Consider the following 144,179-nt stretch of genomic DNA (forward strand, 5'->3'; position numbering starts at 1 on the left):
TAAAGGAGAAGTTCGGCAAAAAATTTTATTAAAAGTATTGTATTGCCTCCTAAAAGTTATACAAATCCCCAATATGCACTTATTACGGGAAATGCTTATAAAGTGCTTTTTTCCCTGCACTTACTACTGCATCAAGGCTTCACTTCGCGGATAACATGGTGATGTCACGACCCGACTCCCAGAGCTGTGCGGGCTGTGGCTGCTGGAGAGGATGATGGCAGGGGGACATTGAGGGCCACTGAGCATTCTTCTGCCATCATCCTCTCCAGCAGCCACAGCCCGCACAGCTCTGGGAGTCGGGTCGTGACATCACCATGTTATCCAGGAAGTGAAGCCCTGATGCAGTAGTAAGTGCAGGGAAAAAAGCACTTTATAAGCATTTCACGTAATAAGTGTATATTGGTGATTTGTATAACTTTTGGGAGGCAATACAATACTTTATTAAAAATTTCTGCCGGACCTCTCCTTTAAATGTTGGCCATCCGCTCAATTTCAACAGTGTGAGAACATAGCTGTTCTGTGATCTCAATCCACTCCTGGTTTTGTTTGCATAATACTGACCAAATACTGAGCAAAAATACTGTGTGTGAACATAGCCTTAAAAAATATACAATGATGAGGGGGCAAAAAAACAAACATCTATTTAATTTCCATCACAGGATTCGAACCAGAGAATAAATTGCTGTCAGGTCACTAGACAGGTGAGTAATGGTACTTTTACACGGAGCGATAATTCGCACGATTAACGATTTTCAATGGTTTTTTATAACGATCAGCGTTTAGACGGAACGATTTATCGTACGGAAATCGTTTTGCGATCACTTAAGCCTATCTCACACATAGGGGAAATCGTTGAAAGACTGTTTACACTGAACGATCTGCGAATTTTTTGCAAACGATCAACGATGATTTGAGAACATGTTGAAAGATCAAAATGATCTTTCATTTTGATGATCGTCGCTTGATCGTTCGCTGCGTTTACACGTACAACTCCGGCGAGACCTAAAAAAAACAAAAACAAAACAGACACACACAAAGATCATACTGACCATTCCTCTGGTGACGATCGGCACTTGAAACCCCGGCTGCCCCCGGCCTGTCACCTCCGGCCGGCGTCTTCGGAACTCCCTCACTTCCGGGTCTGTGTGAAGTGAATGGAAGAGAAAAGGCTGCTGATGCGTATGCGCACCGGCAGCCTTTTCATTGGCTGGAGTACATCACATGGCTTCCAGCAAGCTCAGCCAATCAGGGCTGAGCAAGCTGGAAGCCAGGTGATGCAGACCAGCCAATGAAAAGGCTGCTGGTGCGCAAGTGCACCAGCAGCCTTTTCATGTCCCATTCAATTCACCAGAAGATGCCGAGGAGGATGAAGACCTGGCCTGCCCCCTGCTGTGACGACATAGGCACAAAATGGCGCCCTGGAAAAAAGGACGGGGTCAACTGTAATCGGGTATGCATACTTTAACTTCCGGGAAGGGGGGTCGGAGGTTGGAAAGGGGGAATCGGGAGCCAGACCGCTTATTTAGACACATTACAAAGTTATATAACTTTGAATGTGTGTAAAAAGTTAAAAAAGAAAAACGCCCTTTAAGATGCCATTGATTTCAATGTGGGCTTTTAAGGGCCTGTGCAGTCACTGCCGGGTTCATCTGCCACACTGGTAGCGGATTAAAATCCAGGAAGTGAAGAAAACTGGCCTCTGCGCCAATCCACATTGTCTCCTGCTCCCTCTGCTGTCCCACCTTAGAGGCATGGAATCTTTTGTCTCCTGTCTCACATTGTGTGTGTTTGCTGAGTGCAGGCTGATGATGCAGACAGGGGGCAGGGTGTGATGTCACAGGAGGCTTGGCTGGATCCCCCAATCCCCTGAGTGATTCACCATCACTGACTGGCCAGAAGCAGCTGCTACAACTTCACTGATGCAAAACTCTGCAGTGACATTAGGGCTATGTTCACACATGTTGGAGCTTCATTGCAGTACTGCAACGTATTCACAAAAATGATGCAGTAACTCAATTAAATTATGCTAAATGGCACAGAGGATCAGAGACGGCACTGCCAGTCCTACCTGAGAAAAAACGAGGCATAAAACAATATATCCCATGTAAGATAATATCGTATAAAGGCCTTTTTGTGGGGCTCAAGCTCAAAGATAAAATATTGGCATTACTGGTAGAGAATAGTGTGCTGTTTGTTGTTACAGGTAGAGAATACAGTGTACTGTGTGGTGTTACAGGTAGAGAATACAGTGTGCTGTGTGGTGTTACAGATAGAGAATACAGTGTGCTGTGTGGTGTTACAGGTAGAGAATACAGTGTGCTGTGTGGTGTTACAGGTAGAGAATACAGCGTGCTGTGTGGTGTTACAGGTAGAGAATACAGCGTGCTGTGTGATGTTACAGGTAGAGAATACAGCGTGCTGTGTGATGTTACAGGTAGAGAATACAGCGTGCTGTGTGATGTTACAGGTAGAGAATACAGCGTGCTGTGTGGTGTTACAGGCAGAGAATACAGCGTGCTGTTACAGGTAGAGAATACAGCGTGCTGTGTGGTGTTACAGGCAGAGAATACAGCATGCTGTGTGGTGTTACAGGTAGAGAATATGCTGTGTGGGTGGGACTAGAATGAAATCATAAATTACTGCAAATAATTAAGTAACACATGAAGTAGTACATGAAGCTATAATTCGCCCAATCGATCGTTTAACGATTTTGAAGAAACAATTTGTTTTTTATAACATTTAGACGAATACATCGTAAGAAAAATCGTTAATGTGATCGTTATTAAGATCGCTTAAGCCCATCTTTTACATAGGGTGAATCTTTGAAAGACTGTTTACACGAAACAATCTGCGAATATTTAGCGAACGATGAACGACGATTTAAGAACATGTTGAAAGATCAAAATGAACGATTTTTCGCTCATCGCTTGCTGTGTTTACACAGAACAATTATCACTCAAATGCGATCGTTATAGCAAAAATTTGAACAATAATCGTTCGGTGTAAACGCAGCATAAAACTGCTCAACCAGGAAGTGCAGAAACACAAAACAGAACAAAACCCCCCCCAAAACAAATGGATTTTTGGTAGTTTCAAAACGGGATAGGTAAGTAATGCTTTATACTTCTGCAGAAGTTTCATTTTTTTCAACTCTACCTGGAGTTCCCCTTTAAGGGAGTTTCAGCAAATATCCTGTGGAAATACCAAGGTTTGATGCAGACACAGCATGTTTTATTCTGTGGAAATCAGTGCGGTTTTTTAAGTTGATTTGCACTGAAAAAACCATGCGGCTATTGGCCAGGTGAACAAGCCCTAAGGGGGACCGCTCTGGAAATCTTTTTCGTTCCACAATAAAACCCACAGGAGATGGAAAACGCACGGTTTTGGTTTTAATTTTTCGCCCGAATAATTATTCTCTGATAAAAGCAAAGCGAGAGATGGGCGCCATTTGGAGGAACTATAGGCTCTACAAGCAGAACAGCATCACACTCAGGATAACTCTGCACAGTAACCGCATGCTGAGCCTTGTAGTCCATCTGGTGAACCACAAGGTTATGACTAGCGACCCAACCCAGCTACTCGTCGGAGCCTGCGGCCGTCACTCGCGAGCTCTGTACAGCGGAAGACATGTTCGTGCTCCCGTGCGCACACAGGATATCCACGTCAGAGCGAGCGGCCTCCATTTTGTCACACAGAGCGCTGCAGCCTCGTCACCCGTCCCGCTCTACCAATGGCGGCGCTCTGACCGCCTCCTGCTCTGGGCGCCTGCACAGCTCGGGCGGAAGCGGCCTCCGACCAGGGCCACTCCCACCTCCCGCTGTACGAGCAGGGCGTGCGGATTCCACAGCCGGCGCCCCTCCCCCTTCCTGACGTCACCGTGTGGGCAGAAGTCGCCGCTTCCTTGCAGTCCGTAGACGTAGCGCGCACGGCGACGTCCCGGGGCTGTGTCAGTTACTGAGAGCACAGAGACGCACAGCTAGCCAGGCAGAGAGGCTTCAGCACCGGAGGCAACATGGGTGAGTCTCATATCCGGCCTGTGCGGGGGGGGACGGAGCCGAGGCCCGTCTGTATGCAGTGATGGAGGGAATAGGCCCCGCATAGAGGAGGGGGAGCTGGGTACGGGCGCTGCAGAGTGCTGGGCCTGTCTGAGGGCGACTCCCCGCCCGATGGAAAGTGTGTGCAGGGGAGGAGCGCTTCATGGTATCCTCCACTACTTACATGTGTGACTACCACACAGCCTCTAATGGGATGAATGGAGAAGTGGACTCTTCCACTATTGCCTGTGTGTGGGGGTGGTACTTGTTTTGGTTCTTCCCTGTCCTGTATAACAGGAGAGGACAGATCTGCAGTGTCTGTATGAATTGGTGCATTGTTTAGACCTATTAGGATGAGTGTAGGCCAGGGCCCTGATCCTCCATGGGTCACATGGCACCTACTGTCCCCAGTCCCTAGAGGAGCCGCCTGGTCCTCATCCGTGTCCCGGTCACTGTTATGAAGCAGATACATGTCACTCTGACCACACCCCTTTATGATGACAAAACCACAAGCCTCGCCGCTGCCACTGTGTTTCTGGATAAAATTCTGCATCTCGCACACCTATGCCACCTGGCTGTGGTAGTGCGACAGTCTTGTGTGTGTTTTTTTCCCTCTGTTCTGTACCTTTTGTTACCTGATGTAGAGGCGATAAAGGACGCTGATGAATTTGTGACAGCCGGCGTATTATGTCATATTTGGCATACTCTTCAGCCAGTGACATCACTTCCTGCACTGTGGAATCTGCTTCCCCTACCAGTCTGACTAGTAGCAGGAAGCCGAGCCATACAACACATCTCATATAGCAACTTTCACTGCTATACAATAGGCCCCAATAGTCTATCAGTACATCAGAAGTCGGGCCGTAGTCACAGATAACTATAGAACAGCTTGTGGATTGGGGTTGCTAATCTGTTCTGCAGTTATTGACGGCCTTTCTTTTTCTTTACTGTGTTATACCTTTGAGTATTTAATACATACAAAAGTCACTTCATTGCCCAGACAGCGCCTTATGGCGGCAGGCATTGACACCCTCTCCCCTAACACATGAACATACTTGCATTGTTTGGTGGGGTTAGAGATTTGACGTGCCCAATCTCCTGCCATCAGTGACAGATGTGGAGGGATGGTCCCCTTTATATGTATGGGTAGATTACAGCTTGTCTGACAGAATATAAGTCTGTTTACGTCATGTTTCTTCATCCTGTTCAAATGTCCTGTGTGTTTTTTTTTCTTCTAACCATTAAAACAGGATGCAACAGAGCACAAATAGTCCATTTTTTTCTCTCCGGTTATGTACAGGATCCGGATAGGTCATTGGCATCTGGAGGCAGCAGGATAGGCATCCTATTGCATCTTATGTAAGAGTTACCGTTCTTTAACGTTGTAAGAGAAAGCAGGATGTTTCAGCAGGGTGAGAGGACGTGCTAACAAGCCGTATCCTCAAAACTAAAAACAGGACGCTCACCAGGATGTGATGTGAACAGACCCTTGGAGAGTGCCCTGTGGGTAACTCTGGAGCCTTACTGTCTCTGCCCCTTAGTAGTGCTCCTCTCAGCTGTCAGCAGTCACATTGCTTTAGTAAATAGGTACACACATATGTCATGTTTATCAATGGTTTGGGCTCTGCGCACCAGTTACATAAGTTACAAAAGTGTGACTTTTTTTTTTTTTTTGGTGGGGCAATGAAGATGTTCTGTGGATGATGGGTCATATATCCGCTGAGAGAAACTGCCTGTGGCTGTGAGAACGGAAGTTGTTCTTTGTATACTCTGGGCTGGACATGGGGAAGCTGCTCCTCCCTCATAACATTGCTAGGGTTTGGCTGTGGGTGGCTGTCAGAGAGCAGCCTTTACCTAATTTATGTCTGGGGGGTTTCATAGCTGTCCTGCCGGAAAGGCAGACATAGATACCTTCATGTGGGAGGAAATGGAAGATCAGGGACTGGAAGGTGAACTTTTCAATCTTTGCTTGTAGTTCTCTCTTGTTAATGTTTCTTAAATTTGTGACCCATAGCGTCCTCCTCTTTTCTACTGTGTTGGCTTTAGAAATTTTAAGTTTGTCAAGTGAGAGGAAACTATGGCAACAGTTCCTGTAAGAACCATATTAGCTGAAGGAGTAGAAAGTCAGAGTTATGGAAGTGATGCAGTAGTCTAATCTTCCTCTAAGCAGCGAGGCGAGGATGGGCTGTAACTTATGTTACATGTTGTGAGAGACTCTTCACACCATTCGTGAATGTGAAGGATGAGGATTAGGAGCAGGTTAAGAATGATTCTTTAGACTGTATTAGAATGTTTAAAGGTCAAACACCTCCCGTACGTTGTGAAGCAGGCATGGTACTACTCATGTAGTTTTATAGGGCTCACATTAAACACCCCAAAACTTGTTACCTGCAGTGTGATTCAGAATTATGAAGCCAGATCTGATCATGTAGGTTTATGTTGTTTTATTGTAACTTTCATGGGGTATTGCTATATTTGACTGACCTTTTTTGATGTTTAGTGGCATGACTTTTGGGTGTTCAGCAGAAGATGAAGCTATCGCCCAACTATGGGGACACCCTCACAACACATAATGGAGTGACACTGACATAAGCTACATTTAATATACATATGTAGTCCATGATATATAGCTACATCTCGCAGCTGCAGTAACCCCCTCAGGTAATAATGAACTGCAACATGGAGTGACGCTGTGTGACTGTAGCATGCATTCTTATTCTGCTCAATCTAGATCATATATATAAATAAACGCATAAATGTATGTAAATCACAAATTTACCGTTTGTATATTGTGCATTATTTGTACTTAGTTTTTATACGTTTACAAAGATTACATTTATACTTGCATTCATATCTGCATGGACTGCAGATATTGAGTTCAATCACAGACTTGTATAGGATCAGCATTCTTTGTTCAATTTATATCCCCTTCCCCACCCCTAAAACACAGTCTCATGTAATACAGTGGAGTATTGTACAGTTTCAGCAGAAATGCAGATATTATTTTTCTGGAGGATACAGTAAAGAATGTTTCTCCCAAAAAGTATCCCCGGCTGCTTGCAGAATAAAGATGTCCTTGGCTCTGTGCCTTCATAACTTATTTACTGACCATAACGCGTCTGTAGAAGACAGTCTTGTGTTACAATGAAACAGCATAGTTTGGAGGAGGGCTCCATGCAGAGTTAAAAGCCTGCTTCCCCTGATGACTGCCCAGCCCTGAAACTTGAGTTGGGACTGATAAATGAGTTCCCATGATCCTCATTCTGGGCAGAGGGAAAGGAAGTGTTCTCATTTGTTTAGCCTAATATGCATCTCTGGGAGAAATAAAAACATTGACATAGATTTTATTTTATATTTTTTATGGGAATATTTTGTTCTGCAGCTACTGTGTAACCATATTAGGTATCATTTAAAGTGAACATCGATGTACAGGAAGTGGCATAGTCAACCACATTATTCTTTATTATATTAAAGGATTATCACCACATTTGACATTTATGGCATAGCTAAAAGATATGTCATTAATGTCTGATGAATGTGGGTCCAACTGCTTGAGACTGGTTGGTGCCAAACTCCTGAGTTACTAAAAACATCCATGTACGGTGGGTCCTGTCTCTTAGAGCTTTACAGTAAATGTCTACTTTATGAACAGATTCTAAGTTATTCAATATTTTCTGTTATGTTAAGTGGATCCCCTGCTTAGGACCACCTATGTAAGCTGCCAGGAGCTGCTCCCATCCAGGATGTCCAAAGCACGTTGGCCTTCTAGACATGATGGGAATTGTAGTTTCACAATAGCTGTAGGGCTGAAGGTTTCCTTTCCCCAATATTTCCCTGCTTTGGTCGGAAAAGTATATCATGACCTGCTTTGGTCATTAAAAAATATACCTGCTTTTCCTGGTAACAGTGATGTTATTTAATGATAACATTGAACTGTTGGAGGTCCTAGGAGTGCGGCCTGTGATGCTCAGTGCTTCATTGCTGCTGCTGTCTGTAGAGAGTTATCTTTCTGAAACGTATGGCTCATATATCAATGTGAGGAGACCCCTCTGCTTAAAGGTTAGGATAAGAAAAAATAGGTGCAGCCAGGAACCCCGGACATGATGGGAGACCCATCTGCGATATTTGTGCAGAGTCCCTGGGAGCCTAATCAGCATGCATGCTGATGGGGTCCCTATAAAGTATTTCAAGTTACTATATCCAAAAGACCCCCCCCCCCCTTCCTTTCCTCCCTGAGTGCTCCAATGTTCACTCATGCTTCTGGAATTTCCTCTTCCGACTTACACGCATTACTCTATAATTTTCCTTTTTTTCTTACATATCCTATATGGAAGGCATGTATCCCTTCTCTATAATGAGTGCTGCATTCAAACTTGAAGCAAAAAGAAAAAAGAAAAAAAGTTTCTGTCTTGCCTCCTTCCGTTCTTCATCACTTTCAGAACAGATGCAGCCTTCAGCAATGTGGTCGATCAGCCCACAAGCATGCTATTTTAACTTGTTCCTTGCCAGTTTTAGGTTTTAGCGATGTTTGTAAAACTTTTTGGCCCAGATTTGTCAGTCTCTGTGAAAAACTCATTTAATGCTTGTTTTTCACAAGCATAATACTGGGAGACTTGTGTCTGTATTATGGCTACAAGTTCCAGCCTGATTGTGGATCTGATGACCTGAACTGATGGCATCATAGGAATTTATGATAGGATCTATAATGCTGTCAGTTCTGATGGTTAGACCTGCGGTCAGGGTGGGATCTAAGGACAAAATACTAGTTCTTTGCTATAAAAAATAAAAGTATGCATTGCCATATTCTGAGAGATATTATATACTTATTTATTTTTTCACTGCCCTGATTGTCCAATTGCTTGTGTTTTGCAGGATGCGTTGACATCAGTAATACTATTTTTGAGCATATGTGACTCTTTGAGCACTTTTTATTTAGTTTTTTTTTACGGAGGCAGAATTAAGAAAAAGCCCTTTTATTTATGGTTAAATAACGAGGTGGTTTTATATCATGGGTCATTATGAATGTGGCTGTAATAGAGAAGACAAAAAAAAAGGTGCAGCGTTTTGGCCTTATAGCATTGTGAACGTGCCTGCTTGAGGTAGGCTACTGCTACTACTTGACTGTGCCATCTGTTGATTGCACTCATAATACACTACAGTACAAATCTGTACTGCAGTGGATTATACCTGTCAGTGTTACACTGATACCCATGGCAGAACAGACTATACCTAAGTGCCTTTTTACACACCAATGAGGATTACAATCCCTTGTTTTTAGTGGTTTTCTGTAGTATAACCAATTTTTATAAGACAGACACTGTTAAATTCAGGCTTAAATAGGAATTTTGGGGAAAATCAATAAATTAGCTATGGAAAGGGTTAACCAAGGTTAAAACTTTCCTAATATACTTACATGTCTTTAGTTGGCTGCCCAGGGAGATCACCAGTCCGGGCACGTGATCCTCAACCACCAATCTTTTTACTTACTGTGAAGTCCTGGATCCTCTCTCCTTTCATTCCGGTGACGTCACCATACCTGTACTGCACCTGCCCTTGGCTCTTCTATTTCTCATTGGCGTCAGAGCTCTGAACCCTGATTGGCTGGCTAATGTGTACCAGCCAATCAGGGTTCAGTACTCTGCTGCCAATGAGAAAGAGAGCCGGGAAAAGGTGCAGTAAGGGTCAGGACTTACAGAAAGAAGATTGCAGCCGATGGGCTGTCGATCTCCTCGAACAAGGCCTTGTAAGGCCTTGTTCACATGATCTGTGCCGTGATCCAGAGGAGGATTGCGCCACGGATCGCCTAGCTGGAGCAACCCAGCACGCATCCCCAACCCACCCCAGGCAGCAGAGATGACAGGAGCACGTGATGTACGCTACTGTCATCGCATCTACTATTTACCTCCCGCATGCTGAGCAGCTACACGCACTTACTAGGCGTGGCCTGGACAACACTGCCCGGGAGAAGAAGGCAGCGTACTCCAGGCCACTTCTGGTGAGCATGGGGGAATAGGTGAGTAGTAGATGCAATGACAGGAGTGTACATCATGCGCTCCTGTCATCTCTGCTGCCGGGCGGCAGGAGGGTGATCTGCACTAGGACATGTCCTATTTTTTCAGTGTGCGGTCGCGGCACGGATCGTGTAATTAGCTGAGCAAACCTCTAGCATGCTGAAGTTCATCCGAACCCGAGCGTTCGGCATTTGATTAGAGGGGGCTGCTGAAGTTGGATAAAGCCCTAAGGCTATGTGGAAAACATGGATATAGTCATTGGCTGTATCCATGCAGCTTAAGTATGTTGCCCCTCCCCCCCCAGGACAGAGTTTTATTGGCGGACACCCCCCGCTATCCCTGTCACCCTGGTCCCTGACACCCGTCTCCAGCTGCAGCATTTAGAACAGTGGGAAACAGTCGTCAGGGACAAAAGTGACAGGAAGAGAGAAGCGGCTGCAGGGGCATATCTGGCTACAAGGGGGGGGGGGGCTGGCTGCAGGGGCCTATCTGGCTATGCGTTGTATACACTGTTACACTTTGTAAGTAACATCTTGTAATTTGATTCTATGCTAATTTCATTACCACAAGGCATTACATGAACATGTTCTTGCCAGTTGCTTAATCTGGAAGAACCAAATACAGAACATTTTATGCTACCAGATTTATAAAGTACTTTAGCATCATTCAAGACCTTAAATGGTTAGGCTGCTAGGACCCCCACTGATCCCAAGAAAATGAAAGCCATTAATGGAGCGCTCGCTTCACCTGCATGGTCCTCCCCGCCTGTTTTAAGGTATTATATGAGCCCATTCAATATTGGTTATGTGTCACGTGACCTAGACGTACTTCCAGTGCAAACCATCAAGGTTGCAGACTCCTAGCAGGAAGAGGAGCATGTGGGAACACTGTTGTCTCTTTGCTTGTTCTACTGATCAAGCACATCAGCGATTAGGCTATAAAGCTTTTTAATTTTTTAAATTCTAGTCAGTGAAGTCAGTGCAGTAGGTTATCATTTCTTATTCCATAAGAAAATAAAGCGACTCTGTACCCACAATCTGACCCCCCCCCCCCCCCCCAAACCACTTGTACCTTCGGATAGCTGCTTTTAATCAAAGATCTATCCTGTGGTCCGTTCGGCAGGTGATTAAGTTATAGTCCTAAAAAACAACTTTTTAAAATTGCAGTCCTGTGTCAAATTGGAGTGGCCTAGAGACACTTAAAGCGACTCTGTACTGGCATGTAGCCGCCTCCAAACTGCTGGTACCCTGTTACAAAGGTCCTCACGCCATGTCCGGTTCGGGGGTCAGCCTTTCTCCTGGTGCTGGTATTTTAAAGGAAAACTACTTTTATTGCTGCGGAGAGTATGGCGTGGCCTAACGCATCTGTGCCCTAGGACCGTTGTGCAGCAGCAATAAAAGTAGTTTTTCTTCAAAATATCAGCATTATATATATATATATATAATATATTCTTGTTATAAATATGTATATTATAGCTGTGTAAAAACCAACCAGACCACTGCTTTCAGAACAGACTGGTGGTCTGTAACCTAGACAATGAGCTGTAAACTATGATGGGAGGGAAAGAGCAGCATACCAGGAGGAGACACATTTGATAAATGAATGTATTTGCACAAATATTTAAAGGAGAAGTCCAGAGAAAATTTTTCTTAAAGTATTGTATTGCCCCCCAAAAGTCACCAATATACACTGATTACGGGAGATGCTTCTAAAGTGCTTTTTTCCCTGCACTTACTACTGCATCAAGGCTTCACTTCCTGGATAAAATGGTGATGTCACGACCCAACTCCCAGAGCTGTGTGGGCTGTGGCTGCTGGAGAGGATGATGGCAGAGAGATGCTCAGTGTCCCTCCAGTGCTCTGTGTCCCTCTGCCATCATCCTCTCCAGCAGCCACAGCCCACACAGCTCTGGGAGTCGGGTCGTGACATCACCATGTTATCCAGGAAGTGAAGCCTTGATGTAGTAGTAAGTGCAGGGAAGAAAGCACTTTATGAGCATTTCCCGTAATAAGTGTATATTGGTGATTTGTATAACTTTTGGGGGGGCAATACAATTCTTTAAGAAAAATTTTCACCGGACTTCTCCTTTAACTTGACAAGTCCTACAAGTATAACTGTTAGTTGAGCTGTGAATACCCCTTAAGGGTGCGTTCACACGTAACGGATCCGCAGCAGATTTCTCTCTGCGGATCCCTGCCCTGTACACTCTATGGGCAGACAAACTCGCAGCGGGATGGACATCCTGCTGTATGTCAGCAGCCCACCTTGTTAAACTCCCCCCCCCCCCCCAGGAGCGCATACATCACCATCTCCACGCTCTTGCTTGCGTCGGGGCTCCCGGCGTCTTCACGTCCCGCTCAGCCAATCAGTGCGCTGCGGCGGGGCAGTGCACTGATTGGCTGAGAAGGACGTCCTGCCGAGAACCCCTGAAGCAAGCCGGAGCAGGAAGGGGGTGATGTATGCTCCGGCCGCCAGGGGGTTTACTTACATACACACAATGAGATGTCAATCCTGCTGCGAGTATGTATTCTCATAGGGATGCAATGACACAGTGATGCAATGGATCCGCAGTGAATTTAGGGGCAGATCTGGTGTGTGTGAAGGTACCCTTAAGATATTTTGTCCTTCTATGAATATAACTGCTCTGCATATAGAAGATATTTCATGTGTTTCTTACATGATTTATAACACACATGAAGTGCACACATTTTATTTATCTGCTTGCTGGTTTTAGTTCTATCTGGATCCTGAGCTTAGATTCTAGCCTTGCAGTGGATTGTAGAAAGTATTAGCGATTATTCCAACTCATCAACTCCAATTAGCACTTGATACCATTGGACTGTCATTGGTGTGACACGTGACAGGGAAGATTACTGTAGACTAAGGCTTGCAGGCTGACTTGGATAATACTGGAGGAAAGAAATGTATTTTTACTTTCAGTCCTAGATTTCTATGCTCTGCTTCTTTACAGATTTTGGTTTAAAACAACGTGGCTGCTGTTCTTATAAGTAATACCATAGGGTTCAGAGGACAAAATCCTAGGATGAGTTTGATACAAGGAAAGTACAGCATTTTACAAAAGGACCCAGTGGCAAGAACAATAATAAAAAGGGGCGCGGGCACCAGTACTACACCCCCCCCCTTATCGCATGTTTCCACTTCAGCTCCACCACAGTGACCTCACTGAGCAGTCTAGGGTCGTAGAGCGTCAGTATTGTATTTTTTTTTTAAACCCTTATTTAACCCCTTGTCCTATTTACAAAGGGGCTGGAAACCCACTTTACCAGAAGAAATAGGCATGTTGAATTACATTCTTGGTCTTTTTGTTTAAATGGGGATATATGTATGTATGCCACCTCTCAGCTTAATAAACCCCATCACTCATATGAAATAAGCTATTACTTCATTAAGTGCTATCAAAAAGCTCATACATATAGGTTGCCATGTTAGAATATTTATAGATATAGGTTTTTGTCTTTTTTAAGGACTCCATGAGATGAAACATTGTAGCCTACTATTTTACTACATTAGTCTGGATACTGTTGACAGTACAGACTAAGGCCTTATGCACACATTCAGTATTTTTTTCTGGTCCTGAAACAACCCCTGAGAAATTACGGATTGGACATCCGTATTCCATCCGTATTTCCGTAATTCCATTTTTTTTACTACTCATTGCTTTTAAATGCACTTCATCCGTATTTTTTTGCAGAAATTCGGATGCCAACATGTTACAATCCGTAACCAATTGATTTCAATGAGAGGATCCGCAAAAAAAAAATGGGTCCGCACCGGGTCCACACTAGGACATGTCCTTTTTTTTTTTCAGGATAGATTTTCATCCATTTTTGCTACTGATAGCGTGAATAGCCCAATAGACATCAATGTGCACTAACTCTGATCCGTAAATACGGATCCGTAAATTATGGGACGTGTGCATAAAGCCTAATATATACACAGTGCCTTGAGAAAGTATTTGGCCTTCTTGAACTTTTTAACCTTTTGTCACGTTTCAGGCTTCAAACATAAAAATTTAAAATGTTAAATTTTTTAGTGAAGAATTAACAAGTGGGACACAGTTGTGAAGTGGAAACAAGTTTATTCGATCTCTTAAACTTTAACAATAAAAAAAAAGTGATAAGTGGGGCGTGCAATATTATTTGGCCCATTTACTTTCAGTGCAACAAACTCCAGAAGTTTAGTGAGGATCTCTGAATGATCCAATGTTTTCCAAAATGACTGATGATGATAAAAAGAATCCACCTGTGTTTAATCAAGTCTCCGTATAAATGAACCTGCTCTGTGATAGTCTCAGGGTTTTGTTTAGGGGTAGCTTCATACGTACTGGATCCACAGCGGATTTCATGCTGCGAGTTTGCAGCAAAATCCGCTGAGGATCCGGGTAGTGTAAAGGTCTATGGGGTTACATATCCGCAGCGGAATTTTCATTCTCTGCAGATATGTAACCCAGCCCCTTTAACCACACGCAGCACTTGTCCCTGCACATACATTACCTACTCGGCGCCACGGCTGTGTTTGAGGCTCCCGGCTCCCATCGGTCCCCATCAGCCAATCAGTGCTGCCATGAACTGATTGGCTGATGGGGAGCGAGGGGAGCCGGGAGCCTCACACACAGCCTCGTTGCTGAGCAGGTAATGTATGCTGTGGGGGTTAAAGGGGCAGGGTCACATACTGGCAGCGGAATGAAAAGCTGCGGGTATGTGACCCAGTCAACGTCACACTACCAGAATCCGCAGCGGATTTCGCTGCCAACTCGCAGCGTGAAATCTGCTGCGGATACGGTACGTGTGAAGCTACCCTAAGGGTAAATTCACACACAAAATCCTCTGCGGATCCTATGCCGATTACTTTCAATGAGGATACATACTCACAGTGGGATTTACATCCTGCTGCTAGTATGTACGTGACAGCGCCATTAACCTCCCGCCGGCCGGAGCATACTTTACCTTCTCCACACTCCGGCTTATTTCAGGGGTTCTCGGCTTGACGTCCCGCTCAGCCGCTGATTGGCTGAACAGGATGTGAAGATGTCGGGAAGCCGGAGCGTGGAGAAGGTTAAGTTTGCTCCGGCAGGCAGGGGCTTAATGGCACTGTCACATACATACTAGCAGCAGGATGTAAATCCCGCTGCGAATATGTATCCTCATTGAAAGTAATCGGCATAGATTCGCTGCAAATTTGCAGTGTAAAATGAGCTGCGAATCTATCTGTGTGAATTTACCCGAGAGCATCATGAAGACCAAGGAACACACCAGGCAGGTCTGAGATGATGTTGTGGAGAAGAATAAACCAGATTTGAATACAGAAAGACTTCCTAAGCTTTTAACATCTCAAGGAGCACTGTGCAAGTGATCACATTGAAATGGAAGGAGTATCAGACCACTGCAAATCTTCCAGACCCGGCCATGCCTCTAAACTTTCATCCCGACCAAGGAGAAGACTGATCAAAGATGCAGCCAAGAGACACATGACCACTCTGAATGAACTGCAGAGATCTCCAGCTGAGGTGGGAGAGTCTGTCCATAGGACAACAATCAGTCGTACACTGCAAAACCTGCCCGTTATGGAGGAGTGGCAATGAGAAAGCCATTTCTCAAAGATATCCATAAAAAGTCTTGTTTAAAGTTTGCCACAAGCCACCTGGGAGACACTAAACATGTGGCTGGTCAGATGAAACCAAAATTCAATTTTGGCCACAATGCAAAACGATATGTTTGGTGTAAAAGCAACACAGCTCATCCCCCTGAACACACCATCCCCACTGTCGGACATGATGGTGGCACTATCATAGTTTGGACCTGCTTTTCTTCAGCAGGGACAGGGAAGATGGTTAAAATTGATGGGAAGATGGACGAAGCCAAATACAGGACCCTTCTGGAAGAAAACCTGTTTGAGTCTGCAAAAGACCTGAGACTGGGACGGAGCTTTATCCTCCAACAAGACAATGATCCAAAACATAAAGCAAAATTTACAATGGAATTGTTCACAGATAAACGTATCCAGGTGTTAGAACGGCCAAGTGAAAGTCCAGACCCAAATACAATTGAGAATCTGTGGAAAGAGATGAAAACTGTTGTTCACAAATGCTGTCCATCCAACCCCACTGAGCTCCAGCTGTTTTGAAAGAAAGAATGGGCAAGAATTTCAGTCTCTCTGTGCAAAACTGATAGAGACATACTCCGAGCGATTTGCAGCTGTTATCGCAGCACAAGGTGGTGCTACAAAGTATTACTGTAAGAATAATTTTGCACGCTCAATTTTTCAGTTTTTTATTTGTTAAATTAAAAGATCTAATAATTTTGGTTCCACTTCATGGTTGTGTTGATTCTTCACAAAAAATAAAGATTTTATATCTTTTTGTTTGAAGCCAGAAATGTGGCAAAAGGTTGAAAGGCTCAAAGTGGCCATATTCATTTTTTTTTACAATTCAATATGTTCATTGAAATAATAAAATTTTTGCATTAAATATAAAATACACACAGTAAGATAGTTTCCGTAATCTATAGAAGTATTAGCGAATTTCCAAATGGACATGCCCATTCAGCTTGTACGTTGAGGAAAAAAAAATCATTGTGCTAACCTTGTCACCGAAGGTTAGTATTTGCCTTAAGCAGAAATCTTTACACTGACACCATTGCAGGCATTTGTGTCATTGTCCTGACTTTTTTTTTTTTTTTTTTTTGCTAAACATAGTTAACACACTGTATGTAAAAGACTATTTTCTCATGATCTATACTATATTACACACTTAGATTTTATACGAAGATGCCAGGGGTTGGGAAACCTGGAAAAAAGTGCTAATATGAGACACCTGGAGACCTTTTGGGAAATGCTTGTATATAGCTACAATTATCTTTCTGTGATGTACTCTAGTTTATCTCTTCAGAGTTTTTTTTGTTACTTTAAACATTATAAAGCTTTTTTGTCTTGAGGGCATAAATATGTCTGATGTGGGATGGCCATAAGGGTACAACAATCTGTCGGTATACAAGGATAGTCAACAACTGCTTAAAGAGGTTCTCTGGCCAAAATAGACTGATAAGCTATTTACTGTTGGGATGCCGACAGTGCCAATCGGCTGTTTGAGGCCTGCACTATACAGTGAATGGAGTTTGTGTCCATTGATTGTGTAGCAGTGGCAACCTGTAACTGGAGCTCCAGTCCTGTTAAAATGAGTAGGAGCTGAGCTGCAGTTAGGGCCCTATTCCACCGGACGATTATCGTTCAGATTATCATTAAATCGTTCGAATCTAAACGATAATCGTTCGGTTGAAATGCAGTTAACGATTAACGATCGAACGAGAAATCGTTTATCGCTTTATAAGACCTGGACCTATTTTTATCGTTGCTCGTTCGCAAAACATTTGCAAATTGTTTGCATTGAATAAGACATCGTTCTGTCGTTCGCAATAGATATGAACACAATAGCGAATAAATATCGGAGAAAAAAACGATCGCAATTACGATCATAAGTAACGATTATCGTTCCATGGAAATGAGTGAACGTTTTCAGGTCTTTCGCAATAGCGGTCGTTTGAGATCGTTAATAGTTAACGATTATGCAAACGATAATCGTCCGGTGGAATAGGGCCCTTAGTCATCGCCACCACTACACAGTGACTAATTCCATTTACTGTGTAGTGCGGGGGCCAAACAGTCCATTTAGGCTAGAAAACCCACTTTAAATGAAAGGTAGTTTGTCTCACTGTATTTACTTAGGGTCCATTTACACAGAAAGATTATCTGACAGATTATCTGCCAAAGATTTGAAGCCAAAGCCAGGAACGGACTATAAACAGAGAACAGGTCATAAAGGAAAGCCTGAGATTTCTCCTTTTTTCAAATCCATTTCTGGCTTTGGCTTCAAATCTTTGGCAGAAAATCTGTCAGATAATCTTTTTGTGTAAATGGACCCTTTGTAGGTGGAATGGGTTATTTAGTATCCATATGCCACTAAAATGGATTATGTAAAATATCTTCTCTTGAGCATTTTACATTTGACTGCTATAGTGTAAATATACACTGTTGTTTTTTGGAGGAAAAAAATGTAAGCACTTTATGGCGTTTTTATATTTGTATTGTATTTGTATTTGCACTTAAAGGGGACAATTAACTGACATTTTTTTTTTGTTTCCCCTTCTTTTGTGCCTCCCGCTTCTTCCTCATTTGCCCTGTTGGAATGGCTGCCATATTATGTGAACATCCATTACCCTTCGACTCCATGAATGCTGGGACTTTATTATTTACAAAGTAGCTGTAAGTAGCCCTCATTTGTCTATTATATGGTGGTATTCAATTCCCTTTACTGGACCTTGTGCAAAATGATTCTGTATTACTACATTAATGGCATCTTATTTTAAAGGGGTTGTCCGGCGAAAAAAAATTATTCACAGAATAACACACATTACAAAGTTATACAACTTTGTAATGTATGTTATGTCTGTGAATGGCCCCCTTCCCCGTGTTTCCCCCCACCCACGCTAGACCCGGAAGTGTGGTGCATTATACTCACCGCATGTCGTGTCGTCCACGGTCTCCGATCGTCAGCAGTGACGTCTTCTTCGGGAGCTTGGCGGATCTTCCCGAGTGCCGGCCACCCTCTGCAGCGTCATCCGAAGCTCAGCCGCGATTGGCTGAGCATAACTGTGCTCAGCCAATCGCGGCTGAGCGGCTGATGACGCGGCTGATGACGATCGGAGACCGTGGTCGGCACGCGACAGGTAATGTATAGCGCACCACACTTCCGGGTACACGGGTGGGGGTGGTGGGACACGGGGAAGGGGGCCATTCACAGACATAACATACATTACAAAGTTGTATAACTTTGTAATGTGTGTTATTCTGTGAATAATTTTTTTTCGCCGGACAACCCCTTTAACCCCTTAAGGTCAAAGCCTATTTTCGTTTTTGCGCTTTTGCTTATTCCATTTTAAGTTAAAACGTCCATAGCGCTTGCATTTTTTCACCTAGAGACGTATATGAGCGCTTATTTTTTGCGAAACCAATTGTACTTTGCAATGACAGGCATTATTTTTCCATAACAGGGCTCCAGACTAAAAAATTTACCTAGGAGCCATTGGCTCCTAACCTGAAAAATTTAGGCGCCAAATAGAATATTTGGTCGCCAACATTTTAAACCATGTAAAATTAATGTTATGTTAAATGGGACTTACTGTGTGCAGAGGCCACGGCAGCATCCTCCTCCTTTAGATTCTTTCTTTTCTTAGTTTGAAAACGTTCAACATGGAAACTTGCAACTTGACAACCATATACCCCCCTGCTGCCGGTGTGTTCCCTCAGCCAGCTGCCATCTTACCGGCAATGATCTACTATATATATATATATATATATATATATATATATATATATATATATATATATATAGCCCCTGGCAGCCAATGACATATAGCCCCTGTGGCAATGTATATGGGAAGTGGTACTGTGCAGTGTATACATACACACACACTGAGGGAAGTGGTACTGTGCAGTGTATATACATACAGATACTGAGGGAAGTGGTACTGTGCAGTGTATATACATACAGACACTGAGGGAAGTGGTACTGTGCAGTGTATATACATACAGACACTGAGGGAAGTGGTACTGTGCAGTCTATACATACAGACACTGAGGGAAGTGGTACTGTGCAGTCTATACATACAGACACTGAGGGAAGTGGTACTGTGCAGTGTATATACATACAGACACTGAGGGAAGTGGTACTGTGCAGTGTATATACATACAGACACTGAGGGAAGTGGTACTGTGCAGTGTATATACATACAGACACTGAGGGAAGTGGTACTGTGCAGTGTATATACATACAGACACTGAGGGAAGTGGTACTGTGCAGTGTATATACATACAGACACTGAGGGAAGTGGTACTGTGCAGTCTATATATACACACTGAGGGAAGTGGTACTGTGCAGTCTATACATACCCCCCCCCCCCCCCTCGCACCCCACACGCACTGACTACCGCACCTGGCCGCCATCACAACAGACACACTACCAATCCCCCGCCCAGGCCGCGGTCCCCCCACACACATTACTGACCGGCTGCCACCCCTGCCGTCCCTCTGGTTGTACTCACCCACTATCTAAGCTTGGTGCCGCTGGGGTGAACTTGAAGAACCGCGGCGCCGGGTGAGGAGAGGCGGGAGAGAAGCGCTGGAGGAGTGTGGCGCCTCTGCGGCCGTCCGTCCAATGAATGACGGACGTGCTGGATGACGTCACTGGAGAACCGTGCCCCCGCACACGTCATCCAGCACGTCCGTCATTCATTGGACGGACGGCCGCAGAGGCGCCACGTGGTTCGGCGCAGCATGCGGAAGGCGGAAGTCCTTAAAGAGACAGCGCGCCGCCGGGGCCAGTCGCAAATGGCGCCCAGATTTATTGATCCATTTGCAAGATGTCAGTCGCATTGGCGACCATTTTGGTCGCCATCTGGAGCCCTGCATAACATATGCTGCGAAACCGGAAAAAAATCATTTGCGCTGTCAAATTGAAAAAAAAAACGAATTTGTTTTGATTTTGGGGAGTTTTGCATTTACGCCGTCCATCCTATGGTAAAACTGACTTGTTATGCATGTTCCTCAAGTCGTTACTATTACTATGATATATAACATGTATAACTTTTCTTTTATCTGATGGCCTGTAAAAAAATTCAAACCATTGTTAACAAATATACGTTCCTTAAAATCGCTCCATTCCCAGGCTTATAACGCTTTTATCCTTTGGTCTATGGGGCTGTGTGAGGTGTCAGTTTTTGCGCCATGATGTGTTCTTTCTATCGGTACCTTGATTGCGCATATACGACTTTTTGATCGTTTTTTATTACATTTTTTCTGGATTTGATGCGACCAAAAATGCGCAATTTTGCACTTTGGAATTTTTTTGGCGCTGACGCCGTTTACCGTGCGAGATCAGGAATGTGATTAATTAATAGTTCGGGCGATTACGCGCACGGTGATACTAAATATGTTTATTTATTTATTAATTTATATTTATAAAATGTGAAAAGGGGGTGATTTGGACTTTTATTAGGGGAGGGGATTTTTTATTAATAAAAACACTTTTACTTTTTTTTTACTGTAACTAGAAGCCCCCCTGGGGGACTTGTATATAGACAGCACTGATCTCTCATAGAGATCAATGCTGTGTATATACACAGCAAAGATCGATTAGATCGGTCATAGATTACTATGGCCTGCTGCAGGCCATAGCAATCTATTGCCGAGCCGGGATCAGCGTCATTCCGAAGCTGAGGCCCGGCACGGGCAGAAGAACGGATCTCCCCCCCCGCGATCGCATCGCGGGGGGGAGATCCGTCCCACTAGACACCAGGGACGTGCGGCGCAGTGCCTCTAAATGCAGCTGTCAGGTTTGACAGCTGCACTTAGAGGCTTAATTAGCCGGCGCGGCAACGGGACCCGCGCCGGCTAATAGAGGCACTGCCCGGCTGCACGTGTCAGCCGGGATCAGCGCCGTTCAGAGCGGGGTCCCGGCGGGACCCCGCTCTGAACACCCCGAGCGGCACCATGACGTATCAGATACGTCATGGGTCGCTAAGGGGTTAATAATCGCTATTAGGCTAGGCTTATACCTGTGTTGGGGGCCACATTTAGGGCCTCAGTAACAGTGTCCGTTTGTCATCACAAAACTGCTTGCAGGTCTTTTATCCGCTCAGATCCTGCAAAATAAATTAAACTTGAAACTGAACTCCCTGAATGGAGCTTTGATGCAAGTGTGAACCTTGTTTTCTCTAACTGCTAACTACACTTCAAGGAGAAGTCCGGTGAAGATTTTTATTACAGTATTGTATTGCCCCCCCAAAGGTTATACAAATCACCAATATACACTTATTACGGGAAATGTGATTTTTTTTTTTTCCCGGCACTTACTACTGCATCAAGGGTGGATAAAGTGATGTCACAACCCGACTCCCAGAGCTGTGCGGGCTGTGGCTGCGGGAGAGGATGATGGCAGGGGGACACTGAGGGACACGGGACACTGAGCATCCCCCTGCCATCATCCTCTCCAGCAGCCACAGCCCGCACAGCTCTGGGAGTCGGTTGTGACATCACCATGTTATCCACGAAGTGAAGCCTTGATGCAGTAGTAAGTGCAGGGAAAAAAGCATTTTTTGTGCATTTCCAGAAATAAGTGTATATTGGTAATTTATATAACTTTTGGGGGGCAATACAATACTTAAATAAAAATTTTGGCTGGACTTCTCCTTTAAAGGGGTAGTGCTGCGCTAAAAAATTATCCACAGAATAACACACATTACAAAGTTATACAACTTTGTGATGAATGTTATGTCTGTGAATCGCCCCCTTCCCCGTGTCTCACCACCCACGCCCGTGTACCCGGAAGTGTGTGGTGCATTATACATTACCTGATCCGTGTCGAGGTAATGTATAATGCACCACACACTTCCGGGTACACGGGCGTGGGTGGTGGGACACGGGGAAGGGGGCGATTCACAGACATAACATACATTACAAAGTTGTATAACTTTGTAATGTGTGTTGTTCTGTGAATAATTTTTTTAGCGCCGCACTACCCCTGTAACAGCTCAGTTCACAGTATTAAAGGACAAGTGCCATGAAAAACTTTTTCCCAGTAATTGAAGCACATTACAAAGTTATATAACTCTGTAATATGCTTCAATCACCTATCTGCCTCCCTTCCCTGTCTTTTCCCCCCTCCACCCTCCAGCAAGAAGTGTCCTGATTCACACAGACCGGATTACTGTCGTCACTGTCACCAAGCTCTTCTCTCAGCTTCTTCTCCTGTTACACTAGCCTCCCCCCTCCCCTGCCTTGTCAGGTGACAGGCTTTCTCAGCTCCCATTGGCTGAACAACTGCAAGCCATCACTTGTCACATGTCATGCTTATCTTCCCTGGCACATAGGCAGCTCCCCCCTCCCCTCATACCCTCTCTCCTGCTGCCGTGGACTCAGTGAAGGAGTCATGTCACTAGAGAAGATAAGCTGAGCAAGCAGAGTCACCTGACAAGGCAGGGGAGGGGGGAGGCTAGTGTAACAGGACCCAGAGCAGCCCTCCTGCTGATGACTCATCCTCACAAGAAGGAGCTGCCTGGTGACGGTGACGACAGTAATCAGGTTTGTGTGAGTCAGGACACTTCTTGCTGGAGGGTGGAGGGGGGAAAAGACAGGGAAGGGAGGCAGATAGGTGATTGAAGCATATTACAGAGTTATATAACTTTGTAATGTGCTTTAATTACTGGGAAAAAGTTTTTCATGGCACTTGTCCTTTAAGTGCTGTACGTGTGGGATATATGTGGGCATACCGGCAAGAAAGGTAAGCCAACATAAACCAAGGTGTACCTGTGCTAGGCTTATTGAGTTCAATGGATTGAATGTTGTCTGCTAATGACTGTTTCATCCATTTTCTAATGTATACAGATTTTTCCCATACATTCAGCATGTTTAATCGTGGAAATGTGCCCTTAGTTTAGACACTGGTGCATATAAATACTATTGACGATTAGCGTCCTGCAGCGCGGCTGCAGTTCCGTCCTATGAGCTGTTTAAATCCTACGGGTAGTGATGTCATGGCTCTTCTGACCCAGGAAAATTGAAGGCCAGAAATTGGGGTCTCCAACGCATCTCTAAGAGAGAGCTCCCATTTAAATGCATTGGAGACCCTGACTTCCAGCCTCACTAGGTGCTGGCTAGTTGGCAAAGCTGTCACATGGGCGACCGTGGAATTTGAACGGCGCTGTAGGACCTGACTGAAGCCTCACTACAGGACACCAATCATCATTAGCAAGTATATGCGCCGGCGTGCAGCTAGGGGAGGGATAAAAACAAAATGTGAAATGCTTCTTAAATGGTGGGTTTACTCGCGCAGACAGTCCAATTGCATGTACGGTAAATAGAAAAATATATAGAAGATAGCACAGTGTCAGTGTCAGGTCACAGTACAACAAATATAATCTCTCATCCCTCAGCTTTTTACTACTCGAATTTTCCCTGCAGTAAGTGTTGCATTGATGTCCCTATAGAACCTGTGATGCTACAGTCAGTCATTGACCTTGGTTATCATGTACTTATATGTGCAAGCATGCAGAAAGAGACTACTGAAGCCAGTGATTGGCAGCAGCATAATATGCTCGTTGTATCATTGAAGTACCTCTAGCAGCGGAAATCAAAGTGCAGCAGTGATGGTAAATTGAGAATATATTAATTATATATTGAAAAATATAGGTTTCAGAAGGATTTTTTATTTTATTTTATTCTGGTCACCCCCGCTATATTTAATTCTGTGTTTAATAACACAGATAATACAAATTCCGTGTTTCTAACTTTCCAAAGATAACCCCAATATTTGTTGAAATAACTAGCCAGCCTATTCTACTTACAAGTTATCCATATTTTGCTGTTGTAAGTTGAGATAGCTTTTTTACGTGTTGCATAAACTCAATTTAACATTAGGGGGGGGTATTTATCAAACTGGTGTAAAGTAGAATTGCCTTAGTTTTGACAATTATTCTTTACACCAGTTTGATAAATCTCTTCCTAGGTTTTTGTAAATCTAAATCAGAAGTCTGAGCAATCTGATGTCACTTTACCAAGAACACCCAGTCCTCAAAATTTTGGAATGTCTGGGTAGCTAATCCTCTCACTGCTACTTGGTCCCCTTACCATTAGTATTTTTTTAGCTCTTCTACTCACCCCCCCCCCCCCCCCACCACCACCACCACCACCGTCGTGATCTCCTTTGATCACTAGCATTTTGGCACTGTTTTATGTTTTAAATTTGAAATCTCTTTACATCTGCTTCCTGATTTATTTATTTTTTTTTTTCTGTTTTACTCGCGATGCATAGCCATCTGTTTTGGTTTGAATCTCTGTACATAGCTGTGATACACTTTTATTGTGCATATTTTATATACCATGCTATGCAATATCTGTTGGCTAATAAATGTTCTGAAAAAGGAAAAAATAGGTCCCAATCCTTCTCAGAGTGTGTAGTTATAAACAAAACAAAATACTCAGGATAATTTGCCCATTGTCTACATTTCATTTGCATTGAAAGATGCCCCTTGACATTGCATACTGACAAATTGTTAGTACTATGGATGGAACTAAAGATTTGCCAAATAGCAGGGAACAGATCTTACAGCCCATTCCAGGAAATCTCAAACATGTTAAAGGGAAACTGTCACCATGAAAATGCTACTTAAACTATCAGCATAATGCTATAGCGCAGCAGATTGCTATATATATTTTTATTGGCAAATACAGTGGTGCCTTGGATTACGAGCATAATTTGTTCTGGGACCGTGCTTGTAATCCAAATCCACTCTTAAACCAAATTAAGTTTTCCCATAAGAAATCACTGATATGCAGACAATTGGTTCAACACCTCAAAAATAATATTTTTTTTATTTATTTATTCTGAATAACATGTGAAACAGATGAAATAAACAATGACAAACAGCTGAATGTTACTGTACAGTATAGCAATCAGCATGTTGAGTATAATGTTTAGTAACCTGAAAGAACAACAGTAGTTTGTAGTTACAGGAAGGAACTGCAGATGCCCATAATGCAGTAGCATATTACAACAGACTAGAATAGAGAAGCAGGGCTGCTGTCAGAGGTCTGTGTAGTCACATGACAGCAATAGGGAAGGTGGTGTGTTCAGCATGGACCAATCAGGAAGTGAGAATCACAGAGCTTTCTATAGTGTGAATGGCTGAGTGTAAGTGTAGGCACATTATAACAGCGGTGTGTATAGCTGAGTGTGAGTGCAGGCACATTATAGCAGGAATGGAGAGGATGGGAAACACAAGGGCTCACAGATCTGTCATTATTTAGAAGATGAGGGAGACTTCCTGGGTCAGAGTATGATGCTGTAGACCACGCTATGCAGACCACGCCCCTCCCCCACTCCAGCTCCCACCCAGTACAGGGAGCTCTTAAACCATATTTCAATTTTGAAAAACTGTGAGCTTCTTGCAAAATGCTCCTAATCCAAGTTTCTCTTAAACCAAGGTACCACTGTATTTAGTAAAACTGATTTCAGGGCAACCATTCTATCTTGAGACCAAAACTCTATGGAAAGCTGGCAAATGGTTCTGAAGCCGTATGGCTAAAGCAAATGCTTACATACAACACTCAGAAGGAGCGATTGGAAACTGTAAATTACTTTCTATGTACAGAACCAGAGTGTTTTCAGGGTCTTGTACAGAGGGTTTCACAGGGTAGAGAGGGGTGCGAGGTGGCTGCCTGGGTGATTGCTTGATCGTCCGGGCAGCCCATAGAGGTTATTGGTGGTCTGCTGCCACCGCTCCTATTCCACGGAGCGTCGGCAGCAGATTGCTGCTATCACAGTTGTTTGTCTTTCAATGTGTTGAAAGACAAATGACAGCAACGATTAGCCAAACATTGGAAAAAATGTACTGGCTTTAAAAAAAAAAAAAATCTTTCAAAATTGTATAATTGAGTTTTCGTAGGAATTTTATAAATGTTACTCATCAATATATTTTATTTTCTATCAATCTACGGACCTTTCCTCCATATCAGTAATAAAGCACTGAAGGTGACAGTATGCTTTAGCTGGCAGTTCCCTAGCTAGCAGAGCCTTTTGGTAATGTGTCTGTGGAGTGGATTATTCACAATCTCATGTCTCTTATGTGGACCCTATCTGAGAAGGTGACAGCGTGCTGTAGCTGGCAGTTCCCTAGCTACTTTATTACTGTAATAAAGAGTCAAAGAGGAGTTGTGGCTCAGTGTCTGTGCCGCTCTCTGGCACACTACACCACTCCTTCCTCCTCCCTCTTCATGAGCAATCAATGCTGCCCGGCCTCTTTGTCGCTCAGATGTCAGTCAGTATCTGCCAATACAGAACTGATCTGCAATCAGATATAGTTGAATTTCCTAGCCTGTCTGATTGCCGATCAGTTCTGTATTGGCAGATACTGACAGCTGAGCGATGAGGAGGCCGGGCAGCATTGATTGCTCATGAAGAAGAGGAAGCAGTGGTGTAGTGTGCCAGAGTGCGGCACAGACGCTGAGCCACAACTCCTCTTTGACTCTTTATTACAGTAAGAAATGTGAGATTGTGAATAATCCACTCCACAGACACATTACCAAAAGGCGCTGCTAGCTAGGGAACTGCCAGCTACAGCACGCTGTCACCTACTCAGATAGGGTCCACATAAGAGACATGAGATTGTGAATAATCCACTCCACAGACACACTTCCAAAAGGAACTGCTCACTAGGGGACTGCCAAGCTACAGCAAACTGTCACCTCCTTAGATAGGGTCAAGGTTGGGCCATTTGGGCTGATATGGTTCCCAGGAGCGCTGTATAAAGCTCCTGCAGCAGCCACGGCACATACCGGCCGCGGCTGTTGCAAAAGCTTTATACCCTAGAAAAACAAGTTTTATTCCCCTGGCACGTGACAGAGACGGGGAGGTAGTCACCTGGGCGGCTCCCCGCCCGTGTGTCTAGTCACCGCTTTCTGCCTTTCAGCACGATGGAGCGGCCAGTAATCTCTGTGCCTGTCAATTATCCCCCCCCCCCCCACCCCCCGAGCCCTCTGACAGGCAGTGACGAGACACGGGCAGGGAGCTGCCCAGATGACCAACTCTGCGTCTCTACCTGTCATGCACCCTGGGAATAAAACTCGTTTTTCTCGGGTATAAAGCTTATGCATCAGCCGTAGCCGGTGCGTGCCACGGCTGCTGCAGGAGCTTTATACAGCGCTCCTGGGAACCATATCAGCCCAATTGGGCTGATTGGTTCCCTTTTAAAGTAAATGGAAGTTCCTGAATATCTGACTATGTAAAGGTGGAGGTAATTGACAAAATAGTAAAATCCTTATCGCAGAAATAATAAACTGCTCTATTGAAAAGATTAACAGCCAGTTACTTTTTAATTTTAAAAGCACAAATAGAATAAAGGGCATGTATCACCTTGAGGTTTTTAGGTCCTGAAACATGCATTTTTCCAGTCTGTTTCTTTTGTTTGTACATTATTATGGGGGCTGCCATCTTGCCTGAGCTATTTTAGCAGTATTTAGGGATGTGCTTTACAGTAAGCCCCATGAATCATAGGCAACAATAGATAGGGCATGCCCTATTCAGATAAATGAGAAAGGCTTCAGGGTATGCTCAGTATGCTATGGTCATTTTACAGGAAAGGAAATGCTAAGGGCCGTATTAGACGGCCCGACAATTAATGTAAGCGAGCACCAATCTGCTAGATCGGTTCTCTGTAGCCTAGCCTTTTACAAGAATCCATGATGGTGAAGCAAGGGCTGAATGGACATGTCTGTGCAGCCGTTGCTTTCAAAGAGTAAAATAATGAAGTTTATTTACCTCTATGCTCCCTGGTGTCCTTAAAACCTCCTACTACAGCTGCCAATGGCACATTTTAGGGTCCATTTACACAGAAAGATTATCTGACAGATTATCTGCCAAAGATTTGAAGCCAAAGCCAGAAACAGACTATAAACAGAGAACAGGTCATAAAGGAAAGCCTGATATTTCTCCCCTTTTCAAATCCATTCCTGGATTTGGCTTAAAATCTTTGGCAGATAATCTGTCAGATAATCTTTCTGTGTAAATAGACCCTTAGGGCCCTTTTACACGGAAAGATTATCTGACAGATTATCTGCCAAAGATTTGAAGCCAAAACCAGGAATGGATTTGAAAAGAGGAGAAATCTCAGGCTTTCCATTATTACCTGATCTCTGTTTATAGTCCATTCCTGGCTTTGGCTTCAAATCTTTGGCAGATAATCTGTCAGATAATCTTTCCGTGTAAAAGGGCCCTTAAGCATTCGCTGAAGAGACAGGCCACTCAGCCAATCGCTAGCTGGGACTGGTTGAGCGGGCCGTCACTGCAGAGACAGCATCAGATGTGCCAGTGGCAGCTGCGGTGAGCAGGCAGAAGCTAGAAGGATACTGGGAAGTGTGGACAGAGAAGTAAAGTTTATTCTTTTCATTACACATTCCTCAGCCGTTGGCGGACGATGATTTTTAAACGGGAACTCCACTTTTCTATTAAAAGCACATTAAAAGTTACATAGGTGGGTCTATATAATACCATATCTGTGCTGTTCTGCCACACTGGTAGCTGATAGAAATCCAGGAAGTGAAGAAAACTGTCCTCTGTGCCAATTCACATTGTCTCCTCCTTCCACTGCTCTCCTACCTTAGGAGACAAAGATTACATAATTCTGTCCCACATTGTGTGTGTTTGCTGAGCACAGATTGATGATGCAGACAGGGGGCAGGGTGTGATGTCACAGGAGGCTTGGCTGGATTCCCCAATCCCCTGAGTGATTCACCATCTCTGACCAGCCAGAAGGAGCTGCTGCAACTGATTGTGCAAAACTCTGCAGTGAAATTAGGGCTATGTTCACACATGCTGGAATTTCATTGCAGTACTGCAGCGTATTCACAAAAATGATGCTAAACGGCTAAAAGGATCAGAGCGGGCACAGCCAATCCCACCTGGACAAAAAACGAGGCATAAACCGATAATATCGGATAAAGTCCTTATTGTGGAGCTCAACTTCAAAGATAAAAGATGCTTGATGTGTGTGGAGATGAAAAGAAAAAACTCAAAAAGTTATTTACTTTTATTCCAATATCAGCGTTACAGGTAGAGAATACAGTGTGCTGTGTGGGTGGGACTAGAATAAAATGATAAAGTACTGTAAATAATTCAGTAACACAATGAAACTGCGATGTGTGAACAGAGCCTAGATGTTCTGCAACAGATTTGGGCAGGTAATGGGCAGGGTGGAGGACTGTGATGAACAGCTGAGGGAAAGCAATGCACTCTGGTACTGTGTACAACTGCTCAACCTGGAAGTACAGCCACTAGATGCAGAACAACCTCCCCCCCCCCCCCCCCCCCCAAAAAAAAAACAAAAAAACAAAAACAAAACAAAAAAAAATGGATCTTTGGTAGTTTCAGAACTGGGTTAGTCTGTTTAGCAATGCTATATGCTTTCTGAACAGATTTATTTATTTTTTCTACCTCCTACCTGGAGTTCCCCTTTAGGCATGTTCAAAAGACAATAATCAGCCAATGATTGTTTATTCGGGTGATCTATGTCTTTCCTACACAGAATGATAATCTGCCGTGTAATAGGGCCCTAAGTTGTGAGCCCTATATCACCTGTCACTGTACTATACATGTCTGTGTGGTATGTCTCTTACCCTCGGCACCAGTCTGGTGCAGTTAGTCTTTTGCTCCATGGTTTGATAAGAGCGTTAGGAGCGCTGGCCCGGTACATTTAGTATCATGAGAAAGGGGTGGGCTGGCCAGTGCTGAATGGCTCTATTTGGGGAGGGGGGGACAGGGTCTCCTAACAGTGCCCCATTGCTCCTAAAAGTCTTGCTGGGCCGTGAAGCAAATGACTAACTGCACTGGAGTGGAAACATAACTTCATCCTCTGTATCTTCTGCACAATAAGGAGATATCAGCAGGTTAGATTTATTTGACCTGCTGATAGTTCCCCTTTAAAAAAATATACCTTAATTTAAGCAATAGGTCATTTTCTGATGACACATTTCATTTGTTTACGTACTGACCCTCATTGCTTGGTATCACTTGCCTACAGCAAATTAATTAGATAAATTAGCCCTTAAGAGGACTGACAATTTTATGTTTTTATTTTTTGAAAATTGCTAATTCGATTTTCAGAAAAACAAAGGAGCAATGAAGCAGAAATATTTTGTCCTACTGTTTAACCCATTTAAGTGACACAAAGTTAGCTAACACACTGCAACACATATAGGGTTAAAGAGCAAGAGATTTCTTCACTCCAATAACCCATGACCTCTGTTCTCAGGCTGCACACAAGTAGAATTATATATGGGGCTCTGTAAGGAGGTTGGAGGTCATCAATGCTACATCTCTTAAGCATCACTTTTAGCAGGGTACCTTTGCCTTAGCTCTTGGGGAAGAGGATGTTGTACAATTTAATATCTTCCACTGTAATGAAGTGTCAGAGGAGTTGTGGTGAGGCACTGCCAGAGTGCAGCATGCCTCACCAGGAGTGAGGTGCAGCAGCTACTTTCTCTTTTTGTCTAGATTTGAAATTGCGCAGCAACCCCTCCTTATAGAGCTAAGGCAAAGATACCCTGCTAACTAGTAAACTGTCACTTCATGCACACTGTCAGCACCTCAGGTTGGCTCCTGGTGCTGACAGATGTTTGTGTTGGTGGGTACTGCCTACAGAGAGGGTGTTCACCACTGTGTGTGTGTGGGGGGGGGGGGGTGTCTTGCCTTATCGGGGTTTGACGTGTGTTTGTAGTGGGGGTAAGTTACTGCAGGGAGGATTACCTAAAAAGGGGGCATAAACTGCATGGGATATAAAAGTACTTGGGGGACTACCTACATGGAGTATAGGTGCATTGGGGATTCTACTTACTAGGCGGGCTAGCTACTTTGAGGGGGGGGGGGGGGAGGCTAACTACATGGATGCACACAGGGGCTTAACTACTATATGGATGTACAAAAAGACCTTATGTACTATATCGGTGCATGCAAGGGCCCCTTCTGTTGTATTGGGGGTAGAAAGGCCTCCGCTGCTATTTGGTGGCCTAAATACTATTTGGAGGCACATATAAGGCATAATTGCTTATATGGGGCACAGGGGGAACACAGTTACAGTGTAAAGCAATACAAATTCTGCCTAAAGTTAACATTGAATCACCCGTAATGTTAAAAATGTTTTATTATTTTTTTGGCCATATCGCCTAGCTTTTCCTTCACCTCAAGAAAAACATTACAGCTTCCAATTGTTTCCTACTTCTTTCCTTCTCTGATACATATAGTTAAAAAAAATTATAAACCAGCGACTGTAAAATGTAACAGGTGAATTAATTTGCTTAAGCCAAATCCTGGCCACATCTAAGCACAAGGTTCCACTTTATCATTTAGATACCAAAATAGAATCCCCACACCCCAATTATTAGTCCATTTCATGGAATAAGTGTTGTGGACAAATGTAACCAGGTTTTAATCTCTTGGATAAAATAAGTAAAACAGGTAAGGAAATCATAGAACCTGTCCTATTTTCGTCAGGATTTCCTTAACGGGTGCCCCCATAGAAGTCTATGGGAGCTCAGGAAACCCTGATGTTTTACCGATACTTTCCTGATGCGCATCAGGAAATCCTGATGACACTACAGATGGTTTCCTAATGATTTCCTAAACATAAAAACTGACTACTGTCAGGAAGTCCTGAAGGTTTCTTGATGGTTTCTTGTAGCCTTTTAAGGCCTCCTGATCAAGATTCCCTGACGGAAAAAAGTGATGCTGACGTGTGAATGGGGCCTAATACAGTGGGAAATTATTGGATTTACTAATCATAGGACCACTTAATATGGTGGTTTCCCTACAGGAGCCACCCCTTGGCTGGGCCCTTCCTGGAGGGATATCTGGCTAGTCCTGGGTTTTAAAGGGGTATTTCCCCCCCCCCCCCCCCCCCCCCCCCCCCCCCCCCCCCCCCCCCCCCCCCCCCCCCCCCCCCCCCCCCCCCAAATTATTTGTTGCATTAATAGGTTGCCCACCTGTAGCTTTCCATCTTTCCAATATAAAGTTATTATGGATTATGCACAGTTTTGCTGTTACCTAGGTGCATACACCCCCACCAAACGCATAGAATCATCAGCTCTCAGTCCAACCTGACACGCTCCCTGCTCCTGACCCTCCGAGACTGCATCATGTGTCCTCAATGGGCCGGGTTAGGCTTTAAACCCAGCCAATCTGAAGTGAGAGAGGACACTGACAGCTGCTGCTGTTCACTGTATCCCTCTCTGACAGCACCCCCACACATACACACACACACACACTGTGTAACCCCATTCCCGCCCACCCTCCACTGTGTGCTCCCCCTCGCCACGGAGCTCACCCGCCTCACACCCTGTATCCCCCTACCCGGAGCGTACCCACACTGTGTTAACACCCCTCCCCCCGGCAGTTTACCCTGTGGACGTTCCTGTGACTGCAGTCCTGTCCCCGGCCGCCTGCCCCCACCGTGTAATGTATACAGGCAGCTTCATGCTCCAGATCTCACCCGGTGGCCGCCCACGGCCCCCCGCGCCCCTCTCTGCAGCTCACCCGGTGGCCGCTCCTGTCAGTGCAGTCCTGTCCCCGGCCGCCTGCCCCCACCGTGTAATGTATACAGGCAGCTTCATGCTCCAGATCTCACCCGGTGGCCGCCCACGGCCCCCACGCGCCCCTCTCCGCAGCTCACCCGGTGGCCGCTCCTGTCAGTGCAGTCCTGTCCCCGGCCGCCTGCCCCCACCGTGTAATGTATACAGGCAGCTTCATGCTCCAGATCTCACCCGGTGGCCGCCCACGGCCCCCCGCGCCCCTCTCCGCAGCTCACCCGGTGGCCGCTCCTGTCAGTGCAGTCCTGTCCCCGGCCGCCTGCCCCCACGTGTAATATACACAGGTGGCCGGCATCACACTGTGCCGCCCGCATACCCCCCACCCCCCATCACACTGTGCCGCCCGCATTGGGCGTTTTAGCTGGCAGCCGGCGGTGTTCTCGTTTGGCTGGTCTCCCTGAGATCACTGATTTTGTTTCTCTTATGACTAATCATATGTATGTGAGGCAAGTCATAATTTAAGGCTAGGTTTACATTTTTCCCATCCGTTTAATGTATACGTTCTATGAAAAAAACGGATGCAATTGTATGCCATACGTTTGCATACGTTTTTTCATTGACTTCCATTATAAAAAAAAAAAAACGGATCGAAACGGATGCGTTTTTTTAACATACACAAAAATAGGGTTGGCTACATTTTTCTGTCCATTTAAAAGTAATCAAATAAAAACATAGGTTAAACGGATAGGAAAAATGTAGTGTAAACCCAGCCTTAGCTACTGTCATATAAATGGAACCGCTCACCACAACCTTGAGCGAGGTGATTAGTTCCCTTAAATGTGACACTTTTCTCGATATTCAAGTGGTCCTTTTTAGGGCCATGGCTACACTGTGACCTTTGTGTAGCAAAACATGATTGATTTTAACTATTGAACTAAAGCTGCAGTCCAAGGTCTCATCACCCCTTCAAGAGAAAACAGCTCTAAGTGCTTCTTTAAAGGGGTTATCCAGGGTTACAAACACATGGTTGCTTTCTTCTAGAAACGCCACTCTTGTCCTCTTGTTTCACAGTTTAGTTTCATTGAAGTGAATGAAGTGGAATTGTAATACCACACACAACCTGAGGATAGATGTGGTGCTGTTTTTTGATCATCCTTATTTCAGGTGTTTGATGGGAATTGTACTAAAATTTTAATCAATGTGTTAGCCTAGAAATACAAGTCTACATGTAGGGATAAGTGAATTTACCGTGCTAGCAAATCGCTCTATGCCGCCTTTTTGTCAGCTGGCTGCCTTTGAACTCCATGCTGCTTCACCCCTGGTCTCCCTGGAAAAGCTAGATAAAGTCCTGGGAAACTTCTACCAGGACTGCATCCAGCTTTTCCAAGGAACCCGGAGCGGAGCAGCACAGGGTTTAAAGGCAGCCGGCTGACAAGAAGGCGACCAAGTGAAGCGCTTCACTTTGCGCTATCCCTAGCCAGTCATATAAAACTGATACTAAAACCGCTGAATCTAAATAAAGTAATCTGATCCGTTCCTTTTTTTTTTTTTTTTTTTGTAATACACAGGCTAGGGCTGTATAGTCTATTAACTGTAGTAAATATGCTAACATTTATTTTTTCCTTGCATTGACTGCAGCAACAGAAGAACCTTGAAGGATATGTGGGCTTTGCCAATCTACCGAACCAAGTATACAGGAAATCTGTGAAGAGGGGTTTTGAATTCACACTTATGGTTGTAGGTGAGAGAAAGTTTCATAAGTCAATCCTGGCTTCTTGAATATTTTTTAGTTTCTCAATATTCTTTCTGTACTTTATGCTTTTTCAATTACTATAACTCTTGCCCTTGTATGTTTGTTGTTGAGGTATGTTCACATGCGATTAATCTGCTGCAGATTTAACCAGTATAAATGGCTAAAATCTGCAGCACTAGCTGCAGATATAAATGGGTGAACATACCCTTAAAGCTATTTTTATATTTAACGATAATACTAAGTGTGTCTGTAATAGATAAAGTGTGTACACACTACTTTAGCTTAATTTTAATAATGTGAAGGACCTTCTGTCGTAATATATCTATCCTTAATAAGTCCACATGAGGTGGTAATTTCCGCATATTTTTCCCCGAGTGAATACTTGATAAATGGTAAAAATAAAATGGTTATACCAAAAAGTAATACTAATTAACATTCTGATGATTTTCAAATCTGTGCCTCAAGTAAGTTTTCCACAGCATATGCATGAGATGTGCAAAATGTACAAAGTAAACTGTTCATGAACATTCACCACTAACAGCAAACATAGTATTATGTCAGTGATGGCTAACCTTGACACTCCAGCTGTTGCAAAACTACAATTCCCATCATGTTGAACAACCAAAGATGTGGCTTTGGCTGACCAGGTATAATGGGAATTGTAGTTTTGCAACAGCTCGAGTGTCCAGGTTAGCCATCACTGAATTATGTTAATGTGCATTTGGCTTAGGGCGCTATTCCACTGGACGATTATCGTTTGCATAATTGTTAACGATTAACGATCTCAAACGACCGCTGTTGCGAAAGACCTGAAAACTTTCACTTATTTCCATGGAACGGTAATTGTTACTTATGATTGTTACGTAATTGCGAGTTTTTCTTTGCTATTTATTCGCTATTGCGTTCGTATCTATTGCAAACGACTGAACGATGTCTTATTTAATGCGTACGATTCGCAAACGTTTTGCAAACGAGCAATGATAAAAATAGGTCCAGGTCTTATAAAGCGATCAACAATTTCTCGTTCGGTCATTAATCGTTAACTGCATTTCAACGATTATCGTTTAGATTCGAACTATTTAACGATAATCTGAACGATAATCGTCCGGTGGAATAGGGCCCTAAGGCTATGTTCACACAATGCGAAGCATGAGAAATATTGGCTGTTTTCAACAATGGCCGTTATTTGCCCTTATTTTTAAATTATAGGAGCATAGCCTTAGGCCTGTTTGCACACTGCCATTTATTGTGAACTGAAGTGTTAATGGTGCTGCATCCACATATGTATATTTAGGTATAGATAGGACATGACCACTGTGCTGAAAAAATAAAATAAAATGTGTGTGTGTGTGTGTATATATATATTTATTTTTTTAATACAGTATACACTGTAAAAAAGCAAGGTACATTTTCCTTTTCTAGCTTTCAAAAGAACACTAGTATAACATATATCCTTTGAAATTTTTTATCTTATAATATGCCTAACAAGTCATTGTCATCATAAAATAAAAAGTTTTAATATGTCAGAGAGACATGTCAAAAGTTTTGATTGGTCTGGGTCTGAGTGTTCATCACTGATCGTGAAGAAGCCCTGAGAATACTACAGCTTTGTGGCCTGTTATCAGTCTGTGTAAGGTCCCATTCACACAGAAAGATTATCTGACAGATTATCTGCCAAAGATTTGAAGCCAAAGCCAGGAATGGATTTGAAAGGAGGAGGAATCTCAGTCTTTCCTTTAAGACCTGATCTGTTTTATAGTCTGTTTCTGGCTTTGGCTTCAAATCTTTGGCAGATAATCTGTCAGATAATCTTTCTGTGTAAACGGACCCTTAGGGTGCGTTTACACAGAAAGATTTATCTGACAGATATTGGAAGCCAAAGCCAGGAATGGATTTGAAAAGAGCATAGATCCCAGTCTTTCCTTTATGACCTAATCCCTGTTTATAGTCTGTCCCTGGTTTTGGCTTCAAAGATCTGTCAGATAAATCTGTCTGTGTAAACACACCATTAGGCTGCACTTACACACATAAATAATTTATCTAAAAGATTTTTGATCCCCAAACCAGGAACAGACTATGGACAGGTCATACAGGGAAAGACTGGGATTTCTTCTCTTCTCAAATCCATTCCTGCATTTCGCTTAAAAAAATAAGATAAATTGGTCAATTATGTGTGTGTGTAAACGCAGTCTATGGAGCCTGACTGACTTCACTGACAGAGTAGAGAGCATTGTCAGGATCAGCATGGGTCTGAACACTAAGACCCCAACCGATCAAAACTTTTGACATCTCTCTGACATCACATCTACTATTCATTTAGATTTTGAAAGTGATAATGAAAGGTACACTTTAAGGGACCTAATACACAAGCAGATTATCTGACAGATTTTTTTTAACCAAAGCCAGGAACAGCCTATAAACAGAGAACAGGTCATAAAGGAAAGACTGAGATTTCTTCTCTTTTCACATACATTCCTTGCTTTGCCTTAAAAAATCTGTTAGATAATCTGTTGGTGTAATATGGCCCTAAGTTTACAAGTCCCAGACAGCTAAAGCTGAAAGTTGACCAGTTCTCTCATTTCCTCAAAGGGGTATTCCATGCAGGGAACGTTTTTTCATAAAAGACTCGGTAAGCAATAGAGCAGGCTCAGTGCCTGTTCCATGGTGTGCAAACAGGAGCCTGGAACACCCGTTTAAGTTTGTACAGTACAAGTCTTTATTTAAGTCTACATTTTCCTAACATTCCTGCCAACTTTTTTCTTGGGTATCCACTCTTGATGCAGGAAATTCCATGCCACAGTCTTGTGTATCTGTAAGTTTCTAGACGTGTTATTTCCTCAAGCCTCTGTCCAGTCTCTTGTTTTTATCCACCTGTCTAGCAATTTATTCTCCACTTGATCAAAGTAACTATATTACTCATGTATATTGTGGGAGTGTGTGGTTGTTGTTTTAGTTTATATTTCAATCAGAATAGACCTGCCATTACTTTGTTGCATTGTATTTTTTTAATAAAATACCTGTACCATGAGACTGGTATGATTCACAGAGCTTTACTCTGCACAGACTAAAAGAAGACTTAATAGCATTGGCAAAAAACAATATGTATGCTTCAGCTCAAGCATTTTTTTCTCTTCTTTTTCTCATCTGTTCAGAAAGTGAACTGCCACTTATATTTAGTTTACATGTACAGATTCTTTTCTAAGTGAATGTTAGTCACAGGTCATTGATTTTCGTGAAACTATATGTTAGTAATATTGCAGGGATTTTTGCAATTTCGCTAAAAGTAAAGCCAGAATCTATCATAATTGAAAGAGCATCGTAGACGCACAAATTGTGCAAGAAATTGTTTTGGTTTATAGGTATATAGTGCCTAATTCTGCTAGATATGCAAAAGAACACTGCAGAGACACCATCACATGTCTCGACGTTAGTGAACTAGCCAGACCTTCCCTCCGGGAAGGAACAACCAAGCCAAAGGAAGGCGTTCTCCAGTCAAGGAAACCACCTCAGCAAGGTATCCATCCACAAACAGCTGTTTCGGGGTTTTGCCCCTCATCAGTGGGGAGTAGGTTTCTGGCTAGTGGGAGCAATGACTAGTAAGTGCATGCAAAAGGATGCTGGTTGACCTTTAATTCTGCTAGATAGACTGAAAGCCCATGAGAAAGACAGTTGCCTTTAAAAAAAAAAATGTGGTTGCTTATAGCATGCAAACCTGGTCTTACCTTACTTGTACAAAACTGTTCTCACAAAAGTCAGTGTTGCCTGCAACATCTCATAGGATCATTCCATTAATCTTCAAGGTACAATACAGTTGGATGCTTTGAACAGCACTGGCTCTTTTTTGGCAGTCTTGTTAGTGTGTTATCTGGTATCATTTGCTGTATTGCTGTTAATAATTTTTAATTGCAGTAAATATTTTTTCCAATCAGTTTTTTTTGTCCTCCCAATTTTGTAATTTTTCCATTTTCAGTACATTGTTATGGGGGGGGGGGGGGGAAGCCATCCTCCCTAAGCGGTTTTAAATAGCAATATAAAACCAAAAAATACTGCACCCTTCCTTTAAAGCGACTCTGTACCCGCAATCTGCCCCCTCCTAACTGGTTGTACCTTCTTATAGCTGCTTTTAATCCAAGATCTGTCTTGAAATCGGTTCGGCAGATGATGCAGTTATTGCCCTAAAAATCCAACTTTTAAACTTGCAGCCCTGTGTCAAATTGGTGTGGCCTAGAATGTCTGTGCCCTAGGCTTGCACCGCTTTTCCATCCCTCCTCCCCATCCTCTTCACTATTAGGAATGCCCCTGGGAAAGTTTTTTTCTATTTATCACCTGTCTGAATACTACACATGGGCCCTAACGATCCCGCACCTGTGCAGTGTTCAGACAGGTGATGAATAGGAAGAATCCTGCCTAGGGCATTCTTAATGGGGAAGAGGGCGGGGAGGAGGGGCGGTGCAAATCTAATCCACATACACCCTAGGCCACACCACTTTGACTGCGCTGTAAGCTTAAAAGTTGTTTTTTAGGACAATAACTGCATCGTCTGCTGAGCGGACTCTAGGACAGATCTTGGGTTAAAAGCATCTATCCAAAGGTGCAAGTGGTTTGTGGGGGGCATGCTGTGGGTATGGAGTGCCTTTAAGTAAGAACCCCTATAAAGAAGGTGGATCTAGGGGGAGATTTATGAAAGGGTGTAAATCAGCTTTCTGCTCTGGTAAAATAAAAGAGGAGCTGTGATTGGTTGCTGTGGGCAGTTTACACCATGTGTATATTTACACCCTTTCATAAATCTCCCCCCTAGTGTTTAGGGAAAATATTAAATTATGAATAAATGGGCAGTAGAAAGCATCTTATATTTAAAGTGAATCTGTAACCTCCTGACCGCTTACAAGCTGATTACACTGCTGGATAGAAACTATTAAAGCATTTAGGTGTGAACAGTGTCGGAGGTGGAGCCTGGTATTCTATGGGTCCTAGCACTGCTACATCTCATTGTGCTGTGTTCAGTTTAGATCGCTGATTATGCAGGGGTGGGCATACAGCACAGTGGTAGGGCCCAGGGAATGATGGGCTCTACTTCTGAAACCATTTACAGATTAGATAAAGGTAGTTTTTTATTTTTATAAAAGTAAAAACACAGACTCAAGCAACAAAGGTATATTCTGAATGCTTTAATTGCTATCTATTCAGCAGTGCAGTCAGCTCAGTAGGTGGTCAGGAGGTTACAGATTCACTTTAAATATAGTAATTTTTATAAAATTAATTTGCAACAATTTCATGGTAAAAAAAAACTAATAAAAATATTTAGATCGATGCTTCCAACATTTAAAGAAACTCCTTGCAATCCTAATGCTGCCTTTACAAAGACAGATTTATCTGGCAGATCTTTGAAGACAAAGCCAGGAACAGTCTATAAACAGGAAACAGGTCATAAAGGAAAGACTGAGATTTCTCCTCTTCTCAAATCCATTCCTGGCTTTGGCTTAAAAAATCTGTCAGATAAATCTCTCTGTGTACAGGCACCATAAGGCTAGGTTCACACCTGTATTTGACTAATTCATGAACATATTAAATGAACGGATAAGCACACACTGATGAGCGGACCAATCTAAACTGATTGCAAAATATGCACATTTTTTTTTAAAGGTCCGTTTGCATTGACTGTGGCACCGTCACCGTGTCACCGTCGTTAAAATTTTTGCAGGAATCAATAGAACAGTTAATTTTAAGAAATTTTGTAATTGGGTTTATTAGCTGAAAAATGAATTTTTGTCATGAAAAAAAAGCAGTTTGAAGCTCTCCCCGTCTTCATGGTTTTCCTATGGAGAGAGGGAGATGAGGCACCAAACAGGACAACAAAGAGTTAATTTACAGCTACATCACCAGGCTCTCTCCTCTGATGTCACCATTGACCTCTCTGACCTCTAAATAGCACTCTGAATAGCTCCCCCACTAAGTAATCCTTTGTTCTCTGCTCTCTGCTGCCGACTAATCTCCCTCCTTCCTCCTCCCCCCCCTCCCCTCTCCATAGCTCAGACAGGATCCGAAACAGTCGAGATTTCCTGATTCTGAGCAGTGGATGACAGAAAGTAGAGAAAAGGGGGACCTGGGAAAAGGCTTTTTAAATGCAGATTATGGCATATTTGCCTAATAAACCCAATTACAAAGTTTCTTAAAATTGCCTGGACTATTGACTTCAGAAAAAAAAATAAAAAATTTAACAGTGACTTTTTTAAAAAAAGGAAAAAGCAACTGACTTATGTACATCCATATGCTTGTCATCATCCGTTTGAATTTTGCATATCAATTTCTTTTTCTTGCTAGCTTCTACGAATAACTTGCCAACAGATGTGAACAGAAATACCTTCTGTTCATATTTGTCCTTATTGACTATAATTGACTATAAAGTGTGCTTTCCGTTTGTTTCGGGGTTTTTTTGGGTGGACAAAAAAAATTGTGTGAAGAAATTTTATATATTGCATATTTTTTCTCCATCCCAAAAACGAAACACTGATGGATTTAATCAAAACAAAGCACAAATCTGACAAACACAGTAACCCGTTAAAATTAGAGGGGTGTATGACGTATTTCGCTGGGTTCTGTTTCTGTTGTTAAACCATAAAAGAGAAACCGAAATGTGGTGGAGGGTAAAACGCTGGTGTGAACCTAGCCTTAGAACTGCAGCTTGAATTCTGATCTCTTTATGCTGGAACTAACCATTACCCAATGGCTTTATACAGGTGGTCATCTGTCTAGATTAGAAGAATTGACTTGCTGGGAAACCTACTCACATTGTTTCTTTAGAATATCCATTGATAACACATACAAAACTGAAGGTGGTTTGAGTCTGTGCTGCCTATCTTTGTGTGTTATATTAGATCTCTTTTGTAAATACCTAGTCATCTAAAATTGTGATCACTCTTCCACACTATGAACTCCCACAGACTCAGATTCAATTGACTTCAAGGCACATGAAAAACTCGACAAAACCCTTTTCATCTCTTCCCAGAAACATCCTCCTCATCCCCTTGTCTTCCTTCACTCTGTCCCACTCCCGTCTGGTTTTACAGTATTATTTTTTGCCTTATTGGCTGCATCACATAGTCAATTATGATGTTATAGCTGTATAGGAAGGTCAGTTTGATAGTTGTATTTCATAGCAGTTGTAATACATGTAATGACCTATCATGTTCTTGTGGCCCTTTCTTGTTCAGTTTTCGATAAAAATGGACTTTAAAGTAAAATATAAACTCACTAAAGCAAAGTTATAAGTAAAGCATGATCAACTAAGTAGAGGTTAAAAACAATTTGTTTCTTGGCATACCTCTCTCCCCATCCCCCAAGTTCCTTTTGGTTTGGTCTGGGAAGCTTCCTGTGTTTTTTTTTTTTTCCTTTTTTTCCAGTCAACTAGTGTTAGAGCCAAAAAAACTAAACTGATCCTTTATATTTAAATGGATTGAAATTTGAATTCTTATGTTTTCAGGAGGGAAACTCCCAATTCATAAAGGATTGTGCAAATACCTGCTTGTTATGTAATCTTTTGTATTATGCTACATCAAATTCTGTTAGGGTAAGTCTACATGCAACTGATTTGTTGCAGAAAATTATCATAACTGCATTTATTTAGCTGCAGATTCACAGGCAACTTGCTGGATGGTCTGCAGCAGCTTTGACTTGCCCATTGAAGTCTGGAAACAAAAAATGCAATCCTGGCATTCGTTTTCCATCATGCATAATTAATATTATGATAATGGCAGATGACTATCATTTGAGAGGTTAAATGACCAAGATCAGGGCTATTTTCTATTCTGGCTATTTAACCCCTTAGATGCCGAAGCAGACACCTGCTTTGGATGCCCTGGGCACACTTCATCCCTGGCCCTTTACTTTTAAATCATATGTGGGTAAAGTAGTTTCAACAAAGTGAATTGCTTCTGAATTACCATTTTCCATTGTTATTTAAAGTTTGTCTGAATCTGTAGCAAAAGACCCAATTATTCTGTCCTGGAGATATGTCAGTACAGTATAGAAAGATCAAAATGATCTAACAATTAACTTCACAACTTAAAAATACTAGACCCATGTTGCTGCCCATGGTGAGACTGTTAGTTTATTCCATACTTATTATCTATTCAGTCTCCTTCTCCAAGTTCTCAGCTGCTGATTTCTGCTGAAGACACAAAAATCTGTGTATAAGCCTTTCTCTTTATCTCTCCCCTCACTTCTAGGAAAGCTGGTGTAAACAAGTCCCTGGCATGCTTTATCTGCAACATTCTAGTTTCTTTGTAATGCTGGGAGGATTAATCACAGTGCGTTCATTAGCAACTTGACCACAGAATAACCCTTCCAGCATTACAAAGAAGCTGCACAGTTACAGCTTGCCAGGGACTTGTTTACATCTGCTGTCTTTCTCGAAAGGAGTCGGGGGGGGGGAGAGAGGCTTACACAAAGATTTTTTTTTTTTTTTTTTCAGCAGAAAGCAGCAGATGAGAACTGTGGGAAGAAGACTGAATTGATAATGACAAGTATAAAATAAATTTAGTCTCACCATGGGCAGTAACATATGAGATACCCCTTTGTACCCACTCTGTACCCACAATCTGCCTCCCCAAACCGCTTATACCTTTTGGATAGCTGCTTTTAATCCAAGATCTGGCCTGGGGTCCGTTTGGCAGGTGATGCAGTTATTGCTCTTAGAAAACAACTTTTAAACTTGCAGTCCTGTGTCAAATTGGCATGGCCTAGAGTGCGTATGCCCTAGGATTGCAACATCCCTCCTCATCACTAGGAACACCCCTGGGCAGGATTTTTCCTATTCTTCACTTGTCTGAACAGGTGCACAGGGGCCTTAACGATCCGGCTCGTGTTCACACAGATGATGAATAGCAGAAATTGTTCTCGGGGCATTCCTAATGATGAAGAGGCTGGGGAGAAGGGACGGAGGCGTGTCACAATTCTAGGGCATGTGTACTCCTGAAAACACAACAATCACTGAACTCAGAGAGAACCGTGAAAAATTCCAATGGAGTACTCATTTACGAGTCTCCATTGATTGTCCCATGCAAAATTTGAATATGCAAAATTTGAATATGCTCCACACTAACGAGGGGCAAATACCCCGAAACTGCAGTCTGTGGATGGATGCCTAGCCTTGGTAACCCTTGTCTTATGTCGTTATACTCGCCACAGAGTTAGACTTTGACTTACAGGGGCCACCCTGGTGTTCCCCTATTTCCCTAGACCTGAGGGACTATGTATCAGGGTGGTTTGGTGCTCTCCCCACTAGGAGGCACCCCTTGGCAATGGGCTTCCTTCTCTGGAGAGAGGGATATCTGGCTATTCCCGTGCTTTGAGACTCGTAACTGAGGCTCCACGGACCCCTTTTTTGCATATTCAAATTTTGTATGGGACGATCAATGGAGACTCGTAAATGAGTACTCCATTGAAATTTTTCACTGTTCTCCCTGAGTTTAGTGATTTGTTGTGTTTTGTTGGTCTATTTATCATTGCCCCAGTAGCCAGAATCCTGACGAGGGGCAAATACCCCGAAACTTGTGTCTGTCCATAAGGCTTGCCATAAAGCATGTCACTTAATGCTATTAACAGCTTGGGCAAGATAACTGCCTCCATCATAATGTACTACAAATAAAATAATTACAAACAGAAAATAATAGTGAGCAAAGTATTTTAGGAGTTTATTGGCCAACAATTTTGTCAGAATTGGCCAACAAATTTGTTAGAGCTTTGAGCTTTCGGAATTCAAAAGATCCCTTCATCAGACAAGTTCACAAATGAATGACTTACACAAACAGAACAATATTTTAGGTCTATCTATGTGATGTATATACCCCCCCCCATTCACAGATGTCTCTCTTTTCTTGCTTGTAACATCCCCAAATTATTGTGCTGTTTCTTTAAGTCATTCATTAATGAACTTGTCTGACAAAGGGATCTATTGAATCCCGAAAGCTCACAGCTCTAAAAAAATTTTGTTGGCCAATAAAGGTATCATTCCTAAAATACTTTGATCACAAGTATCTACCACGATATGGATTTTTCTGGCTAATATGGTACTATACTATTTATTTATTTATTTTTTCTAATTCAGCACACCCTTATAATGAATATTTGTGCGATGCCGGAGTAAAGTCACTCAAAAGTGGCGCAGAGCATCAAGGTGAAAAAATTACCTTCATCCTCAGCGTCTCATTCGCTTTAGGGACATTGCAGCATATTAGGTGTTTTCCTTTAATGGTTTCTTCTCTCTTCCATTTCCTGTGTATGAGCACTGTACAGCTATTCAGTTTGGGTGCTGGTTGTCTGAATCCCACTGATCAGTTACTGATGAGCTATTACATTAGTATAATTGCAACAAATGACACAAGTTGACTGCAGTCATATTCTTAGAGTGTGATTTTCATAAACAGCTGCTTTCAAATAAATTCCAACCTTTACAAAAAAATAGTGACATCTACGAGTGCAGACACATCAATGGGGTTCCTACTTTACGTCCTGCGGGAACACTGTAAAGTCCATGTATCCTTCAAGGCAGAGACCTCCGTTCTATTTTGGAAGGCCAGTAACTGGCGAAGTCACGCTATGTTTCGGAGTGACACTTGAGAAAGGGGGGTACAGCTCCGAAACGTAGCGTGACTACGCCAGCTACTGGCCTCCTGGATGGAACAGAGGTTTCTTTCTTGAAGGATACATGGACTTTAGAGTGTTCAGGCAGGACGTGAAGTAGGAACCCCATTGATGTGTCAGCACTAGAGATGAGCAAACCGGGTTCGGATTCCAGTCGATCCGAACCCGAACATTCGGTATTTGATTAGCGGGGGCTGCTGAACTTGGATAAGGCTCTAAGGTTGTCTGGAAAACATGGATACAGCCAATGACTATATCCATGTTTTCCAAATAGCCTTAGGGCTTTATCCAAGTTCAGCAGCCACCGCTTATCAAATGCAGAACTTTTGGGTTCGGATCGACTCGAGCATGCCCGAGGTTCGCTCATATCTTGTCAGCACCCATGGGTGTTGCTATTTGCTGTAAAGATTGGAATTTATTTTAAATCAACTGTTTGCAGTCAAGTTCTTATATTGTGATTTTCTTTAACAGTCACCTTGTGTCATTTGTTGCAAGTATACTATTGCATTCACTAGGACACAGTGATCCTGGTTCAGACACTGATGCCCTGACTGTATACAGTGTGTGTATATCACTTATATAACACTTTCTAAGCATTACAATATTGTGTATCTTTAATATTAATACATTTGTGTTGCATTTTTTTGGTTCTCTTTGCCTTTCCTTATAGCTGACATGTTAGAATCTTCTGTGTGTACCACACCTAGAGTCAAAAGTGAAAACAATCCTTTACTATGCGCCAAGAAAGATTGGAAAGATTTCCCGTTTTAAATCCCTACTGAAACTGAAACAGTTTGTTGGTGAAAATGTTGGGAAATGATGTGATTTAGATTTGTTAAGAACTTTACAAAAATATATAATTGTGTGTGTATATGTATATATATATATATATATATATATATATATATATTTATTTATATATTGTAGGGATCTTCCCGGGGATGGTGTGTTTGGACACAGTTCACAGCAGACTTGGACTTATTTGCAGCATAAACAGTCCATCAAACAAAACACAGCAGCACCGTGCTTTAAGAATAAAACAAACAAAAAGGTCTTGCCCGTCTGGCCGCTTACTAACAGGTTTCTTCACCTATCTGACACTAGACAAACAGTGCGTCTTTCACCTGGATACCGCAGGGTGTATATATGCCCCAGCGGCAGCAGTATTCCTTGCTTCCAGGAGAATCAGCATGCAGGCTGTTCACCCCTGGCTGAGAACCAACACTGGATCCTCTGCAGGGCTTTACCTTGTCAGGCTGATTAGGGTCAGAAACACCTGACCCCAAAACCTGACCTGGATCGGGGGGAAGGGAATGGCAAGTCCCACTACCAAAAACCTACCTGCCATTCCATGTAAGTCCAGGCCCGGCAATAATAAATAATAGCTCAGCAGCATAACACTGCTGAGCACAGATGCCTCCTGGACTCACCATCTCACGCTACGTATTAACCTGGGTGAGATGTACATCCCCTCGAGCACTTTACCAGTGACATGTCCACAATATATATATATATATATATATATATATATATATATATATATATATATATATATATATATATATATATAATTTTTTTTTTTTTTTCTGTTCTTACAGCAGATGAGAACATAAAAAGAGCCACAATAAATTATAACATGAAACAACTGTTGTGTACAGTGATTGCTTCAAATAATTTAAAGATATATTAGCTTCCAAGCATTCTCATGGCTGGTCAACTTGCGTCTTAAAAAAAAAAAAGAAAAAGAAAAAAGTGCCATGTCCTAATATATACTTACAAGTGAGCATTCATGGGGATTGTATTGATGCCAATTGATTGAGCTAAGAGACTTGTGCAAAAAATGTTTTTTTTACTTTGAGGCTGGGTTCACACTATGTATATTTGAGGCTGTATTTGTGAGGCTGTATAGCAACCAAAACCAGGAGTGGATTGAAAACACAGAAAGGCTCTGTTCACATAATGTTGTAATTGAGTGGATGGCCGTCATTTAATGGCAAATATTTGCTGTTATTTTAAAACAACGGCTGTGGTATTGAAATAATGGCCGTTATTTACTGTTATATGGCGGCCATCCACTCAATTTCAACATTGTGTGAACAGATCCTTTCTGTGTTTTCAATCCACTCCTGGTTTTGGTTGCTATGAGGACCTGACATGAGGACTAAATACAGCCTCAAATATACATAGTGTGAACCCAGCCTAAGGGCGTAAAAGTGACGGAACTTCAAGCAGAGTCCCATTGTTTTAATGGGATTTCTCGCCCCCCCCCCCACTGCTCTCCGGCCTAAGAATTGACATGTCAACTCTTTAGGGGGAAAGTGGTGGCCTATAAGGAATTCGGTTGAATCAATGGGACAGGTATAAGGTATTAACTCCCATTATTAAAATGAAAGAGTTTCTAGCAAAAGTTGAAAAAACGGGAGGGGGAACATAAAGAAAAGTGCTATGTACAGATTCCTATGCCCCTACAGTGCTGTGTCAGCAGCTTGAAGACAGCCATTGGGCTCCTGTAGCTGCTGACTTCCTGTTTCATCATGGCATCATTGGAACTACCTGCTCAGCCAGTCGGTGACTGCAGCGGTGCCCTGCCTCAGTAACTGATTCCCTGCATGGGCATTTCTTATTGGGGCTGTGAAGTCACCAGACCAGGAGCTTCAGGAGCCCAGCAGTAGTCAGCGAGCAGTGATGCTGCACTGTGGGGGCACGGGGATGATTAAGTAGCGCTTTTTCAGTATGTTCCCCTCTGCCCTTCTGGTTTTTTTTAGCTTTGACCTGAGTACCCCTTTAAGTTGTTGGCTATCTGACTTTTAAATAAATTGACAGGCAACTGAAGAAAAAGGTGTGTGATCGGAACACCCTAAGCTACATGATAATAACTCTAACTTCTTTGGGGGTTGGCTCAGGTCTTTAAGCTGTATAACATTTTTAAGCCATGACTATGATGGTGCTTCTTTATACATATTGTGAGCTTAAAGATTTACATTCTTTGTCAGAATTTTCAGAATTTTTCTCTACACTACAGGAGTATCCTGAAGCGGAAGGAAGGGAAAGGCATTTACAGGGGAAAGGAATGTGCAACAAATGTTAACTCTTTGGGTGTGAAAGATTTAGTAATGTAACTATTCAACAAATGCATTCATTGATTGGACAGGGATAAAACCAGGCCTCTACAGTGCCTTGATAAATGAGTGCTTGCTGCAGAGCTTAGGTTTCCTGCTGACCTCAATAGCTGCCCTGTCTTAATAGATACTGCATTTATTCTTAATATTTCTGCTTATTTAAGGCTGTCAAAAATTTCAGAACTTGATAGCTAAACAGAAAGGCCAGGGTATACCTGTAGCAAAATTATAGCTTATAGAAGTGTCCTGCCTTTTCATCTTGCCGTGATAGACTTGTGGATCACCGCCCATGTCATCCAGAACCTTTTCCAGTGTGTGTTTTTGTTTTATATTGCAGTGGACTGTTCATGCACATTGAAAATGCACTATTGCAAACACTGGCTTTAGTTTTCTTCTGAAACCTGAAGGAGACGTCCAGGCAAACTTTTTTTTTTTTTTTAAGTGCCTGGGAGGGAGAAGGGTAAAAGAAATACCATGCATTCACCTGCCTGGTTCCAGCGCTGTTGGCCGCATACCGCAGATCTGGGCCCTTGGGTCCCCAGCTGCTTGCTGGTTTGAGTGGGGACCCGTGACTAAGTCCACTCAGCCAGTCAGTGGCTGTAGCAGGGTCCCGCTTTAGAAACTATATTTTTGGTACATCTGAAAACACCTTAGTTCCAGAGTATAGCACTTTTGTTCCAGATTGCTATACAAAAAAAGCATTGTGAAAAAAGGAGGAACACAGACAAAGAAAGGAAGAGAATATGAGCTATTCATACCTAATTAAAAAATATATAGCACTGCTGTATGTAATTTTACTTATTTGCTTTAGCAGCTGCTATGGAGGCTGTTGGCATTCTAACAGCTGTGTTTGAAATGTCTTGCATGCTCTACTGAAAGAGCCCAGAAACAAGGTAAATAGATTGAAGTCCTTAAATGCTACTGGACATTTGGCAGAATGCTCTTTCATGCTGAATTTCATCATTGTCATCCTGGATAACAACCCCATACTTTTTTTTTCCACTGTAGGGATAACTTTTTTTTTTTCTTTCTCTATCAGACTTCTATGTACTTTTGTTTTACATCATAATTAAAGGAGAAGTCCAGACAGGGAGATTTTTTTTTTTTCCAAATGTGCTGGGGAAGAGGAGGATGAAAAAAATAACATGCACTTGCTCCCCTGGCTCCAGCTCTGGTGCCGCTTTCGTCCCTATCCGCTTCATGGTTAGAGAGGATCTAGGAAGTGACATTCCAGACCCGCTCAGCCAGCGGCAGAGGCAGGACCCCTTTAAAGTGACTCCGTACCCCCAATCTGCCCCCCCCCCCCCCCCCAAACCACTTATACCTTTCGGATAGCTGCTTTTAATCCACAATCTGTCTCGGGGTCCGTTCGGCAGGGGATGCAGTTATTGTCATAAAAACCACTTTTAATCCGGCAGCGCTGTGTCTAACGGTCGGGGCTTACATTTGTGTATGCATTAGGCTGTCACCACCTCTATATCTTTCCTCCCCACCCTCCTCATCATTAGGAATGATCCAGGAACATTTACTGCTGTTCGCATTTACTGAGCTTTGCACAGGTGTATTAATGATCCAGCCCATGTGCCGGGCTGCCACAGATGGGGAATAGGAAGCCTGGAGTATTCCTAATGATGAGGAGGGTGGGGAGGAAGGACAGAGAGGTTGTGCCAGCCTAATGCATATACAAATGTAAACCCCGGACGTTAGACACAGCGTTGACGGATTAAAAGTTGTTTTTATGACAATAACTGCATCCCCTGCCGAACGGACCCCAGGACAGATCTTGGAAGCAGCTATCTGAAGGTACAAGTGGTTTGGGGGGGTCAGATTGTGGGTACAGAGTCGCTTTAAAGCCACTGACTGGCTGACCAGGCCTGGAACATCACATCCCAAGTCCCCTCTATAACCAAGAAGCGCAAGGAATCAGAGCGGCCGCCAGCACTGGAGCTGGGAAAGTAAGCGTGTGTTATTTTTTTGCAAATTATTTTTTTTGCTAATTTTTGTGCAGACATTTGCATTTTTGCCAGTTTTAAACTACCCTTGCCATTTTATTTAATTTAACACCAAAAATTTGTGTAAAATAAAGCAGAAATCTTTAATAAAAAAATATATTTTAAAAAGCCATACCTAGATTATGCTGAATTTTGGGGAAAAAAATACATTGTTCTCAAAGTATTCTACAAAACAAAATCTTTGTATGTATCTCTGTCCACACAATGTTGAAATTGAGTGGATGGCCGCCATATAACAGTAAATAACTGCCATTATTTCAATATAACAGCCGTTGTTTTAAAATAACAGCAAATATTTGCCATTAACCCTTTAAGGACATGGCCCATTTTCGTTTTTACGTTTTCGGTTTTTCCTCCTTGTGTTTAAAAGGTCATAGCACTTGCATTTTTCCACCTAGAAACCCACATGACCCCTTATTTTTTGCTTCACTAATTGTACTTTGCAATTACAGGCAGAATTTTTGCATAAAGTACACTGCGAAACCAGAAAAAAATTCAAAGTGTGGTGAAATTGAAAAAAAAAACGCATTTCTTTTATTTGGGGGAAATGTGTTTTTACGCCATTCGCCCTGTGGTAAAACTGACTTGTTATGCATGTTCCTCAAGTCGTTACGATTAAAACGATATATAACATGTATAACTTATATTGTATCTGATGGCCTGTAAAAAATTCAAACCGTTGTTAACCAATATACGTGCCTTAAAATCGCTCCATTCCCAGGCTTATAGCACTTTTATCCTTTGGTCTATGGGGCTGTGCGAGGTGTCATTTTTTGCGCCATGATATGTTCTTTCTATCGGTACCTTGATTGCGCATATACGACTTTTTGATCGCTTTATATTACATTTTTTCTGGATTTGATGCGACCAAAAATGCGCAATTTTGCACTTTGGGATTTTTTTGCGCTGACGCCGTTTACCGTACGAGATCAGGAATGTGATTAATTAATAGTTCGGGCGATTACGCACGCGGCGATAGCAAACATGTTTATTTATTTATTTGTTTACTTTTATTTAAAACCTGGGAAAAGGGGGGTGATTCAGACTTTTATTAGGGGAGGGGGCTTTTTACTATTAACAACACTTTTTTTTTTTTTTTTTTACACATATACTAGAAGCCCCCCTGGGGGACTTCTAGTATATATACTTTGATCTCTCATTGAGATCTCTGCAGCATAGATATGCTGCAGAGATCCATGAGATCGGCACTCGTTTGCTTTCGGCTGCTGCAGCCGAAAACGAACGAGTGCCGAGCCGAGGACGGCGCCATCTTGGACACGTCCTCGGCCGGCATCAGTAACGGAGATCGCTCCTCCGGGACAAGGTCCCGGAGGAGCGATCTCCCCCACTAGACACCAGGGAAACGTTGCCTCCGGTAATCGGAGGCAGCTGTCAACTTTGACAGCTGCCTCCGATTAGCTAATTAGCGGGCACGGCGATCAGACCGTGCCCGCTAATAGCGGCGGTCCCGGGCTACACGCGGCACCCGGGATCGCGGCACTTCAAAGCGGGGACGCCGCGCGGCCCCGCTTTGAAGTGCAAGTGAGGACATAGGACGTACCGGTACGTCCTATGTCCTTAAGAGGTTAAAGAGTAACTGTCATGTTTTTTTTTTATTGCAGAAATCAGTAGTATAAGCGATTTTAAGAAACTCTGTAATAGGTTTCATCAGCCAAAAAAGCCTCCTTCTGTACTCAAGCAATCTCCCAGCCTCCCCCCCTGACTTCTTATCTGTGCATTATCAGGCAAACACGTCTTCATTACAGAGAAGCCAGTGAAGGCGGGTTCTGCTCTCTCCATTGTAAGGGTACTATTACACGGAACGATAATCGGCCGAATTGGCCCGATTCGGCCGATTATCGTTCCGTGTAATAAATGCAACGATCAGCCGATGACAACGATCATCGGCTGATCGTTGATATAGGTTAGACCCTATTTTTGTCGGGCGCCGACCGCGCACCGCTGCGCGTAATAGCGGTGCGTGGCCGGCGACTAACGATATACATTACCCATCCACGTTCCAGGGCTGCTCCTGCCGTCCGCTTCTCCTGGGTCCCGCGCGCGCTCTAGCTTCACAGAGGCCTGTCAGCTGATAGGCCGCTCAGCCAATCACAGGCCGTGGCGGTCCCGGCCTGTGATTGGCTGAGCGGCCTACCAGCTGACAGGCCGCTGTGAAGCTAGAGCGGGCACGGGACCCCGGGAGAAGCGGACGGCAGGAGCAGCCCTGGAACGTGGATGGGTAATGTATGCCAGTTTAGCAAGGGCTGCAAGGACATCGGTAACTATGTCCTTGCAGCTCTTGTCAAACGATTATCGGACCGTGTAATAGGTTCAGTAAACGAGCAACGATCTAGCAGATCGCTGCTCGTTTACAGGTATTATCGGGCCCTGCTCGGCCTGTGTAATACCACCCTAAGCCTATGAAGGGGGGAGGGGCCGAGGGAGATGAGGGACCAGGAAGAGGTGACATGAAGGTCAGCTGTTTGTAGACTCTCTGGGCACCTAAAACGCAGGATTCAGGTGTCAGAAAGGTCAGTGCTTATCTATGAACTTACTGAGAGAAGATTGCAAGGTGTTGTGCTTTGCAGAAATCCTCCGTGCTCAGTCACTCCTAACAGCCCTCCCCTCTCCATAGCCACATAATGGAGACAGAAATCCTGCTTCATTTGATGTGAGGGGGGAGGCTGGGAGATTGCTTTTTCAGTCCAGAAGGAAACTCTTTTAGTACATAAAACCTATTACAGAGTTTCTTAAAATCGCTTGTACTGTTGATATTTAATGTTTTCAGAAAAATGGCCCTGAAATGACAGTTACGCTTTAAATGGCGGCCATCCACTCAATTTCAACATTGTGTGGACAGATCCTTTCTGTGTTTTTAATCCACTCCTCGTTTTGGTTGCAATATGAGGACCACAATACTGACTGAAATATACGTAGTGTGAACCCAGCCTCATGGTGCGTTTACACAGGCAGATTTATCTGACCAATTTTGGAAGCCAAAGTCAGGAATAGACTTGAAAAGACAGGGAATCTCAGTCATTCCTTTATGACCTGTTCTCTGTTTTATAGTCTATTCCTGGCTTTGGCTTCAAAGATCTGTCAGATAAATCTCTCTGTGTAAACACACCATAATGCAACATAATCAAGATCTAAATTCGTACAGAATACCTGAACAAATGGCTACTGCTGATAATACAAATTATTATTATTGATCTGGCTGACTGGTTCTTCAGCTCTTGTACTTACCTCTCAGAAACTTTTCCATACTCTAGATTGTTTGCAGACATAGTTATCTGAAGTTATCAGTACAACATAAGCATGCCTTAAATTCTTTACAAACCACAAGACGCTCTCTGTAAAGAAAGAGGTCCTTCTGCTTGGTCACATGAAGATATACAACTGTGTTCATCTCCTCTTACCAGCCTTTTCTACCAGTTGTAAAATTGTGCTTGGGGCCATAAAGATCTTTGCAATGCAGCACAGGCTTCTTAAAGCAGAAGGTTATGAGTATTTTTTTTATAGGCTATTTCATTATGAATAAAGGCACACATGCACATTTAACAGAAGTCTGATTTAATATGCTTGGGGGCCCTCTGACTCCCTAGGTGGCAGACATCATGGGGAAAAAAGATTGATCATGCTGTACTTCAGTATGCCTGATTCCTTTGTTTCAATAGGAGCAAAGTTATAAGTGTCTTTTGGTATCTGAGGATGTGTTCAGACCCTCCATCTTATATTCTGTCATATTTGACGGGAAACATAAAGCAACATGCTGCAGTAAAGTTAAACACCTGAATGGAAACTGAAAGACCCCATTTATAAGAGGAGGCCATCCATCCTATGACAGAATGGAGAAGCTGAATTTTTGATTGTGTGAACAGTGTCATATTTCTCTCTACTCAGAAAATAAAGCACAAAGCATATTACTTTGGATAAAACGGGGGAACTCTTTTTCGGATACTTGCATTTTTCCTGTAAGCAGTCTACTTTCTAAGGCTATGTTCCCACACAACTTTTTGCGAAAACACTGAAAGGTTATGTTAACACACCAGCCGAGGTTCGGGTTTGTATGAACCTGAACTCTTGGCTTCTCATTCCCGCTGTCTGCCCGCTCCGTGGAGAGGGTGGATACAACCTTGAGGACCGCCTGGAAAGCTGGGATACAGCCATAGCCATAGGCTGAATCCCAGTTTTCTAGGCGGTCCACAGGCTGTATCCACCCTCTCCACAGAGCGGGCAGACAGCGGGAATCAGAAGCCGAAAGTTCAGGTTCATACAAACCCGAACCTCGGCTGGTTCGCTCATCTCTATTTAACATCAAATAACGACCGGTATTTCAAAACCGCGGCCATTGTTATAAAAGAAAAGCAATTATTTGCCAGTAAATGGCAACAGTCCACTAAATTTCTACAGTGTGTGAACATAGCCTTTCTGTATTTTTAATCCACTTCTGGTTTTGGTTGCAAAATACTGAGCAAAAATACTGTGTGGGAGCGCAGTCTTAGGCTATATTCACATGAACAGACTGGCAGCGAGATTCCTGGCAGTTCCCACACACTATATACTCGCTGCGGTCTGAACACACTGATTGGCTGGGCAACACACTGATTGGCCGGACGGGAGAGCAGGACGCCAGACCCGTGCAGCGAGGAGAGGTAATGTATGCTTACAGCGGGGGAGCCGGGCGGAAGCAGAAGGGGTTAAGGGCGGTAGAATTACATACTCGCTGCGAGTCCGTTCGTGTGAATATACCCTTATGGTGCGTTCACACCTACAGGATCTGCAGCTGATTTCATTTAAATAACTGAACACAGCATCAAATCTGCTGCAGATCCTGTAGGTGTGAACGCACCCTTAAACAATTGTTCGGTTTCATTCTCAGTTAGCAGCTTAAGCCACCTTTTATTCCTTTTATTGTAGAATATATACTTCCTTAATTCTAAATATGTATTTTCATAGAATTTGTTTTGATGTGTTATATTTTTTTATAGAATATCCATCACATACATTTTGGTAGGGATATAAAGCCGGACTAGCTATTATTATTATATTATTATTTGTTTATTTATAAAGCGCATTTAATTCCAGAGCGCTATCCAGGCGACAGGGGTAACAAACAAGAACATTACAAGATCAAAACACATTACATGAAGGCAGATGGCAGACTGATACATGGGGAAGAGGACCCTGCCCGCCAGGGCTTACAATCTATATAGCTAGACTCCTAACCTGCTCTGTTTGCATCCTCCAATGTGAAAATCATAGCTGAAAGAGCACTGATCCAGCCCTCCCCGTCCAGCCTGCTCCATTGACAACATACCTTGATCCTCAGCGCCCTCTGCAGAGTAGGGAGCTGTCAGCTGGTTAGATTTGTCTCACCAGATAGTTCACCTTTAAGCAGTCTATGTTGCCTCTGTATTGTGCCATATTATGAAACAATTTCATTCTTACCCAGAAGTTATTCTAATATACATAATCTTACAGGGAAAACAGTGTATGGAACAGGGACATGGGATCATACATTATTGCCCCAAAAACTGGGAAGAATTAATATGTATAGTAACCTTCCCTTTATGTAACCTCACTATTCTTAAAAAAAAGGTTTTGTGCAGTTTGGGTGTGTTGTAATAGATTTAAAGCGTAACTGTCATTTCAGGGTAATTTTTCTGAAAACATTAAATGTCAACAGTACAAGCGATTTTAAGAAACTCTGTAATAGGTTTTATGTACTAAAAGAGTTTCCTTCTGTACTGAAAAAGCAATCTCCCAGCCACCCCCCTCACATCAAATGAAGCAGGATTTCTGTCTCCATTATGTGGCTATGGAGAGGGGAGGGGCTGTTAGGAGTGACTGAGCATGGAGGATTTCTGCAAAGCACAACACCTTGCAATCTTCTCTCAGTAAGTTCATAGATAAGCACTGACCTTTCTGACACCTGAATCCTGCGGTTTAGGTGCCCAGAGAGTATACAAACAGCTGACCTTCATGTCACCTCTTCCTGCTCCCTCATCTTCCTCAGCCCCTCCCTCCTTCATAGGCTTACAATGGAGAGAGCAGAGCCCGTCTTCACTGGCTTCTCTGTAATGAAGATGTGTTTGCCTGATAATGCACAGATAAGAAGTCAGGGGGGGAGGCTGGGAGATTGCTTCTTGAGTACAGAAGGAGGCTTTTTTGGCTGATGAAACCTATTACAGAGTTTCTTAAAATCGCTTATACTACTGATTTCTGCAATTAAAAAAAAACATGACAGTTACTCTTTAACTACAGGCCAAGGTTACTATTTTGTGGGTTTATTCATGTGTCCATTTTGAATGGCTAGTTCATTTAGTATGAGCTCAAGTAGTTTGTACCAGATATGCAAATCTGGTTTTCTCATTCACCCCCTGTAAATTCTGGCCGGATGAGCATGTTCAGTGAATTTTTGGAAATAAGATCAGTTAAAACATTCTAGTTCTTTTTAGCCTGCAAAGGCATCTTTTAGTGAAAGTATGGCTAACTACCAAATTATCTTATTAGAATATTTTGTTTCACTTTTAGCTTGGGAACAGGCAGGAGATAGCTTAGCAACCTTTATCCTATTGTAATTTAGCAATTAAGTGCAATTGGCATTTCACAGAGTGATCTTTCAGTAGACCTAACTGGAATGTTCCATCAAATAATTATAAAAAAATAACAAATTGTTTTATGTTGAACATATTTTTTAAGAGCTTATGGGTTTATTTTTTTTTACTTTCCATTTTACTATCTCTTTTGTAACATAATCCTAAAATCTTGCAGTTTTCATTTTGGCCAATATGCTTAAATCTAAGCTGACATTTCCTGTTCTATCTGTAATGATAAGTAGGGGGTGATGGAAAGTGATCTTTACAGCATTACAGTGAAAGGTGACGCCAGTAGATAGCAAAGACAATAGCTACTCCGTTTTCTTTAGAGCATGCTTACAAATTTGTTTCATAGAAAGAATAGGATCTGGAGATGTTCATTGCGTCTGTGAAGCTTATAGTAAAGCATGCCACTAAATGTTGTTAAAACAGATGGCAGCCTCCATTATAATGGACTAAACATGGGGAATAAATAGATTTTGAAAAAAGAACATGTATTTGGTACCAATCAGCAAAACAAATCTAAGTGAAACATTCTGTTAATGGAGTTGCAGTTTACTGCAGTTTTTTTAAAAAAACATATATATAAATTGTTCAAATAACTGACCTCTCCCGTTGCAGACTGCTCTAGCACCGGCTTATCCTATCAGCAGGTTAGAAGCATCTAACCTGCTAATATGTCCCTATAGTACATAGGGCGCTGAGGATGAAGGTGCATTTCTTAATCTTCCACGTCTTTTACATTTTAGTACTTTGGTAGTTTAATTCATATGCAAATGAGGTGGTTTGGTGCACTGGGGATGGGAGTACTGCGCTCAGTGCACCAATCCTCCCAAGGCCAACCCGCCCCTTCTAATGAAAACTGGGGAACCATTCTGCAGTAATGTCCCTCTGGCGCTCATCATCGCAGAGGGCTGATAATATTCATTAGAATGGTTGGGCTGGCCTTAGGCAGAGGAGGAGGGCAGTACTTCTGTCCCCAATGCACCAAACATCTCATTAGCATTTCGATTAAACCAAAAAGTGCACGAAAACAGGGCAGAGGATTAAAGGGAATTTGTCATCAGAAAATGACTGTTAAAAAAAATATATATATTTTAAACATATTTTTAAGAATTTTTGACACTTTTTTTAATTTTTTTTTTTTTAAATGAAGATTATATAATCCTCATATGTTGCAGTTTTCATTCTCACCACTGGGGCTAAAACTAAGCTGAGACTTTCTGTCGTGTATGTGGTGATGAGAGAAAGCTGCTGTAAAGTATTCTGTACAGCAGTACAGTGACATGTGATACCAGTAGATAGAGACGATGGCTGATCCCTGTGAAATGACCTTTTTAAAGGTCACAAGGCGCACACAAAAATTATTTTACGTTTATCTCAAGGGGACAGAGTCTGTCTATTGTCTATTGTCATCTATTTCCAGGAGTCTTGCTGTTAAGCGTATCACTAATGCTGTGTTTACACGACGCGATAATTCGCCCAATTGATCGTTTAACGATTTTGAAGCAACGATTTGGTTTTTATAACGATCAGCGTTTAGACTAATAAATCGTAAGAAAATTAGTAAGAAAAAGTGTTAATGCGATTGTTTTTAAGATCGCTTAAGCCCATCTTTTACATAAGGGTGAATCTTTGAAAGACTGTTTACACGAAACGATCTGCGTTTTCTTAGCGAACGATGAACGACAATTTGAGAACATGTTAAAAGATCAAAATGAACGATTTCTCGCTCATCGCTAGATCGTTTTCTGTGTTTACACGAAACGATTATCGCTCAAATGCGATCGTTATTACGAAAATTTGAACGTTAATTGTTCTGTGTAAACGCAGCATTAGTGCTGTCAATAACAGCCCAGGCAAGATGGCAGCCCCCATGGCAATGGGCAAAAAGTGAAGTGGGAAAAAAAAATTAGTCTGAAAATAGAAACATAAAAAGGGACATTCAGTTTACATTTTTGTAGATTTAAATATTGTACCTTTTTTTGTAAACTTTTAATGTATTCTCTTTACACGAACACCATAATGTTCCAGCTTGTACTAGTTTCTTTGACATTTCACTATATCTTGGCTGTGAGGACTTATTTCCTTGCGCTTGGCATTCTGTCTTTGTCCCCACCTTAGCAACCAAACACAAGCAGTCCTCAACATTGGCTCTAAAAATGTGTTATTCAGCAGTCTAAATAGCGGATGTAGCTGAGTAATCTTAAAGAAGAAAAAAGAATATATCCAGTATGTCTTTTCCAAGCCCCGCTGCCAATGATCTGTCTTTTAGCTGAAGGAACTTTTTGCTTCCTTTTAGCTTCTGAATATTTTAAGAATTTTTTTTCTGCTTGATCTTGTTTGGCGCAGCCTTTAAGTGTTCTGTCTACAGGCTGCTATTGGAATATCCAGTAAGCAGAGTGTTCTGGAGTCTCTCTATTAGTCATGTCAAACTCTGGCCCACAGGCCAAATCTGGCCATTATTTTTGGCCCGCCAGGCAATTCAGAGTTTGAATTACATCTGGCATGCCATGGCTACTAAAAACAAAACTATGCGGGAGGGCTGGCTACTATATGAGACTATGGGGGAGGGCTGGCTACTATATAAGAGACTATGGGGCAGGACTGGCTACTATATGACACTATGGAGGTGGGTTGGCGACTATATGAGACTATTGGGGAGGGCTGGCTACTATATAAGAGACTATTGGGGAGGGCTGGCTACTGTAGGAGACTATTGGGGAGGGCTGGCTACTGTAGGAGACTATTGGGGAGGGATGGCTACTATATAGGACACTTGGTGGGCCTGCTACTATTTGGGCACTACTGGGAGGGCTGGCTACTATGTTGGGCAATTTTGGTTGGGTTGGCTACTACATGGGGCAATATTGGGGGGGCTATTATATGGATTGGGGTTTAATCATATCATAGCAGTTTATCATGTCATTTATCATAGTGCACAATTCTGGGAGAAGCTCACCTCTGACAGTGCCAGCACCGCCGCATTCGCACTTCAATAATTATAAACGTTGGCCTGCGACTTTGTCCAATTTTTTAATTTTGGCCCACTGTGTATTTGAGTTGGACACCCCTGCTCTATATAGTCCTGATTGCCATAACAATTCCTCCTTCATTCATAGCATTATTAATTGCTGCTGGGAGAACAACATGGTATTTGCTTTCTTGATAATACCTTAGCTGGATTGCTCAGAACACTAATGTCATGAATTGTGTATAAATCCTGTTGATATGATTACTTTAAGGAGGATTGTAGTTGGTGTTTTCAACAAGACTTTTCGGACAGTGCCCCCCCCCCCCCTTTTATTTCAATCCAGTGCACCTAAAATTAAAAGAAGAATTTACAAATAGCCATGATTGAAAGCTGTTTTGTGTATGCAGCTCCTAATAGACCCACACAGGAGCTGTATACCTCAAATTATAGGATATTTTTATCCATGCGTCTCCTTGGTTACAAAAGACAGAGCACCTGTGTATTCTTTGGTCCTGCAATTGTGTATTACTCCATTCAGTCTACTACTTCTCCTTGCTAGCTTACTATATGTTCTATGCTAACGTCATAGATTGTAAGCTTTTACTAGCAGGGCCCTCCTTCCCTCACTCCTCTTGTCAGTAATTAATGTGCAATTCTGTCTGGTCATCTATATATGAAACCACATGACTGTAAATTGCTGCAGAATTTGTTGGCGCTCAATAAACACTGTGGGAAAGATTTACCATTTGCACCTCTTGTATACACCACAGAAAAGGCATAGATTTTTGCACAAACCACCCAGCGCGGCAAGGCATTGACTCCTCACATGCCTTATTTATCATTGTTTGTACCTGAAAACAGGCACAATTCATAGCAGAAGTCCGGAGCAGATGTAGATTTCTGCACTCCCCTGTGCAACAGGTGCAAGTCCCTCCGGATTTACTAAGGGAATGTGTCGCAAAGTAAAAAAAAAAAAAAAAATTGAAAGTGTTAAAACTGAATTCGTTATTTTTTTTTTGTTAATTTATAAGTGTTTCATTTTTTTTTCATGTAAGGAAATATGAAAAATTAACAATCTAATTTTCCATATTTCCCAGTGATGGCCATCAGGGGGAGCTCCAGCAGGAAACTGCTGGTAAAAGCAGCCTGAAAGACTGTTGCTGAAAAAAAGAGGCAGTCCCTGCTCAACTGCTGTGACATCAGCACCTCTCTGCTCTTTTCACAGGGAAACAAAGAGGGGAAAGGTGCTATTATGTGTACTGTTGGGCAGCGCCATTTTGTTGTTGTCTGCACAGCAGTACAGATACAACAAGCATGTCCCTAGCCTTTCTTAATAAACCTCAGCTGCTGCAGAACCTCCTAATACACCTCAACCTGCTGCAGAACCACATACAGCTCGCCTGCCCACACTCACCTCCCATACTTCTCATCGCCCATCCCCCGAATGCTCATAGTATTGTTATTACACTCACAGCTCATGCCTGTACACTTGGGATCAGCAAATGTGCAGCAGTAGCGAAACCCTTTGCTATGCTCAGCTGTCAGCCGTCTGCATTTGAGCTCCGCTCCAGGTGTCTAGAAAATCTGGGTACAGCTCTGGGGAACTTCTCCCAGGACTGTATCCAGCTTTTCCTAACACCCGAAGTTGAGCTCAAATGCAGACGGCTGAGCATAGCATAGGGTTTCGCTACTGTTGCACATTTGATCATCCTTAATGTACACTCATACAGGCGGCTCGTACATGCACTCTCATACAGGCAGCTCGTACATGCACTCTCATACAGGCAGCTCGTACATGCACTCTCATACAGGCAGCTCGTACATGCACTCTCATACAGGCAGCTCGTACATGCACTCTCATACAGGCAGCTCGTACATGCACTCTCATACAGGCAGCTCGTACATGCACTCTCATACAGGCAGCTCGTACATGCACTCTCATACAGGCAGCTCGTACATGCACGCTCATACAATCAGCTCGTACATGCACTCTCATACAGGCAGCTCGTACATGCACTCTCATACAGGCTGGGGTGACAGGAGGGAGAGGCTGGAGTGACAGGGGGAAGAGGCTGGAGGAGGATGGGGTGACAGGAGGGAGAGGCTGGAGGAGGCTGGGGTGACAGGAGGGAGAGACTGGAGGAGGATGGGGTGACAGGAGGGAGAGGCTGGAGGAGGATGGGGTGACAGGAGGGAGAGGCTGGAGTGACAGGGGGAAGAGGCTGGAGGACGATGGGGTGACAGGAGGGAGAGGCTGGAGGAGGCTGGGGTGACAGGAGGGAAAGGCTGGGGTGACAGGAGGGAGAGGCTGGAGGAGGCTGGGGTGACAGGAGAGAGAGGCTGGAAGAGGCTGGGGTGACAGTAGGGAGAGGCTGGAGTGAAAGGGGGTAGAGGCTGGGTGACAGGGGGAAGAGGCTGGGTGACAGGGAGGAGAGGCTGGGGTGACAGGGAGGAGAGGCTGGGGTGACAGGAGGGAGAGGCTGTAAGAGCTGCGGTGACAGGAGGGAGAGACTGGAGTGACAGGGGGAGAAGATTTGGGTGTAGGGCGAGCAACTGGTGGTGGTGGGGGCATGGATAGCAACCGGGGGGCTCGAGGAGAAGGCAGGGCAGAGACTCCCTGGTACAGCTACCGGGCCGGCGTGAGCTTCGGGCATGAACAGGCTGTAGTACACTGTCCCGGAAGCTCACAGCTGCAGCCCCTCTGTGCACGGACTTCTCTCCTGCTTGGCAACAATGACATCACTGAGCAGGAGAGAAGTCCGTGCACAGAGGGGCTGCAGCTGTGAGCTTCCTGGACAGTGCACTACAGCCTGTTCATGCCCGAAGCTCACGCCGGCCCGGTAACTGTGTGTGTGTGGGGTGGGTTGGGCGGGTTTACCGTTCCTACCCAGCCCACCCCTGGCGGCTGGCCTGCGGCGGCGCCGACTGTGTGCCAAACGGTTAGTGGGGGGAAGCTCACTGCGGCCCTGTTACTGTACGTGGGTGGGGGGAACCGTCTTACCCAGCCAACTCCTGCCTGGCCTGCGACAACGCCGGCGGTGTGCCCAATGGCTAGTTGGGGGGATGGAGCCAGTCCAACACTGTGTGTGTGTGTGTGTGTGGGGAGGGGAGAGATCTGCACAGTGTTCTCCAGCCCACTCACTGTGCGGTCTCTCTCTCCTCCCCTCTCGTGCCTCTTGCTGGCCAGAGACTTCATGAAAATGGCGCCGTCACCCTGCCCCATGTACTTCAGCTGTGTACTGCGCATGTCTATGCACATGCGCAGTACACAGTGACGGAGCCTCCAGTTTGAGTGAGCCCACTCCTGCCTGGCCTGCGGCAACGCCGGCGGTGTGCCCAATGGCTAGTGGGGGGATGGAGCCAGTCCAACACTGTGTGTGTGTGTGTGTGTGGGGAGGGGAGAGAGCTGCACAGTGTTCTCCAGCCCACTCACTGTGCGGTCTCTCTCTCCTCCCCTCTCGTGCCTCTTGCTGGCCAGAGACTTCATGAAAATGGCGCCGTCACCCTGCCCCATGTACTTCAGCTGTGTACTGCGCATGTCTATGCACATGCGCAGTACACAGTGACGGAGCCTCCAGTTTGAGTGAGCCCACTCCTGCCTGGCCTGCGGCAACGCCGGCGGTGTGCCCAATGGCTAGTGGGGGGATGGAGCCAGTCCAACACTGTGTGTGTGTGTGTGTGTGTGTGTGTGTGTGTGGGGAGGGGAGAGAGCTTCACAGTGTTCTCCAGCCCACTCACTGTGCGGTCTCTCTCTCCTCCCCTCTCGTGCCTCTTGCTGGCCAGAGACTTCATGAAAATGGCGCCGTCACCCTGCCCCATGTACTTCAGCTGTGTACTGCGCATGTCTATGCACATGCGCAGTACACAGTGACGGAGCCTCCAGTTTGAGTGAGCCCACTCCTGCCTGGCCTGCGGCAACGCCGGCGGTGTGCCCAATGGCTAGTGGGGGGGATGGAGCCAGTCCAACACTGTGTGTGTGTGTGTGTGTGTGTGTGTGTGGGGAGGGGAGAGAGCTGCACAGTGTTCTCCAGCCCACTCACTGTGCGGTCTCTCTCTCCTCCCCTCTTGTGCCTCTTGCTGGCCAGAGACTTCATGAAAATGGCGCCGTCACCCTGCCCCATGTACTTCAGCTGTGTACTGCGCATGTCTATGCACATGCGCAGTACACAGTGACGGAGCCTCCAGTTTGAGTGAACCAGACGGACTCCGTCGGTTCACTCTAATGTTATGAAGGTGCCGTATAGTGTCTGTGTGTGTCGTGAAATGACATCACACACAGACACTGTAAACATGGCAGCCCCCAGTGCATGCATCAAATTGATTAAAAAACACTTAAAGGGAACCTGTCACCCCCCGTGCCGGGGTGACAGGCTCCCGACCCCCCGTTAGAGCCCCCTATACTTATCTCATCCCGCCGGGTCCCGCTTCTGGATTCGGTCGGGTCCCGGAGATCTCAGCCGCTGCAGCCCGGCGCGCGCTGACAGATGAGTCCAACGCTCATAGAGAATGACGGAGCGCTGGACTCTCCCGTCATTCTCTATGGGTGTTGGACTCATCTCTTAGCGCGCGCGCCGGGCTGCAGCGGCTGAGATCTCCGGGACCCGACCGAATCCAGAAGCGGGACCCGGCGGGATGAGGTAAGTATAGGGGTCTCTAACGGGGGGTCGGGAGCCTGTCACCCCGGTACGGGGGGTGACAGGTTCCCTTTAAGCCCCATGTAAAAAAAAAAAAAAAAAAAAATAGAACATATTTTCTCTAAATACTTTTTATTTAAAAAAATTCAAACGTATGACACTGTCCCTTTAACTTCACACTACAGAATACAGGTGGAAATTGCACGCAGAGACTGTGAGGCGCACTCCGCTTGAAGTACTGCCTGTCCTATTGATTCAATGTATTTTTCAAGCTCAATCTGCTGTACCCCCCAAAAATTGACATGTCAGCAAATGATTGTTCAGCCAACAATTATCTCTTGCTGCTTTCCCATACACATGAACATTCAACATTCAATTAATGCCAGCAATTGGGTTAGGCGTTGAAGTTCTATCACATCCAACCCTTCTGTCTAACAATAATATCTGTTAGACACCCTATACTGTCGTCTGAAGCTGTTTGTGGCTAGTTTAGTAAAGATGTATGGACATATCTAGTGTAAATGTTTGGTAATGCCCGAGTTGACCTCACATTATAGTGCCGGTTTTCACACAAACATGCAGCATATGCTAAATCTCCACCCCCACTGCTATGTTCTAGGCATTAAAGGGTACCTATTATTTAAACAAATTTCTGACATGTGATAGCGACATGTCAGAGGTTTGTATTGATCAGGGTCCAGGTGCTAAGACCACCGCCGATAATTAGAATGAAGGGGCAGATGTGCGCAGCAGCATCTGCTCTGCCTCTTCATCTCCGTCTAACTCTAAAGTAGCAGTCAACAGAACTATATTGAAGCCCTATGGAACTTCCGGTAATTGCTGTGTTGGAAGTTCCATAGAGCTCTATTATAATTCTGTCTTCTGTTGTGCACGTCTGCCCCTTCATTCTAAAAACTGGAGCTGCGTTCAACACCAATACAAACCTCTGACGTTGTTATCACATCAGAAGTTTGTTTATACCCATTAAATGGGTTGTCTGAACATAAAACACAGAAAATAAAATAAGCGGACCGCGCCCGCTAATAGCCGCAATCCTGGGCTGCAGATAACAGCGGGGATCGCAGCGAGACCCCTTTCTGAATTCACCCACCTGCATTAGAAGGTACATTTACACTCTGATGTGGGAAGGGGTTAATATCGCTTCCAGTCATTGTGTGTGTGTGTGTGTGTGTGTGTATGCATGTATGTGTGTGTATATTATCTGTCATAGGTTTGTGAAACAGACCACTTGTCCAGCCAATGACGTGCACATGCTCTAGCTCTGGATATTTGTGTGCAACCATACTGGCCAATGATTCATAGTTCTGACAGCTTTCACCATCCTTAAGGGGCTGAATCTGGCCAATGCAATTTTGGTCTGTTCAAATGACACACGTAATTGAAACCTGGCAGACCCATTTACAGTCATCAGGGGCTTTCTGGCACCATTGGTGTCATTCCATGGATCCAATTCTAGATTCTTTTTTGGTAAACAATAAATATATAAACGCAGGTTTGAACAACCCTTAGAGAGATCCGTGTAGTTCTAGAAAAAAAAAAAGCTTTGTAAATCATTAAAATTTTACATTGTAATTTATACATTCTTGTTTTATATTACGGTCATTGAATTCATTTGCAACTTACTTTTGTATGTTGCATACAAAAGCTTTAGATTGTTCACAAAATTTCATTTTTTTTTTTTTTTTTTTTTTTACCAATAATTTTGTATATTAACATTGTTTTAATGTGTTTTTCTACCTACAGGTGAATCTGGTTTGGGAAAGTCAACTCTCATCAATTCACTTTTCTTAACGGATTTATATGCCCCCGATTACCCTGGTCCATCGCACAGAATTAAAAAAACTGTTCAGGTACAGTTTAATATCTGGTGACAGGTTACTGAACGTGTTATTGTGTGCTTTTTGTCCACACACAATGGTGTCTTTAGTATTGGTGAGAGGGTACTTAGTGAGATTCATGCGTAGTATGCGTATAAATCTGATGAACTTGGAACTGTCTAATTTGCATCTTTTTAATATTGGAGTTTGATAAACAAGTTTAAGGGTACAAACCCACTTGACGTATTTGCTGCGTGAATCAGTCTTAAAAATAAGCAGGCAAAACGCAGGTTGGCTTTATATGATTGTTCTGTGTTAAAATACGCAATTGCGTATTTTTGAAGCATGAAGCTTGTTGTTAGCAAAGCATCAGTTGTTAACAACCTGTGTGAAAAACGCATGTAGCTTCATGCTTCAAAAATACGCAATTGCGTATTTTAACACAGAACAATTGTATAAAGCCAACCTGCGTTTTGCCTGCTTATTTTTAAGACTGATTCACGCAGCAAATACGTCAAGTGGGTTTGTACCCTAAAAGTACATTTTGACTATGCCAAGTACAGCTTGACCTTGTAAACATTTCTCACATTTCTTTTTCTGGTGTGAAAGGATAAAGGTTTTATTTGGGAAACTTGTGTAAGTTACTTTTTAACCTGTGTACTGTTCCTATTGTGCCTATTGTGTGACATTTGCATTTTCACCTAACTATAAACTACTTTTAACAAAATTAAATGTATGACTGGGCAGACTAGAGGCTTTATTACATGGCCCAATGATCATGGTAATCAGAAACCAGTCTTCTAGATCGGCGCTCACTTACAGAGCCTATTAGATGGGTTGATTATTGTGGAGCAAGGGCTGCACGGACATCTTTGATGTGTGTGCAGCCCTTGCTTTAAGGGTGTAAAATAATAAAAGATGTACACTTCTGTCCACGCTCCACACGCGTCCTCCAGCCTTTTCTGCCTTCCCCACAGCCGCAGCTGACACTTCTGCAGTTAAAGGGCGCTCAGCCAATCACTGCAGAGACGGGCTCGAAAGTTTTGTCTGTGGTCAGCGGATAATCGCACAGTTAAGGCTGGAGTACATTAGGGGAGTGTAGACAGGTAAGTAAAACATCTTTATTTTCTGTGCTCAGTCAGCCATTGGCTGCACATCAGCTATTACACAGAGCAATGGGCGACCAATGATTTTTAAAAAATATTTATAAAGACAATGATTAACCGATGATCGGCTCCTTGGCTCATCGTTTTTTACACGGAGCGATATCTGTGCAGTTCTCCTTATTTGCCAGATAATCGCCCCATGTAATAGGGCGCTAAAGGCCCTATTACACAAAAAAATTGTCGTCTGATTACCGGCTGTTCCAACCGGTAATGTTTTTGTGTAATAGCGTATGTTGAAAGACCCCGATCAGCCAACATGCAGAATGTCTTGATCATGGTCTTTCAACATGTTAAAAAGTCCACATCATCATGTCAGCGACAGATTATCCAGGCTGTCAAGAGCAGCAGACTAAGGATCGTCCAGGTAGCTGCTCTCTGACCTCCCCCCCCCCCCCCCCCCCCCCCCCTCCTCTTCCTTGTTTGCTGTCTGTGCGTGTAATATCACAGCCAACGAGTGGGGAACTATGGGGAAGCCAGCGCTGACCTGATAGGTTGGCGCTCTCTTCCCCCTCATTATCGTGGTGTGTGATTCGACCTTAAGTCTGCTTGTTGATTTCTCCAAAGATTAAAATCAGAATCCACATTGGAAAACTTCCATGCCTCAGTGTACTCTTGTAACAGTTAGAAAACTGATCATTTATGATTATTTGGCAAGGAAATGTCTCAAATACAGTATCCAGTTTCCACAACAGAGCCACAGTTAGATTGCTACAAAAAAACAAAACAATACTATCTTTGTTTTTGGATTAAATAGTCTGGTTTGTGCTTTGATCCTGTAGGGCCCATTCAGATCGGAATAAAGGAATTTACTGTATGTTTTGTGACAGTGACAGATGTAGTAAATTTGAAATACTGGAAAATAATTGCATTAAAATAAAGAGCTTTATAACTGTGCAGCTTTCTCAACAATACAGAGGAAAGACTATAGATCCAGAAGACCAGCCCCCCACCCAATAGTGTTTAATGTTAAGCTCATTCATTGTCCCACACTGTATGCACAAACCTATTTTTGTGCTGCTGCTACTACTACTACTACATTCCACAGTGCAGCTTTCTCTGAAGTGCTGTGTGTTGGGGCTGCAGATCTCTGAAATGGATGGAATTGACCTGCCTTATGGAGTGCATGGGAAAGAAGCCATTTGGAGGAGATCTGCTGAGAAAAGTTTGAAATTCCAGGACTCAAGCTAATTTGTTTTCCATGAGCCTCTTGGGAATTCTGGCAAAAGCAGATGATGGGATACAGTTGGAAGTTTAACTGTGAACGACACTGCTATACAGTTCTGTTTGTTGGATCATTTCCAGATGTGTTATTGCATGTGTTTGACCATGTATGGGCACAGAATGCTATAGGCCGCTCTATTCAAACTCTGCAAGAGACTGCAGTGCATTGCCTCCTACCCTCCGCATTGTGTAAATCACACTTATGAGTTACATGTGCATTAACAGATGTTATAACATACAAGTATCTAAGGATTTCTTCATAAAAAATACTGTTTATTCATATTGTTAACACTTTGATTTAATGTAGTAATAGACGAACGCCATTTTTTTTTTTAGGCAAAGTTCACACTGTGCTGTGTTTACATGTACATTGGGACAGTTAGGAAACAAATTAACATACATTTATTATTAAAGGGTTATTCTGTATAAAAATAGTTGTTGTTTTTTTTTTTCCTTCAAATAAACTGGTGCCAAATAGTTATACAGACTTGTAAATTCTATTTAAAAAATCTCAAGTATTCCTGTACTTATTAGCTGCTGAATGCCCTGCAGGAAGTGGTGTATTCTTTCCAGTCTGACAGGCTTTTAAAACTGACATGCCTGCAACAGATATAGGTGTGTGTGTGTGTGTTTGTCCACCAGACGTATCTCTATACATACAACGGTGATCCCCTACAACATACTTGGGAGCACCCACAATATTCATCTGTAAATTAAATTTTTCCTGGATCAGACTGAGACATGTATCAAGGTATGCACCTATACTAAATCTAAACACACTACCTTACAACAAACACTATCCTGGTTGATGACTGAACATTTGTCCATACTTACAGGCATATCCCATTGATACTCCAACACTCTTCCTACTCCCTGAGGAACTTGTCGCCATAGAACAAGGGAAACACGTTGGATAAACGGAAGAAGGGATATCAGAACCACAACAAAAAAACATCTACACCTGCCTTTTATATGCTACACACTTTGTATATTACCGTATTACCAGACACAGTGACAACTGACATCTGTAACGGGAAAGACCTACACAACCCTAGCACAGGGTCAGTCCCTCCTGTTGTTTGGGGACGCCTAAACCAGGGGGTCCCACTTCAGCAATAGGCAGGGTTAAACCAGGGGTAACCTATCTCGTACCTTTACCCCTTACCCCTTATACCTCTACCTATAATCATCTAATTATAAAACCTGTTTTTCATGTTTGTGTTTAATGTACATATTAATAAATACATGCTATAAGACGTATTATAGCATTTTCACCACAGTCCCTCCACTTTGTTTATTTGTGTGTGTTTGTGGACACACCCCTTTGTCAAATACCTAGTTGTCATTTTATTTTTTTAATGAAGAATAGCTGAGAAATATAGACATGCAAAAGTTTTTTGACAACTGACTTAAAGGGCCTGTTGCCTTTTCTGAAATGTCAGATATTGAGCCCATAACCAAAGTGCTGACATTACAAGTTCTTGATCTAATCTACTTGGTGTTTTTTTCTTAAGATCAGCATACACCTTCAATAACTGATGACCAAATGATCTTCCAGCCATCAGTTTTCTCTCCTGCTCGTCCCCCTTTCTCCTCACTTTCCCTTTATTTGACCGGAAATATCTTATGTTAAAGCATGTGTGTGTATATAGCTATATGTAGAGGGACATACACAAAATATAATAATTTTTTTTTTATTATATTAGGTTGAGCAGTCAAAAGTTTTAATCAAAGAAGGTGGAGTTCAGCTGCTCCTCACAATAGTAGACACTCCTGGATTTGGTGATGCAGTGGATAATAGTAACTGGTAATGTGTTAGTTTTTTCATTAAACATTATCTACCCATTTAACATCAAGATTGTCCTCAGTTTCTTTACAGTTTTTGATATATATACATACACACATATACAGGAAAAGCAGGCGAAGGACAGCATAGCCTCATAAAGTGCTTATTTCTTTATTGTGCCAGTTTTCATAGAAAACATTCAGCTCTATAAGCCTTTTAGAGCTGAAATGTTGCACTTTCTATGCAAACTGGCACAATAAAGAAATAAGCACTTTATGAGGAGATGCTGTCCTTCGCCTGCTTTTCCTGAATACGTTTGGGGTCAAACCCTGAGAGGACCCGCACTGTGTAACCACGGATCCAGCCTCATACATACATACTTACATACACACACACACACACACACACACACACACACACACACACACACACACACACAAATATAACGGTTATCTGGTTGTTGATAATGGGGATGAGTGCGTTTTCAGTGCTAGCGGATTGCTTCACTAGGCTTGACCGTCAGCTTGTTAGACACCTGCCTTTGAACTCTGTTCTGCTCTGGACGCCTTCCAGTTTCCCAGGACTTGGTTCCAGCTTTTTCAGGCACCAGGAGCGGCACGAAGTTCAAAGGCAGCTGGCTGGCAAGCAAAGTGCTCCACTAGCACTGTAAATTCGCTCATCTCTAGCCAGGAACCTTGGCACTACCACATTTGGCTGCTAAGTTGCAACAGTGATTTTTGGTCGTGTGACATGTTTTGCGGCTCTAGCCTAATGTTGTGAAATTTTTCTTCTCTCTACAGTTGGCAGCCAGTAATCGACTACATCGATAGTAAGTTTGAAGACTACCTTAATGCAGAATCACGTGTCAACAGACGTCAGATGCCAGACAACCGTGTGCAGTGTTGTTTATACTTCATTGCTCCTTCAGGCCATGGGTTAGTTTATTCTCTTGGTCTTTATTATATAAATATATTTTTATTTTGTACTTGACTAAATTTACTTATATTTGGCTATACTTTTGCAAACTTCACGGGCGTTTTTGACGCTTTTAATATTTTTTCTCTGCAGAAATTCCAATAAGTGTCATATGTATACTATTTGGTTCGTTAAATGTAACCAGCAAACTGTCTGGAAAAGCTGCAGCTTGTTCTGTGCCCAACATTCTAATTTCTTACTCCATACATAAATATTTGTTTGCCACAGACGTTAGTACAATGGAGAAACTAGGCACTGACTTGGCCTTTCATGTACATACATCATAAATATGTTTTGCAATGTGAGCAAAAAGATTTGGAAGAATGACTAGTGGAGTTTTCTTATTTTTTTTCTAGTGCTTAATGTCCACCTCAGCATCTGGTCCCCCACTGATCAGAGCTTCTGATATGTTACTAGGAGAGTGATTGCATCAGCAATTATTTAAATGAAGCAACTTACTGAAAAGTCTACTCTTGCATTGTTTTTTTTTGTTTTGTGGGATTTTTTTTTTTTAGATCTTTTTTTTTTTTTTTATTGCCAATATGCTCTTAGTATTACATTGGTGTGATGTGCTTCTCTATAGAACATCAAAAGCTTGAAGAATAAATGCATGTACACAGCATTAAAAAGACTTAGTTAAGTGTTAGGGCCCTATTACACGTGACAATTATTGTGCGGATTATCATATCATCGTTCAAATTTAAAGAATAATTGCTTAGTGTAAATGAAGGCAGCAATCAAACAACCAACAAGAAATCGTTGATTTTGTTCTGACACAAAAATTGTTAATCATTCAGTGTAATTCCACATTGTTCGCTCTTTTGCTGGGATTAGATTAAGTAAACAATAATAGAAACAATCGTAACTAACAGCGACAGAAGTTGTCCGCGAGAATTCCATAGTGTGCACGTACCCTTATATGGTGAACAATTTCAGGTAGCTCTCGTTTGGGATCATTAATGTTAAAAATCGCTTTGTCTAATAGGACCCTAAGCTGCAGCTGGAGAGTTTTGGCTGTGGCTTATCTCCCTTAAAAAAAAAAAAAAAAGGGGTCAGACAGTGATTTCCCATGACGTCTGACATCTTTCAGTGGACGGTTGGATAAGTCCTGTACAATGTGAGCATTGGGTATGGTGGACAGAAGAATAAAGTAGGACAGGATATCAATTTTTGCATACACAGTCCCCCTGCTGACGTGCCACTGCCAACAAAGGGCACATAAGAGTTAGAACTGAATTTTTGGCAGAGTTAGAACTGAATTTTTGGCAGTGAAAGTAGCCTTGTTTAAAGAATTTTTTTTGTACACTTTGGTTGCTGTATGTGAAGGCCTATTTGAATGTTCTGTAAAACATGGAGCCCATGGACGGGGAAGCCCTGTAGTGGACTCTTTCCCCGCCTAGCATCATGTGTCAATATGATGTTTGGAAAGTGTTTGAATCTTCGTGGCACTGTAATGAAGCTGGTGCAAGATTCAAACACACTCCCTGCATCATATTGATACATGTATGTAGTCACCACTCTCTGCCTGTTAGCACACTCGGAGGGGGTGATTGACAGGCAGAGAGACCAGTAATGGAGAGCTGCCCAGATGACTACCTCATCGCCTCTGCCTGCCCCAGAGGGTTATAGTAGTTTAGTCAGAAAGAGGGGGACAAATATTAGGCAGATGACTATAATGTTATGGCAGAGCAGTGTATCTATGTATATTAGAGTATTTCAATATGGGAACATTTTATGGAAACGGCAGAATGCCACTGGCTAACCCTAAGCTTCCTTCTTCAAGAATGATAATATTTCGGCCTTAAGAACTATGTAATGCATCTTGTAAAATACCAGGGTCGCCAATTAAATAAGACTTTGTTTTGTAATACAAACTATTTAAAGGTCATTGCTTCCAATTAAAGCACATTGGTTGACTATTTTGTTTAGCAAATACATGCCGTTTATTGATAAGTGTCTATTTTATATATATATATATATATATATATATATATATATATATATATATATATATATATATGTGTATAGTAAAACTTATATTTTACTTTTATATTAACTTTTTAACAATAGAGCGGTAAAAACATGTTGCTCCCTCTTTTCTTGCAGCCCCTTTTTGAGCTTTGCTGACAGCTCTATTGTACTAATGGAAACTAACTTTTTTTTTTTATATATACTTTTTATTTTTGTTTTTCTTTTACCAAAAGTAAACAATGTTACAAACATAAGTGCCCAACACCATATTATTGATAAGTATCTTTAGAGTATCATTACATGCTGTGGATCACTTTGAGCAGCTTTGAAGGATTTGAAAGCTCAGCATCATCTTCTCCTCAGTCCTCTGGCACTAAATATTACATTATTGTATAAATATGCAATGTAATCTGTATCCAAATGCCACAAAGAAAAATCTCCGCCACCTACTTACAACTGCAGCTTGGTGAGAGGGGTGTCTAAACAGTTTGCATCTATATCCATTCCTACAAATCTGCTTACAAACTGTAGCTACTTGTATCTGTATGCTAACTATGCAAGCTCAGTATTGAACATCAATGTTAACACAACCAGTGTGCCTGTATCTCAAATACATGCTTATATAACAACTCACTTAGACTATTGGTACTAAACAAAACAGTACATGGAGCCCTATAAATCTGGATAATTTTTATGATACCTACCACATGAGCACAGTGGTTGTTTTGATTGATATATGTGAATATAAGATTTATTTATTTTAATCTAATTCATGTTTAGCTTTATAAGCATACATTTATAATAAATAAAATATCCATTTAACACTAATTTACCTTTGAGGATTGGTCATATACTTTTTTTATACTACCATTTACTACGTTTTTACCCTTGGTACGGGGTGGACCATTGACCTCCGGTACATTTTAAGTATAGTGAGCCCTACTATCTTTTGTTTTCTACAATTGGTTTGTATAGTTTAACCCTGTACTTTCTGGGTTTTAAGATAAACGGTGTTAGGGGTCAAATAGAATCTCCCCTGATCTCCTTGATAACCAAGGTTGCCTGTTACTTACATGTTTAATCATCTTTCTTAGGTTAATTCTGCATCCTAAAATTTACTCAACCTTTTGTGCAACCTTTACTTTTCAGCTATATGGATTTTTGCATAAGATAAAGGAGATGAAGAATTTTTATTATACAGACTGAAAAAAAAATACTGACCAAATGAGATAACAGAAGCAGACAACTCTCTCTGCTGTAGTCCGTCTACCACAGGGGAAGAGGCATTCTCTCTCTAGCAATACTGCCTATGTCAGTGCAGGGTGGTCATTGAGCTCAGCAGAGCAGGAAAGATACAGAGCCTGCTGCTCTGTTAAGTTAAACCTCTCTTAAGATGCCTGCTGTAGCCATGATTCCAGAAGGGGAAGGCATTTTTTTAAAAAAGTAGTAAAATAAAATACAAGTTACATAAATTGGGTATTGTTGTAATCGTACTAGGGCTGGGCGATTAATCGAATTAATTCGATTAATCGTCCAGAACGTTGAAATCGATTTGATTTTTTGTGAAAATCGTAAATTCGATTTTCACAAAAAATCATTTCGGGCTGCGGTGCCGGGGAGGAGCTGAGAGAAGGGGGGTTGCGGTGCAGGCCGGCGGGAGAGCCGTAGAGGGGCGGTGTGGGTGAGCGGGGAGAAGATGCTGGGTGGCCAGGCTGGAGAGGGGCGGTGCAGTGCCGGCGGCCTCCAGCCACTGACAGCGCCGCCGCTGACCTGCCCCCGCCCCTTCCACTGAGCGTCCCACTCCCCTCCCGGCCAGATATGGAGGTCCCGGGTCTGTGGAGGAGGAGGCCGCAGGGACTACAGTAGGTGGTGATCGCGGCGCTGCTCGTCCTGGAGCTATACAGCGGGAACGGGGGGGCTCGCTGCAGACCCCCGTTCCCGCTGTATAGCTCCGTGACCCGCAGCTATGCGATCACCACCTACTGTAGTCCCTGCGGCCTCCTCCTCCACAGACCCGGGACCTCCATATCTGGCCGGGAGGGGAGCGTGTGTGTGATGGTGAGAGGAGGAGGAGATGTATGTGCCCTCCTGCTCCAATCACCTCCAGCTGCACCAGTCACCCCCCAGTCCCCTCAGTGTCCCCCCCCCCCCCAGTCCCCTTCAGTGTCCCACCCCAGTCCCCTTCAGTGTCCCCCCCATCCCCTCATTGTTCCCTCAGTGTCCCCCCCCCGTCCCCTTCAGTGTGTCAACCCCCAGTCCCCTTCAGTGTCCCCCCCCCAGTCCCCTTCAGTGTGTCCCCCCAGTCCCCTCATTGTTCCCTCAGTGTCCCCCCCCAATCCCCTCAGTGTTCCCTCAGTGTCCCCCCCAGTCCCCTCAGTGTCCCCCCAGTCCCCTTTAGTGTCCCCCATTGTCCCTCCAGTCCCCTCAGTGTCCCCCCCCAGTCCCCTCAGTGTCCCCCATTGTCCCTCCAGTCCCCCATTGTCCCTCCAGTCCCCCAGTGTCACCCCAGTCCCCTTTAGTGTCACCCCAGTCCCCTTTAGTGTCACCCCAGTCCCCTTTAGTGTCACCCCAGTCCCCTTTAGTGTCACCCCAGTCCCCTCAGTGTCCCCCCCAGTCCCCTCAGTGTCCCCCCCAGTCCCCTCAGTGTCCCCCATTGTCCCTCCAGTCCCCTCAGTGTCCCCTCCAGTCCCCTCAGTGTCCCCCCAGTCCCCTCAGTGTCCCCCCAGTCCCCTCAGTGTCCCCCCAGTCCCCTCAGTGTCCCCCCAGTCCCCTCAGTGTCCCCCCAGTCCCCTTTAGTGTCCCCCAGTGTCACCCCAGTCCCCTTTAGTGTCACCCCAGTCCCCTTTAGTGTCACCCCAGTCCCCTTTAGTGTCACCCCAGTCCCCTTTAGTGTCACCCCAGTCCCCTTTAGTGTCACCCCAGTCCCCTTTAGTGTCACCCCAGTCCCCTTTAGTGTCACCCCAGTCCCCTTTAGTGTCACCCCAGTCCCCTTTAGTGTCACCCCAGTCCCCTTTAGTGTCACCCCAGTCCCCTTTAGTGTCACCCCAGTCCCCTTTAGTGTCACCCCAGTCCCCTTTAGTGTCACCCCAGTCCCCTTTAGTGTCACCCCAGTCCCCTTTAGTGTCACCCCAGTCCCCTTTAGTGTCACCCCAGTCCCCTTTAGTGTCACCCCAGTCCCCTTTAGTGTCACCCCAGTCCCCTTTAGTGTCACCCCAGTCCCCCCTCATCTATACCTGTACTACTACACCCCCTATCCACTATACCTCCACTCCTACACCCCCTATCCACTATACCTCCACTCCTACACCCCCTATCCACTATACCTCCACTCCTACACCCCCTATCCACTATACCTCCACTCCTACACCCCCTATCCACTATACCTCCACTCCTACACCCCCTATCCACTATACCTCCACTCCTACACCCCCTATCCACTATACCTCCACTCCTACACCCCCTATCCACTATACCTCCACTCCTACACCCCCTATCCACTATACCTCCACTCCTACACCCTACGTAGATGGAGGCACAAACATGATTTCCTATACTATATGGGGCCTCTGTTACACTGGAAATCAATACAGTTGTTGTCTAAAATATTAAAATAGTATCTGATGCTGCAGGGAGAAAATGTTCTGTTTATTTAGCAAAAAAGGAAAAAAATCGAGATTTAAATCGAGAATCGTCAAAAAATTTAAAAAAATCGAGATTTTATTTTTTGCCCATATCGCCCAGCCCTAAATCGTACTGATTTGAGGAACATAGATAAAGTCTCAGTTTTACCACAAAAACTGTTTTTTAAAAAAAATGTATTCGGGGGTATCCCCATAGTGGTAAGGCATGATGGATATTCAGTGCCTGACCCCTGTGGGAAGGGTCCCATAGAGTTTTTACGGATGGCTTAAGCTACCACCAGCGGCATATTTTGCTGACTTTAGCAGAAAGAGTATAAGATCCTTTATATAGCAAAAATCTGCTGATGGTTCTGCATTAATCCCTTAACGACGCATGACGGGTATACTCGTCATGTGGCCGTTAAGGGTGATCAGAGAGGGCATGAGCCCTCTCTGCAGCCCGCTGTCCCCGGTTGCTATTTGTAGCCAGGGAATTGGCCACAGCGGCCGGTTAACTATACAAATGCAGCTGGTGGAGGTGGCCCCCTGTCCCTGGTGTCTAGTGGGGGCTCTCCCCCGCACAATGCGATAGCGGAGGGGAGATCACTTGTACTGAGCCGGCCGGGGCTCAGTGTCGGAATGACGCTGATCCCGTCTCTGCAATCCATGCAGATGGTCTGCAGCAGACCATTTATAATAGAGCACCGATCTGATGGATCATTGCATTATTATTTACACAGCATTGATCTTAATGGGAGATCAGTGCTGTGTATATAGAAGTCCCCCAGGGGGGCTTCTAATTACTGTTAGTAAAAAAAAATAAAGTGTTTTTCTTAATAAAAAAATTCCCTCCCCTAATAAGTTTAAATCACCCCCCTTAAAAAAAATAAACAGATTTGGTATCGCCGCGTGCGCAATCCCCCGAACTATTAAATGATTACATTCCTGATCTCGCACGGTAAACGGCGTAAGCACAAAAACCGCCAAAGTGCAAAATTGCGCATTTTTGTTAACATTAAATCCAGAAAAAAATGTATTAAAAAGTGATCAAAAAGTCGCATATACGCAAACAAGGTACCAAAAGAAAGAACAGATTGCGGCGCAAAAAATGAGACCTTACACAGCCCCATAGACCGAACAATAAAAGCGTTGTAAGCATGGGAATAGAGCGATTTTAAACTCATTTAGTTTTTTTCAAAAGGTTTACATTTTTTAAAAGCCATCAAATAATATAAGGCTATGTTCACACTACGTACATTTCAGGCAGTATTTGGTCCTCAAGTCAGGTCCTCATAGCAACCAAAACCAGGAGTGGATTGAAAACACAGGAAGGCTCTGTTCACACAATGTTGAAATTGAGTGGATGGCCGCCATATAACAGTAAATAACGGCCATTATTTCAATATAACAGCCGTTGTTTTAAAATAACAGCAAATATTTGCCATTAAATGACGGCCATCCACTCAATTACAACATTATGTGAACATAGCCTTTCTGTGTTTTCAATCCACTCCTGGTTTTGGTTGCTATACAGCCTCAAAAATACAGCCTCAAATATACGTAGTGTGAACCCAGCCTAAAAGTTATACAAGTAACATATCGTTGTAATCGTACTGACTTGAGGAACATAGATAAAATGTCAGTTTTACCATAGGGCGAACGGCATAAATAGGAAACCCTTGGAAATAAAAGGAATTGCACCTTTTTTTCAAATTTCACTGCATATATAATTTTTTTCTGTTTTTTTCCCAGCATATTTTATGGAAAAATTAAGTCTGTATTTGCAAAGTATAATTGGTGTTGCAAAAAAATAGGGCTTATGTGGGTCTGTAGGGGGAAATATGCAAGTGCAGTGGCCTTTTTAAACATGAGGTGGGGAAAACAAAGCGCAAAAATGAAAACTGGCTCCGTCCTTAAAGGGGTTGGCCACTTTATAGTAAAATTGTTCAGTGTACAGTATTAGTAAGTGTAGTCACTGTATATACTGACAGCAGCTCCCTGTGTACCTCATAGAGCTAAAATCAGACTCCCCTCCTCCAGGCTGGGCTGCTTTGCTCTGTGGTGTTTTGGTCCATAAGATTGCTTACATGGAGGAGCATGTGACCAGGCCCCGCCCCCCAGTGTCCACCACTGAGCCTGTTTATGTCTATGGAGGACACAGGGGACAGGGCATGGTCACATGCTCCTCCGTGTCGGCCATTTTATGGACTGAAACAAAACAGAGCAGGGCACCGCAGCATGGTGAAGGGGAGTCTGATTTAGCTCTTTGAGGTACACAGGGAGCTGCTGTCAGTATATATAGTGAGTACAGTTACTAATACTTTGTACTGACCTATTTTACTATAAAGTGGCCAACCCCTTTAAGGGTTAACATGAAAATATTCTAATTCTAACTACACCTCTGTCCTTCTGAAGGTTTGTAACTCGAAACTGTCTATTTGTTCCTGGTTTGTAACGTCATCTATAATAAGATTTGAGTAATATGCTTTTAGTGCACACTGTAATGGACTTCATTCTATTATTGTTCATGACTATTTATAACCATTAAGTGCAGACCTCGCGTGTGGTTCACTTGTTGTACTAGAACCTTGTCCATCATATAATTTGATTTTGATGGTTGCATAGCTCTAGAAACCAGACTGCAGAAAATGCTCTTAATAAGACTCCCCCACAGCTTTAAAGGAGAAGTCCAGCAATTTCTAAAATGAAGCAGTTGGTAGGGGCAAAATTGGTTACAAGTAGGAACCTGCCTCTCCCAGTTACCCTCGGTGAGAAGTGGGACCGGAAGGGCCTCCAGTCACTGACTGGCTAATCAGCCAGGTTGTGTCGTGTCAGCACCAGAGATCACGGAGGCCAGCTGGGGTCCCAAGGCTGGTCTCGCCGTGTGCATGGGGAGAGGTAAGTTCCTACTTGTAATCAATTTCCCCCCCCAGCTGCCGCATTTTAGAAATTGCTGGACTTCTCCTTTTAAGTGTGTATATTACTAGCCAACTAAAGAATTGTAGTTGTTCTGATATAAGTGTATCGTTAACATACTTACCACAGCAAGCTGCAAGACACACAGGAGTCTATCAGAGAAAAGCTGAACTTTGTAATGTGGTTTGAGCACATATTTGGTGCTTTCCTGTGCTTTCTGCTCTGAGCAGCTTTTATACAGGAGTCTTGGTTTAAACCATTAGCTTTTTTTTTTATGTACCCTGCAATCTTCTTGATGTCGCAAGTGTAAATCTTTTTTTTCCCACCCATTCTGCCTCTGACAATTGGAATCTGTTTAGGCAAGGGTACTACTGCACTTCACTAGTTCTTTGCTACTTCTTAGGGTTACAAATGGCTATCTCTTTCCCAAATTCTTAAACCCTATTACACGGGGCGACAGAGAGGAGCAAACGAGTGATGTCCTTGTTCCCCGCTCTCTGCCGCCGCATGTGATAGCAGTGAGTGCAGAAGGGTCCGCGGGTAGGTGCGGGGAGCTGCCCGGGTGATCGCTAGATCAACCGAGCTGCCCATAGAGGATAGCGGCAGTCTGCTGCCACCCTTCCTATGTTGAGGAGCGATGGCAGCAGATCGCTGCTGTCATTGTCATTCGTCTTTCAATATGTTGAAATACAAATGACATCGTTCATGTCAGCTGATCGTTGCCATCTATAGGGCCTTTAGTAGGGTTAAAATTGATGACGACAATGTTGTTTTGTAGTATTGTGTAGCATTAGTTGTGTGTGGTGTTTTCTTAATAGAAAATCCCTTCTTTTTTAAAGTACAAACTTAAACAGGGTTTCTCTCCACAAGTTCCTTGAAGTGTGATTATTTTACCTTTTAAGATTTTACTGCCACCATAATATATATAGCAAGGATGCAGTTTGGCACAGATCTGAAGCTAACTAAAATACTGTCATTGACTCTCAGTGTATGTATACCTTTATTCTTACTCTGTGAAACTAAATAAAGAAGAAAATACATCTTCTATGGCAGCTGTGTAGAAGGACATTACAATATACGTCATAATAGATGGCCTCAGAGTGTTCTCTCTACCATCACCATTCCCAGCAGGGTCCTGGCTGTGTACTCTAGTGACAGTGCCTGTGCCATCTGGCTAAAATGTATTCACCACAGCCATTAAGGGTAATCAGACATGTGCAGAAGAATTCATTGTAATGTTCATAAAGGCAACATCAAAGTACTAAGGCAGAAAATCTTTGTACATCTGAACATTCATCTGAGAGACATTGTTTTGACCCTAGAATACATACCTGGGTCCTCGCAGGCCCGCTCTGTTAATTGTTTTCTATTTACTGCAAGATTACTTTAGTTTCAGTTGTTCATATATTTTTATGTTACAGGCATTTCGGTATAACAACTCTTTTTTGTGAATACGCCATATTCACATACATGGGGCCCTTTAGGCCCGTACTAGGTTTACATGTGATCCTACGTCTTTTTGTCTTTACTGTTGCTGGGGAAAACTTTGAGTCTTTATGACTCTTCTGTTGCTGTGCAGAGTGTTTATATTGGCCTTACTCTTCTGGCAGGGAGTACAAAATCGTACGATGTTCCTATCAGAGAACTCTTTCTAAACCCTTTTTCAGATCCACACTAAGCTACTATGTCAGTCAATAGATTTAAGCATATTCAGAGAATCCTTCGTTTTGATGACAAGAGAACTCGTCCCCTCAGGCTGGAAACAGATAAATTAGCCCCCATTAGCTACATCTGGAATCTTTTTATCAAGAGCTGTACTAATTATTACCATTCTAGTGAAAATGTGACAGTGTGATGAGCAACTTCTTGCATTTAAGAGACGTTGCAAGTTCATTCAGTATATGCCCAGCAAACCTGCTAAATATGGTATTAAAATTTTCTGGATGTGTGATGCTGCAAGCTGTTATGGAATGAATGGTCTGATTTACTGTGTCAAAGATGTTGACGCTCCAGTCCAGAAGGACCTATGTTCTGACATAGTAAAAACACTTGCTAAACCAATTTTCCATTCTGGAAAAAATATAACAATGGCCAACTACTTCAGCAATCTAGAACTGGCCAATTTTTTGGTTCAGAAACAAATTACACTTGTTGGTACAATGAAGCAAAACCGCAGAGAAATTCAATCATGAAGCCTGTTCAGTTACTTTTTTTTTGTTTTTGCACATAATAATGTTTTGAATTATTCACATCTTAGCATGCACTGCCACTAGCGCTGGTGTCTGCGAGGAGGTGATCTGTAATGGATCTGATCTCTTGGTAACTCCAGTTAAGGCTGCTGGAATGCCCAGATTCTACCAGCCTTAGCTGGGGTCAACAGGAGGTCAGATCCATTACAGATCCCCTCCTGGCAGACACCAGCGCTAGTGGGAATGCATCTTTAGTTTGCAATTTTCAAATAAATTTTGTGTCTTTATTTGAGTTATTCCATGGTATTTGCACACGGGCCAAAAAGACCCCAGGTATGTGAAAGTGTAGATTTTTATGGTCATGCTTTCTAGGGTTAATGTGTGATTTTTCTGTCATTCCTAGTTCAGTTGTCTCCTACATTTGAGCTTCTTTAACCCCGACTTTCCTTAAAGATTTATAAAACATTCTGTTATTCTAGGCTGAAGCCATTGGACATTGAATTTATGAAACGTCTTCATGAAAAGGTCAATATCATACCACTTATTGCTAAAGCCGATACCCTCACACCAGAAGAATGCCAGCAGTTTAAAAAACAGGTATGATCTCATGTGTGTCTGTCTCCTTTATTTTAGGAAACATGTGCATCAGAATTTTAATGTAATTTGACTAGTAAATCTGCCATCTGCAGTATTGCACAATCTACAGTAATGTTTTGTGGCTGCCATACGCTCTCTGTATTCTTTCCTAATAACAGCTGGGCTGTGATCAGTAGCATTGCTCTTCTTTCTTAAAGATAACGTACCATTAGACTAGTAAAAATGAGCCATACATAACTGTCCTGTTGGCGCTGCAGCGTACTGCCCAGTCCTGTGGAGTTTTTTTAATTCCGCCACCCGCTTCCCGTTATTTCTGCCAATATATGTATATGCTAATTAGCCACCCTGAAGCACAGGAGGCCGGCCCGGAGCCTGAAATTCCTCTCTCCTCAGGTTGCACTGGCACGCCTCTGATGATGGCGCTCAGGATCCGGCGTGAGGACGCTGCGGCCGGGCAGAAGACAGGAGGCGGGCAATTAGCATAGGAGGGCGTGCCAGTGTAACCTGAGGACAGCGCGTCACTGAAGGGGTGGAATTTCAGGCGCCGGGCCGGCCTCCTGTGCTTCAGGGTGGCTAATTAGCATATACATATAACGGCAGAAATAACAGGAACCAGCCAGCGGAATGAAAAAAACTCCACAGGACCGGGCAGTACACTGCGTCGCCGACAGGACAGTATGTATGGCTCATTTTTACTAGTCTGGTACATTTTCTTTAAGGTATAAATTTTCCTTTCATTTTTCTGTGTATTGGGAAAAATAAGTCACAAAAATGCCAGAAATATATTGTGGCCCTTTCTTGACGCTATGGGAACTATTTTTAAAAGTATGAACTTTACAAATATGAATTCTATACAAATATACATATGCAATTTTTTTTGCAAGTTTTTAAACTTTTTTTTAAGCATTGTCTTTTTGATAGAATATATTTATATATGTATATGTTTTTACTTTTTTCCTTTTATGATGTATATCCTAGCTTTTGGCGGTTTGCTATATATACCTGCCTGTCTTGATAACTAGGTTACATTTTAAAATATATACTATTACTTATATCTGTCTTAACTTGAGGACCTTAAACCTTGTATTTCTCTTTTACCTCCCTCTACGATACCTTTTGGGTATAAGGGACTCTCAGACAGCATACACAGCAGTAGATCTCACTACACACTTTATCAAATGTTCTTTATCTCTATAACCTAGGATGTGTTTCATCTTCACCAGCTCTGCTCTGTATGTTTGTGTGGTCTGAGAGGTTGTTATATTTAGACACTTCATCTCACAGAAATAGCACTTACATTTCACTTGGACATATCTAGCAAACCAGAAGTTTCCTGACCTGAGTTGTAGTAAAGGTGGCCCTTTTATTAGAGATACATTTAGATTTGTTAAGCTTTGCAGAACCATCCACACTGCCACCAATATTGTAAATCATTAGGTTGAGTCCACATATGAGCAAACTACAGAAACCTATGACTGCATGTATTTGCCAACAACGTTGTGCAATCATTAGATACCCGATGTTAGCTTTGTGTTGCCTCAACCTGGGTTCACTCCTTCATGATTGCTCCTCATTTTGAACTCTATTTTTATCTGAAATTAAGAGTGGAGTTGACTCTTTTAAAATGTTAAAGGGATACTCTGGAAAGTAAGGTCCCCCCCCCCCCCACACTACATTGTAATGTCATTAACCCCTTTACGTCAGCAATACGTATATACGTATATGTTCCTGTTGCCAATGCACATATATGTTCCTGATGTGGAAAGGTTTTAATGTGTGTGGAGCTGCTTGAATATGATTGACCCCGCACAGATTAGTGTCCCAGGAGCCGTAAATAATGACAGGCAGCTGTGATCATGCAGCTGCCTGTCATTAACCCCTTAAACCTGCTATCTATAGATTTTGCGATGTTTAAGGAAAGCCGTGACAGGATCTGTAAGTACCTGTCACTGAATGATTGGGACCCCTGCCACATGGCTGCAGAGGTCCCAATCACTTCCCTGACAGGCGGAGTAATAATACTCAAATCGCCAATAATACTGATTAATGCTATGCAATAGCATACCATTGATCAGTATATGCAATCAATTGTTTGCATATGTAAGTACCTAGGGGGACTTTGAAGTGTGTGCTAAAAAAATATAACTTTACACCATGTTTGATAAATCTCCCCCATTGTTCCTGCACGGTGTAAACAAGAGGGGGGGGGGGGAAAAACCACCAGGATTGCAGGTTATTTGTTTCCCCCCCCCCCCCCATTATATATAATAAATAATAAAAAGCGATCAAAAATTTTCTTTTACACTAATATACCAATAAAGTTATTGTCCCACGGTAGCAGAACGTGTTCACTTAAGTAGATTGGCCACGTGCAGGATACTATACAGAATCCTAAACACAGTATTTTGTTTAATATTTGTATTCTAGATAATGAAGGAAATCCAGGAGCACAAAATAAAGATCTATGAGTTTCCCGAAACAGATGATGAAGAAGAAAATAAGCTGGTGAAAAAAATTAAGGTTAGAGATATTAGTATATTTACTGTAACCTAAGCATAAGGAATACTATAAACTAAAATGAGGGAATATACATGTTAGACAGCTCTTAGATATGTATATAAAGATAATCTGTAATTGGTTTTCTCATTTAGGACCGTTTACCTCTTGCTGTGGTGGGTAGCAACACTATCATAGAAGTGAATGGCAAGAGAGTAAGGGGAAGGCAGTATCCATGGGGAGTTGCAGAAGGTAAGAAAACACATCCATACATCCATGCTACATGGTGTTTCAACTTAAAGGGGTGGTGTCACGAAGAAAGCTAGGTTTATAGTGATGCATTATTTTTATAGTGATTGCTTAGTTTAATTAACTTTTTTCTCGGTATTGGCCCTCCAGGCATTAACTCTCTTGGGACGCTCATGCTTGGTTCAATCCCAGTCACATGATCTGTCTGATCAGTACTAGCAGTTGGTTTTCACTTTACATGCAGCAAGGGGGGTTGTGGGAAAATGTCTGCAGTGTTGCATGACAACAGCCATGTCACGGTTCAGAGAGGAAACCAGGGAGAAATCAGATGCATAGGGAAGAAAAATGGTACAGGGATGTAAGCTTTACTAAAAACTGCACATTTGTTCTCCTTTACATACACACACACACACACACATACATATAAGTGACCAGTTCAGTCAGATATCGGTGCATGTTCTATCCACTGAAAGTGTATACTAAATAATAAAATTATATACTTGTCTGTCTATGGTCTCCGGTGTCGTCCTGCCTGTTCTTCACTCACCGGAGCTGTCGCTGACACTTCCGAACACGTCTATGCAGTGGCAAGCAAGTCAACCAATTGCTGGCCGTGTCACTGTCCTGTCTCGGCCAGTGATTGGCTGAGAGACCTGTGCCTGCAGTGAGCAGAGAATGCTCAGAACAGACAGTAAAGGCCCTATTCCACCAACAGATCTGACGACAGATTATCTGCCAAAGATTTGAAGCCAAACCCAGGAACAGACTATAAACAGAGAACAGGTCATAAATGAAAGACTGGATTTCTCCTCTTTTCAAATCCACTCCTGGGTTTGGCTTCAAATTTTTGGCAGATAATCTGTTGTCAGATCTGTTGGTGGAATAGGGCCTTAAGACAGCGTGGGATCCTGGGGAGGTAAGTTTAATGTTTATTATTTTACCTATACACTTTTATCAGCAAGGCTGCACAAACATTGCTAACAATGCCCCTGCAATGTCCCTAAAACGTACCTCCAGTTTTAATAAACACTTTTAAAGTTTGGTTTAGACAACCCCATTAAACAGAGTTTTCCTGCTTGCCTGCTTAAATAAGAAAGACTAGTATTTTTATTGTCAGTAGCCGCTTATTTTTCTGGTACAGAGTAGAAAATTGAAAATGTCATTGAATTAGTACTTATTTTCCTCCAGAAGATGTCTGTCTAACATTTATGTCCCAAAATGTGTTACGTTTTGTGTACTTGTGCCCTGATGCTTGTTATAATGCAGCTTGAGAGGGAATTTGTCATCTGGAATTTACATTCTAAACTGCTGACAATGTTAGGTCAAGCAGACACATAGTACCTTTCATGAAACCTACAAAATGCTTTTATTCTATAGTACAAATAGGATTTCCCAAGCTTCTGAAGTGCAGCAGGTTGTTACACCACCTAACCTCCCTCCCTCCATGCCTGACCCTGCTTGGGACTCTGCTTTCAGGTGTCAAGCTATCATGGAAGGGTGAAAGAGGAAGTATTCCTGCTTGCAGCTATTCAGGAGCTTACAATAGCCTTATTGACTCTTACGATAGTACTGGCCAGTAAAAACATTTTTCTACAGTCTAAGGCTGCATTCACACTACGTATATTTCAGTCAGTATATGTATATTTCAGTCAGTATATTTTAGTCAGTATTGCAACCAAAACCAGGAGTGGATTAAAAACACAGAAAGGATCTGTTCACACAATGTTGAAATTGAGTGGATGGCCGCCATTTAATGGTAAATATTTGCTGTTATTTTAGAACAACGGCTGTTATATTGAAATAATGGCAGTTATTTACTGTTATATAGCGGCCATCCACTCAATTTCAACATTGTGTGAACAGATCCTATCTGTGTTTTTAATCCACTCCTGTTTTTGGTTGCAATACTGACTGAAATATACATAGTGGGAACGCAGCCCCAAAGTACATCTGACTGTATATATCAGGTACCATCAAATTATATAAGTATTTTATTTTTATTATTTCTGTTCTTTGGTTGTATAGTGAAGCATTACATTTGTGTTTGCAGGAGTCACCTTCAGTACAGGACATACAAGCCTTAATTGTATTCAGTAGTACAAATGACCCTTTCAGTAGAATATGCATCTCTGGTGGTACAAGGATGATTTCTGACCCATGCCATGCCTGTCTCTGTCTGATTAGTAGGCTTCATTGTCCTTTTCCCTTGTAAACATGCAGTATAACAGGCGCGCTTACATTGCTTGTTTTTGTATCTTTTATACAACTATGTATAAACATCCTGTAAAACCAAAGATAGAAATGAGTTTCTTTTTTTTTTCCCAGCGGATTTGAAGCATTAATATTGGGTGTTTATAGCAGAATTATTTAATTTTCTGTTTTTAAATTCTTTCTTTCTTTTCTTTTTACAGTTGAAAACAGCGAACACTGTGACTTTACTATACTGCGGAACATGTTGATAAGGTAAACCATTTACTGTAGTTTCTATCTGGTGCTCACAGGGACTGTTCCATAACAATTATAGGGAAAAGAATAACAAAGGCCAATCTGATGAACTATAGAACTATAGCAAAAGGCAGGATAAATAATACTATTTCAGTAAAAGCTATTTAGAGTTATGGTTCATTAGTATCTATTATGGCCTTATTACAAAGGTCAGTATTGCCCTGTGTAATAAGGCCAGTGGGCACCTCACAAACGGCAAACGCCTCTGGTCATTCGGACGTTCGGACAGCTGATTAAAGCAAAAGGCTGCATGCGATTATTTGGGCTGCATGATTACCAGCCCTCTTTTGCGAAGCAGCTTAAGGCGTCAAATACGTCATTATGTTCTGTCACCAGGTTTGTCACCAGACCTGGTTTCTCTGTTTATAATGTGATCTTTGGTAATAGGAGTGCATAGACCTTTCCATCTAATGGATAGCAGCATAGAGTGTAGAAAACAAACCTCTCAGGAATCAATAAAATCATTCTGACAGATGCATTTTTGTGATGTTCAGGCTGTTTAGAACCACAAGAAATGCAGAATAGGGCTGTTAAATTATATTAGTGAACGAAGTCAAAATTATAAAAAAAAATACTGAGCAAAAATACTGTGTGGGAACCTAGCTTTATATTGTGCTAAGATATAACATAATAAACATGCTATCCACCAATGAAGTTAAGCAGTTTTAAAACAAGCCAAGGATATATGGATATATGTTGAATGTTGGTTCAGGACCTTGGACTGATATTATGTAGTTCACCAGGTGGCCGGGGTGTTTTGTGGTAAGTACAGTGTTAAACAGGTTTATTTTAGCGGTTCTTTACATTGGTGTTCCTGGAACCACTTAAATTTGCAACCAGAAACTTGTTGCACATCTTGATGTATTGTAACCACCAAGTATTAAGTTACTTTTCACTAAAAGGTTTTTGTTCATTTGTCAGACATGAAACTTACAAACTTATTGTTTATATTTAGTAAGTAGAAATCCTTAAAACTGGCAATGTTTTATAAAACGTGTCAAGAAGTGCATGCAGGATTTTTTTTCCATTAAAAAAACAAACAAAAACGGAACACTGACGGAATACATGCAAACAGAGCATAGAAATGAATGTTGGGGATTCTGTTTATGTTCTTTAAAAACAGAACAGCTAAACGAAGCTGTGGAGGAGAGAATATCGCCAATGTGAACCTAGCCTAAAACTAATGAATGTTTCTATATTATCTGGTTTTAGAACTCACATGCAGGATCTGAAGGATGTTACCAATAATGTACATTATGAGAACTACAGAAGCAGAAAACTAGCAGCTGTGACTTACAATGGTGTGGATAACAACAAAAACAAAGGACAGCTAACAAAGTAAGTGCGTGACGCATGATCACATCTCTGGCTATTTTCTTCCAGTTAACATCTCTTCATTTCTTATCATTCCATTCCCTTTTCCATCTCCATTCTGTCATTTGTCTGACATATCACAACCATCTTCCTTGTGTCACCTCCACAATTGTGCCTCATTACATTTACCATAGTTACATGTACTATGTGCCATTTTTACACAGAAATATAATGTCTTCAGCAATGTACAGATAAGATTTTTTTTTTTCAGGTTTGTCACTGTGACTTGTCTTTTTTTGTTTACCCAAAAGGTTTACAAGCTTATAACTAGTCTATAAAATTTGGTGCCATGCAAGATTTTTGCTGTTAAAAGTACATTCATTTTAGTTATAGTAAACCTTCAGCCGACACTTACAAGTTCGGCTATTCCTATGAAGTATTTCCTTGTAAGCCGGCCAATCGCAAAGCCTTCAGAACTGTATGTATGGCTTCATAATACTCTCCCCACTCGTCTCTTCTTGGCAACTGAGGACCCACACAGACCACTGATGTAAATGTGAGCATATACACAATATCATAATGCTTGTGAGAATGATCTATAGACAGACAATGAACTTAGGCATGCTGGGAAATGTAGTTGAGACATTAGTGAGGGAGGAAGTCATTGTGGTGCCTGCTAGATTTCATCTGGGAAAACAGCATCCATTTTATTGTAGATCAGGGGTAGGGAACATTTGGCCGTCCAGCTGTTGCAAAACTACAATTCCCATCATGATGGGAGCTGTAGTTTTGTAACCGCTAGAGAGCCAAGGTTTGTGCCAGTCATAGGTGTTGATCTTTTAAAAGCTACAAGCTGTAATGTCTGAAGATCTCCTTGACTCCTTATACAGACTTGGTTGTCTTATTTTTGATGTCCCACACGCACACGCTAAAGGAATGTGTATTGGTAGATCTGATGTGTGAGATCAGGAATGTGCAGCACAGGCTTGAATGGTTGACTTTCTTTGTAGTATAGGATCTGGTTTTAATTTAATTTGAGGCCGATTAGAGTTCAGGAAGCAGTAGAGGGAGTGGTAAGATGGTGGATCCTATGCATATGGTGACCCCTAGTGGTCCAGTGTAGACAAATTTCCTCGGTTAGCAAAGTAGTCAGTCTAGTGCCTTCTGCCTTGAAGCAATTTTATTGCCAGCACTTAAAATGTCAATTTGTTTATCTTGTGTAATGTATAGGATAGCTTACTTCACTGTACTTATTACATTTTGTCTCTCATTGGTTATACAATATAGCCCTTCCATATTTTAAATCCAAGTTTTGCTATCTTTGTTTTAGCTCCTGCTTTAGGTGCTGCTTATGGTAGTAACTTAAGAAAGAGTACTCTTTAGTGTTAGTCACTTCATGTTAGTCACTATACACCACACTGAATTTTGTGTATTGGAAGAGTTATCCATAACTTGTGATATTGTGTTTAGGCTTAAGTCTTTTGCTAATTTCTACTTGTTAAGAGAGCCCATCAGCTATAAACTGCTAATGAAGTGCTCTCCTGCTGGTGACTATGAGCAGTGTTCTGCAGTAATTGTTCAGTGTCTCTGTAGCACTACCACAGGGGGAAGCTAAGTATTACGCTGTGCCCTCGCAAATCAGTGGATTGTATGTGTAATGGAGGATGGGACATGTTCTCAAGCCTTGCGCTGTCCTATTTTGTTGTCTAAATTGTCTGAAGTCTTTTTAACCACCTGCTGATAGAGGAAAATACAATGTGATGCAAGTTGTCCAAACACAACAACCATTTTTGTGGTATTATGAATGCTAACCGCTGTTACAGTCCAATGGCACAAAGTGGGCTGTGAGCTTTGGTGTCATAATTAACTGGTGTTGGACCAAATATTAGTTTCTAACCAATTGTACGTAGTTTTGGAATCTCCAAAGGGTTTGATTGCTGTCTTGCATTACAGAAGCCGTACTGTATATTGAGAAATATGATTTTCATTACTTTGGACAGTCATCATCTGGGGTGTTGGCTAGCAGTTGAATATATGAATAATGTGTTAATAATAATGATAATAATGTTTACACTTCTTTCAACAACGCTTTAAAGAAGGACCACTAAAAGGAATGTAGTGTTTGTTCTCTATGAATTCATATGAAAATAAAGGAATCTATGACCAGATCCTTCATTGAAATGTACTCTCTATACATTGATGTAAGCTGTATAGTTATTTTACACAGTTTTACTTTTTGGGATAGTAGTTCTGCGTTAAAATATAGCGAAGTACTCATATGCCTACATATGCTTTATTTAGAAGTAAAGTTATTGTTCAGTCCTTATTCTACTTGATGAGGAAAAGCCAGCAAAAATGTAAAAAAGCTGCTTTGCATACCTATAATATGCATCCAGTTATATTAGTGTGAATAACAGATTTGTGGATACTCTGCCCTGTGAAAACGTGAAATCAGTACATTTGTGATCAAGCAGGTGAGGTGGCACTGGGTTTTAGCCTGGATAGCATGACCGTTCATGTATTGATTGCACAGCTTGTCTGGACGTTAGCTGGTGTCACTGGATTCTGTCTGCAATACATAATATATGTATACATATATTTTTTTATATTTACCCATTAAACAGTAGTTTGATTGTGGTTAATGTTTCTTCCATGTCATGATTATCATTACCCCAAACTCCTTCACTTCTCATCAGTTATGATTTTAACCCCTTAAGGACAGAGCCTGAAATGGCCTTAATGACAGAGACAAATTTTATGAATATGACCAGTGTCACTTTAGTCATTAATACCTTCGGGATGCTTTTACTTATCCGGCTGATTCTGAGATTGTTTTCTCGTGACACATTGTACTTTACATTTCTGGTAAATTGGAGTCGATACTCATAACAAATCTTTATGAAAAAAACCCAAATAATGTGAAAAAATGTGAAAAAATGCATTTTTCCAACTTTGAAACTTTTTTGCGTATACAGAAAGTGGTTATACCACATAAATTATATATTAAATAGCATTAGCAACATGTCTACTTTATGTTGGCGGCATTTATTAAACTATCTTTCATTTTTTTTAGACGATAGGAAGCTTAAAACATTAGCAGCAAATTTCCAAATTTTCAGTAAAATTTCAAAATCAGATATTTTTAGGGACCTGTTCAGGTTTAAAGTGTATTTGAGGGGCCTGTATGTTAGAAAGCCCCACAAAGCACCCCATTTCAGAAACTGCACCCCCCAAACTCTGCAAAAGCACATCCAGAAAGTGTTTTAACCCTTTAGGGGAGTCACAGAAATAAAAGCGAAGTGTGTAAGGAATTTGAAAATTTTAATTTTCTGTGCAGAGATTTTATTGTAATCCAATATTTTTCATAATTATAAACCTATTACCAGAGAAATGCACCCCAATAATTATTGCCCCGTTTCTGCAGTTTATAGAAATACCCCATATGTGACCCTATTGCGCTATTTGACGCAACCACAAGCCTCAGATATAAGGGAGCGCCTAGTGAATTTCAATGCCTCCGTTATATTTGGTCATTTCTGACTGTACCACTTCAGGTTGGCAGAGGCTCTGGGGTGCCAAAACCTAAAAAACACCCCTAAAGGGACACCATTTAGAAAACTACACCCCTCAAGGAATGTAACAAGGGGTGCGGTGAGCATCTGGACCCCACAGGTGCTTCACAGATTTTCCGAACAATATGGCGTGAAAAAAGAAAAAATTATTTTTTACACTAAAACGTTGTTCTAGCCTTCAATTTTTCATTTTCTTAAAGGGATAAGAGGCAAAAAAAGACAAAAAATGTGTAGCGCAGTTTCTCCCGAGTACAGAAATACCCCACATGTGGCAATAAAGTGCCAAGGGGGCGCAGGACGAGCCTCCAAAGGGAAGGAGCGCCAATTGGCTTTTGGAAGCTGGATTTCACTGAAAAGGATTTCAAGGGCCATGTCGCATTTACAGAGCCCTCGTGCTGCCAAGACACTGGAAACCCCCCACAAGTGATTCCATTCTGGAAACTACACCCCTCAAGGAATCTAACAAGGGGTGCAGTAAGCATATGGACCCCACTGGTGACGGGCACAAATGTGGAACAATGTGACGTGAAAGGGAAAAATTTCATTTTTTCACTTTCATGGCACAAATGTGTCCGTCATCAAGGGGTCCATATCCTCACTGCACCCCTTGTTAGATTCCCTGAGGGGTGCAGTTTCCAGAATGGGGTCACTTGTGGGGGGTTTCCAGTGTTTTGGCAGCACGAGGGCTCTGTAAATGCGACATGGCGTTCATCATCCATTCTAGCCAAATCCAACCTCCAAAATCCAAATGGCGCTCCTTCCCTTCGGAGGCTTGCCCTGCACCCACATGGCGCTTTATGTCCACATGTGGGGTATTTACGGACTCGGGGGAAATTGCTCTACACATATTGTGTGTTTTTTTCTCTTTTAACCCCTTGTGAAAATGATAAATTCAAGGCTAAACCAACATTATAGTGTAAAAAATGTAATATTTCATTTTCACGCCACATTGTTCCACATTTGTGCCCGTCACCAGTGGGGTCCATATGCTCACTACACCCCTTGTTACATTCCTTGAGGGGTGCAGTTTCCATAATGGGGTCACTTGTGGGGGGTTTCAACTGTCTTGGCAACACAGGGGCCTTTTGAATGCAACATGGCCCCTCGAAATCCATTCCATCCAAATCCAGCCTTCAAAAACCAAATGGCGCTCCTTCCCTTCGGAGGCTTACCCTGCACCCGCATGGCGCTTTATGTCCACATGTGGGGTATTTACGGACTCGGGGGAAATTGCGCTACACATTTTGTTTTTTTTCTCCTCTTTTAACCCCTTGTGAAAATGATAAATTCAAGGCTAGACCAACATTATAGTGTAAAAAATGTAATATTTCATTTTCACGCCACATTGTTCCACATTTGTGTCCGTCACCAGTGGGGTCCATATGCTCACTACACCCCTTGTTACATTCCTTGAGGGGTGCAGTTTCCATAATGGGGTCACTTGTGGGGGGTTTCAACTGTCTTGGCAACACAGGGGCCTTTTGAATGCAACATGGCCCCTCGAAATCCATTCCATCCAAATCCAGCCTTCAAAAACCAAATGGCGCTCCGTCCCTTCGGAGGCTTACCCTGCACCCGCATGGCGCTTTATGTCCACATGTGGGGTATTTCCGTACTCAGGGGAAATTGCTCTACACATTAAATGTTTTTTTTTATCTTTTAACCCCTTGTGAAAATGAAAAAACATGACAAGATTAATAATTTAGAGTAAAAATTTTACAAAAATTACACTAAATGTTGGTCTAGCCTTGATTTTTTTCCATTTCCACAAGGGGTTAAAAAAGAAAATGAACACAAAACGTGTAGGGTAGTGTCCCCTGAGTACGAAAATACCCCACATGTGGGCATAATGTGCCATATGGGCACAGGGCAAGCCACCAAAGGGACAGAGCGCCATTTAGAGGCTGGAATGGAGGATGGAGGCCATGTCGCAATTACAAAGCTCCTGTGCTGCCAGGTCAGTAGAAACCCCCGACAAGTGACCCCATTCTGGAAACTACACCCCATAAGGAATCTAACAAGGGGTGCAGTGAGCATATGGACCCCACTGGTGACGGGCACTTACGTAGAACATGTGCCGAGAAAATAAAAAATACAATTTTTTTCATTTTCACGTCCCAAATGTGGCCGTCACCAGGGGGCCATATCCCCGCTGACCCCCTTGTTAGATTCCATATGGGGTGTAGTTTCCAGAATGGGGTCACTTGTGGGGGGTTTCTACTGTCCTGGCTGCACAGAGGCTTTGTAATTGCATCATGGCATCCTCTAATGGGAATGGCGGCCATACCTATTTAGCTGGGGAAAAGGGACAATTATTAATTTATTTGGGGGTATTAGGCCAATTATTAGTTTATAAGGTTGGAAATGACAGGTGTCCATCAAATTCAACCTGTGTTGATCCAGAGAAAGGCAAAAAACCCTCGTGAGGCAGACGACAGTAGCCTCATCACAGGGGAAAAATTCCTTCCTGACTCCATAATGGCGATCAGAATAATCCCTGGATCAACGTGACCCCTGAAATAGGAATAAGGGACAGAATTTAGATAATGTAGAACCCCAATGACGTGTGGTGCGCCTTGGAGCGATCCAGTATGCAGAGGCCGGGGGGATCAGGACAGGTGTCACACTGGAAAATGGTGTCCTTCCTGATCCCCCTGTTACCCCACACTCTGCACTTCTTCTGGGGTCTCCTGTTCTCTAGTGTGGGGGACGTCACCTGGAGAATGTTGTCCTGGTGCGATACGGGGTCCTTCATATCCAGAAGTGCTGGGTCCGCTCCATGGCTGCTAAATATTAGGGCGCTATTACTACTTCTGATATTTACGGATCGTGCCGCAAGCTACAGGGCAGCGAGGGACCGGAAGAGGGGGTGCTGGTATAAAAGTTATCCCTGTACAGGTGGTGACCTTTATCCAGCAGTGGGAAGATCAGTTCCCGGACGATCTCCCCATTAACTCCGAGGATGGGGGGGGCGGGGGCATCTGGGGGCTGGATTCGGGTGTCCCTTCCTTCATACACTCTAAGGGTACATGCACACTGCGGAATCGCGACAGATAACCCTTCTTGCATTCCACAGCTGGCACCCGCCGGCGGACTGATGCGGGCGCACGTCTCCACACGTGTCATAGACTCCATTCTATGCACGGGCGGATTCCGCTCTCCGTCCAACGTGTTCATTCTTTGGATGGACGACGGATTCCGCCCGTGCATAGAATGGAGTCTATGACACGGATAGAGACATGCGCCCGCATCAGTCCGCCGGCGGGTGCCAGCTGCGGAATGCACAAAGGGTTATCCTTCGCCATTCCGCAGTTTGCACGTACCCGAAATCTGTAAGTGTACCCTGAGGTACTCTCACAGAGTTTGTAGAATTTCACACCATACCGTGATCTCTTATTGGGACGGTACTGGCGGAAAAGACGTGTCTGGGGGGCAGCGTACGCTACGCTACCCCCCAGACACGTCACTGGATGATGAGGATGATGAGGATGAATGGAGGAAAGAAGGATCCCCCCCATTCATCCTCACTGGCTGTTTCGGTGTCGGAGGCAATAATAACGTATCCCTCTGACACCGAAAACACCCTGGGGGCCATCTTTATACGGGGATTGGTATATGGGGTATGTAGTGGTGTAGTGTCAAACTTTATTCAATGTAGTGTGGTGTAATGTAGTGTTTTTTACGTGTTTTTTTTACAGTAAGTATAAAAAAAAACCTACGCCAACAAAGGAGTTGCTGATAAATGCCGCACTTATGTGCGGCACTTATAAGCAGACCGTGGCAGTAGAATATAGAAAAAAAACACCCTACGCCAAAAAGGAGGAGTTGCTGATTAGCAGCGCACTTTCGTGCGATGCTGATCAACACTCAGCGGCGATAGGGTGCGGAAAATAGAAAAAAAAAAATTTGGGAAAAAAAAAAAATTTTTTTTTATATTCTGAATATCCCTGTAGCTGCTGATAAGTGTATTACACATATCAGCCGCTAGGGGGCAGCAGAGCGCAAAATCCGGAAAATGACGAGGCTGGAGCCGAAAATAGCCGAAAGAAGACGACGAGGACCGCCGGAAAGACCCGAAGACCGAACGGAATGACGGAGGACGCCGCGAACCCGGAAGACGCCGATCAGGAGCCCGGGACAGGTGAGTAATGTACAAATACCTGCTCTGGACCCCTCGGCTACCTAGCTGAGGGGTCCAGGGCAGGTATTTACTATTTTGCTGGACTCTGATCGCCGTGCCACCGGCCCGATCGCCGTGAACGGCCGGCCGGCCGTTCACGGCGATCGGGCCGGTGGCACGGCGATCAACATTACTTTTTACAGTAATGGCGGTCGGTGCCGTCCTCGGACAGCACCGACCGCCATTTTTTTCCGGGTCATCGGGTCACCGATGACCCGGAAAGGTTCCGATCGCCGCTATTGGCTGATCTGAATTGATCAGCCTATAGCGGCGATCGTAAGCACGGGGGGTGTTAACCACCCCCCGTGCCGTGAAGCTAAGATGGCCTGCTATACATTATAGCAGGCCATCTTCCCCGACCGCTGTGTGTGAACACGCAGCGATCGGGGAAACATCGGGCGTACCCATACGCCCGTTTGCGTTAAAGCCCAGGCAACGGGGGCGTATGGGTACGCCCGATGTCGTTAAGGGGTTAAACCAATAGTGAAACGTCTTTATCCATACTGATGCAATTGGACATTGCCCTAGGGTAAGCGTGTACTAGATTAGGAAAGAAAGGGGTGAATTAGAGTTATCAATTTTCTATTTACAGAGCTGTGGGGTATGTTGGTGCTAAATAACCAGTGACAAAGGATGATTTAAAGTATGCATAAAAAGACTGTTTCTGTCCAGCTCCTAAACTAATTCCAATATTTATTTCATGCTTTTTGAAAACTGCATAGTTTTTCAGTCAGGCATATGTTCCAATAGCAGTCATGAAGGGTGCAGCCTGCAATCTTAGACCATTACTGGTGTCATTGTGGGGTGCATCCATGTACTACTACACTCAGTCTTTAAAAATTTAGTTTTCAGCTATTTGAAGCACCAAATGTCATTAACAGGGCTCCAGACTAAAAAATTTACCTAGGAGCCATTGGCTCCTAACCTGAAAAATTTAGGCGCCAAATAGAATATTTGGTCGCCAACATTTTAAAACATGTAAAATTAATGTTATGTTAAATGGGACTTACTGTGTGCAGAGGCCAAGGCAGCATCCCCCTTTAGATTCTCTCTTTTCTTAGTTTGAAAACGTTCAACATGGAAACTTGCAACTTGACAACCATATACAGTCTGACTCAGTACTTCAGCTTCACTTGGCTAGCCTTTTAATGAGGCTTACTCTTCTGAACTTGAACTTAAAAGCTTGCAACTTGACAACAATATACAGTCCACTAGAATGTGTGAGGTGGTCTACAAGTCAGGTTCTGAGTCAGTGTCACTGACTGCCAGTATGTAAGTGCCCCCTGGCCATCCTTTATATTGTGGCCTTCTCTTCCTCTTTGAGTTGAACCAGCGCTTCACAGAGGGCTCAGGATTGAACAGTTCAAGGGAAGGGCCTTCTGAGCTTATGCGAATTAAGTCCTCCAGTGTTGAAATATGAAGAGAAATCCGGACTTGTGACTTGATTCTGTTTTGGGCAGAAAAACCCCTTTCGCATTGTGCAGCTGATATAGGAAGTATTAACATAATGTGAATTAAATGTAAAACATTCCTAAAGTCAGTACAGTATGGCTCCTTTGAGATGACCGTTTCCCACAAACTGCTGTAAGAAAGGTCAGCAAACTGCCCTTTAACTAAAAATTTCAATTGCCTCCATTCTGCTTGGATTGCTTCCACTTCACAGCCATTTTTTAACAAAATGGTTTTATACCATTTTGTTAATGTGTCAATCTCCTCCTCTCCATATGTAACAAGATCATCAGGCCAGGAATCATGACAAAAGACAGAGAAACACTGGATGATGTCTGGACAGCCTGTTCTACCCTCCTTCTCACTACTTAGCATTACTTCAAATCTTCGTTCCAGTTCACCCACTGTTACTTCCACTGTTCTTCTAATGTGGTCATTTAGGTTTTTCATAAACTCCTCCTGTGCATCAAAATCTTTTAGCTGGATATTCTGAAAAGCAATACACCTGGTATGACTCGTCTTGCGTCTTTTAGCCATTTGACTTGCTCTCTGTGTGCCAGTCTGCATTTCCTCTACATTAATTTTTTTTATAAAACTCTTGCAGTTTGCCATTTCTCAGTGGGCCTTCTTTAACGTTTTTAACTGTCATCATACACGTTTTAATAGCAGCAACTGCTTGGGGAAGGATGAGAGAGTTCTTCTGGAGAGTCAGACTTAACTTTGAGATCTCCCCAAAAAGGTCATGGGGGAAATGACAAAATGCAACAAACATCAGGTTCTCCATTTGCTGCACAATGTGCTTGGCTCTTCCTGAAATGTCACTATTTTTTGAGGATACACAAAGATGTTCCATATGATGGTGCACAGCTGTGTACTGCCCTTGCCCAGTTTCTTGATCAAACGACAGGAAAACAGAGAGTGCCCGGAAGATATGAGGTAGCCAGCGCTGAGTCTTTACTGCTGAGGGACAGCGGATTTTACAGCCTAACTCTGCACCAATGGCTCTCAACTCCCGTTTACTTTTGGGACTAAAGTGATAAGTCTTCCAGACAAGATGCAGAAGATCATATACTTTTTGGACCATAGGTAGACATTTTTGTGTATTTAACATGGCCAGTTCCAAACGATGCAGTAAGCAGTGAAATGAGAATATATGCTCTCCTATCTCTTTTCTCATTAGAGCACCTATACCACCTGATGCACCCATATTGACACTAGCTCCATCTGCACCAAAAGCACTGAGCTTATGGTGCCACCAATATGGATCACTGTGGTCTGCACTAAAAATATCTCCAATACTTTCTAGTATTCCCCGAGCATGGCTATGCTGAAGTGCACCTAATCCTAGCAGACGGTTCACAGGGACACCTGACAAAATATACCTGCAGTATACTATCACATTATCACTTCCTGATACATCAGTTCCACAGTCTGTTATGATTGAAATGTAAGTTGCCTTTGCAGCTTCATTTAATGTTTGAGCTTTAAATTCCTCTGCAATGCAACCAATAATCTCTGCACATGCAGTGTCATTGTCATATGTCTTGGATATATCCATTTCATTTTTCTTCATAAGTAAGATTTGAGCCGCATACTTTGTAAATGGTAGCTCTTCACGTGCTATCATGTAGGCCACATTAAATTTAATCTTCATTTCTTTAAAATCTTTCTCAGCTGTTTTTTCACAAGCATGAGCTACAGCACGAGCTAAAGGTGTCTGTTTTGGGGCACTCCTAGCTATTATACAGTCACGAGCATTTTTATGCTTCAGACTATCTCCATGTTTTTTTTATTGTTTCTTTCTTGAAATGATCTGTTCCTTTAATGAAATCTGTCTTTCCAGCAACATCACCTGACTTGGAACAAAACTCACAGTACATCACTCCTTTCTCTTTATTGTATTTAAGCCAAGGAAATTCCTGAAGCCACACACTCTTAAAATGTCTGCTCCTGTGGACGGAAATTCTTGTTGCACTGCTGGAATTGCTTGCTTGATCTGATGTGCCGTTTTCACTGACTAATGAAAGCGTTTCATCTGAATTATCCTGATCTATTATAGTAGACTGGCTGGAAGATGCATGAGCATCCTTGAAAAAATCTGTAATTTTATGTTTCGCCATTGAGCCAATTGCAGTAGCCTGTATATAACAATAAGGATAATTACCTAATTGTCATGGACAAGTCCATTATATTAGTAATATAAAAGCCCAGGCCCCCCCCCTGCTGCCGGTGTGTTCCCTCAGCCAGCTGCCATCTTACCGGCAATGATCTACTATATATATATAATATATATATATATATATATATATATATATATAATATATACCCCCTGCTGCCGGTGTGCCGGTACACACTGAGGGAAGTGGTACTGTGCAGTCTATACATACTGACACTGAGGGAAGTGGTACTGTGCAGTGTATACATACACACTGAGGGAAGTGGTACTGTGCAGTGTATATACAGACACTGAGGGAAGTGGTACTGTGCAGTGTATACATACACACACACGGAGGGAAGTGGTACTGTGCAGTGTATACATACAGACACTGAGGGAAGTGCTACTGTGCAGTCTACATACAGACACTGAGGGAAGTGGTACTGTGCAGTGTATACATACAGACATGACTGAGGGAAGTGGTACTGTGCAGTGTATACATACAGACACTGAGGGAAGTGGTACTGTGCAGTCTATACATACAGACACTGAGGGAAGTGGTACTGTGCAATCTATACATACTGACACTGAGGGAAGTGGTACTGTGCAGTCTATACATACAGACACTGAGGGAAGTGGTACTGTGCAGTGTATACATACACACACACACTGAGGGAAGTGGTACTGTGCAGTCTATACATACAGACATGACTGAGGGAAGTGGTACTGTGCAGTCTATACATACTGACACTGAGGGAAGTGGTACTGTGCAGTGTATATACACACACACACACACTGAAGGAAGTGGTACTGTGCAGTCTATACATACAGACATGACTGAGGGAAGTGGTACTGTGCAGTCTATACATACTGACACTGAGGGAAGTGGTACTGTGCAGTGTATATACACACACACACACACTGAGGGAAGTGGTACTGTGCAGTCTATACATACAGACATGACTGAGGGAAGTGGTACTGTGCAGTCTATACATACTGACACTGAGGGAAGTGGTACTGTGCAGTGTATATACACACACACACACACTGAAGGAAGTGGTACTGTGCAGTCTATACATACAGACACTGAGGGAAGTGGTACTGTGCAGTCTATACATACTGACACTGAGGGAAGTGGTACTGTGCAGTGTATATACACACACACACACTGAGGGAAGTGGTACTGTGCAGTCTATACATATCCCCCCACACGCACTGGCTACCGCACCTGGCCGACATCACAATAGACACTACCAATCAGCCGCCCAGGCTGCGGTCCCCCCACACAGATTAGTGGCCGGCCGCCACCCCTGCTGTCCCTCCGGTTGTACTCACACACACTATCCACAATCTTGGTGCCGCTGGGGCACTTGAAGAACCGCCGGGTGAGGAGAGGCGGGAGAGAGTCGCTGGAGGAGTGTGGCGCCTCTGCGGCCGTCCGTCCAATGAATGACGGACGTGCTGGATGACGTCACTGGAGAAGCGTGTCCCCGCACAAGTCATCCAGCACGTCCGTCATTCATTGGACGGACGGCCGCAGAGGCGCCACGTGCTTCGGTGCAGCGTGCTGAAGTCCTTAAAGAGACAGCTGCCGCCGGGGCCAGTCGCCATTTGCAAGATATCAGTCGCATTGGCGACCATTTTGGTCGCCATCTGGAGCCCTGCATTAAAGGGGTTATCCAGGATTAGAAAAGAACAACAACAAACCCTGTGTGTGGTATTAAAATTCAGCTACATTCACTTCAATGTAACTGAGCTGCAAAACCACACTTAAACTGGGAACAAGAGCGGTGCTGTGTGTGTGTGTGTGGGGGGGGGGGGGGCGTCAGACATGTTTTTTTCTGACCCATGTGAATTTACCTTAAACAGTATTTGCCATCTTGGAAATATGATAGCACAAACAGAATGTATGGTTATAGTTGGTAAAAGGCCAGGTGTAGGAGAACCTTCCTACTTCTTGTATATCTTTGCATTAGAATGATACTTTTTTGAAAAAATAGTATTTTGAGTCTTCACCATTTTAAGAGAGTTAATAATAAATTTCTGAATGCTTAAGTGTTTCTGTACTTTAATGCATGAGTACTGAGTGCGCTATTACCAATGCACTCTTCTCCCTTCCAAATCTAAAATTAATCACTATTTATGCTGTGTTTGGCTGTTTGTCTAATCTATAATCTGGATTTTGCTTCTTTGCCTTTTCTTTCCACAATCTGTTGTCTCTAGATGCACAGATAAAGCTTTTCTTTAATTGATTAATTTTGATTTGCTTAATTTACGCATGCTAAGTCGTTGTGTTTTTTTGTTTTTTTTTTGTTTTTTTTTTAGACTTGAAACAGTTGAAGGCATGTAAGTGGTCTTTTAAAATTTTCCAAAATCACATACTTCTGTTTGTGAATTAGTTTTAACCTTTTGTAAGTGTTCTGTTATAGGTAAAAAGAAATAAATGGGACAATGGGATTTTACAATAAATACAGTAAAACACAATGTATATACACAATTATAGCAATTTTTACTGTTAGATGAAATTACCTGGTTTGTTTTCACCTATGTACCGTTACGTATGAAGGCACCATGCATAGGTGTGCCTTCTATGTGCTGTACAGTCTTCATATGCACCGTTTTGACCTTAAGCATCAAGCTATATTTAAAGGGAAACTGCTGCTGATATCTCCCTGTAGCCCTTCTACCTCATCTTTCCAGCACCAATCTTCTTATCTTCATGTGTCTTGCCATTTTTCGTGTAGTTTTATCTGAAGGAAATATGTAAATGAGCTCCTTAGATGCACTAGGGGGTGTTCCTTGGCCTCTCAGTGCACTGTTCAGCCTGCTCGCCACCCTCCTACGGTCACGCCTACCTATGCATTTTTTTGGCATGCTGGTGTTTAACAGCCCCTGCATGGAGATGGGCTGCTATTCCTGTGTGTGCATGAAAAAGACAGGCCTGCTTATGCATGCTTAAATATGCATAGGTAGGCATGATCGTAGGAGGCGGCAGGTGGAGTGAGCGCTGCACTGGTGGGCTGAGGAACGCCCCCCCTTGTTTTACCTGAGGAGCTCATTTAGATATTTCCAAAAGTAGAAATTAAATTACTCAAACAGTGGAACAAAGAAGAGCAGTGCTGGAAAAGGAGGTAGGGGGCTACAGGGACATATCGGCAGGTTTGTGTGCACATACCTGTTGATAGTTTCCCTTTTAAAGTGAACCCATCACAAAAAAAAAAAAAAAAGCTTTTGACATTCACACATCGAAAGTTTTATCGATTGGTGCCTGAGTGTTCAGACTGCAACAAATCAGGAGAAGTGTGCGCTTTGCCTATTTTCCCAGCTTCATGTGATATGATTGTGATGGCTAGGTAGGTCTATGGTGTTGACTCAGTCACACATAGCTGAAAGAAAAGCGCAGAGTGTCTCTGGCATATCAAAAGGCTGTTTTGTTTTGGCCACTTAAAAAAAAAAAAGCTTCACCTTTTTTTTTTTTTTAAATCCATTTTCAGTTTCCTAAAAAAAAGAAAATCAAAATGACTCTTTAAAGGAGAAGTCAGTTGATTTAAAAAAATTTGTCAGGGAGAAACATAAACAATCACTGCTTACCTCTTCATGTGCCTGCGAAGCACCATGTCACAGGCTCCGGGACCCTTGCCAGAAAGGCATTTTCCCTAGAGTACTGATGTTGTCATGACTCTGGGGAGGGGGGGGGGTTGATTTGGAATGCCCGGCTCGGCTAAGCTCTGCTGATGGATTGCCCGCTCAGCCAGTGAGTGACTGCAGCGGTGTGCTGGCTCAGTCACTGACTAGCTGAGCAACCAGGCAATGAACCGGGTCCTGATGTTGCAGCCAAGGGAGATCCTGGAGCCTGGCAGGAGTCCTGGAGTGGTGAGACAGCGCTACATAGGAGGGGGGGAGGGGGAGGTAAGTAGTGATTATTTATTATGTTCCTCCCTGCCGGCTGTTTTTTTTATAAAATCACTGGCCTTCTCCTTTAACTCATACTTTACATTAAGCTGTAGAGCAAGTAAGACTGCAGCATCTGCATATTTAGAGTATTTATTCCTAATATTAATGATCAAGAAGACTACTGGCTTGTCAGAAAATTGCCAGATTCGGCACAGATATATTGAAACACCGGCAAAGTTGGTTCAGATGTATATTGCAGTGTACCATGTACCAAATGAGTTTACATTTGGGACAGAATAGCGTACTCTACAGTGCTTTCAGACTTTATCTCTGTAGAAGCCACAAATTGCTATTGTGTATGTTAAGTTTGCCAGTATACATCATGTGTACTTGCAGCATTGAGAGAGGGATGTGTAAATACACTGATAAACCCCCCCCCCCCATATTTTCAGTTTAGTCCGTGTGTCTTATTAACAATACAAATAGCACCAAGGTGAGCAGATACTGGAAATACCATTTTCCTGATTCTACTGCCCCCTATACTGTTACTGAAGATGCAGTTTCCTTTTTAGATTTAGATTAGATTTAGATTGGGCATGTTCAAAACCTTGAATAACATTTACTATTGAGTCATCTATATTAGACTACTTTTTTTTCCTGTGTCTGGCTTAGACTGATTTGCAGCATTTCTATTTAGAAAGATATTTAAGCTAAGGAGAAATATAAGTGTCAGTAGTAGCAATGACATCAGTAACCCATCATTTCATTCATCTCATCTTTTTACCACTCTATTTTCTTTGTTTTTATTTAACCCATTATATCCTTTCATTGTCCATTCCTAGTTTATGCTACTTTGAACAATCTGGTTTGTATATATATTCCAGGAGCCCTCTAGCTCAGATGGAAGAAGAGAGAAGGGAACATGTGGCAAAAATGAAGAAAATGGAGATGGAAATGGAACAAGTGTTCGAGATGAAGGTCAAGGAAAAAGTTCAAAAGCTCAAGGATTCTGAAGCAGAAGTAGGAACCTTGATACTTCCTATTTTTTATGTACTTCCAACAGAATGTTAGATTTTACTACTGTAGTTATCATGCCTCATCACACAATGGTAGCGGGAAAGGCTTCCACTTATCCTGCAGCCAACAAGTCAGTTGCTCCTAGACCTTATAGAATAGGTTTATAGTCCATCTTTGGACGGTTTATACCCCCCACAGACAAGCAGACTGTTACTTACTGTTTAACCGTTCTTTAACCCTTTAAGGAGTAAGCCTATTTTAGTTTTTCGCCTCTCGTTCTTCCCTCCTCTTGTTTAAAAGGCCATAGCGCTTGCATTTTTTCACAGACCAACATGAGTCCTTATTTTTTGGCTAGGTTGGGGCTGGGGGATGGTGATGATCCCACCCCTATACCACCACGAAGGGTTTAAATGCAGCTGCCCACCTCTTTTCTCTAACACAGAGTGGGGAGAGGACACGCTGCAACATGTCTTCTCCCGGTTTATTCTTCTGATCAGTACGGGTCTGAACACTCATACCTGGACCGATCAAAACTGATCTATGACATGTCAAAAGTTTTTTTTAACCCCTAGACGACCCTGGACGTAGGGTTACGTCATGGAAGTCTGTCCCCAGACGACCCATGACGTAACCTTACGTCATGGGTGTTATTCCCGCTATGAAGCGCGCTCCGGAGCGGAGCGCGCTTCATAGCAGGTGGGGGCCGGCTGCAATCAGCAGCCGGGACCTCACCGGTAATGACACGCTGCAGCGATCGCGCTGCCGCGTGTCATTAACCCCTTAAACGCCGCGATCGCGGCGCGACCGCGGCGTTTAAGTGTAAGTGACAGGGGGAGTCCCCTGTCACTTACCGATCGGGACCCCCGCAGTGTGACTGCGGGGGTCCCGATCGGTAAAACGGACTGCCGGAGGTCTCTTACCTGCCTCCGGGCGGTCCGATCGGCGATCTGCTACTCTAAGCCTGCACAGGCAGGCTCAATGAGCAGATCGCCGATAACACTGATCAATGCTATGCCTATGGCATAGCATTCATCAGTGTAGAAATCAGACTAATCTATGTACAAGTCCCCCAAAGGGACTTCAAAAGTGTAAAAAAAAAAAAGTTCAAAACACTAACACACTACCCCAAAGCCCCTCCCCCAATAAAAGTTGAAATCACCCCCCTTTCCCATTATATAAATAAAACATATAAAAATGAATAAATAGATAAACATATAATATACCGTAGCGTGCGTAATTGTTCGATCTATTAAAATATAACAAGCGTCATTGCGACCGGTAAACGGCGTACACGAAAAGAGGGGAAAAAGTGCGCAGATTACCGATTTTATGTTACATTATATATTAAAAAAAATCAATAAAAAGTGATCAAAACGTCCGATCTTCACAAATATGGTATTAATAAAAACTAGAGATCATGGCGGAAAAAATGACACCCCATACAGCCCCATAGGTGAAAAAATAAAACCGTTATAAGCATCACAATAGGCCCATTTTATTAATATTTAATTGCCAAAAAAAAGGATTTCATAAAAAAATACATATATAACATTAGAGAATCTGTGTAACCTGCATATGGTTGTGTTCGGGCTGACCTATAGAATAATTGTATCATGTCGCTGTTACCATATAGTGCATTACGTAGACACAGGAACCCCCCAAACGTTACCATATTGCATTCTTTCTTACGATTTCACCTATTTATATCTTCATAAATAATATATTTGGAATTCCATCATACATGTTATGGTAAAATGAATGACGCCATTACACAGTACAACTATTCCTGTAAAAAACAAGCACTTACATGGCTTGTAGATAGAAAACTGAGAGTGCTAGAGCTCTTAGAAGGGGAGGAGGGAAAAACGAAAGCACTAAGATCAAAATTTGCGCGGTCCACTGGGTCATTTTGGGCCTGGTCCTCAAAGGGTTAAACGATAGGTACACGTTAATCTATATTGTAAAGGGCTATTATTGCTCAGATATGTTAGTGAGATGTTCTGTTACGTTCTTATAGCTCCAGCGACGCCACGAACAGATGAAAAAGAACCTTGAGGCCCAGCACAAAGAGTTGGAAGAGAAGAGGCGTCAGTTCGAGGAGGAGAAGGTGAACTGGGAAACTCAGCAACGTCTACTGGAACAGCAGAATTCTTCCAGGTAATGAGCACCCTAAATTTAATAAAATTTAGGTTACATACTCCATTCCACCGCATACCCCAATGAAGAAATGCTTCCAGTTATCTCTCAGTGCTGGTGTCTGGCCCGGTGCATAGACCCAAATGAATGCAAACCTTCCAAATGCAGGGTAATTACAGCCAAGGAAGGCAGCAGCATTTTATGTGACAACACAAAGAAAATGTTGTCATAGTGATGTTGCTATAATGGGAATATACGATTTCAGTGTAAAAATTGTTACCATAGTAACAAACTGAACAAGGTAAAATGGTGCCACTTCAAAGTTTATATGCCAGTTCACAGATCCAGGTAGACAGTAATTTGAGCATTGAACCCCCATAATAAATGCAGTGTGATGTGTTTTGTTTCATAGTAAAAAAAAAAAAAAAAAACTTTTTTTTTTTTTTTTTTACATATTTACCCAGCACAGCTTCTTTATGTTAAATGTGTGTGAAGGAGAAGTCCCGTAAAAAAATGACAGTGCAGGAAGGTAATAAACTATGCTTACCTGTGCCCCGTAGCACCAGTCCTGGGTCTTACTGAAAGTGCCAGCCTCCTGCAGGTCCTTCAGCTGCAACATTGCGTACCCGAGGCCGCAATGTTGCAACTGGAGGAGTCAGGTGTGTCATACCCGGAAGCCAGCGGACAATGACATCAGGTGGGTTTGTTTTTTTTTTTTTTATGGGACTTCTATTTTTAACCTCATGACAACCACCCCACATTAATAATTGGGCTGCAGAGTTGGTCCTTGTGCCTGCAGTCTGTTAATTAATGTCTCTACTGTGACAGGGGACTAAACTTGCATTTAATCAGTTCATTGTCTTGGTTTTTATTTGTGCACCTAGTAATTTTCTTCTGCTTCTCCTAGGACCCTGGAGAAAAATAAGAAGAAAGGGAAGATATTTTAAGACATTTGTTGACCACCATACTCTGTATAAGTTGCCAACTTGCCAGCACAGACATCAGTGTTTGTTGGAGCCTTTCAGCCACTTTTGAAACCAGTTGCATCCATTAATGTTGGATTAAACGGCATGACCTTTTTTTTTATTATTATTATTATTCTTGATCTTAGTGGAGATTAAACTGCCTTGAATTGTTTAAGTTTTTTTTTTTTTTTTTTGCATACTTGGAGAACTATAAGCTGCAAGTAACTGCACCCTCTCTCCTCCCTCTTTCTCTTTTTAACTGATGTCTTCATTTTAAAATCAAGAAAAGCATTTTACTGTTGTATACACGTGGTCTGGTGGCTGGTAGCAGGATATTCCACAATACAAGGACTCTGGCTTAACAATGAAGATAAATGCCATCCTTTTGTCGCATCTTCTAACTCACGCACATGTAATAAAGAATTTCCATGCATACGGTTTCTCGTTATTTACCTTCTTTTCCCTCTCTTTTGACACTTTCATTGTTTAAGATACACGTGGGAATTATAGGCTTACGGTCACAGTTGGCTTTTTCTTTTATCTTTCCCCAAGAACCAAACTCTAACGAGTGGGGGAGTACCTAAAATATATGCTTTTCCATTTAATACCTTCTATCCAGGGGACTCTACTTACTGCTTCCTTTTTGTAATAACATTTACTTTAGATATAATTTCTGAGTATGGGCCCTACTGATTTACAGTATATCTTATTTCTTTGCGGTAGGGGTCAGTGAGTAAAACCTTTATATATTTTTGTTTTTTATTTTTACTTTCTGCCTCTTTAAATTTTTCCCTATATTTTGTGGTAATGCAGCAGGAATGATGCATTTATAGGTCATTTCTAGATAAAAATAACAAACTTTCTGTTCCTACCCTATTGTGCAGTCTATTTTATGTTTTGCTAGAAATGGGATTCATGGCCTCACAAGGAGAGGAACATCACATTTTGCATTTAGCTGTATTCATATACTGCATTCTGTATTTTTTTTTGTTTGTATTGTACAAAGTCACATAATAAACAATGTTGTGATGTAATACTGCAAGTGCCTGGTTCTTTCCTTTTACCTTGTCTTTACAGTATTTGTATGATCACATGTACAGTTGTCTACAGGATATGAGGTGGTTACCCGATAAGTGTGGTTCGACCCACGGGGGGACACCCAGCAATCACCACAACAGTGGTCTCTTGTCCTCCATTACTTATTAATGTGGACTGCCAAGCACTGTTCTCCCCTTTCATTGCCAGTCCTATTAAGAGTGAATAAAGTGGCAGCATGCAAGCTCAACTCTATTCCCAAGGACCAAGTAATCTCCATTTTTGTAATTGGTGGGGATCCCAGCAGTTGGACCTCTGCCAGCTTACTTAAGGGCCCTATTCCACCGGACAATTATCGTACAGATTATCGTTAAATCGTTCGCATCTAAACGATAATCATTCGGTTGAAATGCAGTTAACGATTAACGACCGAACGAGAAATCGTTGATCGCTTTATAAGACCTGGACCTATTTTTATCGTTGCTCGTTCGCAAAACGTTCGCATTGAATAAGACATTGTTCTGTCGTTCGCAATAGATACGAACGCAATAGCGAAGAAAAAACTATCGCAATTAAGATCATAAGTAACGATTATGGTTCCATGGAAATGAGTGAACGTTTTCAGGTCTTTCGCAATAGAGGTAGTTTAAGATCGTTAATCGTTAACGATTATGCGAACGATAATCGTCCGGTGGAATAGGGCCCTTAGTCACATCGTTAAGCCATCTCTCCCCCAGGTACACAACTCAGATATAGTCTTTATGATGTGAAAGAAAATGTAATTCATCAGACATGGCCCACCGCCTTTCATTGCGACATGGTCCTTTTCTGAATCCCATGTGCCCAATGTAGTGGGTGGTAGACAGGGGTCAACAGGGACACTGTGATTGCTTTGTTCCCACACTGCAAGCTACTATGTACTGTGTGTTCTCACACCTTTTCTTCATAGCCATTGCTGCTTTTTTAACCCTTTTTCAAGACCATGGATCACTGATGCTTCAATGCCCAGGTCATTTTGGACTTCAGCTTATGGGGATCATAACAATGCCATAAGCTGAAGTCCCTAGCTCTGCCCCCTCTTCTCTGTCCCTTGCTGCTGTTAGAAGCCTGTAACAGCAGCAGGGGAGGTGGTGGAGCTCGCGGTGGTCCCCCAAGAGTTTGCGCATGCCAGCCTTACCTCCCTTCCCCGCCAGCCTCCGTAGTCAGAACACTGGAAGCCTCAGCCAACCATCAGGGCTCTGCGATCACAGGCAGAGCGCGGCTCCAGTGCTGACAGTTGTGGCGAGTCCCCGGCCGGGACCTGCCGCAGATGACACAGACGCAGCTTCTGTGTCTGTGTTATCCTGCATCGTAAAATAACGTCGCAGCAGCAATGTTAATTTACTTTGCAGTGGCGGGGGGGGGGGGGGGGGGGGGGTTAAGCAATCTGTGCTATGGTAACTTTTACGTTGGATCAAACCAAAAGGCTATCATTTGTTTCCTACATGCTTGGTGACCTTCAGCATCTATGCCTGTGTCATTGGATTACTAACTGTGACCACTTTTTACAGGTACTAACTACTGCAAACAGGGAACACCTTACTAGACCTGCCATTTTGGAAATGTTCTCACCCAGTCATCTGTTGAACAAAGTTTGGCCCATGTGCTCAGATTCTTATTACTTGAACACAAAAAGACTCTTATTACAGATTCTTATTACTTGTTTTTCCTGTTTTCCAGATCCTCATCTTCAGGAATTGAAGTTTCAGTTGTATATGTTCTTCTATGACAGTTGTTACTGTACAAAGATAAACAATTTTATCCACATCTTCCTTTCAGTGATTTTAATTTTATGGCTGACTAACATTGTGTTTATAACACTTTTTGTTTTTCCCACAATAAACCACCAGGTGGCGGCAAAGTACAAACTTTCTGTATATCTAATGCCTGTCTGTTAGGGCTAGTTCAGTGTTGATCATTACAAATTTGTCCATAATGATGACTATCAACTGATACAAACTAAACATAATAAAAAAAGGCAAAAAGCTATGTCAAATATAAATAACCGGCACTCCAAAAATAATCCTCATAATCCCCACTAAGTCCCTTGCAATCTGTCTCACATGGAGACTTATTCACCCCTGAGGAAGTGTCCATGTGAGACACAAAACATTAGGCTCAGTGGATCCTGACATTGACGTCTCCTAAAGCACCCAGAAATTTGGGTGATAAATTTCTTAAACATTGCTCCTGCCTGTTTGCATATGCTTGTTGTTTATACCTTTCACATTTATTTGTTGGGTATTCTAATTTTTCACTATACATATAAGCAGGGCCGCCGATAGGGCAGTACAAGTGGTACTGCCGTATGGGGCCCGGACCCTAAGAGACATGGGGGGGGGGCCCGCCGGCTGCCGCCCCCCGTCCGCTACGCTAGGGGGGCCCGCACGGCCCCCCTTGCCACCTGTTTTTGAGCATCCCGAGAAGCTGCGGCCGCGCAGCTTCTCGGGATGCACTGATCGCTTTGATGTTCCGCCCGCACTGTGAGCGGGCGGAACATTAAAGAGATCAGAATACAGGAGCAGGACCTGTCAGCGTCCTCCTCCTGTATTCTTTCCCATAGGCTGCCGGCACTTCATACCAGCAGCCTATGGGACGCCGGGACGTGACCTCTCTGGCAGGTGTGATGATGTGACGTCATCACGCCTGCCGGAAGTCCCGTCCCTGCGGCTCGCAAGATGGAGCCAGAAGAGGAGGAGGAAGAGCTGCTGCCTGCACAGCGCGGATTAGGTGAGTAGGATGTTTGTTTTTTTAGGGGCACCTCTGGGGGCATTATTAGCGTATGGGGGCACCTCTGGGGCCATTATTAGTATATAGGGGCACCTCTGGGGGCATTATTAGCTCATGGGGGGCACCTCTGGGGGCATTATTAGTGTCTGGGGGCATTATTAGTATATAGGGGCACCTCTGGGGGCATTATTATTGTATGGGGGCACCTCTGGGGGCATTAGTGTATGAGGGCACCTCTGGGGGCATTATTAGTATATGGGGGGCACCTCTGGGGGCATGATTAGTATATGAGGGCACCTCTGGGGGCATTATTAGTATATGGGGGGCACCTCTGGGGGCATGATTAGTATATGAGGGCACCTCTGGGGGCATGATTAGTGTATGGGGGCAGCTCTGGGGGCATGATTAGTATATGGGGGCACCTCTGGGGGCATGATTAGTATATGGGGGCACCTCTGGGGGCATTATTAGTATATGGGGGCACCTTTGGGGGCATTATTAGTGTATGGGGGCACCTCTGGGGGCATTATTAGTATATGAGGGCACCTCTGGGGCCATTATTATTGTATGGGGGCACCTCTGGGGGCATTATTAGTATATGGGGGCACCTCTGGGGGCATTATTATTGTATGGGGGCACCTCTGGGGGCATTATTAGTGTCTGGGGGCATTATTAGTATATGGGGGCACCTCTGGGGGCATTATTATTGTATGGGGGCACCTCTGGGGGCATTATTATTGTATGGGGGCACCTCTGGGGGCATTATTATTGTATGGGGGCACCTCTGGGGGCATTATTAGTATATGGGGGGCACCTCTGGGGGCATTATTAGTATATTGGGGCACCTCTGGGGGCATTATTAGTGTATGGGGGCACCTCTGGGGGCATTATTAGTGTATGGGGTCACCTCTGGGGGCATTATTAGTGTATGGGGGCACCTCCGGGGGCATTATTAGTATATGGGGGCACCTCCGGGGGCATTATTAGTTCATGGGGGCACCTCCGGGGGCATTATTAGTGTATGGGGGCACCTCTGGGGGCATTATTAGTATATGGGGGCACCTCTGGGGGCATTAGTATATTGGGGCACCTCTGGGGGCATTATTAGTGTATGGGGGCACCTCTGGGGGCATTATTAGTGTATGGGGGCACCTCTGGGGGCATTATTAGTGTATGGGGGCACCTCTGGGGGCATTATTAGTGTATGGGGGCACCTCTGGGGGCATTATTAGTGTATGGGGGCACCTCTGGGGGCATTATTAGTGTATGGGGGCACCTCTGGGGGCATTATTAGTGTATGGGGGCACCTCCGGGGGCATTTTTAGTATATGGGGGCACCTCCGGGGGCATTATTAGTTCATGGGGGCACCTCCGGGGGCATTATTAGTTCATGGGGGCACCTCCGGGGGCATTATTAGTATATGGGGGCACCTCTGGGGGCATTATTAGTTCATGGGGGCACCTCTGGGGGCATTATTAACTCATGGGGGCATCTCTGGGGGCATTATTAGTGCATGGGGGTACCTCTAGGGGTATTATTAGCTCATGGGGGCACAGCAGGGAATCCTACATACAGGGGGCACAGCAGGGGATCCTACATACAGGGGGCATCCCATACTATGGGAGCCTACAGGGGGGAGAAAGGAAAGGAAGTTGCTAGAAATGTGCGGAGCCTAAATTGTTTGTCTCGCAGGTTCTAAGGGGATGAAACATATCTGGAAGGAATCATCATGGAGGTCTGGGCCGGATGGAGAGGAAAAGGGAAAGTGACGCCTCAGATCAAAGAAGACGTCACCTGTGAGTCCGTGTATGACACTTTTCTTATTTTGTAGAACATCATTTAGTAGGGGTGCCCCGAGGGGACAGCTACTACATTATCTGTACTCAGAGGGATATCACTGTGTTATCTGTGCTGTTACATAGGACTGCAGGTGACAGCTACTACATTATCTGTACTCGGAGGGATATCACTGTGTTATCTGTGCTGTTACATAGGACTGCACGTGACTACTACATTATCTGTACTCAGAGGGATATTACTGTGTTATCTGTGCTGTTACATAGGACTGCAGGTGACATCTACTACATGATCTATACTCAGAGATATCACTGTGTTATCTGCTGTTACATAGGACTGCAGGTGAAATCTACTACATTATCTGTACTCAGAGATACCACTGTGTTATGTGGTGTTACATAGGACTGCAGGTGATATCAGGTGATTTCTCCAGGTTGCAGAAGTTCAAAATTCATCGTGCCCTGGTGTGCTGGTGTCTGTATGTCTGTATACATGTGTGCTGGTTTATGTATACATGTGTGCTGGTGTCTGTATGTCTGTATACATGTGTGCTGGTGTCTGTATACATGTGTGCTGGTGTCTGTATGTCTGTATACATGTGTGCTGGTGTCTGTGTGTGAGATCAATTCTAGAGAACTGGCTCATATATCCCATTTTCCCCAGTGGCTTAAAATGTAACCTCTGTTATACAGTTATAAAATTGTAGAACCTAAATGTGAACAAGGTCCAATTCAAATAGACACTTACTTGTATAGCTGTCTCTTGTGCTCTGTATGCAGTGCATTATATTCACCCTTGCAACGTACAATTTATAGCGCGTCTACAAGCCCAGCGGGGCTCATTATGATGGAGACTAAAACTTATACAAGAGTGGGGTAGGGGTTCCCCTGTATTCAGAATGCTGTTGAGTGCTAGGCAATGCCCCGTCTGGGATTATTGAATTTCGAGGGTCTATGCAGAGCAGGATAAAGACACCTCTGCTGCACAAACAGGATCTCCTAGAAAGCGTTCTCACCGCCATGTATTCGCTATCACTCGCTTGGGTGATCTAAACTAGTCTGCCTGGGGGGTGGGGGGTTGATTTGTATATGCTCACTAACATGGAACAGCCTCATTATATTAGCCTTATCAACATATTCTATGTTAGTGAGCATACCGGGGGGGGGGGGGGGGGGGGGATATTGGTCAACATATACAAATCAAACAGCCCCCCAGACCCTCGAAATTCAATAACCCCAAACGGGGCATTGCCTAGTACTCAACAGCATTCTGAATACAGGGGAACCCCTACCCCACTCTTGTATAAGTTTTAGTCTCCATCATAATGAGCCCCGCTGGGCTTGTAGACACGCTATAAATTGTACGTTGCAGAGGTGAATATAATGCACTGCATACAGAGCACAAGAGGCAGCTATACAAGTAAGTGTCTGTATGGTGACATTTAAATTGCACCTTGTTCGCATTTAGTTTCTACAATTTTATAACTGTATAACAGAGGTTACATTTTAAGCCACTGGGGAAAATGGGGTATATGAGCCAGTTCTCTAGAATTGATCTGAACCAAATTATACCTCCCAGCAAGGCGTGGGGCGAACACACAATTTTTTTTTATTAATGTGGGGGGCCCAGACACTTTGGTTGTATGGGGCCCCGAAATTCCTGATGGAGGCCCCGCATATAAGCACTTAAATTTATCAATGTTTACACATACAGGCAGGTTTGCACACTATCCTTATTTCTAGGCATAGGTCTTGCACACTTTGCATGTTGATTTGTCCTGGGATATGTTTTTATTGACTGGCCCGCAAAGTGTTAGGGTCCATTTACACAGAAAGATTATCTGACAGATTATCTGCCAAAGATCTGAAGCCAAAACCAGAAACAGACTATAAACAGAGATCAGGTCATAAAGGAAACCCTGAGACTTCTTCTCTTTTCAAATCCATTCCTGGCTTTGGCTTCAAATCTGTCAGATAATCTTTCTGTGTAAATAGACCCTTAAGGTTTTAAATTATTAGGTGATGTATTATTGTGCATAAGATGTACTCAATAAAGCATTTGCATTGTTTATTATTTTTGGAGTGCCAGTTATTTATATTTGACATAGCTTTTTGCTTTTTCGTATTATTTTTAGTTTTTCTATGTCAATGACTGGTCACCCTTGCCACAAAAAGCAGTGCATGGTCCGTATCAGGGGCGTAACTAGAAATACTGTAGCTGGGTTGGCTTGAACGCACGTGACGGCATGACGTAGGGATGGTTGTCGATTCTTGCGGGTGGGGCCCTCTCCCTGCTACTCACCGGACTGAGCTGAGTTGCTGCATGCTTCGACTGCAAGGTACGGGACCTGCCTTCCATCGGGATGCCGCCTGAGATCTGGAGGATGGCTGTGGGTGAACCGCTGGCGCTTGGATCGGCTCTCGCCGGGTGCGGAGGCTGGAGCCGGATGGAGGTCACGTGGGGTATCTCCATTCGCAGTCCCGCGAGCTGAGAGTTGGGCGAGATTGAGATCACGTGGGCCCCCCCTTCTGCTGGTATATAAAAGCGCTGATGTGGTATGGGAGGACGCAGGAGTCACAAGGAAGCCTCATGCACGTGGATGGTGGTGGCTGTGAGGGACCACCACATCTATGCACTGTTTGGACCCCGGACAATCCAGCTGCGCATAACTTTGGAATGGCAGGTTAATAGGCACTCGGCCAACTCATGACGCAGGACTTAAAGCACAGCAAGTCTGTGACTTAGGGTACCGATTCGGCCGATTATCGCTCCATGTAATAAATACAACGATCAGCCGATGAACCTATATCAACGGCTGATCGTTGATATAGGTTTGGACCTATTTTCATCGGGCGCCGACCACGCACCGCTACGTGTAATAGAGGTGCGCGACTGACGATATACATTACCTATCCACGTTCCAGGGCTGCTGCTGCGGTCTTCTTCTCCCCGGGTCCTGCGCTCTCTAGTTTCAGAGTGGCCTGTCAGCTGACAGGGCGCGGTGGTCCCGGCCTGTGATTGGCTGAGCGGCTTGTCAGCTGACAGGCCACGCTGAAGTTAGAGCGCGCGGGACCTGTGGAAAAGACGACCACAGCAGCAGCCCTGGAATGTGGATAGGTATTGTATATAGTTAAGCAAGGGCTGCAAGGACATCGGTAACGATGTCCCTGCAGCCCTTGTTTAACGATTATCGGACCGTGTAATAGGTCCAGTAAATGAGCAACGATCTAGCAAATCGCTGCTTGTTTACAGGTATTATCGGGCCCCTATCGGCCCGTGTAATACCACCCTTAGGGTCCTATTACACCAAAAGATGTCTGACAGATTATCTGACAGAAATTTTCACCCAAAGGCCCCTATTCCATCGGACGATTATCATTCAGATTATCGTTAAATCGTTTGAATCTAAACGATAATCGTTCGGTTGAAATGCAGTTAACGATTAACGACCGAACGAGAAATCGTTGATCGCTTTATAAGACCTGGACCTATTTCTATCATTGCTTGTTCGCAAAACGTTAGCAAATCGCTCGCATTGAATAAGACATCGTTCGGTCGTTCGCTTTGAACGCAATAGCGAATAAATAGCGAAGAAAAACTATCGCAATTACGATCATAAGTAACGATTATCGTTCCATGGAAATGACTTATCGTTCCATGGAAATGACTGAACGTTTTCAGGTCTTTCGCAATAGCGGTCGTTTGAGATCGTTAATCGTTAACGATTATGCAAACGATAATCATCCGGTGGAATAGGGCCCAAAGTCAGGAATCGACTATAAACAGAGAACAGGTCGTAAAGATAAGACTGAGATTCCTCCTCTTTTCAAATCCATTCCTGGCTTTGGCTAAAAGAATCTTTAATAATAATCTGATAATCTGTCAGACATCTTTTGGTGTAATAGGGTAGACTCTTTTTTACTCCTTAAGGAGGTTCTGTACCTGTCTGAGAAAACATTGACTATGCTGTAGATGTGATAGTTTCCCTTTTAATGGGGTGAATAGCTTAGAGCCCTTTTACACAGAAAGATTATCTGACAGATTATCTGCCAAAGATTTGAAGCCAAAACCAGGAATGGATTTGAAAAGAGGAGAAATCTAAGGCTTTCCTTTATTACCTGCTCTCTGTTTATAGTCCATTCCTGGCTTTGGCTTCAAATCTTTGGCAGATAATCTGTCAGATAATCTTTCCGTGTAAAAGGGCCCTTAGAACTGAGTCATTAAAACTTTCCCTGTTTCCCATTAGGAATGTTATCTGATGTTAGAGAACTGCTTCAGAGGAACTAAGGCAAAGTGGACACATACAGCAGGAAATCCTGGGTCTGGAGTACAATTGCTTCTTGGACCTAAATGTATGTATTAATTACTCATGGCCACAGAATAACTTTGCTCTAGTCCATATATCAGCAATTTTCAGCCTTATATTAAGTTTGATCTCCCTGCCTCCCTTGCCTCTCACTAGGAACATCCTTGGCTGCCCTGAGAGAAGAAAGGGTACATTTTTGCTGGAAAAGAGAAGACGACTACGTGGCACGACTCCCTTTCTGGCAGAAATTAGAAAATCTGCTTCATGTGTAATCTCTGCTCCAGGATAGCTTGGACTGTTCTGATCATCAAGCAGATAAGCCTACCACTACTTGCATGCATGTTGTGTGTGTATATAGATGAATTGTCTGTCTGGACCTCTACCCTCTGATATGAAAGGATAAATGCTATATTATCAGCTCAGATGAGCACTACATATCAGTAGATATTGTGGGTTTAATGCATAATTTATATACTCTGTAAGTAACTGCTCTACATTTTCGGAAGAATTATTCTGCTGTATATGTATGGGAAAATCATTCACATCGGAGAAATAAAACAGAGGAGAACACTTAACATGAATGTGACTGTTAACCCTATCACCTTATTATTCGCCTACTTACCTGCCGGGGGTTGTCTGCCAATTCTATTATCTTATTATCTCTCCACCCTTTGTTTGATACTAGCTTCTATTAACATAAATGAGCTGGGTCAGATTTTAGGGTTTGAGATTTCTAACTCTAGTATAGTTTTTGGTTTTTGATCCTTTGATGATAATGAAGGCTTGGTGAGAAGTATGATACTTTAAGGGACGGGAGGAGTGAATTTGTGTTACCGTCTGCATGCAACCGTAGTTGGATATGTGATATTATATACTATATGTCTAATTTATTTGCAGTAACAGTGACTTATCAAAATCTAATATTCATCAACAATAAGAGATTTTTACTGTTTATTACTGTAAAATTTCCATTGTAAAATGCCATTGAAAAGGAATAATAGAAAATCAGGAAGTAACACTGGCTTGGAAGCTAATTTAAAAATGGAAAAATATTTGAAGTCACCTAACCCGTATAATGCAGAAATTCAACTCAGGGTTAATTGATGTCAAGGATCAAATTGGGGGCCTGGCGACAGAATCCTCTTTGATCCGTGACGATCTAAACAAGATTCGGGAGCGTGTGGTGGGGGTTAAAAAAGCAGTACCCGGATTAGAAAATCAAATGAAGGAGGTGCTGAGCAAATTAGACCCTTTATCATGGGATAATGCATTACTTTATAATAAAATTACAGACTTAAAGGATAGGTCTAGAAGGTCAAATATTCCTATACTGTGATTTCCAGAGGGGGTAGAAGGAGCGCAGTCGCAACAATTTATCCTTCAGTGGTTAAAAGAAATAGTTGGGGCAGATTACCTGACGACACACTTTGATATAGAAAGGGCACACAGGGTGCCAGGTAAAGCTCCCCCTCCTGGAGCTCCCCCACGTACCTTGTTAATCAAGACCTTTCTCTCTAGAGACAGGGACAACATACTTAGGAAGATGAGGGAGATTAAAGATGTATCATATAATGGCCAGAGAATAGCTTTATTTCCGGACCTTTCAAGAGCCACACAAAAGAAAAGAGAAACATTCAGAGAAGTAAAATGCAGATTGCATAATGCAAAGATCCAGTTCTCCCTAATGTTCCCTTCAAGGTTAAGATTACCATATAGTAAGAGATTCTTTCTTTCAAACAGCTCAGGAAACTACTGAATGGTTGGACAGGGAAGGAATCTAAAGAACTCAGAAATTATTGTTTATATTATCCTATACAATTCATATATTGCTGTGTATTAGGGAACGGTGGGAAGGGACGAGGGTGTGCCCGGGAGAGTTAGTAAAGGTTTAGGGACTAGTCAGGATGGCTGGTCAAATGGAGGGTTGGCTAGGGAGGGGGGGATCTGGGAGGTGCTAAGTGGTCTGGGAAGGGTCGGGGGGTTCCGGGGAGGGAGGAGAGAGCCTTTTTTTTTCCTTCTTATCTTTTAGATGGAATTAAGGATACTTACTTGGAATGTTAGAGGTTTGGGAAAACGTACAAAGCGCTGAGCGGTCTTTGATTGTGTAAGTCATTACCTCCCTGCTATAATTTGTTTATTGGAATCGCATTTGACATCTGAGACTAGTCACAAAGTACATAGACATTGGGCTTCACATGAAATACATTCCTATCATACTGGTTACTTGGCGGGAGTCTCTGTATTTATTCATAAACAGATTGATTTTCAAGAAGAGGAAAGGAAGGTGGATGATAAGGGTTGATTTATTTTCTTATATGGAAATCTAGAAGGTAGTGAAGTGGTATTAGCATATATGTATGTTCCCTCTCCTTTTTCCTGTTGGTTGGTTAAATTGAAGCATTGTTTACAAAACAAGCCCACTGTCCCGCTTTACATAAATGGGGACCTCTATGGTAATGGATCCAGCTTTAGATAAAAGAAGTAGGGGTTCTCTGGCAAAATTTGTCCGGGAGGTGGGCTGGGTGGATACTTGGAGATCCCTCTATGGGGACAAAAAGTTGTATTCTTGGAGACAACAGGTATTATATGCAGAGGGACAGCAAGCAACATGTCTAATATATTGTATCTTGGGCATGTAATATATTCACCACGTTTCCCTGTTCACTGCACAGTACTCCGGCGGCCATCCTCATGGGCTGAGACCTGACGTCGTCCTCCTCAGTTAATACGTGAGGGAGGAGGAGTCTCAGCTGCTGCGTACAGCGTTCAGAGACTCCTCTCCCTTCTGCTGGCCTGAGCCTGAGTGCACAGGGGGGGGGGGTGCAGCTGATGGCAGGACTCAGAGCACAGGCACTGCACAGCACCTACAAGGGGGAGCTTGCACCGTGCAGACCAGGGACAAGGAAGCCGCCCGGGCTTCACGTCGGCCGGGGGGAGCGGCTGACGGCAGCACAGGCACAATACCTACAATGGAGCTTGCTTGGGGACCGGGGACAGGGATATGTCACAGCAGCAGTGTCAGACTGGGGCCCACCAGAGGAAATGATCCTTGGGGCCCACCAACATAGAACCAGTGAGACACGACATGCTGACCCTGCTCCTTACCTGAATTCATCTGTATCTGTGACAAATCCCTTGTGAACAACATTTTCAGTCGAACTATAACTCTCAGAACCCCCTACATTTATAAAGCTCTGAAGGTATGCTGGGAGTTGTAGTTTCTGAGGGCACAACCTTTTAAGAAATCAGTGTGTGCAGAGTCTCCTGGTGGCTGCAATCTGTGGGTGACAACCATCAGCCCTGAAGGTCCAGCAATACATCTGTCTACACTGTATTACAACTCCCAGCATATCCTGAGGGCTGCAGACTGTCAACTTGGCCCTCCCCTTCCTCGGCCAAGCGCATGCTATTAGTATATACACTCACCAGCCACTTTATTAGGTACACCATGCTAGTAACGGGTCGGACCCCCTTTTGCCTTCAGAACTGCCTTAATTCTTTGTGGCATAGATTCAACAAGGTGCTGGAAGCATTCCTCAGAGATTTTGGTCCATATTGACATGATGGCATCACACAGTTGCCGCAGATTTGTCGGCTGCACATCTATGATGCGAATCTCCCGTTCCACCACATCCCAAAGATGCTCTATTGGATTGAGATCTGGTGACTGTGGAGGCCATTTGAGTACAGTGAACTCATTGTCATGTTCAAGCAGAAATCGAGACTCATCAGACCAGGCAATGTTTTTCCAATCTTCTACTGTCCAATTTTGATGAGCTTGTGCAAATTTTAGCCTCAGTTTCCTGAAAGGAGTGCCACCCAGTGTGGTCTTCTGCTGCTGTAGCCCATCTGCCTCAAAGTTTGACGAACTGTGCGTTCAGAGATGCTCTTCTGCCTACCTTGGTTGTAACGGTTGGCTATTTGAGTCACTGTTGCCTTTCTATCAGCTCAAACCAGTCTGCCCATTCTCCTCTGACCTCTGGCATCAACAAGGCATTTCCGCCCACAGAACTGCCGCTCACTGAATGTTTTTTCTTTTTCGGACCAATCTCTGTAAACCCTAGAGATGGTTGTGCGTGAAAATCCCAGTAGATCAGCAGTTTCTGAAATACTCAGACCAGCCCTTCTGGCACCAACAACCATGCCACGTTCAAAGGCCCTCAAATCACCTTTCTTCCCCATACTGATGCTCGGTTTGAACTGCAGGAGATTGTCTTGACCATGTCTACATGCCTAAATGCACTGAGTTGCCGCCATGTGATTGGCTGATTAGAAATTAAGTGGTAACGTGCAGTTGGACAGGTGTACCTAATAAAGTGACCGATGAGTGTATATATATGGTATTACCAATAATACCAGTATACAAGGGGGAAATATTACCGCCACACCACAACCATCACCACCATATTGTTACTGACTAAATCCTGTATACTAAATCCAATAAAACACAGTGCCAGATAACAAGCAACAAATATTACCACCACATACTGACTAACCCCACCGCTGCTACTGACTAATCCACTGTACACAGATCACTATCACCTCATCCAGTCATATAGAGGTACACAGCTCTACACAGGTTCTGTACACCAAATACATTACAGTGCAGATACATCAAGTGACTTACAGGGGACGTCTTCTCTGATCGGAGTTCTTCCCTTTTCATCTTCTTCTCCATTTGCCCTGGGCCGTCATGAGAACTTCTCTGTGCCACGAATCCACAGAATCTGCCAGACAGATATATTAGGCTCCTCACACTGTCACCATCCTCATCTCTGTATTGTCCCCTTATAGATAGCTCCCCCTGTATTACCCTCTTATAGATGGCTCCCCCCTGTATTACCCCCTTATAGATGGCTCCCCCTTTATTACCCCCTTATAGATGGCTCCCCCCTATATTACCCCCTTATAGGTAGCTCCCCCTGTATTACCCCCTTATAGGTAGCTCCCCCTGTATTACCCCCTTATAGATGGCTCCCCCTGTATTCCCCCCTTATAGATGGCTCCCCCTGTATTCCTCCCTTATAGATGGCTCCCCCCTGTATTCCCCCCTTATAGATGGCTCCCCCTGTATTCCTCTCTTATAGATGGTCCCCCCTGTATTCCCCCCTTATAGATGGCTCCCCCTGTATCCCCCCCCCGTATAGATGGCTCCCCCTGTATTCCCCCTTATAGATGGCTCCCCCCTGTATCCCCCCCCCCATATAGATGGCTCTCCCCTGTATTCCCCCCTTATAGATGGCTCCCCCTGTATTCCCCCCTTATAGATGGCTCTCCCCGTATTCCCCCCTTATAGATCGCTCCCCCCTGCACAGCAGATAAAAACAAACAAACACACAACTCACCTAACAAGCGCTCCCCCATCGCTGCTTCTTCTCCTCTTCTGATGTGGCTGATGCGTCGCTCCCTGGGGGATTCTCAGTGTGTGCCCGGGCCGGGACTTCCGGTACAGGAAGTCTCAGTGACGCACATTAAGGTTCCTGATGTGTGCGCTCCCTGGGAATCCCCCAGGGAGCGATGCATCAGTCGGGGGCCGGATTTCCTCTTGCGACTGCAAGCAAGAAAGTGCTTGCGGTCGCAAGAGAGAGAGAAGGGGGGGGCGCGCAGGTCCGTCTTACCCATTGGGCATGGTAGGCGGCTGCCCGGGGGCCCTTGCATCCTAGGGGGCCCCTGCCCGCTGTCACAGCGGGCAGGGGCCCCCTAGGACGCAAGGGCCCCCGGGCAGCCGCCTACCATGCCCAATGGTTAAGTTGGCACTGCCTACTGCCAATCTTGCTCGAAGTCTTACATGAATCCTGCTCAACAGGCAATTTGCCTATGGCAATTTGCCTTTGTCTATGGCAGAAGCCACAATAATTGTCTTCCCCCAAGAAAGATAAAGATTCCAAAGGTTGTAGGATCATTAATTAATAAGGACCAAAATGGATTCATAGCACAAAGATCAGCCTTTACAAACATCGAGCAAGTTTTTGCTGATGTACAGGTTGGGGGGACCAGACCCCGCTCTGTCCTGTCACTAGATGCCATAAAGGCCTTTGACAGGGTAGAGTGGGGTTACTTGTGGGGGACCCTGGAGGCCTTTGGATTGGGTCATACAATTACAGCCTGGATTAAGATGCTGTATGATTCACCAAGAGTAAGGTAATGTATTAATGGGGGCATGTCCGACTGGTTTGCTCTCACTAGAGGCACCAGGCAGGGTTGTCCTCTATCCCTGACACTTTACGCTTTATATATAGAGCCATTAGCAGACGCTATTAGACAGGAGTCATCTATAAGGGGCTTTGGCTTAAAGTCGGATCAAGGGAAAATAATTCTATATACCGATGATATGTTAGTAATGTTACAGGACCCCAAGAATACTATACCTGAGGTAATGAACTGTCTTGACCGATTTGGTGGCATTTCAGGGCTCCGAGTAAATAGGAGCAAATCTGCGTGTCTTGGCCAGTTGGCCAAGAAGAAGCAACCCCGAGATTATGGACTTTTTAGACTGAAGAAGGACGATAGTTTTAAGTATCTGGGGATTAATATATCATTACATCCAGGTAAATATGTGGAGCTCAGTCTTAAGCCTCTAATCAAAAAACTTGAGAAACTTGCCTTTATCACAAGCAGACCGCATAGCACTTATTAAGATGATCCTCCAGCCCCAATTGGTTTATGTACTGCGCGCAACACCGGTCTGGGTCCCTGATAGGTGGTTCAGGCTGATAGAGGCTATGTTGAATCACTTAATCTGGGGGGGCGCAAGCGAGTGCGGATTAGATACAAACACCTGACGGTACGGGAAAAGGAGGGAGGGTTGTCTTTACCGGATTTTAAATTATATTTTTTTCATTACAGCTGCAAAGTATCCAGAGGAATACTCATACACTGCTAGGGAGATACATAGAGGGGCTAGATTAAAAATATGCTGGTGAGAGCAGCCAAAAGGATCTTACTTATTATTTATCTCTGTGGCGTAAAGCATGGATTAACATTAAGAAATTATGTCACGTAGTGGGTAGCACGAAATTTACACCATTATGGGGTTATCCACATTTCAGCGAATTAAATAAAATTGAAAATAGTTTTTGGGTGTATAAGGGAATCACGGAAATAGATCAAGTTTTTGAGGAGGGAAAGTTAATGAGTTTCAACTCTCTATCACATAAATATGATATGGATCAGCGACATGTCATGTATTATAATCAATTAGCACATGCAATAAAACACACTAAGGATCAGGCAATATTTAAGATACAGTCACATGAGGCGGTTTCTTGTATTCTGACAGTTAAAGGGAATAAAAAAGGAGAACTGAATATGCTATATAGGACCATTCTTAAAGCGAACACGAGGACTTTACACATATTTTGTAAACAAAAATGGGAACAGGAAATTGGAGTAATTAGGGAGGAGGAATATGAAAATATTTTGAAAACCATGAGCTCAGCCGAACTAATTATGAGTTATAAACTTATAAATCTGAAAATTATTAAAGGGAACCAATCACGCCGAAAATCCATCTTAAGATAAGGAAACGTGCTGGCACATCACCCAGCACGTTTCCCAAACATCCCCCTGTAACCTCCGTGCCCCCCTACATCAGTCAGTAATCTTACTTTGAAGAAGTCCCACGCTCTATGTAAATTTCTGGCAAGTAGTCACGGTGGGCGGATTTAGTCATGGTGGGCAGAATCAGTCACAGGTCCTGGGCGTCTTTAATGGCTGTAATCACGCGCAGAGGGGCGTGATTAAGAGGTCTGCCTTCCATCCACGTGACTCGGTGGCTTGCGTTTCACGTCAGCTGCGTGCTGACGTCATCCGCACGCAGCGCAGGCGTATTCCGGAGTCTGCGCGTGCGCAGTACGGCGGGAGACGTCGCCGCCGACGTGAAGCGCAAGCCGTCCGATCACGTGGATGGAAGGCAGACCTCTCAATCACGCCCCTCTGGGCGTGATTACAGCCATTAAAGAAGCCCAGGACCTGTGACTAATTCTGCCTACCATGACTAAATCCGCCCACCGTGACTACTTGCCGGAAGTTTACATACAGCGTGGGACTTCATCAAAGTAAGATTACTGACTGATGGAGGGAGGCACGGAGGTTACAGAGGGATGTTTGGGAAACGTGCTGGGTGATGTGCCAGCACGTTTCCTTATCTTAAGATGGATTTTCGGCGTGATTGGTTCCCTTTAAGAGATGATAATCTTTCCCACAATTTCTTAACAAAATAGGTAAGCGTATAGATGCAACTTGCGGGAAATGCGGTTGGCATGAAGCTAATAATCTCCATTTACTTTGGGAATGCAGGGTGCTCCAGGAATTTTGGCATAAGGTAGCTGACAAAATAAAGCACTGACTAAAAATCTCAATTCCACACAACCCTCTATGTATGATCCTGGGAGCTACAACCCAAATATCAGATTATCAAATATTAGTTGCTAAACTGTTATTGACTGCAAGTGATTCTTATGAGACACTGGGTTGACTCAGAAATGCCGTCCTTATTTGAATGGTAACATTTAGTAGAGAAGATCAGATGCTACGAAAAGATGTATCATTCACGTAGTACGAAGGGAAAGAAAAGGGTATGGGTGTATTTGGGATATATGGAATAAGTCTCTGACTTGAGATTAAATATTTTGGAGGGGGCCCACTTTTAGGGGGCTTAATAGGGTTGTGGGATATAATCTGTGATATGTTTGATATTGTTAAGAATGAGATATGTTTATACTAGGGGGGACTATGTGTAAAGTCCCTCTGCCACATGTAATTTTGTATGTACTTGATTTTTGCTTTTAATGGTGCGTTTACACAGGCAGATTTATCTGACAGATTTTTTAAGCCAAAACTAGGAACAGACTATATACAGGAAACCAGGGAACCAGGAAAAGACTTATATTTCTCCTCTTTTCAAATCCATTCCTGGTTTTGGCTTCCAAAATCTGTCAGATAAATCTGCCTGTGTAAACGCACCATTAGAAAAATCAATAAAGAAATATTTAAAATAAAAAAAAGAAATAGCTGGGCCCCATAGCAAACTTTTGAATGGGCCCTGCCCCTTCCCGACTTACCACTAAGCCATCAAGTGTAGTCATGCCTGCATAACTGCAAGCGCTTTTCAGGAATGCTTTCCTTTAACCCCTTAAGGTCAAAGCCAATTTTCGTTTTTGCACTTTTGCTTTTTCCACTATGTTTAAAAGGCCATAGCGCTTGCATTTTTTCACCTAGAGACCCACATGAGCCCTTAATTTTTGCGAAACCAATTGTACTTTGCAATGACAGGCATTATTTTTCCATAACATATGCTGCGAAACTGGAAAAAACACATTTGCGCTGTCAAATTGAAAAAAAAAGGAATTTGTTTTGATTTCAGGGAGTTTTGCATTTACGCCGTTTGCCCTATGGTAAAACTGACTTGTTATGCATGTTCCTCAAGTCGTTACGATTACAACGATATGTAACATGTATAACTTTTATATTATCTGATGGCCTGTAAAAAATTCAAACCATTGTTAACAAATATATGTTCCTTAAAATCGCTTTATTCCCAGGCTTATAACGCTTTTTTCTTTTGGTCTATGGGGTTGGATGAGGTGTCATTTTTTGCGCCATGATGCGTTCTTTCTATCGGTACCTTGATTGCGCATATGCGACTTTTTGATCGCTTTTTATAAAAAATTTTCTGGATTTGATGCGACCAAAAATGCGCAATTTTGCACGTTGGAAGTTTTTGGGGCTTACGCCGTTTACCGTGCGAGATCAGGAATGTGATTAATTAATAGTTCGGGCGATTATGTGCGCGGCGATACTAAACATGTTTATTTATTTCATAGATAGAAAGAGTCGGCACTACTACGGCTTCTATCACATTAATAGCCTCACCAGCTGCATATAATTGGATATGTTCTCTCATACAACCACAACCTCATGTGGTGCGACAATCGGATAAAGTTCAGTAGCAACTCATATAGTACTTGACAGAAAAAAGGTAACAATCCGAGTGCACTCACCGGTGGGTGAAGAAATGTTTCCTTTATTCGTGCATATTAGCATGGTGCAAGTTCATGGGGAGAGGGACGCCAACACCTTCCACCAAGGATGACAGCTGTTTCACGCCTCCTAATCGGCGCCGATTAGGAGGCGTGAAACAGCTGTCATCCTTGGTGGAAGGTGTTGGCGTCCCTCTCCCCATGAACTTGCACTGCGCTAATATGCACGAATAAAGGAAACATTTCTTCACCCACCGGTGAGTGCACTCGGATTTTTACCTTTTCTCTGTCAAGTACTATGTTTATTTATTTGTTTATTTATTTATATTTATAAAATGGGAAAAGGGGGGTGATTTGGACTTTTAATGGGGGAGGGGATTTTTTATTAATAAAAAAACATTTTTACTTTTATTTTTACTTTAACTAGAAGCCTGCTGCAGGCCATAGCATTCTATTGCCGAGCGGGGATCAGTGTCAATCCGAAGCTGAGGCCCGGCACAGGCAGAAGAACAGATCTCCACCCCCCCCCCCCCCGTGATCGTATGTTTTGGATGCTTGCATGTGGCCGTAGACTTTTCTGTGTGAGGCCGCGTGTAATCAACTATGGCTACACGTGACACTGGTTCGCCATCACGGGCCTAGGAGATGTGCAGTATGTGGCTCCGGTTTTGATTCAGCAGGCATTAAGCCTTTGAGCAATTCATGTGCAGCGTCTACTGTTAAGAATGAATCCCCTAACCTTATGCAGGACATTAAGCTTATGATCCGCAATGAGATGCGAGCAGCTTTGTCTTCTAAACCTTTGCCATATACTGCTGTACAATCTACTACTAGGAAAAGATGTGCTAAGCCTGTAATTTCTGACTCTGATAATAATTATGACAAAAATCCTTTGTCTGAAGTTGAGGAAGGAGAATGTGTTATACTCTCTTCTGATGAAGAGGACTGTACCGCTAAAAGATATCTTTTTAGTCCTGAAGATACTTAAGGCCATTAAAGCTACCCTAACATTTCTGAAGAGGAGAAGCCCAGGTCTATTCAGGATGAGATATTTGGGGAACTAGCTTTGTGCAGCACTATTTCTTTTCTGATCCATCAAAATATCCACTCCATTAAAACTTCAATGCTGTTCCTAAAATAGGCATCCCCGTGGCTAAGCGTACCTTTTTACCCTTTTAAGATGCAACCCAACTTAAAGACCCCATGAGCAGTTTTAATGTAATGGCACATCAGTGTATACTCCTAACTGTAGTATAGTAAATTTCGGTCACCTTTCTTGGATGAAGGCTGTTGGGTTTTTTGAGGATTACATCCAGACAGAATATGTCCTAACTGCATTTCTATAAAGAAAAATTAATATAAAAATGTTAATCAGCATTTTATGGAAAGATTTATAGGTGTAATTTTCATGTAGCCAAAATGCATGATTCTGATGCTGTGCCTGTTGCTATGCCCATAACAGTGTAATTAATCAATTATTTATTCCAAGATCGGTTACAATAGATTTAGGGTTAATTTTGTACGATATAAGCTCACTATGTATTTCATCACTATTGTTTGGGTTACTCAGAGTTCTATATATTTTATTGAAGATTTTTCGAGCAAAATGTGTCGGCAAATTACTATAAGGTCACATTCGCACATGCCAGTGAACGCATGTGGATAAAATTATACCCCCTTGCATTCACTCATTACAACATCTCACACGCAATATTGAATGCATAGAGGGGCATGGTTTTAGCATGTGTTGACCAACATATTGGAACACAACCTAAAAACGAAATTTTGGACTTAAAGGGGAACTCCACATAAGGAAAACTGTTTTTCTATTAAATGTACATTAAAAGTTACATAGAGTTGTCTATACAATATATTATCATACCTGTGTGGTTCTGCCACACTGGTAGCTAATTGAAATTAAGGAAGTGAAGAAAACTGGCCTCTGTGCAAATCCACATTGTCTCCTGCTCCCTCTGCTCTTTCCCTTAGGAGACAGTGATTACATGCCTCTGTCTCACATTTTGTGTGTTTGCTAGGTACAGGCTGATGATGCAGACGGGGGCCAGTGTCTGATGTTACAGAAGGCTTGGCTGGATCCCCCAATCCCCTGAGTGATTCACCATCTCTGACCGGCCTCTTTAGCCTCTAGTCTAAATCTGAGAAGACAAGGAGTGACAGAAGCAGCTGCTGCAACTTCTCTGATTGTGCAAAAGTCTGCTGTGAAATTAGGGCTATGTTCACACGTGTTGGAGCTTCATTGCAGTACTGCAGCGTCTTCACAAAAATGATGCAGTAACACACTTAAATAATGCTAAACGGCACAGAGGATCAGAGCCGACACTGCCAATCCTACCTGCCCCAAAAATGTGGCATAAACAGTATATCCCATGTAACAAATTATTGGCTAAAGTCCTTATTGTGGGGCTAAACTTTAAGAATAGAAGATACTTGATCATAATATGTGCGTGGAGATGAAAAAAAAATAATTAAAAAGTTCTTTGCTTTATTTCAATATCGGCATTACAGGTAGTAACAGCGCACTGTGTGGTGTTACAGGTAGAGAATGCGGTGTGCTGTGTGGGGGGGGCACAATAAAATTATAAAGTACTGCAATTAATTCAGTAAGACATTGAAACTACAATGTGTGAACACAGCCTAGATCAGGGGTACTCAACAACTTTTAGAGAGGGTCCACTTACCGGGGTCTATTATCAGGTGAAGGTCCGAGCTGAACATCAGTAGGAAACGTGTTTTGTTACTTTTTACAAACGTTCAACTATTTACATACAGAATTGCTGCTTATTAGCGGGAAAACTGGCATTTTTTCTCTCTCACCAGCCCTTTGATATTAGGTACAAAGGGGGTGACTGCCCTGGTAGTATATAGCCCCCCTGTTGCTCCCCCAGTAGTGTATAGCCCCCCTGTGCGCTCTCCCCCAGTAGTATATAGCCCACTGTGTGCTGTCCCCCAAGTAGTAAATAGCCCCCTGTGAGCTCCCCCCAGTAGTATATAGCCCCCTGTGAGCTCCCCCCAGTAGTATATATCCCCCCTGTGAGCTCCCCCCAGTAGTATATAGCCCCCCTGTGAGCTCCCCCCAGTAGTATATAGCCCCCCTTTGAGCTCCCTCCAGTAGTATATAGCCCCCCTGTGAGCTCCCCCAGTAGTATATAGCCACCTGTGAGCTCCCCCCAGTAGTATATAGCCCCCCTGTGCTCTCCCCCTGTAGTATATAGCCCCTTGTGAGGTCCCCTCTGTAGTATATAGCCCCCCTGTAGAATATAGCCCCCTGTGAGGTCCCCCCTGTAGTATATAGCCCCAGGGCCGGCCTTAAGGTAATTGGCGCCCTGTGCGAAACTTTTTTTCGGCGCCCCCCCCCCCCCCCCCGCACACACACACACACGGGTCTGCTGAGACCCCCTCAAGGTGTTATAAAGCTCCTACTCCTCCAGACAATATCCAGCACCCATCACCCCACCCTCCCAAATATTACCGCCACACCACAACCACTACCATCACTATCATATTGTTACTGACCAAATCAGTATACTAAATCCAATAAAACAAAGTACCAGACTACAAGTAACAAATATTACCACCGCATACTGACTAACACCACCACATACTGACTAACACCACCACTGATACTGAACAACACCACCACATACTGACTAAAACCACCGCCACTACTGAATAAAATCCTCTGTACACAGATCACTATAGAGGTAGAGCCAGCCCTACACAGCTCTGTACACCATATACATTACAGTGAAGTTATATCCAGTGACTCACAGGAGACGTCTTCTCTGATCGGAGTTCTTCCTTTTTCATCTTCTTCTCCATCTGCTCTGGGCCATCATGAGAACTTCTCCGAGCCACAAATCCACAGAATCTGCCAGACAGACATATTAGACTCCTCACTCTGGCATCATCCTCATCTCTCTACTAACTGCACATCTGTATTGGCCCCTTTACACCCTCAGTTAGTGGGTAGGCTGACTCTATGTGACCCCCTTATAGTATATCCCCTCCCTGTGTAGCCTCCTTATAGATGGCCCCTTGTTTAGACTTCCCTATATATGGCCCTAAGTGGATCTCCATAAGAACCACCCTCTGTGTAGTCCCCTTATGGTATATGGCCCCCCTTTCTGTAGCCCTCCCTTATAAATGGCCCCCTCTTTGTAGTCTCCCTTACAAATGCCCCCCCCCCATGTTGTCCCCTCTGCCCCTCTTACAGATGGCCCCCATGTTGTCCCCTTTGCCCCTCTTACAGATTCCCCCCATGTTGTCCCCTCTGCCCCTCTTACAGATGGCCCCTCTATGTTGTACCCCTTATAAATGGCCCCGTGTTGTCCATCCCCTTATAGATGGCCCCCGTATTGTCACCCTTATAGATGGCCCCCCTGTGTTGTCCATCCCCCTTATGTTGTATCTTCTTATAGATTGCCCCCTTATAGATCGCCCCCCTTGTTGTCCCCTTTATAGATAGCCCCCTTATGTTGTCCCCCCTTATAGCTTGCCCCCTTATGTTGTCCCCTCTTATAGATTGTCCCCTTACAGATTGCCCCCTAATGTTGTCTCCCCCCTTCTAGATACCTCCCCTATTGATTGCCCCCTTATGTTGTCTCCCCCCTTATAGATGCCTCCCCTATTGATTGCCCCCTTATGTTGTCTACCCCCTTACAGATGCCTCCCCAATAGATTTCCCCCTTGTTGTCTACCCCCTTATAGATCCCCCATATAGATTGCCCCCTTGTTGTCTACCCCTTATAAATCCCCCCTATATATTGTCCCCTTGTTGTCTCCCCCCCTTATAGATGCCTCCCCTATAGATTGCCCCCTTGTTGTCTCCCCCTTATAGATGCCTCCCTATAGATTGCCCCCTTGTTGTGTACCCCCTTATAGATTGCCCCCTTGTTGTGTACCCCCTTATAGATTGCCCCCTTGTTGTGTACCCCCTTATAGATTGCCCCCTTGTGTACCCCCTATAGATTGCCCCCTTGTGTACCCCCTATAGATTGCCCCCTTGTGTACCCCCTATAGATTGCCCCCTTGTGTACCCCCTTATAGACTGCCCCGTTGTGTACCCCCTTATAGACTGCCCCCTTGTTGTCTCCCCCTATAGATTGCCCCCTTGTGTACCCCTTTATAGATTGCCCCCTTGTGTACCCCTTTATAGATTGCCCCCTTGTTGTCTCCCCCTATAGATTGCCCCCTTGTGTACCCCTTTATAGATTGCCCCCTTGTGTACCCCTTTATAGATTGACCCCTTGCTGTCTCCCCCTATAGATTGCCCCCTTGTGTACCCCCTTATAGATTGACCCCTTGTGTACTCCCTTATAGATTGACCCCTTGCTGTCTCCCCCTATAGATTTCCACCTTGTGTACCCCCTTATAGATTGACCCCCACCCCACACACACACACACACACACAACTCACCTATTCCTCGTTCCCCCGCCGCGGCTCTCGTCTCATCCCGCCGATGCGCGCTCTCTGGCACCGCACACACCAGTGACTTCAGCGCACGCTGTGGCCGGTACTTCCTCCCTGTGCAGGAACTACAAGGCCGACGGCTTACGCAGAGGTCACTGATGCGTGCTCTGCTGGGGAATTCCCAGGGAGCACGCATCAGCCGGGGGCGTACTGTCCTATCAATCTTGTGACCGCAAGCAGTCACAAGATTGATAGGACACAGTAGGCGGCGCACGTGGGGAGGGGAGGCTGGGGGAAGCCACCACAGGAGGGGGGCGCCGGGCGGCCAGCTAGAGGAGCGCTCGGGCAGAAAGACAGCTGTCTCTCTGCCTCAGCGCCCCCCCAGCTAGACGGGAGTGATGCGCACAGGTCGCACACCCCAAAGGCCGGCCCTGTATAGCCCCCCTGTGCGCTCTCCCCTTATAGATGGCCCCAGACAAAAAAAAACAAAAAAACAACTCACCTAGCACTTCGCTCCCCGTTGCGGCTGTCTTTTTTTCTCCTGTCGGTCCGGCCCCTGGCTGATGCGCGCTCTCTGGGGACGTCCCGGGGATTCCCCAGCAGAGTGCGCACCAGTGACCTCAGTGTACCTCCAGGAACTTCAGGCCGGCGGCGTACACTGAGGTCTTTGGTGCGCGCTCTGCTGGGGAATCCCCAGGACGTCCCCAGAGAGCGCGTATCAGCCATGGACCGGACCGACACTGGCGTACTGGAATCTAAGGACAGTAGGCCTATGGGGCGGGAGGCATTGCGATGGGGAGCGGGACCTCTTAACCGCCCCGGATCCGGTCCGTCCCAGGATGGACCGGACCAAGGGCGGTTAGGAGGTCTGACCAGGGGGCCGGACAGCTGGCCTCCGCGGTACGCCAGTTGAGGACCCCTGGCCTAGATGTTCTACAACAGCTATGGGCAGGGTGGAGAACTGTGATGAACAGCTGAGGGAAAGCACTCTGGAACCTGTAGTACTGTGTACAACCACACAATATCACAGTACAGAACAAAACCCCCCAAAGCAAATGGATTTTTGGTAGTTTCAACACTGGGTTAGACAGGTCAGCAATGCTATATGCTTCTGTAGCTAGTTTATCTTTTTTTTTTTTTTTTTTTACCTCTCCCTGGAGTTCCCTTTTAAACTGATGCTACCTTAAATGGATGTTCTGACCCTCAAAAATTCTATATAGCCTGGAAGCAGAGAGGACTGAACTTTCTTCATGAAACGACAAACCCTTAATCATATATATATATATTTATTTTTTAACTAGACCATTAAGTCCGTATAAAAAAACTTATTGAAATTCAGATGTGGTCTTTATGGAGCTCAAACTTTCACACACATTTCAACACTGCATAGATTGTATTTGTGAACCTTTCACTGCCAAAGAGGTTACTTCAGAGCCAGAAAGGAATTAGTATGCAATGGGTTGCTACAGAAATTTCACCATACAAGTAACTCTGAATAAAGTCTTATAAGAAGAAAAAAATCATTTCCATCACAATGGCAAGTCCCTGTAACCTACATCTATAGACATTGCAGAAATGCAGCTCTTTTTTTTTTTTCTTTCGCTTGCCGCACTTGTTATGTACTTTTATACTTTTTTTTCAAGTATAAAAGTACATATGGCTGTAAACATTACACTGTTGGTAGTCATCCTATTAATTTTGTATGTCAATGGCTTAATTAGTAGAAGTCCTGCTAAGTATAGCTATGTAGAAGAATCTTAGAACTGCTTTTGAAGACAGCCTTATCCTTAAATGTAGCATACAGGCTCAAGTGTTGGGCCCTCTGCCCCTTGGAAGGCCCACTCGGCGGCCTGATCCTTTTACTGTACATGCTCCTGACTAGCACATACAGTTAAATGCGGCACTGTGTTTGACAAAGTGAGAAGCCATTGGTCATTTTCTCTCCCAGCACTATGGCGCACAAGTAATTTCACCCATTCTCTCACAGAGTAGGGGGGGCAGAGGTTAGAAGACTGCAGCACTGCAGCTGGTAAGGGGGAATGCTATCTACTGCTTTTGGAGTGAGGGTGCTGGGTAACTAAAAAGTATTTTTAATTAATATAAAAAGAATGAAAGCTCAATGTAGGAGACCTGCAAACCAACATGTTTTGCGCAGGTGGGCTTAATCATGGTATCCTTTGGATTTGCAAGCAATCCACATCAGGGACACATTGAAAGTTAAGGCAGACTGACACAGCAGGAGTCTGATTATTCTATCAAATTGAAATTTGCATCTGCAGATATTGTTGTTGATCGCCAGGAGATTTGGCATGACAGATATCAATGTCATGTTGACCAGAGAAAATCAGAAAATCTATTACTTCTGCTCAATCTTCAGGGAAGACCCATTGAATTACCTTAATGGGTTAGTGATCAGTTGGAAGATTTGCCAGATGGTGAGGTGTGACGCCAGTTCTATGGTGGTTGGCCAAGATATAGCCTAGCCCAGTGATGGTAATCTGTCGTGATGCCAGTGTCGGTTGGGCACACAGGTATGGTGGCACACCTGCTTTTATTTTAATGGGCCAGCTATATCTTGTTCCCCTGTTGTCAGTGACCTGCCGGGTTGTTACAGGGTCTCTTGGATGCTTATCACGGTGGTCCGGAGTGGAATAGTGACCCGCCAGGACTATCGGCACTGCCACCCACAGAAAGGGGAGATGACCCAAGGAGTGTGTGCTTAGTGAAGGATCACAGAGTCTCTTTAGCATAAATATAATCTTGTTTACTTTGAAGATAGTTGAGCTAGGCAGTAGATAATACAGCTTTGCCTTGATACAATACTTTGCACTTGATGACTTGATGTTTTAGGATCCAGATCTGCACTGACAGTATAGAAAGTCGTGACGACTGGGTTACCTGCTGAGAAATAGAATAGAGGATCAGAGAAGTAAAGAGGAGGATGTCGAGAGAGTCCCAACCCAAGTAGTGCTGTGGTCTGCCAGAAATTCGGAGGTAGAAATAGAAGAATACTTGAGAAGAGAGAATACTTGTACCTGTGTTTTGACTCCTTGGTCTTTGCACCACCTATTGCCCACAAGTGTCGAGTGACCTGTCGCAAAACTCTGGTACTACTACATCACCACTTAAAAATACAGACTTTTACGAAGGGTGTAACCAGTAGCAACACCCGTGGTGGGACACCACACTTTGCATCTCTTCTTGTTACATCTCCCACTTGTTAACCTGAAAGAGAGACTTACCCAGGTGATCTAGACAGCACCAACGGTGGGATACCACAATAATCACAAAACCTCACAGACTCACAAACTTTTTCTTTATGTGATTGACTGAGAATTGGATAATTCTCTGTTGATTATTAGTTACTGTACTTCTTTCCACCTTTGCGTGCTGCCTCAAAGCTTATGGAAAGAATTTTTTATTTTTTTAGTTTTTTTGCTTATGCACACTAAAGAACATCAAAACATTACAGCCACCAATCTAAGCTAAGCTGGCTTCATTCATTACCTTAAAATCTTAGAAAAACAGCAACAAAAAACGCCATGGCGTTTTTTTCTTCTCTCTGGCGTTTTTGAAGCTCTGTGGCAGTTTTTCCAAAATGCTGCATGATAAGGGAGTGGCTTTTTTTGGCAAGCTGTGGTGTTTTTCTATTATAGACTTCAATTGGAAGGTTCTCTTCCTCTCAAAAACGCCATTGCTTTGTGTATGGCCTTTTTTCTGGGGTTTTTGAGGATGAAAAAGTAATAGTCTGGCTCCCAGGGTTACCCCCCTGTGGGCTTGACTTTGCTTTATGGAAGGGGGTGCCAAAGGATGACAGTATGGTCTCCAGGGAGTTAACCCCCATGGGCCAGACTGTGCTCCGTTGAGGGGGGGCAGGGGTAAACTTATCCTCCTGGTCTTTTCTTGGGCTATATTGAATCAGCCAATCAGTGGGCAAGGCAGATTGGCTGAGCAGAGACTTTTTATGGTGAATTTGAACGCTGCTCACTTAATCCCCTTCCCTGCTGGTATGGGTGCAGTGTCAGATCAGTCTGGACTCAGTAGGGTTAAGTTAAGGTTGCAATACATACCTTACTTAACTCCCTGGGGGCCACACAGTTCAGTATGGCATGTAGTGCATTCTCACTTAATCCCTTGGGTGCCAGATTGTAAGCAGCTATCTGTACAGATGCTGCAAATTGTAAGGAAAACAGAACACCTGAATGATGGGTATTCTGCTCCTGCTTTTTTGTGTGTGTCTCTTCTTTTTGTTTTTCAGATATGAGTATCTGGAGGGTTACGTCACATTCCATAGATTTTTTTTTTTTTTTAAAAGGTCACTCAGGGGTGGGGGTGGGGGGTTGTTTTTCTTTGAATATTTTTTTTAAATGTGTATTGTGATTTTTCCTTACTTTTCAGGCTTAGTAGTGGAAGCTGTCCTATAGACGACATCCATTACTAAACCGGGGCTTAATGTAATGTAAAGTAAAATGGCTAACACTACTCCCCCCCTCTTCCCATTATTACCCCATAACCCACTGCCACAGGGGTACTGGGAAGAGCCCAGAGCATCAAAAATAGGCTGGTGGCGTTTATTGGGCTGGGGAGGGAAAAAATAAATGTCCCTTCTCACAGCGGTGCTACTAGGCTGTGTAGGGGAAACCCTACACATTTGTTTTTTAAAGAAATAATTAATCAACCCCACTTAACCCTTTGGATGCCATACTGAACAGTGTGGCCCGCGGGGTGTTAATTGAGGATGAATTGCAGAGAAGGTTCTCACCAGGGCCGACATCACAACCCGATTGACTGCTGCTCAGTCAGTTGTAATCCCCGTACTCATGTATATATATATATATATATATATATATATATGATCTCTGCATATATGACTGCCTTTTCCCCCTTAGTGTTGGGTTTCTGTCCAAATGGGGTAATACGAGTCCCAGGTCTTCTGTCAATGGGTGGAGCTAGCTAGTAGCATCCTTCCTACTCAGCTAAGCGTAAGTCAGTAGAGAGCAGCCAAACTTGCATTGTGCTGTACTGCAGGTACCCTTGTCTCCAGCTTCCCTGGGGGGTTTGGTCTAGCAACCCATTAAGGTTGGGTCAGTAGCTGGAGAACTGTTGTAGCACAGATGAGGAACAGAAGTCGCTGGAGAAGCTTTAAAAGTTACTGTGCTTTCACCATCGCATCCCACAGCTCATCAACTCCAAGAGCTAGGCTGGGGTTAGGCTGGAAAACAGCTAGGCTGGGGTTGGGCTGGGCAGCATAAATAATTTACATTATGTCTTTGTTGTATTACTTACATTTTAGTATTATTGGGGGAAGGAAAAGGTGCAAAAATAATAAAAAATTCTGCATAGGGCGCCATCTACCCTAAGGCCTGCCCTGCATTTAAGACCTTTTACACACACCTGCGGTTGCTGTCCTCAATTGTGGACAGTTTATGGACTCCTTAGGTCTATGGGCCTATGCACATAAACATGGATGCTATCATACAGTTCGGGCTCCATAGTTTTTACACCTCTTTAAAAATGCATAGTTTGTGATTGTGGGCAGAATGCAGAGTGTCATCTGGGGGCCACTTTCAATCATGGACCATACATTACAAGGACACATGGATGTGTGCGAGACCTTATTGTCATTATAAAACATACAGACATGTCACAGGTTTTGATTGGTTTGGGTGTCAATGCTGAGACTACCACTGATTGCTAGACAGCAAGTCATAAGTGACAGGTTCCATACAGTATAATTGAGCCACTAGTAATAATAATGCTTTTATTTGTATAGCGCACACAGATTCTGCAGCACGTCACCTATCTGCATGTTTTTGGGTGTGGTAGGAAACCCACACAAACATGGAGAGAACATACAAACTCTTTACAGATGTTGCCCTTGGTGGGATTTGAACCCAGGACTCCAGCGCTGCAAGGCCATAGTGCAGTATGATGGAATGAGTGATCATCTAGCAATTGGTGGTGGTCTCAGCACAGACACCCCAAACAAACAAAACTTTTGACATGTCTGTCTGACTTAAAATGCAAAAATTGACCAGCACTCCAACACCTCAGTTCAAACCATGCAGTTTGCACGCTGCCATGGCTAAAATTCAGACAAAAATAGAAAAGTGCAACAGCAACCTGCAAGTGCCAGGACTTACTGAACATACTCCCTCCAGTGTACACAAGATAAAAATCTGTTCTAAAGATTATTTTTTTTTAAATAAGGTTCTTAGCAAACCATTTGATCAAACAGAATGTGCCATCTAGCCAACGTACCCTCAGAGAGATGGTCCTAGCAATTGCCTCTCTTGTGCTCACATTAAGCATACAATCTGGGATCGAACTAATATCTGTTTAAAACACCTACAGGAGATGGGTGGAGTGCAAGCCACCAGGAGGTAGCCCCCCAGGGCAGGCTTCAGGTTTTTGTGGGCCCTTTGGCGACAGAGCCTCAATGGGCCCCTCATCCATCCACTATGCATCACTTGACTGACACACACACATTACTGGCACATGCACTACTGACTAACACACACATATACACACACACATTACTGACTGCCACACACACTTACTGACTGCCACACATGCTTACTGACTGACATATACACACAGCGCTTATTCTTCTCCATCTTCCTCTCTGTTGGGCCTATCCCCACACTGTAGTATTGAGGACCTGCGGGTCATGTGATAAGATCCTTTATCCCCCTCTCTCTTCAGGACGCTGACAAGTCCTGCTCTTTCTCTGTCTTGTGATGTTCAGGCCGCTCACCCTGCACTACAGTAAACTGGCTGAACATCAGAACACCAGGCCCCTCTCCCACTTTGGGCCCCGGCACTTGCCCAAGTAAGCCCTGTGCTGATGCCGGCCCTGTAGCTCCCCCCCCCCCCACACACACACACACATGCAACAAATGCAAAAAATGTCCAGCACTCTACCACCTCAGTTCATACTATGCCATTTGCACGCCAACGTGGCTAAAATATAGACAAAAGCAGGGAAATGAAAATGCTGTGACACCTGGGGTGCTGGATGCAAGTGTTGTGGCAGCTTGTGGGCTCTGGTGTTTTGGGGTAGCTTTGTCATATTTGCCAGGAGTGGCGTTACCCACCCCTGGACACACGGGCACCGGACGTTGGTAGAATGGTAGTGAGGTGTGAGGGTGCAGTGAGTGTATCCAGCAGGGCCGTATTACCAGCTGCTGCTGCCCTAGGCACTAAACCTTGAGAAGCCCCATCTTCATTCACCAATTAGCATCATGATTTTCTAGTTTCTGAACATCATATTGATATTTGATCAGTTTTAGGCCGCGTTCCCACATTAACTGTGCGTCACCACATGCAGCCGAAACCAGACCTATAATACTGGTAAAAGCACATGACTACTGAGGAAGAAATGGGAGCGTGCTTTCAGCCACATGCATTCCTCTTCATGTAGAAACCTTGTCTAAATCGCGTTTTTCATGGGTTTTAACTGCTTAAAACATAAACAAATTTTCACATTGATTCAAAGATTAGAGCAGTCTGCATATTGTGTGAAGGAATTCTCACCACGGGATTGGTAATATCTCTAGACATCCCATTTAAAGGGGTTATCCAGCGCTAAAATAACATGGCCACTTTTCCCCCTACTGTTGTGTCCAGGTCAGGTGTGGTTTGCAATTAAGCTCCATTTACTTCAATGGAACTGAGTTTCAAAACCCCACCCAAACTGGAGACAACAGTAGGGGGAAAGTGGCCATGTTTTTGTAGCGCTAGATAACCCCTTTAACAACGCCAAACCAGACCTGACCAATACCACCATACTGTAACTGGATAACACTGCCATACCATACCTGACCAATACCACCAGCCAACTCTGGGCGTTCCAGCGGGTCGTGACATCACCATTTTATCTAGGAAGTGAAGCCTTGATGCAGTAGTAAGTGCAGGGAAAAAAAGCATTTTATGTGCATTTCCTTTTCCTTTACTTTTGGGGGGCAATACAATACTTTAATAAAAAATTTTGCTGGATGCTCCTTTAAGAAAGATCAGGCATAGACAAGGGTTTACCCATGTTACGATTTTCCCACTTCTACGGGTCTACCATTGCATACTGTAGTCTCTCTTGTAAACTAGGACTGCTCTCACTATCCTGACTGGATTAGAACTCAGAACTCTCATAAAAATAATCTCAGTCCCTATCAAGGGCTATGACCTAAGCCAGGCCCCAGTGGCGGATTATAATGTGGGCGGTTCAGGCGGCCGCCCGAGGCTCCGGGGGGGCCCATGCCATCCACATTATTACTTTGCATAATGTTTCAGAGCAGCACATCACTTTCAGGGCCCAATGGGCCCCTGAGTGATGTGCTGCTGTGGCGCGCTGTCCCTGGACCCCACCTCCCCCGGGCCTGGAAACTGCCCCCCTCTGTCGCGGCACTTAGCTCTCTTCCGACGGACCTGCTCTGCTCCTTTAAACAGCAGAGCCAATGGCAGCAGACGTGCCTGCGCGCAGCACGTCTGCTGCCAATGGCTAGAGACCGGTGACGTCACTCCTTGACGTACGCCGGTGCGGAGGCCTGCGTAGGAGAGGACCAACGTCGTCATGCTGCAACAGCCGGTTGCAACTCCAGGAGAGGAAAGGCTGCGGGAGAGCGCTGGGATAAGTGAGTAAGATTTATTTTTTTTAACATGGGGGGTGATGCTGCACAGAGGGGGCTATGGAGGGGATGCTAAATAGGGGGCTATGGAGGAGATGCTAAATAGGGGGCTATGGAGGGGATGCTAAACAGGGGGGCTATGGAGGGGATGCTACAGAGGGGGGATGCTACATAGGGGGGCGATGGAGGGGATGCTACATAGGGGGGCTATAGAGGGGATGCTAAACAGGGGGCTATGGAGGGGATGCTAAATAGGGGCTATGGAGGAGATGCTAAATAGGGGGCTATGGAGGAGATGCTAAATAGGGGGCTATGGAGGAGATGCTACATAGGGGGGCTATGGAGGGGATGCTACACAGGGGGGCTATGGAGGGGATGCTACATAGGGGGGATGCTACACAGGGGGGCTATGGAGGGGATGCTATATTGGGGGATGCTACACAGGGGGGCTATGGAGGGGGCGCTAGAGGGAGGATGCTACACAAGGGGGCTATGGAGGGGATTCTACAGAGGGGGGATGCTACACAGGGGGGCTATGAAGGGGATGCTACAGAGGGGGGATGCTACACAGGGGGGCTATGGAGGGGATGCTACACAGGGGGGCTATGGAGGGGATGCTACACAGGGGGGCTATGGAGGGGATGCTACACAGGGGGGCTATATACTATTCATATATATGGAGGGGATGCTACAGAGGGGGCTATATATATGGAGGGGATGCTACAGAGGGGGGTATATATATGGAGGGGATGCTACTGAGGGGGCTATATATATGGGGGATGCTACTGAGGGAGAGAGAGGGAGCACAGTAACTGTGTGAAGTAGATGTGGACATTGTATAGAGATGAGGATGATGCTGGAGTGAGGAGTCTAAAATGTTTGTCTGGCAGATCCTGTGGGGATGAGTCGTAGCCGGGGAAGTCTTCATGATGTTCTGAGCAAGATGGAAAGGAAAAGGAAAAATGAACAACTTTGATTTAGCAAAACATCCCTCATGGAGAGAAGCTGCGTCCTGTAAGTCCTCATGGAGAGAAGCCGCCTCCTGTAAGTCCTTGTCATTATCAGCTGAAGTGTCCCATAGGTAGCAGCAGCCTTCTGTATGG

General features: G+C 43.5%; 1 protein-coding gene across 4 annotated transcripts; it reads left to right on the forward strand.

The window, feature by feature from the left end:
* The first annotated feature begins 23,128 nt into the window (after window positions 1-23,128).
* SEPTIN7 (septin 7) lies at window positions 23,129-110,167 on the forward strand. 4 transcript variants are annotated; one of them, XM_069958417.1, is made up of 14 exons: window positions 23,129-23,197; window positions 34,826-34,928; window positions 66,687-66,793; window positions 70,854-70,954; window positions 71,734-71,868; window positions 83,084-83,201; window positions 85,629-85,721; window positions 85,853-85,949; window positions 88,358-88,409; window positions 89,664-89,789; window positions 103,447-103,467; window positions 105,900-106,035; window positions 108,050-108,189; window positions 109,076-110,167. In XM_069958417.1, exons 1-14 carry the CDS (start codon window positions 23,144-23,146, stop codon window positions 109,113-109,115), a joined length of 1,323 nt encoding a protein of 440 aa, XP_069814518.1. In that variant the 5' UTR covers window positions 23,129-23,143; the 3' UTR covers window positions 109,116-110,167. The 4 variants fall into 4 exon arrangements, with proteins under 4 accessions (XP_069814518.1, XP_069814519.1, XP_069814520.1 ...); XM_069958419.1 differs by lacking the exon at window positions 23,129-23,197 and adding an exon at window positions 24,247-24,264; XM_069958418.1 differs by lacking the exon at window positions 103,447-103,467.
* Window positions 110,168-144,179: the final 34,012 nt, after the last annotated feature.

This window comes from Dendropsophus ebraccatus, chromosome 2, assembly GCF_027789765.1.
Source record: "Dendropsophus ebraccatus isolate aDenEbr1 chromosome 2, aDenEbr1.pat, whole genome shotgun sequence".
In the NCBI taxonomy this organism is placed as follows: Eukaryota; Metazoa; Chordata; class Amphibia; order Anura; family Hylidae; genus Dendropsophus; species Dendropsophus ebraccatus.

What these genes read in the sequence shown, in the direction of transcription:
- SEPTIN7 (XM_069958417.1), top strand. Translation starts at nt 23,144, where the DNA reads ATGACTCATCCTCACAAGAAGGAGCTGCCTGGTGACGGTGACGACAGT. An exon ending in ATTGCTCCTTCAGGCCATGG is followed by an intron (nt 71,869 to 83,083) that starts GTTAGTTTATTC and finishes CTGTTATTCTAG; the next exon opens with GCTGAAGCCATTGGACATTG. An exon ending in GCCAGCAGTTTAAAAAACAG is followed by an intron (nt 83,202 to 85,628) that starts GTATGATCTCAT and finishes TTTGTATTCTAG; the next exon opens with ATAATGAAGGAAATCCAGGA.